Raw genomic sequence first — 108768 nt, 5'->3', positions numbered from 1 at the left:
AAAGCTACCCACAAAGTCGCCTCTTAAAAAACAATGAATTTCCAATTTCAATTACCAACATCCACTTTACTCCCATACAGAGCGCACTTACACCATTGAGGGGGAAAAGGACAATGCATCTCTCATAAAAGAGCCGACAAGGACAGCCATACGAGGACCCTAAGGTCCTTTAACACATACCTGACCAGGTAACTGTCGGCCGGCACGACCCCGACAATCGCCCGGTAGATTTCGCGCCGAAAACATCCGAGCATCGCTGGTAGGTACCCATCGCGTACCATTAACCAGTACGACCAGTATTTTTGATTTCTCGGATTTTGTAATGGGTTTTTTCGCGAGTGTCGATCGATTTTGAGTGTAATGTTCGTTTGTTTTTGATACAGTGGTGAGTGGTAGTTGTGTGAGATATTGAGAAATTTCGATTTTGATTTTGATTGACATTGATTTTTTCGCAGTCCCTTTATCATAAACTTCAAACTAATCTTACGGGAATCAACGTTTTAATCATGATTTTGGTTGTCAAAGCATGATAAGTTGATATTCTTGAATTGGGGCTCATTGTCTTAAGTTTACAAAAGAAGTACTATGAAAGTTCACAGTTGGCAAAGGTTTTTTTCTAAACCATTTGGGTGTCTGCCTACACGTTTCAGTTATAAAAAAATATCACCTGAAGGCAGGTGATCAAAGAATTGAGTGGACAAATCATCACATCTGCTTTGGGAGATATGATCGGCACATGTAAGATTCAGCCTAATATAATGTAAACTCAGCTGATTACATTCTCGAATCATGGGTCGATTCATAGAATACATATTATAGTGATTCCATTGCCGTGCAATTAAGAAGCAATTAGGCAAATTTTCAACTCAAAGCCCACATCCTGCTTCCTGCAATCTTTCATGTGCTTGATAAAAATGTTCCCATGATTATAATAATACATTATTAATAACTTTAATCATAATTAATGAGTACTTACCCCTGTAGCAACTAAGCTAAGGGCCACATTAGCAATTTTGATCTGCTTATTGGCGAAACAGAATTTCGCATGGCTTAAATCCACAAAGAGTAGGATTACTTCCCTGCTGTCCTAAACAAATATTTTTGTTTGGGAAAGTGGTATTAATGGGTGTGGATTACTACCAGGTAAAGAGCCCTTCTGGGACAAATTATGAGGGTTTTCGGTCCTGAGGTTGAGCTTTCACGGTCAGTTTTAGAGGCAGTAGGACAAATCTGAGGATACGAGTGATGAATTATCCATTCAGAATGAGTGAAAATTACCTAATTTAGTGCTGTAAAAGCACACATTACTCCTGATTTAAGAATGTCGTATTTAGGTATTATTAAAACATTTCTTCTTTTTCCTACTCAACATTGAGAGGAAACTTACCTTTCTTCCTTAGTGACCATGTGTCAAGCACCTATGTTATGCCATTCCTAAAGATTACCAGTTTCCAGAAATTTTTATTGGCCTGGAAACTAGGGGTAGTTCTGAATCACGTATCCCGTATGTGTAGAGGCGATATCCTGCATGGATAACATTAATAGTCACCATGAATTTCTTCCATTTTGCAGCACAGCAACTGATTAATAATCTATGTCTTTACACCCTTCGTCGGCAACCATCAACTTACCAAATTACCAAAATTTCCATCGGTCAGAAAATAGCGTATAGATAATCCTGTTTCCCATATTAGTAGAGCAAATCAGTATTGGGCCAGATTCCTGAATCTGGAGAGCACAGCGTTCCTGGCGAATGACATAAAAATGTATTTGCTGACATTCTACATGACGTGAGATCTATCTAACTGGCATTATCACCAGGGACCATTTTACTCCCCAGATTCAAGAATCGGGTCCTTGGTATCTTTTAATACAACTCAACGTCAGCCATTTTCGTCTTCCCTCTATCAATTTTCACACCTTTATTTTAGATGTAGTTTTAAAATCGGTAAAATATGCTTAAAAGTAATACCCCGCATTTGAAAAACTAAAAAAGATATGGCAACTCGGTTTATGCGGTCCTATAGAGTGTTCATCAAGATGGTTAATTTGAGGCGTTATTTTGAAGTTACTGCTTTGCTGATTTTCGAGATATCGGTGCTTGAAATTTGAAAAGTGAAAAAAGGAGATTTTAGTAGGTTAAATAAGTGATTTTTAGTTGCGATAAGTTTTGTTTATTGAGCAAAATCTAGAAAACTAGAAAAGGTAAAAAAACGTACAGGATGCTTCAAAACTATGTGTACGTAACTATTCTTGCGCACTTCTTGTATAATTTCTCTTTCCCATATGCTAAAACATGTTCGCTCGTGTTTTTAATAATATGTATTTTTAGCGACATGGTCTGCACTTAAAACCAGGTAGATTTATTCCACACTTCATTTTCCTTCCATCCTCTGGAGAAAACTTCTTTAAAACTGAGTACATTTTAACTTCAAATCTCCACTTACGTAACTCGAATTTCCAAGTAATTGCACTCTCCAAAAAGGGGCAAAAACTGAGACACAGCCCTGCCTCTTGGCTTTCATGCAAATAGTTTTTATACCCCATATATGTCCCATAACTCTTCCCCATACGACCGCACAGTGGTTTTTAACGGCATTATGGACTACTTTTTATATGGGAGGCACAAAAATTAGTTTCTTTGACCTTTTTGAATTTGCCAAAGAATTTTTTTTTCAGCATGAAATTAACTGTAAATGACTTAACGATACGAAATCTTTCAATAGAATTTTGGGATAAACAACGTTCTCCAATCTCCTGCACTTAAACCGGATCATTTATTTAACGTGCAACATTTGTCAATACGTCATCGGCTCAATGGAGTGCCCTAGATGACTTGCAGTACCATTATTTTTGTCCCCTGTGGATTTTGGCTCAATTGCTTTCGAGATAATGCACTTTTTGTTGTTGCAGAGTCTATTATCTTCTTGTCGCTGCTATAATGGCAGGTTTAATGAAAATATCGCATGATTTTACAGAAACACCCCCCCCCCCCTCTTTGTTTGGATTATCCAAGAAATTTTTATAACTACCCTCGTATTACATGCATTTTGTCCATTGAGTCATATAAGAACTAGTTCAAAGTGCACCTTTAATTCAGGATAGTGATTTATATAGATAGGACCTTTCTACCTCTCCAAGTGCATTCTGAACCGATAGACCTTTCAGAAACTAGTCTTCATGAAGGGACTTATGGGAAAGACCTTTTCCCTTGACATCCCCTATAGCCTGTGCATAAATTTTACCCTTATCAATGTTGAGACAGTAGGAAATTATTTCCATTCGTTTTATAACGTAATAGGAAGGTGGGATACGCTATAAATTAAGTCTTCGAGAGAGATGCTGCAGTTCCGGGTTGCATTAAAAAGTTAGAAAGTTAGAGGTAAGAAGGGGTAGCTCGTCTTCTCATTGTTTTCGACCCTTCCTGTTGAAGAGTTATTGTTTCAAGACAATAAATTGTTGAGGAGCCGGCAGCTGGGAAAGGCTTGCCGACGAATGATGGCATGAATTTTGGAAAAAACTGATGATAAGTAATGTACAATTCATACAATTCAATAATATCTTGGAACTTCTATCTGGAAAAACTGAAATTTTTACAGCCGCTTCCGATTATGTAATTGAAATCTTCTTTCTCTCAACCTTTCCACCAGCATTTTAACCAATGCCTTCACTATCATTAAAGTTGATTGTAAGTAGATAAATTCAGAACTTATTAATCCTTAATTGGAGGTTTAGAACGTTTCAAAACATGCCGGGTTGTGTTCGGTTTGAGAAAACCGGAATTAACGATAATAATATAAAATAAAATAAATAATTTAATAAATAAAAAAGATAATAAAAAAATTAAATATAAAAATTAAGAAGATAATAAAAATTGAAAGTTTTAAAAGGTAATGTGTAAACAACTGAAATGTAGACTTTGAGAACTTGTTCTTTAATTCAAGATCTCAAAAATTCTAGATATCCCTATGTTCCATCAAAGAAAACTGATATTCTGGCTACAAGTTCTGAAACACATTTCCCCCTTTTTCTCATGAAATTTTACACATCACGTTTCAACACATGTTGAGAACTGATCTCCCTTCGATTAATATTTCTACTACGTTAAATATATACCGGGCGTTCCAGTCGTACGTAGCAAAGAAAATTTGCAGAATTACTATCAGAATCAAGAAAAATAACTATTTTTCAGTAAATGTCTAGAACAAAAAATAATAATAAACTTCAGAATGCTTTTAGAAGTATTTTCCTTATATTTATATTCTCAGATTCATTATCAGAATTTGCGTTACAGATGCTCTGAAAATTAACTAAAATTTGTTATTATGAAATTCCCTTCTGTTTTATGAAATTTTTGGTTTTTCTGAAAATTCAGAAGTTGTAGTTCTTTATTTAAGGGCTCTATAAACTCAAAAATAGACTAAATATTTCATCTTTGACCCACGTAAATTGACGAGAAAATTTATAAATATTATAGTCATTGAGAATAGCGACTTTAGAACTACTTTGCTGAAATCTAGATATTTGAATCTACATGTAATTATTTGAATTTTCATTAGAACAGGGTTTCATACAGTCACAAAAAATAGCAAAAAGTGTTAACTGGAGTAACTACTGTCGTCACGGTATAGTTACCATTTGTATGGCCATATGGCGCCCCAGCAACCCCTTTTACACCACTTGAATGATTGACGCATGCTAAATATTTTAATAGAATCAAATAATGTACGCTAAATTCAACAAATTTCATAGCAGTGGCGTAGAAGTCAAAATATGAGAAAGGGCATTTAAAAAATATAGTATAGCCAGATATCTATCCAGGCCTTTAGGGCAGAGTATCAATCTGATTGTGTTCATTTGTAAATTTTTTTTCATAACACAACAAACAAGAAAAAGACTTAAGTTTCAGTTTTTACTCCTTTGATGCAACTTCTCTATAAGTCAGTATATCATTGTCTTGTTAAGCGATGAAAAAAAAATTTACTTTTAATTTTTTTTCTTTAGTACCTTGATAAACCAGCATTATCGCGAGGATAAGTTCCATATAAATTCCTAAAGAAAGGCATAATTAGGCAATTTTCATTTTTAATGGAAATTATTTTCCAGGTAAAGTTATCATAAGTACTTTGAACTACTGCCCTCAGTGCCTGAAAATACACAAGTGGCTTTATCAGAGAGCTAATGTCAGGTGAAACTGCCACTTTTGGAACTTTATATAACTTTGCTTTCTCAGTTGAAATTCGGCTAGTAATGAAACTCAAAAACTGCTCAACTAATTTCTTATATTTAATATAATTATGGGTGACCCCAACCTTTATCGGCATAAAACTGGCAGCATAAGAGTGGCGTGGGAGGGCCCAAAATACATTTTTGAAATTAAATCGTTATTTTATGAGAATTTTATGCCCTTTTGGGCACGACGCGGAACCAAAAAAACGTGCTTAATGGTGCGAACAGGTGATGTTATTCCTCAATGCCCGTCAGGCACCTGTGTCTCTAATTTGTTCTTCGATCTATAATTTTCCTGTTAGGTCTGTTAATTATCGTAGAGACCTGAAAACTGTCAAGTCAAATGCAGTTAAATTCGCAGCCTGTTTGGACTCACCCTTAATGCGCCCCTTTGGCAAAAATCCCGCGTCTTTCAAATTGCATTTTGCTGTTTTTTTTTCGAGTGCAGATGCATGCAGCATCTCGCCCCAATTTCAAAGGAATCCTTCTCTCTCTTTCACTTCCGTAAGGAATTTGAAAAGAGCCTCTGCCAGGTGATAGCTTTAACCTTAGTACAAGGGTCGGGGCAGACCCTACAACAATAAGTGATCTAATTTTAAATAACACAATATAAGGGACTAAATCTCGAAAAATCGACGAAGGCTGCAACTGATTTTCTCACGATTTGTAATTAAGAGTAATTGTAACTTAGGCGTATGACTAGGCGAAAAGGGGCTGGTCTATGATTATTTTTCTAGTCATCAGATACAATTAGGCACCTAATTGCCTCCCTAGGTCACCGAAAAGAAATTCCCCGAGACAAGAACGAAATGGAAACCCCGCTTTCTACGCTAATGTGCCATTGCGTGACACCCAATCTACAGGGGTGTGGTTGGCCGAACAAAGCGGTTGACTAACGTTTTGATTGTCACAGTCAAGTTCAAAAAAATCTCCGCAAAATCATTTACAGTCTCTTAAACCCTGATTGTGCTGGATCAAAGGGTTTTTTCAAAGGGCATTAGGTTCGACTTTGGTTCAATGTTTGCGCTTAGTGGGCGGCGATCGGGATAGCTGAAGGATCGGTGGGGGGATCGCGGTGATTTTTTTTTAATATGGAAAACTTCCCCTTTTTATGCAAATGAAACGCTTTTTATTGGGCAAATATTTGGAAATCTCACTGAAGGACTTTTCAACGAAATTTAGCTAAAAATTGCCGGTTTCAAGTTAGTTTAGCCTCCATAATGTAAATTTTCATAAATTCTGTAATTACTCGAAAACTCTAAGGCTATAACGGATAGACCCTCACTTCAAAGTTTTACCTCAAAATACTGATAATAGACTAAGAATCTCCTCGTAAAATAAATAGCGTGTCTCGTTTGAAACTCAGTTATGGAGTTGTGAATAGCACGTTTGATGAGTTACATGATATTTATACCCAAAAAAATTGTAGTAAATTCTATAATTTCACTGTAGAACGTCTGATTTGAAAAAAAAAAAAAATTATTAAGAGTCTACATTCTTAGCGTGAGAAGTTCCTGAAAATGCAAATTTGCCCAAATCCTCCCATTAGTAAAAAATTTTAGGTAAAACTTATAAAATTTCTCTCAAAATTCATAATATACTGTAACATCACTGGGCTCTTATCACAAATCCAGACTTGATATGCCGCTGTTTACTAGCCAGTATGTTCGATAATTTCACAATTTTTTAAAAACCTTCCGGCTAAAAACGAACAAAATTTCATTAAGAAATTTCTCTTATTTTAGCTCCCATAATTTTTCAAACTTCGATAGAACGTAATCTGAATTTCAACCTGAAATTAAAAAAACTCTCATTGAATTGTAGAATTCAACCATGAAGCGAAAAAAGGAGTGTCTCATACGTATATGAAAAAATTGTATTTGGGAAATTGAAAAAGAGCTAGACGTTCAAAATTATTTAATATCCACCTTTTTTTCACAAATCCTCGATTTACCCGAAAACATTGAATGCATAATGATTAGGTCTAAGAATGATTTATTAAAAGATTACTTAAATTGCACATTCTGTATAGCCTGCCATAAGACTTCCCATTTTTTGCGTGCACGACGATTTCTTCTAGTTTTTATTGTAAAAAACACCTACGTAAACGGTAAATAACTTGATAAAATACCGTTCAGCAATTTTCCATTACTTTTCTTTTCCTTTTGAAAATTAGTGAAAAAAGGCACAACTCAAAAGCCAAATTAGATTTATACCATCGGTGTTTACCATAGTTTGATGACATTTTTAGGAAAAGGCTTCCCTGTGGCACCCTTGAGCTAATATATTGACCTAACAGCTTTTCTCTTTCAATCTGGATATTATCGCGTTTAATTTGGCTGTACTTCTCGCATATTGTCCGTGAGTTTGTTATTCCGAAATGCTTTCCCAGGTAAACGTTTTTCACGTTGATTCTCATAAAAACAACCAAATATTCATTCAAATGTGGCTGGAGTGGACTCAGGTACTTATTGAATTGTAGCTACTTCTACTATTGGAACAGCTTTCTTGACATTCCTTAATTTACCTACTACAGTGGAAAACACCTTATGAATTTCCTTTGCTATGCTCTATTCCTAACATTTTTTGAGCTTTTAGGCAGGCTGATCTGACAATTCTATCCTTTTACATCTAGAATTCTAAGCATATTCCAGATATCCGAGGATCCGGATCCAGATCTACTCTCAGGGAGGAGTGCCCATCATCTTCCTAAGCGATAAAGTGACTAATGTATTTTAAATTTATTGGTATCAAAGTCTTTCTTGCGGTATATCTTCCATCCCATCTACGTTCAATTACAACTACCATTGACCAGTACCGACCATTTCTGTCCCGTCTTTACTCGATACCGCTTTCAATATGGGGAACTACGGGACAAGAAACCGACTCAAATTAAATTTATTTTAGGCCTGATATATAGGGGAGGAACGTAATAAGATGCAAAATATTCAAAGACGTTTTACTCGACATGTGGGAGACGTTGGTACGCTCGTGCCGAAACTTCTAAGTGGAAAATTATTCAGAATGCCCTTCTAATGGGAATACATGGAACCACTTAAGAATGTCCTGTTGTTTGTGTTCAATTTAGCCAAGAAGGTTTTACAACGTGTTAATTTTTAAACATTCTGCATGCTCCTAGCTAAAAACGAATAATTTCTGGGTTGGCATTTTTATTGATTTCTCTAGGGCTTCATGGAACACCTGTCCTAAAACGCTCAAGATTAACTACTTCCCACCCAACAGGTCCTATTAAAAGTACTCCTCTTTCAGACTATTTCGTTGAGTTTTTAACACAATAGCAACGCCCCTATGGGGAAATGTTTTATCAAAATTCTCCACGCTGGGGTTAAAAATGCCTACAAATAATGAAAACTAAAACCATAACCGCCGAAGTGAAATTTATTGCCTACTCTCTAAAAGGTTTTATATAGAAATTATTAAGCATATCGAATTCTCCAGTATTTGAGCTTTTTTTAGCGGTTATTTGATTTTTTTAGGCTCTAAAAAGTGGTCCGTAAATCCTATAAAAAACCGATTTTTGTGGTATAAAAATTCATAAAACCACCAGTAGTGTCCTCGCCCCTTGTTAATGTAAATGAGGCATTTGAATATGAGTTTAATTTATCGTTGCAATTTATCGTAAACCAAGTCCCTTAACAGGGTGCTTACTTACCGTAACATTGAAAAACACCCTTTATCCCTAACGAAAAAATTAAATTCAATCAAGTTTCTGAGAGGCTCATATCGAGCTTTCGGGTCAAATTTCTTTTACCCGAAACCAGTTACATTTCTACCGATGATGGAAAATAAAAATAGTGTTCTGGGGAAATCTTTGGTATTCTTCTAGTTTTAGTTTACTTAAAAAAAATAGAAATTAAATGCTAAAAAAACGTTACATAAGCTGTAGCAATCATTAGAATGCCGTTGGGCTTATCACACGAAGTTATAAGAAAAGGTATTCAATTTCATTAAAAAAAATACGCTTTAGGTCGGCTAAACCCAGACGCGTTAATGGAGTCTTAACTCATCTCTTTATTTCGCATTTTTCGGATCGAAAAAGCTTCTGAGATGTCGAAACTAAAAAGAAAACAAAGATCTCCGCAGAGAAGTATATTGATTTTTGCAATCAGCTTGCAGATAAGGAAAATTTGACTGGAACTTTCCTTTTTGGAGTTCAAAGGGAGCCCACACTGGGTGCAGTTGCAAAAAGTTTAAATCCCAAACCAATCGAGATGAAAGGGGAGATTTGAAATTAACATCGCTAGGTCTACTTAAAAAGGTCTCACGCTGTTTTATTTGCGAGATTCGCCCTGATACTGGGACTTATGGTTTGTGGCCGTAATCACTCCCTTGTGCCCATGATTTACTTCATGATAAGCAGAAGTCAAACACATAAAATATAACTGTTGTGAAGGGCGACTAATCTGATTTTATGCTCATGCATTTTAATGCGATTAGCTTAATCACGAGATTTATTGAGTTATTATTTCCAGGCCACAATGCTGAAATGGACCGTGCTTTCTCGGAGAGATCCACAGGACATCAAAGAGAACCGTTTATCTGGCAATTTCCAAAGTACTGAGTCCCTACCCAACACCCCTCGACAGAAAACCAAACGCCGCAGGTCCAGTGCTTGTAGAAACAGAAAGAGATACAGTTTAGATGCTTTGGAAGCAGATAAGGAGAACCAATTCCATTCCACCCCAGTTAAAAATTCATCCCTGCATGAGGCTTTGAGCCATTTTAGAGATCTTAGCAATCTAACGCCTCCGACTCGCGATCAGAAGCTGAAAATTAAAAAAAAGAAGGAGTGTTTAGAGAACCATGAGAAACTAGTGAGGGTAAGCGATGGCAGCAACTATTTCACCCCATTTGAAGCTGTGGATTCCCACATTGAGTCCTTCATGGCTGAACAAGTGTGCAGCTGCAAGAAGCCCTCGAAAATATTCTCCTTCAATGAGGAGAAAATAACTCAACCAAAGAGCATTGAAGACGTAATAGGAGCTACAAATAAGGGTAGTTTGCCAAGATTGAGGCCTTTGCAGGAAGAAATCAGAGTGTCACCTCTAGTCCGAAAATTTCTAGATTTAAAATTCAGCAAAAGTAACGTGGAAGCTGAAATTAATGAAGATTCTTCTTTCATAAACGATATGTCTTTGGATAAACTGGTAGAGGCTCTGTTGGAACGATCATCTTCTAGTGTTGTTGCAAACACTAGCATGATCGTCAATGTAACTTCAGAAAAAGATGCATTAAGCCACGACAAAGAGAGATTAATTGACATTAATTCTGAAGCTTCATCGGACTCAGGGTTCAAAAGCAGCACAAACGAGAACTTACACAGAATAGACAGCGGCTTCCTCTGCAAGTGCAACAACAATAACTTCCCGAAAACGCTCAAAGAGGAAAAAACCATAATAGAAGTCAATGAAAGTTACAGAGAGAGGTGTGTGGATGTGGATGATTCAAGGAAACGACCGAGTACAACTCCAGAGGAAGTTGACTCTATTAAGAAGCCCAAAACCGACTTCACTCACACTTTAAAAAGACAGAGATGTGTTCGAAGGAAAAAGTTAGAAAACTTTCGCAAGAAACTTAGCACTATCAACACCTCATACATAGAATCACAAACAGTATCACCATTTTGGTCCAATCAAAAGCAGTTTCACTTTCCTAGTGATGAGGATACCTTCCCAACGCCGTCTGCAGGGTTTGAAGTGGAAAACACACCTCTTAGGGGGTGTTACCTTGAGAACAAGGACATTCTAGGCTCCCATGTGGATGATTGCAACAGGACTACGAGGAAGTGTTTGATATTCGATTCTCCGAAAGTGGACACTTCATCCAGCTTTGCGGACAGCACTGGAAGAAGCGCCATCGTTGATGTGAGAGGAAGCGTGGATTTGAGGATTTTTTGCAATTCTGCAGGGATTTATGTGAATGGTAAGTGGTTTGGAATATAAACATTGATTTGATTTAATACCCTTATGGTGTTTCAGTGATCCGGTGCCACGACTTGTATAGAGGAGATGGAGAAGTCGTTAATCCGTACGTGAAGGTAAGATTGCTTGTTTGGGGATTCTTGAATTTTAACGTGATGTATGTTGGTAACAGTACATTTGTTGATATAATCTTTTCACTTTTAAAATTAACTGAAGATTTATTCCTCAGAGTTTGTCTAGACACTAAATTAACACCCTGTAGATAGTGTGACTATACGCAGTGCAAAACAATTTGAAGCTTCCAACATATACAGGGTCTCTCATTAACAAAAATCAAATTTCCGATCTCAAAATGTCAAGGAACTTGTTTCTAAAAAGAATAAAAAACACCTCTTCCATCTCCCTTTTTACGTTTGTTACCTTTCACAGGACCCCTCCTTGGGCACCTGGTCAGTAAGGCGATGAACGGCCTTTTTCAAATCACCTTTTTGAGAGTGTGTTCTGTGATAAAAGCAAATATTAGAACCAAAACTTCCATTATTTCTGTTCCCAAATAAAATTCGGATAAATAAGAATTAACATGGAATATTCAAGCGATAAGGTGCCAGAATCTCCCTTGAAAAGAAAGATCTGATTTATCTCTGACTGCACTCTGGCAAAAGCGAACTAAATTGTTGGCAAACATCGCCAGAGGTATCGGATATCCAAGACCTGTTGTGTCAGTCATCTTGTGCAATGTTGACGTGAAAAGATACGATGTCTCGTTGAATAACTTCTCTTGAGAGACCCGCCAACATGTGGAGATGTCAATGAAAAACGATATCCCAGACTCTTTCTTTCCCTTTGAACCGGCTTTCTTGTTGCTTTTATTTATCAAATGTACATCAATAAGTGAGGCAAATATCTTGAGGTAGCTTTACCCGCTTGCTTAAGTGGTTACCGCATTTACAGGTGGCCATATATGACCGTTTGACCAGCAGTAGGAGTAAGAAAAAGAATGCAGTCCTGCAACGAACCGCGGTCCAAAGCAACTCTTCAAGGCCGATTTTCAACCATACCTTCAAGTTGCCGAAACTACCTGCAGACACAAGAAAACGACTGCATATCGAAATTTGGCATCGAGAAAGGACCACTATGTGAGTACATGTACGATCGTTTGTTCAAGTTTAAATTCGATATAGATATAATCTCTCCGTTCCATTTGTAACTTCGTCGGCTGAGGGAGTGCTCCAATAAGTCCTCATATTTCCCCAAAGGCAGGCCCTTCTGACATATAAATTAATTACCTTTTTGTGCCCCGCAATAATAAATAATAGCAGCATCAGGGAAAAGTTGGTGGGCACAAGACGGCAACACGGCTCTTTGGTTGCGCATTCCTGCCGATCGATAGGAAAAGAGGAAATTCGCGGGAAACACACTTTCCGGCAGCTGAAATTACCTCCTTTCCACCCCTAGCCAAAGCAAACCAATACGAGGCTGATGTGCAGAGAACTCGGGGGCACATTTCGATATTGCAGTGATCGCGCTTTATTAAAAAATCATCATTGACCATCGTCGACTAATTTTAATTTTCATAACTTCCTCCGTTAAGTATAGAAAACATTCTTCGCGTGGCAAAGTAAATTTACAAAATTAAATTTTCCAAATCCTCAATCTTTTTTCCTGGATCCGGCAACAAGGCTGGATTTTCGCAATCTGGGACTACTGGATAGCCTCTCGTTCCAGAGAAACCTCTTAAATGGTCTATCTACGTTGCGGTTCTCCCCCATCAGTGTCGATTGATTACGAAATCGCATGTGTTTGACTCCTAATTTCCAGTGTTAGTGCCCCATTTGTACCGGCTAGATTATCGTGATAAGTTCCGAATGCTTTGACCAAAATTGTGATATTATATTCATTAGGAACAGTAGTGCCGCAGTACGGAAATTCGGAACGCCGCTCAAGTTGCTAATGACTTAAACCCTAATGAGGATATTGTTGAACTGTTTGAAAATTCTTATATTATTGAACCAAATTTAGGCTTAAAGGTAAGAGTGTGCACCGTTTTTATTACATAAACTGATGCCAATTTATTCATGTGATATTGATTCTGAGGACTTTGTTAGTTCGGGTTAGTTCAGGTTAGTGCTTTTATTTGAGATCAATGACGTAACTACAGGGGACATGTGCCACTTCAAGTTCTGGATATGTAATATGTAATAAGCTGCAAGGCTCATGCATCGCAGATAGAGAGCGAGCGCACCGCTCAGCTCGGCACGTAAAATTTCCGACTTTCTGAGGGAAATTGAATATTTGGCTTTGCCTTTCTGCACCTTTGATGCACATCCTGACGATTAATTTCATGCAATACAACCCGGTTTTTCAGACTCCTGGCAACTTTGTCAGCAAGACAATCTCCATGGAAATGGAGAAATCCGAGGAGAGCATTTTTTCCCATTTCCAATTATCGTACTGACAGATTTGCGAGGAGCTCGAAAAACGCGGCAGTAAATTTAACTTTTCCTAATCACGTAGAGCTACATGAATGTTTATTACAAATACCTGAAATAGTTTATTATTCAGTGGAACTGAAAGCGAAAAAGCTAATCGAGTGCATGTTGAAAAATAAAATTAGATCGCAGGAGAGAAAGGTCCAAAATTTAAAGTTGAGGTCATAGCTGGGATTTCTTGGCTACTTTTTCGGGTTAATCAGCCGGTAACACTGACAAAGGCTCTTCACTATCCTGCTAATACTGTCTGTGCAAAAACTCGCACTTAATAGCATCAATGGTCCCAGCTTCGACTGCTGGTTGAGCTTCAATCTCAGTTTAAAAACACTTCATCTGTCAGCGATTTGTTAACTTACAGTTATCGCTCTTTAGCTGGACATTAAAAAACTCGCCCTAAAACTCAAACTACAATTGAATTTTAAATTAGGGACAATAAATAATCTGGAATTTCAGCTTTAATCTGATTTAAACTTGGATCTAGTAAATCGCCTTTGCTGTTTCATCCGAAATGAATTATTTCTGCTACGATCAGCAGTATCACGTGTTGGCGCAGCACTGCGACTTTTTTTGCATTTTTTGAGTTCTGCCTTCACTGGATTTCGAGCTGACTTCGATGGAAGTCTGATCCTCATCATCTTCATATCTAGGATGTTTGTTTCAGTTTCGGTTAAGCTCATTACTCTTGGGGTTTCCTCTCTATTGCAGCCATATCTCATTTAAGATCTTTATTCCGTTTAAGTACACTGCGGTTGCCGAGCTAGACTCCAGAAGATTTCTTAAGATTCTCTGACGAACTAGATGTAGTCTCCCTTTGTGTAACTGAATTAAGGAGTTTATGGCAAGCATACTCGATTTTCATAAAATCCACTTGAAATCCTATATTTCTACGCAAAATAGTAGGTTTCGAAACTCGGCAAGCGAGAACCAACTTGCCATTGATGATTGCGAAGATGTATGCTAGTTCAATGCTTATCTTTCACGATGGTGTAGTTTCCTTTATGTCTTTTCCTCTTCCTGTTATTGAAATTGAGTACATTTCCGTCATTGCCCATTTATTTCCAGATTCTCATCATACTGCGGTTCGTATAATCGTGTTCCAGTTGCATTCAGAGTTCATTCAAAGTAAATTGAAACAGATAAATTCTGCAGTTCAATTTTTGCCAAAAAGTCGCTCCCGTGCGATTCTATTATTCGTGGTTCTAACCATTTTAACTTTGATCACCATAATCTTTCTATAATAACTTCCTTCAGGGTCGTTCTTTCTCGGTGCTCTACAGGTTGTTCGGAGGACGAAGGCCGGGCCGTTGAAACCGCAGGTTCGTTTTCATCAAAAATATAATTAATTTTTGAACACAAACAATTCCTTGCTGAGGCACACTGTTATAACATCGTCTAATGGAAAAGTAAATTCACGTGATGATGGGGTGTTCATCTGGCCCTTCATCTCAAGCGGTCCTGGCAGTTGCCTCTGTGAGCACAAATCAAAACAAAATTGCCTCCCATCCACCCTATTTTCAGAATATACAGCATACATATGTAATAAGCATCCATTCTATTCCCATTACACTTGAATGGACAGTTGCTCGCCACTATTGGCAGACCATCAATAACACACGGATAATCATGCATCAAACCGAGCGAACACCTTTAGCTTATGCGGGTGGGCCGAATTATTTACATATTTGGGGGTTTATCCCTTCCCTAGAAGTACTCATTCGAGAGTAAAAGGGTTGAACGATGTAAACATTCTATACATATATGGAGGAAATCGTTAGGGAAAAAATCGTTGAGTCTCCCACGAGAAGGGCAATTTGGGTTCATAGCTTTAACACGACAAATTAGAAGGCTTTTCTTATCGCCATCTCGAAAGTTATTGGAGCAGGGAAAAATGGTCGCTAACCCACCGAAAAACAACTTTAATGATTGCGGTCGGGGCTGTCAAGCCGGGGATAAATTAATGTATCAAGAGTTCACGACAATGCAATCAGGAAACACGCGATTATTTCAATTTTTTCTTGTCCAGGCAAAACAATGACGAACCCCCCTTTACCAACGATTTTCTTTGGGCCATTTAAATCATGTGGGTAGATACAATAATTACAAACTTACCCTTAAAACCGTGTGTACGAAAAAACCCTTTCCTTGTGCTCTTAAATCATCTCTGGCAACTTGGATTCGACAGACGGCATAAAAAGTTGTTTCACCCTTGTCTGACCTGTATTTTTTCGCTTTAGAATGGAAGAGGGTCTAAAAAAGGACACTTCTATGCAAGGTGATCGGTTACTAGAACGGAAAGACGTGGATGGCCGTTAAATAAACTGAAATTTATGGTTTTGAATGTGTTTTTGGCGAGATGGCGCCAATTTTTTCATAGATTAGAACATAGAAAAACAAGAGGTAGATTGCGAAACTGGAGGGATGCTTTTCGGCGATAGTGCGGAGGGAAGGACAGATGCCACAGAGCCGCGACAGTAGAAAAATGTAATACCTTGGGTTCGAAATTTTAGGAAGTGCGTACTTTACAAAATAGCATTTCCTAACGAGTGTCTTACAACACTTTCCCGAATCTTGCTGTGCGATGAAGAAATCACAAGAAATTGGCACACATTTGAGCACATTCATTCTGAGCGGTGTATTCTCTAAGCCGTTGTTCTTACTGCCCCAATTTGCTGATTTATTAAAATGAAGATACCTGCCGTCATTACGTACCTAGTTATAAAATGAAACGTGTTTAGTCACCGGTTTCAATTAAGGAAATTGTTACTTTTTATATTAAACTTTTTTCAAACTTGGATTCGTATGCTAATGTACAATCTCACGAAACTTGTATCTTAATGTACTACATTTAGAGTTTCTTGTTGCAGGAGCAGCGAATTTTTAGGATGCATGTCCTTTGATGCTCAGGATGTCTGCAAGAAGGTAGGTCAGAATTTTAAGTATTGCTTTTTTACATGTAGTTGGTATTGGAATAGTGCTATAAATTGGTTTCATATATTCTTCAAAATAGTAATTCTGAATCTGATAATAACACACCAAATTGGTGTAATATTTATCATACTGCATTAGATATTCAATGAATTGTGCTTTTTATTTATGCAAATTCCTGATGATAATCTTAGATGCCCTTTATGTCGCAAACTATTGATGGTTATCGCCATCTTACCTCAGAGATATAACGGATTTCACTACGAGTCAAATAGTTTTCAGTATATTAACGATCCCTCTAGGTATTGGGTCTCTCGTTATAAATGTCCCTCTTTTATCTTTCTGGTTCTTGATTTTCTAAAAGAGTACTTTATATAAAATGCGCGAGCTTTTTTCCCTATATAAGATTTGGCTTTATCTCTATAGTATACAGTGTGCCTCAAAAAGTGTGGCAGCCCAAGCTCCTCCTTTTTTTAATGGCATACTCACAAGTCCCGAAGGAGAAATGTTGCCGCTCGTAATTCATCATCATTCCTTTGAAAATTTGTAAAGGTAAAATTCCTAGAATCCGAGAACATAGCTGAAGTTCATGAATATGGAAACTTCATAATTATTAATTTAAAAAAAAACAGTGTCGTATCAAAGAGAGCTTAAAAGGGAAAAACGCCAAAATAAGAGGCGTCGCTTACTATTCAAAATAAAAGACGACGAAGACGCTATGAAAAACGCAGTTTTCCACTGATTGTTATAGATATTGATAGCTCTCAAATCCTAATTTGACTGCAGGGTCGTATCAAGAAGGAAATAAGTTAGTAAAATCTAAATTTTCTCGACACATGGCTCACTTTTAGGATACCATATTTGGAAAATATAATCTGATATCTGAAGCTGAAATAGTCAAGTTTTTAGAAATGTACGGACAACGACGGTGCTGCTACAAAATCTCTTTCATTCATCTTCATATATAAATCCTCGAGGAACGCAAATATTGCATCGTTAGTACAGAGTCCTAGACTTCTAGAAAATGAATTGACTGGCCGATAAGATGTTGTTTCTAACAAGAAATAACATAATTTTCTTCTTTATCAGATTCTAGATTTTTATGGAAAGGGTAGGAAGTAGGGCAATGGGCCAGTAATTCCCGGGAGATTAATGATCTCCCCTCTTAAAGAGAGGGACCACAAGAGCAAATTTCAGAAATGCAGAGAAATCACTATACAAAAATTAAACATGAATTACCTCGGCCTTGGCATCCAATGCAGTAATACGAAGCTTCTTAAAGATCTGAATAAAGATTCCGTCGTCTCCAGACGCGCGTACATTTTTAATATTTAAAAGGATTTCTGTGATTTCGTCGGCGTTAATGGGACTAAGGAAAAACGATTTGGACATTAACATTCCCCAAGTATACAGGGTGCTTCCTAAATATTCGGGTGATATTCCGTGAGTCAAATTAAAAATGTAAAATTTCAATAGACCGTGGGACACGCCGCTGAAATTTCTGGACGAGCTCTGATATGCCTAAAAGGCACACTAGAATATTATTATTAAACGGTGAAAATTTTAATTAAATCTGCCTAAGCGCTAGAAAAAAGCTTTTTCATATTTGGCTCAACGAATATCTCCTTAAAGTATGCTTAGGAAATACCAAAGAGATCAGGCTCTGCATCCGCCTTCGCGGTCCGATCCGCAATGGACCAATAGAAGTCATTCAACTTCCCCGGCTCAAGTGACCCAGTCTAGAAAGAGACATGATTCCTCCTTCATGACTGGCCAAGCTTCCCTTAACCGACCAGAACTGCTTGCGGTCTGCTCTGGTCACACATATTCTTCGTCGATAAGTCGATCCGTGTCTGTTGAGATGCCGCAAGAAGTTCGAATTTCTGTGAAAAAAATTATTTATGTAATGAAGGGAGAGAATGATCCTCGAGGAGACCCTAAGCCCCCAGTCGTCCACAATCTTGGGACTCAGTTTTTAATGTCTCATAAATCTCGTAAAACCCTTGAATGAAAGCAGCAAACTGCCCCATTGGAACTGGACACAAAACTTCTCGAACCTGTCCTAATTTGCCATCGAATACACTCGACCTAACGGGAAATGTCGAACCTAAAAGACGAATATTTCCATATTTCTAGAAATGATTTCCGGCTTTTCTGATACTTGACTTCCAGGCTTTTTATCCAAATTTCCGCTACGAAATAAGCGTTACGTGTTGAACGTTTGCGTGCCAGCACCTAATAAAAATTGTGTTAACCTTTAAGTAAATTACCTTTCACATTATCCGTTTAGAACCCCTAATACCATTATTTGTTGAACGCTGGATACGTAAAAATATGCTCGACTCATATCAGTTTATCTAAACTTTTTTGGAAATTCGAGGGAAAATTCGACAGGCGATTAAGCGGAGCTACGTAGTCTGGAAAAACATCGTAAAACAGGAAATTGTTTCCGGGCTGTCTGTAAAATCCCAAATGATTGCGGATATTGGGTCCCCGGTAAAAATGGTCGTTTTCCTTATTGATTGGATGTTTGCTACCTGGTAATTTCATGTGGGTAATTGGAAAAATTCAATCCCGCTATGAAACAATCTTTGCGATTATTGAGGGTCGCTTCCGGTTGCTACGGCAATAAAGAGGTCCCCGTGTAAACCTTCCAAAAAAATGATCCTGCAATTTTCACCATTTGACAAAGCACCTACTCTACTGCTTAATAATCTGCTTTCACGAGTTGATCCTAAAGGCCATCAATATTCCTGCTTAAACGACATTCCGCCTTTCAGATCATCGAGGGTCGTTACAGATTGCTGCCGCAATCAGAAGGTCGGTCAGGCAACATCGCATTAACCGATGACCTAGTCGAAAGTGACCTCCACGTGACCGGTCACCAGGTCATCGAAATGGGGGACACCAACCAAGAGGGCTGCTGCAGCGAAAGCGTGGTCGAGGAAGTGCTCAGTTTTGACGGCTTCGACAACGACTTGAAACGGTAATTTTACTCTCATTGCACCCTACAGTTCTCACCCTTACACACCACAAGACATTTCTTAGATCGACAAACAAGGCCATTTTGAACGAGCAGCAAAAATATGCAGACGAACACCTTTTCCTTCGCTATCTGGAATTGGACCCCATCGAGGGACCCGAAGCCATTCCTGCAGCGCTACAGCGGAAGGCTACCGGAAATAAATTCGGCAGGTAGGTCGTTCAGCCCAATTAGCATTTCCTGGATTCTCATAGTCTGGATATTTAGGACTCCTTTTACCCAGACGAAGAGGCTTTCCAAACCGGCCAAGTCGGGATTCGGGTTTTCGGTGGTATGGACCCATCCCCCCCGGATAGAACGGGTGGAAAAGGGGCTTCCTGCTGAGAGGGCTGGTATTTTGCCCGGAGATTATATCATCTTCGTCGACAAACACAACGTAGTGATGATGCCTGAGATCGATATTCTCAATCTTATTAGGTAAGACCTCATAAATCCTAAAAATATCGAACAAAAAAGAAAATTTCTAGAACAAATTGAATAATTACACATGGCGGATTTTCTCATAAAGCCGCACGAAACTTCACACTTCAGAAATTTAATTGAAGTAATCTCATGCACTTTATACGTAAGCGGCGCTTTACGTGATTCATGGCCTTTGTTCCAGGTCATATGGAAGTCAATTAACTCTGGAAATATTCCGTCGAAATCCTTCTCGCAACGGCTCAGTACCTAGTGTCCATCAAAAGTCCACCACCATCGTCACTCCCACGTCATTTAGGACTGACAGCAACGTGAATTTGCCCAGCAGTACCTCGGCAGTGACAACGGTACGCAGACCATCTACAGTGTGTTCAACTAATACCGCTTCTGTCGACTTCAGGAGGAGGAAGTTGAATCTTCCTCAAGTGACCTTCAGTTCGGAGGTTGGTGATGGGCTTTTAGTTTAATGTCTCAATTTATTATTCTGGTGAAGTTCTCAAGTATATCAAAAAAACCGTGAACCAATTCAGGGTTTTTGTGAATTTTATTGTCTTGGTGAAGTTAACAGATTTTGAACGTGAGGAGTCATCTTTTCATTTTTTTTGTACAAATACTATTTATATTATATTATTATTTTAAGTTGTGTTTATCATATGTATTAATTCTTTTTTGGAGATGCTCAGAAGGGGAAACTAAATTCCTTAGGCCAGTATTTGAGTCATGAATTGTTTGTGAATATTGATTATTTACTTTAGTATAGGCACATGATTTTAGGCTTGAACAGATGTTTTCTAATACTGCTTATTTTTCACTATTTCGAGTCTTGTAGGTGTCTATTTTTTATTACATTACGTTAGCCAATATTCTATTTTTTGTTAATTTATTTATGCGTTTTTAATACACAGTTTTTTATTTTATGTTTTTGTTTTTCCTATATTTTTAGTATTGATCGCAAATCTTGCATTATGAGCCATCCTTTGCGAGGCGTCAAGTGCGCCATAGCTATATGAATAAGTAGAGCATGAATAACTGAACTTGGAAATTCTCAGAACTGGCTACCTCACATTAACGCAATCCATTAATTTCTCCATTCATTGATTTCTTCTAATTGTAGATGTTACTCGTACATCAAGTTACTTGGCAAAACATTGAGTTTTTCCGAGAAAAAGTTTCAAACTTTTAGCGTTTACGCAAAAATAATAAAATTGCCAAATGGAAATTTTCATGCAAATCCGCTTTGCGACCATTCTAATGATTGTTACAGATAGATGGAAAAAGAAATTAAGCATAGAAAGTTACAAAATAAAGAAGATAATTCAGGAAATAAAGCAAAAAATGAGATTTGATTATCAAATGTGAGTCAAAGTTAGTATATGGGAAAAATGGATAAAAAACATTGCCCATTATTTTTGGACAAAGTGCGTGTAAAATCACTTTCTGCAGATACCAATGTGCCCCTGCTTTATCAGTATCGATTCTCTAACGAAGTTAAACTTCTCAAAGAAGTGTAAGAAGAAAATTCATGCGGACGTGGGTCTGGGAAGTTTAGTTTTCGAGGTACAGGGCGATAATAAGTTCACCAATATTAAATGTACGCGCCCTCGCACTTTTGAAGCAGGTTCGCTTACGCACCTGCAGAAATGAATTTTACAATCATTTCGTCTAAAAATAGGTAAGTTTTTTATCCATATATTCCATATGTTGACTTGGAGTCACATTACAAAATGGAATTCCATTTTTTTATTAACTTCTTCGATGATATACGCTCTTCTGCAGTTATGGACGTGCATTTAAATTCAGTAAAAGCGGGAGAGCGCAAAAGACAATTTTCAAGCAAGCAGCAGCTAACAAAAATAAATCAAGTGGAACGTATAAATGCGGAAAATTGCTTTTATGGCATACAAATAATGCAAAGCTGCCTGACTTTCTTCTGGATTATTTTTTAAAATCATTCATAACCAGCTAAAAAAATGGTTCCATTTCCAGCCTTTAAAAACATCATTGCTGACTATGTTAAATGATTATAAAGTACATTTTCTCTCCTTGTTTGTTAGAGAGGTTAATAATGGCATATTTATGGCTCATTATTGCCATGGAAATAAATTCCAGATAAAACGTCACCGTTGTTGTTATGTTTTAAGATGTGTTGCATTTTTGTGTTTCTCATTTAATTTATTTTTAATTTAGATAAATTTATTGTCATTTTTTCACACTTTAGACCCCACAACGTCTCACGCTTTAACATTGACGTTCAGATCATAATGGTGAACTTCACAACCTTGGTCTATGATGTACTATTATTAAACATAACAGGACAAAGCAGTCCTTCAATTGAAGCGTAGCGTAAAATATGATTTTTTTTAAGAAATGGCCAGTGGATCAATGCAATACAGTCAGTGATGGTTAAAGGGGGTCTAACCTCTCGGGGGAACGTATAATCATGTAGATTCTAATAATCGCTTTATCCGTCTCGTGGAGTAAATCTAAATGAATATTTTCATGTCAAAATTTGAAAAGAAACTACATAAAGCCTCTTCTTAAGTATAAAAACTCTGCCAGACTAAGAAAGATGTGTGATTCTCTCAGTTCTTTCAATTGTTAGAATTTTGGCCATTTTTTAGCCTCATTATTTTACTATATTAGAAATCTTTCCTGATTTCCCAGAAACCTTCCACCAATCCTGAAGAGGGCAGGAAGCGTGCTATGTACCAACTAATAACCAAAGAGCAACAATACGCTACTGCATTGCAATTCGCCACAACCAGATTTGTCTCAGCTTTAGCAGAAAGAAGGGACTTAATCACCCCTTCAGAACATAAACTGCTCTTCCAGAATTCTGAAGAGGTACTTCAAACCAATATTCACTTCTGTTTAATTTACTTAAGGTAAAATTTAGCTTCTCCGAATAACCGAAGACATTTTGGACCATTTGGTGCATGAAGATGGTGAGATGGACACTGCCTTATTGGCTAGAGTCTACCAGTGTAAACTCCTCGATATAAAATCGGCCTACAAGAGATACTGCGCGGGGATTAAAAAAGCTGATTGTGTTTTAGCCAATAAAATGAAGAATTCTAGTTCAGATTTTGTTAGGTAGGTACGCAATCATCTGCTTTGATTTGCCCAAAAACAATAAACCTACTGTGCAGATTTGTGCAATGCCCAACAGTGCCCAGAAGGAGGCCGGACCTAACTTCTTTCATTCACAAGCCTTTAGAACACTATAGGGAAATATTGAAGTTTCTTATTACCATACAAGGGCAAACCTCTCCTAAGCACGAAGATTTCTCTGTGATAGGACATGTTGTCCATGAAATGCAGGTATGTTTCAATAATTAGGAATTTACGAGAATATGTTAAATCTGTGCTGTTAGATTACCTACAGGGAGATTACCTCTGAAGGAGGATTAATGGAGCCTTGCGGAGAAGGACGTCCTCTACTCTCAATGCAGGATTTAGAGAGTAGATTGGTGTTTACTAAATGTAAGGTACTGTACTCCTTCTTTCTCAATTATGATAATCTTTAGGTGAGTTCGTAATTTCTTTCTCAGCCTTTTTCCCTGAACAAGGCCGGACGCCAATGGATCTTCGGAGGGGATTTGGGGAGAGTGGAAGGGCGCAATGTGCGACAATACTGGACCCTTCTATTCAGCGACCTGATTCTATTTGCCAAAGCCTCGAGAGATAGAGTTTTATTTATCACAGAAGAGCCCATCCCTTTAGCTCATATTACTGATATGTTTTTTAATGTTAGGAAAAAAGGTAGGCACATGAGAATAGACGCAAAACAGATCTATAGCGAATGCATTGTAGATACAGAATTTAGGATATCAATAAATTCGGAAGCCAATAAGCAGGCCTCAAGTCCCACAATCCACTGTGGGCCTGATCTTACCAGAACCCCAAGGAAGAATTCGAATAAGAAAACTGTGATCCTGCGCGCGCCTACGACTGAACTTAAGGCTGTGTGGCAGAACCTCCTCCAAAGGCAGATGTAAGTAGGAACTTATTCGTCAAAATTGTTTTTTAGGTATAGTTATAGTCCGGTGACATAGCAAATATCTCTTCATTGTTCAAACATATTATTAACCATCCGGTTAGTTTATAGAGAAGTTTCTATAGGAATTAGTCTAGAGTGAACACTTCGGAAGACAAATGAAATTCCCAAGTGTTCAATTTATAAAATTTAGTTGTTTGCATTTGCGCACGCAGCTTCCAATTAAATTCAGGCCTGGATGGTAGTGCTCTAAGCTCTCCCATGGAGTCTCCAGATGTACCGATCCACTCTTCAGTGGGTACGCTGCAATCGGTTGAAACCAGTTCCTTCCGCAGGCAGGTGCGTCTACTACATGGCAACGTCGCCTTTTTTGACACCGCGACAACACCGCTAATTAAACATGACACTCCTCACACATCTCCCTCCCCCACCAAACCTAAAACCTTAATGAGGTCGTGTAGAGTTAGAATTTCTTCTGATGACATGGAGGAGAATTGGCTTGGAGGTTCCCCAACTCAAGAAGTGGGACAGACCACTAGTTCTTGGGATCGTTGTGAAAAGCTTGAAGTGAACGATAAAAGGTATCCTAAGATTTCCACTGGCTCAACCACTTGCGTGTCTTCTTCGAAGTGTTCTGTGGGGTACTCGACTAGGTTGATTTCATCCAATAAGAGCAGTGAAACTCCCAGTACTCTAGATTCATCTTCATTCTGCAATCGAAGCCCTAGTGATGAGGTTTTTAGTGAAGATGGGCCTTTGAAGGTTTCTTTAGGTGACGCCCCCAGCCCTAGTGCCATCCTCACTCCCAGCACCGAAGTATCTGATGATTCCGACGATAGTTATGACAGAGTTTTCGATCTGAGGGACGATATTTGGGATGTTAGTCAGTTCGATTATGATTTGAGCAGTTTAAATATTGATGGGCTGTCTCAACTGAGCGGAAAAATAGCTCATGGGGATGATTTTTGACTCTTCTGGTTATCGATGCTTATTGCTAATTTTGTTAGTAATTTTTGTTGGTGACTCAAGGATCCTTGATGCCAAAAAAATATACACAGGGTGTTTGAACTCTACTTAGAAGCTACGTGTTAAACAAAAAGTTTATGCTTAAGGAAACAGCCTTTGAAAAGTGTTCACTTATGCAGATTTTCCAGAATCTATTTCACTGCATGGATAACTTTTTTTAATAAAAAACGATATAAATTCGGCTTAGTGAGCAACATTGAGTTGAACTTTAGACAGAATTGATTGCCAATTTCAGCTTACCCGGAAAAAGTGAAAATCTGCGATCATTTTAATGTTAAATATCTCATAAACGATTTACAGTGAAATGAACACAAACTGTTCTTGATAGATATTTTTGCATAGATCACGAAAGAGATAAAAAAATCGTGTTTCATTTCAGAGAGATAACACATCCATACGTTTTTACAAATGGAAATAATAGTTAGCTATAAACTCATTAAAAAGCTGATTTTTTAAAATTCTGTTCATAACTAATTAAAGAATCTGAGTAGTTAACTTTTGTTACTTAACTTTCTCGTTCCACACGCCAATGGATTTTGACCAACCAATGTGAAATCTTTGTTAATTTTTAAAGAATAGAGAAACTTACTTTGTGCCAATTTAATGTATAGATGATCCACTCAAAATGAGCTACAATTTATTGAAGTTGAGTGGCCAAGTGAGCAAATAATCTAACTCGCTATCACTACTAAACCTCTTCCCTCTGCATTCCTGTGGATTTTGACCAATCTATGTGAAAAGTTCACGTTTTCAAGACATGTAAGGAATGATTCGAAATTAGTTTTATAAAATTCAGTAAAAAATTGCTAACATTATATTAATGTGCTCAAAAAAGAGTAAGTTCGTTACTTACTTTTTTCATATATTGATTGTCACTCACATTTCAAAACCAAAAAAATACCCTAAATACTTTATATTCATTGTACCTATGTATATCTACGTAAACGCTCAAAATTCTATACTTATACAATGTTTTGATAAACAACTCCGTTAAGAGCATTACAGAATGTTACGTGTGCGTGGTAAAGAGGATACAGGGTGTAAGTTTTATTGGTACACCACTCATTTTCCTCGAAAAAAGGAAAATATTTTCAATTTTTTTAAAATCTATTAAATCAATTAAAGTCTCAATAAGTCACGTAAGCATCTCTACCTTTTTTATCAGATTTGCCTGAAATTTGTATCTCTAATGACACGTAAGCTATTCATACAACGAAATAGATAATTGCCACTCTGTATATAAATGAATACTTAGTGAAAGCAACTTTTCGAAACACCAACTTTTTGTTCAGACGTTTTATTCTAATATGTACAGGGAGGATGATCTCTAACGTCTAAATAAATCTGGGACACCCTGTAATTGGTTTCATTCAAATTTTGAAATCCGCCTCAATACAGGAGTTTTAAAGCACAATCTTCCTACATACCTCCAAATTCCAATCCTACCTTAAATACAAAAAGCTAATATTGTTATTTTTATACCTATTAAAGAGCAATGACGCATACACTGTTGGATAAATTAATTGGAAAACCCAAAATCACTCAATTTACTTCAAAGTGTATGTGTAATTTCTTGGTAGTTCCTTAGATTTGTCTTGAACTTAGAGTTTATCTATTTACTGTTACCGATATTGTAATATATTTGCAAATAAACGCTTTAAGTTTTTAAAATCGCTTTTTACTTAAACTATTTTATCTAGAAACTTTATTTTTACGTAGTTGAAAAATATCCATATATTAGCACTCAAGCCCTCACAATATCTGGGTATTTCTTAGATTAATAGCCACTATTAATAGAGTAGCACAACTGCAACTACAATCTGGGGGTACTAGAAATCTCAAATAATCTTAAACTTTCCCAGTAAAATAGGTAAGTAAAATCATTTCTAATACCCCCAAAGTACATAAACCGCGAACTAAAATACGCTTTTAATAGCCGCCATCTTTTAGCCCCAAACTTTAGCCAGTTCCCGAGATAACAGCGAGCCGCTTTCGGATTTCCGGGAAGTGAAGAAACAACTGGAAACACTAATTGAGCATAAGTGTAAGCAAATGGGAAAGAGCAGCTTTAATGGAAAATGCAACGCCATCCATTTGGAGCAATGGATGAAAGGGCAATTGGATAATGCTAATGAGAGCCCTGTGGTTGAGCAGGTAGATGAAGTTTGGAGTGAAGATAAGCTGCGGAAGAGGAGTGAAGAGTTGCAGTTGGTAGACGCGATTGGTGAGGAGGCAGTTGGTTAATTTAGGGGATCAATTAATTTTTTCTTGTACTAGGCAATATATGTTCACATGTATCAAAAAAAAACGAGAGCATTTGCGAGGAAATCACTCTGAGTGACCAAGAAGATCAAAGTCCGTCCAAAAGTACCACCAACGAAAGCCAGGTAGATTTTTCTTGTTACATCCCTTTTTGATACAATTATTGAAACCTTCTAGGTGACAGTGAGATCCAGCCCAATAGTACCTGAAGCCGTCCCAGTTTGTCGTCAGTGCCATAAAAACTGCATCTCCAACATCCTGGTCAACAAACAGCTCCATAAAGAAGACTGCAATGGAAATGCAGCTTCTCATATTGAAGAGTCAGCTTCTAGTGATTGGAGAGGAATCGTTTTGCTTGGCAAGTCTCCACTCTCCTTTGAATATAATTCTAATTTATATTCAAAACATAGGTGTATGCGGGAATCCTGTCGCAGACCTGATGAACTACGATCCGTTCAAAGCACCAGAAATATCCGTAGCTCCTCCAACTCCTGAGAACTCAGTGAACAGTGAAGAAGGAGAGAAAAATGTTGCATGCAATTGTCTCAGAAACTCCAAAAATGTAGACATCTCTCCTGACGAATCTCCAGAAACTGAAGAACACCCTTATCATTCTCTTAACAGCTCAATTCAAACCCTTAGAAGATATGGAACTGTCTCCAGTCTAGAACGCTGCGGATCTGAAGACCGAACTGAAGTTTATGAGAACCATTATGATAATTCTTCTGAAGGTAATTTAAGTCGAAAATATTGTTGTTGTGATTGATATATTTCTCTTAGAGAGTGATGCAGATCTTGGGATTGACAATGAAGCCTTCAATCATTCATCTTTGATGAGTTGGACTGCACGTGCTGGAAGCTTTGTGGCTGAAAAGATGGCGTTTTTCGAGAAGATCGGTGAAGACTACAGGAAAGGTGCAGGATTTCTTGACAGATATTTGAAGCCTTTGGATGATCATATGAATGGGGAGGAGGCTTTGGAGGAGGAGACTTCAGGAGGTACTTCCGGGGAGGAAGTGTGGGGTACACCGACTAGTGGAGACTTGGATGAGAACCCGCATTCTCCGAATTCTCCCAATTTTGAGGGAAAACTTTCGGTTAGAGCGTTGAGAAAATATTTTGAAGGTTTAATGCATGGAAAACGATGACAATAACTTTGCATGTATCATATTATTTATCTGTATTATTTTCATTTTGTATGACTCAGTTTCTAATTATTGTGTTTCGTTATGTGGTGGTCTGATAGTGAGAAATAGATTCAACTGATGTGTGTAAGTAACTGATTTCCTCAAATGCAACAAAAACTAACAGTGCCCACATTGATTAATCCCTACATCACCTTCCGTTCCCCTTGTAGCCGAGCAACGATTCCTACTCCTCAGACACATTCGACGACACTGAATTGATGATGGACGAGCTCCTAATGGCTCCCCCCATTACTGGAGCCATATTAAGGGGGCTCCTGCCCAGAAGAACTCTGGAACCTCTTATTGAAGAAGATTTCTCCGAAACAAGCTCTTCCTCTCCCTCCTCAGATCCAACATCCCCGCCATCCGGATCCTCTGGACAGGTAAGTATTGAATTGGATTTCATGAGAACTTGATGAAGATGCTTATTAGTTATTAAATTTAAGGGATTTTTGTAAAAACTTAAAAACTATTTTGACTATCTTCCCTTGCGGGCAGGACATCCGAAATGGAAGTGCTGCTGACACATATTTAGCGGATGTTGCCGGAATAGAGCAAAACGATTTGGCTCATCTTCTTGCCAATCAAAACTGCTTAAGCGAGGAAGAAGATATAGGGCAAACAGTATTGAATCAGAATCAACCCCTAAAAAATCAGCTGGAAGGAGTGCTGAAGGGTTGCGAAGAAGAAGAGAGTATGTATAATTTTTTTAAAGGGGAGGGAGGATAAAAAAGATTTTTACTCTATAAAATTGGATTTTGCAGAATGCTACGTAGAAGCAAATGCTTCTCAGATAGTACCACCCTCTCCGAGTATGCCGCGATCGGAGAGCTACCGGAAGATAGTAGAGGCAGCAGAAGACGCCCTCTTGGCAGATAGCAGTACCGGATCTAAGGTGGAGGACCCGGATTTGTTGTTTCGGCACTTTCAACCATCTGCCAAATTCGCTAATATTGAACGAATACAGCGCACCAAAAGCATCAGAATGTAAATGCATCTCCTCTGAAACTTCAGAGGAATCTTCTAAATGCCCCAATTTCAGATTTGAATTCTTCAACGTGCGAAGATCAGAAAGAAGAATATACGATCGATTTCCTGAGAATCAAATCGAGAGTTTTAGTAGCAATACTGAAAGTAGTAGCAGCGATTGCAATGTAATTCCTAAGGGTTTGAAGGTATGTAGAAAAGTACTGCAGTGTGGGTTCCAAAGGAAAAGTCTTTTGCAGGACAACAGAAATGGGAGATTTTGGAGACAACTCAGCAGGAGACGTTCTCCGGTTAAAACGACAAATCCGGCCTAGTGTTTAGTGGATTGTAATATGTAGCAGAAGTTTTTAATGGATATCGGAAATGTCCAATTGGTGGTGCTATGATGGTACATAAAATAGGAAATACAAGTGCCACGGGAGCCATAGAGTAGGGTACAACCGAATAATATCTAAACAGTTTTCCAATTTTCTAGGATTTGCATTTTTAAATATTTGTTGAATAGTGCTTAGTGTACAGTGTTGTAACGTTTATGCCCTAATTTGTATTGAGCTTAATGCTTGATTTCGTTAATAATACTGTTGTCAATTGCAAGAGGAGCGAATTTTCAAAATTATATTATGCCAAACCAAATAAGTACTTAGTGAAATCGAAAAGTGTTCGAATTATTGTTCAATGTTATTTGGGACTGGTTAGTGATGGTGTAAAGTATGTACACACAGACGAATAAATTAATAATAAAAATCGAATTATAGCTAGAATCATTCAGGTCCAGTTGTACTTACATGGATTAGCAGTGATTTAACCTCATACGTGTAGCCAAATCTTGCCAGAATTCTATGAGAAAATTAATCCTAGGTTAATCAGCTGCGGTACAACTAGGCCTCATATTTCATTATATAACGAAATATACAAAAATATTAAATAAATACGATTATGAAAGTATATTTAGTTAAATTAATGTTAAATGTCCAATGAATTTGAGTGGGTGTAACAACATAGTGAGTTTTGTAATTAATGAATATTGTTAGATTATTATTACAACCTAAATAATGGTGCCTTTTCACTTTAGGGCGAATTTATTGTTTATTGTTATAGGCATCCAGCTCAAAATGTAATCAAAGAAACTCATATTCACTATTGATGCTATAACCACCATCCACTTTTTATTGAAAAAACAAAGAACACTGGAATTACATTCCGAAATATTCAAAAACTCCGTCGTCATTGTTTATTGTGATAAAGACAAATTTTGTATACCTTATAGCATATTAAATTAATCTTATTCAAATACGAGGTAAGCGTTTCATTAAAGTTTCCAACTAAAATGTTATCGTTATGAATAGCTGCCTTGAAGTAACTATGCCGGAATGCACCTAATTGCTTCGATAAGGAGAGTATGCTAGAACCGAGAATGTAAGAAGGAGAAAACTTGCTCATTTTAGCAATGAAACCCGCACTTTTAATACTATTTTTAGGCCTTAATTGTTGCCCAACAGCTACCCCAACCCGTAAGTAAAAGAAATATATTCATTTAAACATTTTATGACTTAATTCAAAGAGCAATGTGGACGAGCAATTGAAAGCAATTTACTCAAGGAAAACGAACGTATAGTGGCAGGATATGACGTGGGTTACTATAAGTACCCTTGGTTCGCCGCCCTTATGGAAAACAAAATGGTGCAATGTGGGGGAGCTTTGATTGCGCCAAAACTGGTAGTCACCGCTGCCCATTGCTACAAGGAGTATCTAAATGTTCCCAACAAGTGAGCCCATTTTCATTCCAAAATTAGGACTACAATGGCAAAATTTCAGCACTAAAGTGAAGCTGGAAAATATCTACACAGTTAGGATGGGAATGTACAATATTTGTACCATCGAAAATACCACCAAAGAATACAAAGTGGACAAAGTGCAAGTGCACGAGTTGTACTGGAGCAGAAAGCCTTATTACGACATTTGCCTTCTTACTTTGGTCAACAGCACTGATGCCTATGAGCCTCTTTGTCTACCAAAGGGGGGTAAAAACTTTTAGACTCAATATATCAATATCTTTACATTACCTTAACCAAGAGGATCCATATGCTTCACGCAAACTCCCAATATGTCCTAGTTTCAGGGAAAACAATTACATTTCTAACGATCTTCTTATAGTGGTAAACCACAGACCTAGGGATGGAACCGTGCCTGGCATGGGAGCACTGAAGTACCAAGGGCAAGTTCCATGCACCCTCCACGAAGCAAGACTGTTGATATACTCAGATTCAACCTGTATTAAAATGCTGAATGATTCAGGAAATAATGGGAGCCAGCTTGAACATGCTTTGTGTGCTGGATATTTAAGTGGAGGCATTGATACATGTCAGGTAAGTTCTTCCATTCATCATTGATGAAAAGTACCAATTAGACTTTAGGGTGATAGTGGAGGACCATTGCAAGTTTTGGACGAGAATGGCAGGTACAGCTTGTTAGGTGAGTTTTCGCTGTCGCTGTAATAAGAAAACATACAAATTCAACTTTACAGGGATTGTTTCCTTTGGGTTTCATTGTGCACTGCCCAAGTACCTGGGGGTTTATACTGACGTATCTCATTACATAAATTGGATAAAGGAAAAAAGTGGATTAGACGATCTAAACTTCCTGTCCTCTTTAGTCAATGACACTCACCAAAATGCTGAAAAAGTGAACGATTCCTCAAATGGCACGTATATTAATTTTCCAAAAAGCTTTTAATTTAAATTCTTTTTGGGTTATTTGTAGATTATGAAAATTACGGTCACTATTCATCATACGGACATAAAAATCCGCTAACAATTATTATACTGAAGAACCAAGAGCATCGAAAATCTCAGCATTTACGGGGAGAGCAAAGAAATAGAACTTGAGGAACTATTAATTTATTTAATTGTAAACATTAGTAACATGTAATAGAGAAAATGAATTAGGTATTATCGTCAAAATTATACTTATTGTGTTATGATTCTCTTTCCGAAGAACCATCCCCGAAGCGTGCACAATCTATTTTTAAAATAATTTAGTCTGTCTAGGGTCGCAGCTTCTAGGGCATAGCAGAATCTCAGAAACTAAGTTTTAATTATATGCCAAGAAGGTGTGGAGAATGTGAACAATCATTTAAACTATGGAAATTTAAAGTATACAAATCAATTTTAGACACATCCAAAACTTTCAACAAGTGAAAGGAGTTAAGTACATATGTATTTATGTTGTAATTATAACGACTTTTAAATGAACCTATGTATTCCAGTGTTAACATACTTATTAAACTGAAAGACTACATGTTTCCAAAATCGATATCGATGTAAGAGAAAGTGAAATATCGAGTGGCGACAACATGCCTAGCCTGAAACACCTTTGATTAGCAAAATCGGTTGTTCATAAAATTGGGTTATGTCGAATTATTTACAAACACACTTTCTTAGCACTTGAATTTTTCATAATTCTTGTATTTTCTTGCATAATTTTAACTGAATAAATAAAATATCTGCAAAATATCGAACAGTTTCAGTATTTCAAAACTGTCTACTATTAAAAAGCTGAATAATGTCGGAAACTGAAAGTGAAGATGAACTCTATCAGCAAACTGTCCATTGGGGAGAAATTACTGAAGAATCTGACCATGTGATTCCAGATGTTTCTGAAGACATTCAAAGAAGTATGCTCCCCAATTGTCTGGATAACTATCCAGATAATGATAACTATGTACAAGTACAGGAAATCAGGTCAGTGTTAAATTTTATTCTTTTGAAACTCTAAATCTGAAAAAATGTAAATACTCTTCAAAGTTGAGTCTCTGTATTTTAGAGGCAGTTTAATCCAGATCACTCAATTATGATGTAAAATAATTTTAGTTTGATTTGGATTAATAGCGCAAGAAACTGTATTGGAACAAAGTTCATTGGTATCAATAACTTATGATTTTGTTTGAGAAACATCCCCTATTTGTTGATCAAGTGTTATTCCCAAACAAAATAGAAGAAAAATTAACCATTCACATCCAATATATAAAACATATTTAAAAACTTATTATGTTTTTAAAGCTTTTACTTTTTACAAATCACAATTCAATTCAATGAAAACTTTTTTATTGCTAGTTTGCCTGGATTGGACCCTTTAGTGATGCATGCAATTGATCTTCATAAATGGATGAGCTCAATGACTGAGGCAATAGAATTAGTGCAGAGTAGCAAAAACAAGATATTGACTGAAGTCCCTAAAATTCCACCAATGCCAAATGTGCAAGTAAAGCACAAACCAAACACTATGAATTTTATACCCTTAGATGAACAAAGGTATGTAACAAATTCTCGAGATGAACTAACAAAGCCTAATATCTAATCATCTTTCAGTGAGAAAGAAGAATTGAATGTTCCAGAATTAAGTGAAACAGTTTTAAAACAAATTTTAACTAAATGTACAGCTGCTATGATGGCACAAATTGGCTTTCAAAGTAACTCTTTAAGTAACTCTTGCTTGAAAATCTTTTTTTTTTAATTTTTGTTTGTAGAGTCACACCAAAGTGTTCTAGACATATTGGTAGATGTTCTAGAGCAATTTTATATAAAATTTTGTAACAGATTAATTTTGGCATTACATGAAGAAGAGGATATAGGTACTGGGGGATTTCCAGTAAGCATACAAATACTTTAGAAAAATGTAACAGTACAATAATCACATTTACTATTGTAGAACGTTTTAGAACGCGTTCTTGTTGAAACAGGTTTTGGTGGTGCCAAAGGTATACACAATTACTATCAAAGTAGGGTAATAAAGTACATAAACGTACTCTACCAAAGATGTGTAGAACTAGAAAAATATTATTCCTCTCTAGTAAATTCAAGACCTTTGTCACCCTCGGCCGAATTTGGGAGGTAAGTTATTATAACCAGTTATGTTGTCGAAAGTTTTTTTGAATTGGGCCTTTAGCTTGTACAAAGTTAAAGTAAAAGAAGAGATGGAATCTGATACAGAGATCAGCACGTCAGTGAATGACCTCATTACAACTGGTTACCAGTTGCTGGAAAGTTTGGAGACCGAAGTTGATGAGTAAATGAGTTTTTTCACCACTACCATTAAGACACTATTATTATCATACTATTAGTATTGGCTAATGTTGGGTTCAGCAGCTGGATTCATTTTTTAGGTCTCAAGGTCCGCCACAGACCATTGAAGACGCGGTGATGTATTCCAGTTAGTTTTAATATTGAAAATAGATGTAAAAACATGTAACTAGATAATAAACAGATCTTTGACTTTAGTTGCGTTAATAATTGTTTTGTGAGTTAATTATGTAATGAAAATTTAAGGGTTGAAGTAAAGTAGAATAGTTGATAAATTCTTGCACTTTTTACTATTAAAAAATTTTAGCAAAAGCCATATTAAGCAAATGGAATTACTCTACACTCCTCAAATGTTTCGTTTCAAAATATTCAAAATCCTATGAAAAATAAATTCAGTCTCGCGATAAAAACAACAAATCACAACAGAACGACCTTAAATCGGGTTAAAATTTGTATGTGGGGAAACGCTCCAACAAGATGACTAAAACGAATAGGCCACGTATTTAGCTTGCTAACTTGTTTCTACTGAATAAAGTATCAAGTTATCTTTTTTTACATTTTTATTTTTAACAATGAATTAAAACAAATAATCTAAAACGACGCCTAGTCGCAATTTTGAAATATAAAACTGTAAAATTTGTCAAAAAATCGTTTGCTACGTTCTAGAATGCAGTGCTATTAAGGAAAAAACCGTTCAAGTTCATATAAAACTGTTGTGGTTATAAAATAATTTTTGCTGATACATTAAAATATATAGGACAGCCTAAAATAAAGGTACGTAGGTTCAGTTTCATATTTTGCGTGGATTTCTAAGCATTTTTAAACTTGACCAACATAATTTCAATTTAAGCAACTCTGTATGCTTAAAAGTATCAGCAAAAACTACTATTTAAATGAGGAAAGGGGCCAACTTTCGACGCGCACTATATTAACATATACTGTACTAAGTATATAATGGTACTATACTTAAAATGTTTAAGAAACGATTCACCAATAGTAATAAAATAAGTACATAAACATAATTACAAATATTTCACGAACATCTATTAAGTCTCAAATGTAACTTTAAAGTTACTTTTGATATTTAATTTAAAATAATTTTTTTTTAAATGGAATGTAAAAAGACCTTAAAAGATACCATTATGCAAATAGAATTACGTAACTTAGTGTATAATTATGCAGTAAGTAATGCAATTCATAATGAACAATGGTATGGAATAGAAATGATAAAGTAGAATGATAAAAACACTTAAATCTAGTTAAAAATGTCGAAAATTAAAAAGCCCTTTAAAAGAATTATTTAAATGGTCAAAAGTGCAAATTAGCCCACCTGTAGATTAAGATTGTTTTGGAATCAAAGGTTCTTTTGATACAATGGAGACTTCTGCCAACAATGTCTTAATTTGGTGAGGAACAGGCTCAATACTACTTGGGGAAAATTTTGGTGTTGGGGGAAGCTGTTCAGAAAGAAAAATTATCCCCTTTTGGTCTTGTTTTCAAACAGTAAATATTAATCTTACTTTAACAGAAGCTTTATTTGCTGGTCTTGCACTGCTAGATGCACCTCGCTCTGGAGTATCAAAGTCATTAAAACGCAAACGTTCCGCGATTCTAAAGTTCCTCTTAACCGCAGCAGGTTCTGTGTCGAGACGACGTAGTATAGGTTGACTTTCACAATACTCTTGTGGGTTGTACGTTGGTACATCCTCCTTCAGACCAAAGGGATCTTAATTTTAATTGCACTAAAGTTTCTGGCAATTTTGTTGCATAATATAAAACAAATCCCAACTCATTTGAGAGAATATTAAGAAAACTTACACCATCCCAAGACGTATCAATGGGAACTGTGGAAGTCCCAGAGCTGTTGGGTTGAAGTGGGCAAGAATGTGCTGTGTCTTCAACAGAAATGTCTAATTCTACTATGTTACGGTTTGGGCAGCACTGAAGGTGATACTGAGTAAACAAAATTAAATATTTCACATAAATAAACTCAGGTTGTGTGGCTTTACAACAAATTGAATAAATGCAATTTGGGTTGTTTCAAATATGATATTCTGATTACCTTATCTATTTTCTGATTTTTTGGATATCAATAGGTTTGTTCTTTATTACTGAGTTTTTTGTACTACCTTAGGCTTGCTGCACTAAAGAGTTCTTTATTGCAAGTTTGATAGAACTGATTGTGTTCTCTGTTATAGTGGATTCAAATTTGGTGCAGTAGTGTAATAAACTTGTCCTAAGTTTTGAGGTCAGGCAGCTAGTTCAAGATTGGTCATTTATCAGCTTTTAATTTCACCTATGTGCCTTCTGTTAAAGTTTACAAGAACTTATGAACTTGAGCAGATAACAGTAAATTTGGTTTAGTAATAAAAAGCAAACTTTAAGACAAGGGGTCTTCACAGTATCCCAAATAATCACAGTTCCAGTGTAATAATTAATGCAATCATTTTGGTTGATAACTTCCCAAACATAACTTACTGAAAATTGACTGAGTGGTTGGCTATAATGATCACTTTTAAGAGACTCATACTTGGGACTTCAAAAATAAATTTTTGGAAAAATTTAATAGATAACAAAATTTGCTTTTAAGACTTCTGAAATTATACAAACAGGACATAAAATAATACCTCCAATTCTGGCTCTGGGATCCGATGCTTAGAGTTAAAATCACATATTGCTAATTTTTCACTATTCTTGTGACTCTTCCTGCATTTGACTAAATGCACATCCATTCGGCATTTTCGAATGAAGTGTGCTGGATTGTATGGACACATAACTTGTTCATCATTGCTGGATCAATCAGAGAAATATGATTAATAGGGGAAATGTTATAGCCTGGGATCAGGAAGAAAAACTTCTAGACTGCTTTAGAAACAGGTTTGTATGAAAAATATATTGATCTAATGAGTTTCGAAACTTTAGAAGCCTTTTTTAATTAATTAACTCTTAAGTAAATTGCAGACTTACTTTCTTAAGGCTTCCATACCACTGGCTGATTATAGGGTGCCTACTTCAAAGGTATAAGTTTTGGCATTAGGCCTTCTCTTATTAAGGGACAAATCTTGAGACAGAAAAAAGTTTACAGTTTTTGCATTGACCAAAAAATATGTTTTGTGCAAAAAACGAATTTAACCAGAAGTGGGGGTCGGATAGGATAAGACACCCGGAAAAAGTGGACGTTACGGGCATTGTTGTATTGAAAATATTAAGCTACTGTCACATACAAAAGAAAATATCAAAAGAGGGAATGAACTCTATTTGAAAATCTATCTTAAATTACTCAAAAGAAGTTTAACTTTTGAGAATTATTCGCTAAAAAAACATCTCCGCGACATCGGTCTCCGTGCGATGTAGCGTTGTTGTACTTTTGCGGCGTTGACACTGTTGCCAGTTTCGCAAGTGCGAGTTTATTTGATTCTCCCTAATACTTGAGTTGTTCCTAAAGTCGCGAATATACACTGGAGCCATCTTGGGAGTCCACTTCAATTACAAATTGATAGCAGTTTATAAGTCTTCGGGGCGCCGCGTCCAAAAAACCTTTTTGGAAAATATCCTCAGACGATAGGTCAAAGTTATTAGATCAAGGTTAACTCGTTGCTCTACTGGCGATTGTTATTAAGCTTGCGGCGCCATCTATCTTGACATGTAAACTAATCAAAGGCGCAAAAAAACAAAAACCTACATTTATTTTATATTTCTTTGAATATCATGTTTCTTACGCGTTTTTTTCATATTTTTTAATTTTTCTTCAATTCCTTGTAAAGCGTTGTTAATATTTTTAAATATCAGTACTTTTCTCATTCCAAACAAAGATTTTCTACAACATACGTCACGTCATTCAATCATTGATCACTTGTCAAATTTAACCTGTACACCCTTCAAAAAATCAAAAAAACCAACAAAAACTGCATTTTGATGACTTTTAAAAATAAAAATTATACAAAAGTATTAATTACTTGTAAGAATTTACAATTTTACCATTCCAGCTAAATAATCTCTATATATGTCCATATTCTATTACCCAGTTCCAAGTTATAGAAAGTCCCTGTTTTTGTTGAAACCACCAATGAGAGTTCCAATTGACTGATCAATGCCTGGGAGCACTTATGACTCATAAAATCATGAAAAAATCATATTAAGGCAGTAGTTCAACACCAATTTCGCATTGATTTTGAAGGAAGAAAACAATGTGCCTTAGACTGGACTCACAAAGTTCAATCCTGTAAATTTAGTATTTTAATAAGGGTAAATATCCTTTTGAAGTTGGTGAAATGGATGAAAGGAGAATAGCTGACTATTTCGTGGTAGCTGGGCTACCAGAGGACCCAGAGACCTTTGATGATACCACTTTATCAGAAGGAGGCAACTTGAAGGTAAATTTCACATATAAAGGAACTTTTTAGTAAAGGATATTGGTTAATAGGTAGCTCTAGTTCCAAGACCTAAGTAGATAATTAGTTTTATTGTATAACTACTTCCAAATATTTTACTGGGTTAATTAATAAAATTTGTGGTTTTGATTATCTCATTATGTTGTTACTTGATGGTCACTTGCTACTGGCTCAAAATATTTATTGTACCTAGTACATATATATGCTACCAAAAATGTTAAATCAGATTATTATCACCAGTAAATCACACTTATAGGAAATATAATTTAAATTATTTTAAAGTGTCTTTATTGCACTCGATTGCTGGCTAAACTCTGCTTTATGTTGTTTAGTAAACTACAAACAGCTTGTGTTAAAGCACTTGATTGATAAATAACTATTACAACATAACTTTTTTTTATATTGACACCTCTTTGCATCACATTATTGAGATCTTAGAGTCACATACTGATATCAACCATTCAAAATTTGCAATAGTTTCTCATATAATCAACTTGTTTAGGCAACAAATGGTCAAGCTCCAATCACAGATGTAGGAGTCTATTTTCCTGAAATAGATGAAACTGATCTTGAGGGCTGGGAATTAATAACAAAAACTCCAACTGGAATAAGTGCAAATCTAAATCATGGCAGTTTGCGGACCACAGATTGCTTCTTGTGTGTAAAAAGAGGGAGGGATAAACCTCCTCTTGTTGATATTGGTACAAATCAAATCATTATAGTTTTAATCAGATTAGAATGATTATTTTTAAGGGGTGATGTATGATGGAAAAGAGTGGCTTATGCAGGATGCAGAAGTGGTTAAAACTAGCATAGGGGGGAATGTTGCCAATGTAAATAACTCTACATCTCTCACTTTCATTACTTTTAGAAGAGGTTAGCCAAATTATTAACGTTTAAATTTAATTGATATTAAATAAACATTTTCTTAGGGCATTCAACAATGCCATGTAATGCTCTGGTAGTGACAGACATTTGTGTGGTGATTGCTAGTAAAGGAGAATCGCCACCTCATGCTTTTTGTTGCATCAACAAAAACCTTAATAAGGGTATTGTTGGATCTGACGTGTTTTTGTGTTACAAAAAGTCGATGAACAGGGCAAAATTGCTGACTTATAAACCCGACATTTTAGCCAGGTTGTACATTTTTTTATACAAAAATTTCAAAGTTATCACAAAACATTTAGGTATCCTTTGGGAGATACACAAGATTTTCCACTTCCTAATTCTGTACCTTTGTTCTGTTTGCCCATGGGTTCAACTTTGGAGCTATGGCCTATTGAGGCTAGTAAACCAAGACCAGTGTTCAGTACTTTTGTTCTCACTGTATCTGATGCCAAGCATAAAGTTTATGGCTCGGCACTGACATTTTATGAAAAGTATACTGCAGAAAATGTTACAGAGGAGCAGAAAAAACTTTTGGGTAAGTGAATAGGGCTTAGTTGCAGTGTTAATTAGTTCATAGATCAGATTTAGATGTAACAATGCTTGAAGGGTTAGAAATTTCCAACTATGTTTAAAACTATTAAAAAACAAAAAGTAGAAAAAATGGATATATTTAGAATAAAAATCGACAATTTGTAAAATAATTAAAACTGAATTCATTATATCATATTTATTTTTATATTATTATTTACAGGATATGAGAATGAAAATGACAAATATGTCCTACACGCAAATAAAAGCATTTGTATTTTAAGCCACTGGCCCTTCTCAGATGATTTCCAAACTTGGCTCCTTTATGTACACGTGAGTGTAATCTCAATGTCGTTCGCAACTACCCACTCAATTACTTTTTACAATAGCACTTGGCAACTGAAGGTAAACCCACCTCAATCCCAGTGGAAAGATACATTATTCAATTATTGGATGAAGTCCCATTCCCATCGCCCCGGACTTTGTTACAACTAAATGCCAATAATCAAGACTTAAGAGTAATATTTACCCAACCAGAAGATCTTCCTCTCCCAAGGAGTGCGGCCAGCTTTAAACAGCTGCTGCTCAATTTAGGATCGGAGAATTGCCTTCAAGTACTTATTACTGTAGTGCAAAGTTGATATAGGATTTCAAAAATTTTCTGATATGCAGGTGCTTTTGTTAGCTTTGACTGAGCAGAAAATACTCATTCATTCCCTAAGGCCTGACGTGTTGACTTCAGTAGCGGAAGCTGTTAGTTCGCTCCTGTTTCCGTTCAAGTGGCAGTGCCCATATATTCCCTTATGCCCCTTAGGTAAGTCTTGGAGTATTATGAGTATTTTTTACTTGAAAAGCGATTATGCATTTATTTTTAGGTACTTGAATAATAACAAATAATAACTAGGAAAACCTGAATTTTAATAAATCTTCTAAAATTCGTTTAGGTCTAGTAGAAGTATTACATGCCCCATTACCCTTCCTCATCGGAGTTGATTCCCGGTTTTTCGATCTATACGATCCGCCCCCAGATGTTAGCTGCATTGACTTGGACACTAACATAATAACAGTAATTATTATCTGCTAATTTTAACAGAGAGTTTATGGTTTGGAATGATTTTCTCTCTCTCGTAGGTTGCTGACGCTCAAAGGCAAAACTTGAATACAAAACTATTACCTAAAAAAGCGGCAAAGAGCTTGAAAGCCACCCTCGAATATCTATATTATCAGAATAGGAACGCGCCGCCAAACCCTTCAGAATCAAATAATTCTGACGACATCGAGGCTGAATTTCAAAGGCGCAAGAAGGAGGTAAACTCTTTTATGTGTTGCGTTATATTGCTTCAAATTATTCAATTCATCTAGCAAGCAGAAGAATTGGAAATCCAAGAAGCTTTCTTGAAATTCATGGTTCATATTCTGAAAGGTTATCGCTCCTATCTTCAGCCAATAATCAAGGCACCCACCGTGGGAACCACGGATCCACATGCCCTTTTTCATTTAGTCGAATTTCTTAAAAGTCGCGATAAGAGCAACGCCAAATTTTTCAGTTTGATGATGAAAACTCAAATGTTTATTCGGTAAAAAAAAAACAGAGAAGCATTGCAGTAGTAGGAATTGAATCTTTGCAGGTTTATTGAGGAGAGGAGTTTTGTAGTCGATCAGGGAGACCAAGGATTGACATTCTTCGATGATTGTGCAGAAAGGCTGCAAAGCGACGAAAGTGATCTAAAGTTACTGGAACTGGAATCTGTAAATAAAAATGACAGAACGGTGTTTGTGTTGCCTCCGGAACCGACCAGTGATGGTAAGTTTGAGAACTTTATAGGTAAGAACTATGTAAGCATTTCTGTTTTTGATTTATGTATTTGTATTAATTAATATTTTTTATGACGATTTTTCGCTGAAGTCAACGTTTTGCTATTACTAAAGTCTTCCTTAAGACTACAAAAGGAAAGGACTTATCCAGTATCAGCTGAATTGCTTGAAGTCAAAGCCTCATAAAAAAATTTTTACAATTTTACTCGTATTCGTAATTTAAGTTTCGTCGCAAAAAGTAATTAGCAGCTAAGACAATTTTTTTAATAGTCCATAATAAGAAGACACACTGTTATAAATCATGTAATTCATTTCGCTTCATTTTTTCTAGCGGAAAATTATACTTATTCATCGTTTATTCTAAATCCTCTACTGTTTTTGAACGGTAAACGGAAAAATCATTTGCCTTCGTTGTATCAGGCCGGAGCGCCTGGTTCACCGATGGCCAGGAGGACAAAACATGAAATCAAAAGTGCTCAAAAATTGGCAAGGTAGAAATTTTTAAAACCTTAAAAATGAAAGTTTCACTTTTAGAATATCTTGTTTTTTTATAGAAAATTTCAAGGGTCTCCAGATACGTGGGCGCGATGCTTATGTGGTACCTGCCATACTTTGTACTTTATGACATTGCCCAGTTTGTTAAGTTCCAATGTCGGTAAAGAAAAAGTTATCTTGCAGCAAGCGTATGAATTATTGGTTAGGTAATAATCATTAACATAGCGTATGATTCTCCCAATTTACCTTATTTAAATGGTTTAGAGCTACTCATTTGAAATTGCCCTGTGATGAAGTGTGTTATAGACTAATGATGCAGTTGTGTGGAGAACACAATAGACCGCTGTTGGCTGTGAAACTACTGCTTTTAATGAAGAAGTTTGGGATACAGCCCAATGCCTTAACTTATGGGTAAGTATAGGAAATTTATGTCATTAGTAGCCCCTCAGAGATAGGTAACAATTTTGTTTGTGGTGAAACTGGGTTTCGATTCAAACTAAAACTAATTCTTTTTTATCTTAAATTTAAGCAAATTTTCAATAATATCTAAATGAAAATATAATTCATTCGTTTTTTCTGTCATAAGAAGTATCTGAAATATATTTTTTCTGTTGGTTTATTTTTTTAAATAAGTGTAGCCATAAAAAATATATGTATGTAATTTCCTCTAGGTTATACAATCGATGCGTATTAGAAGCCCAATGGCCAGCTCATGCAGGTTCCAGTCAGGTACTATGGAACAAGTTGAGAAACGTGGTGTTTGGGGCGGCTCATTTTAAATTTGCCGGTAAACGTCGTGTACAGAGAAACTATTTGAGTGCTTCTACCGAAGGTGGTAAGTCTAATTTAAATTTTCAGGTATTTACGCTTAAAAATTGTGTGTTCTTAAATAACTATAGAAAATAACTATATGAAACTTAAAGAATGTAAGAAATGTGAAATTATAGGGTCGAGTTTGCTTGATCACACAGACAAAAGTGCCTCGCGTAGTTCTCTTGACTCTCACGAAGGTGCCTCATCTGAAGGTGGTCTTTTAGAGCGTTTTCGGAGGGCGGCTAATAACATAGTCAAAGGGAGTGTTAAAGGTAAATAAATACCTTGGAATTTTCTTTCGTTTTTTTTAAAGCGTTGTTGGTATTAGAATTGGCAGAGACTGAGGAGCCTGACGGCACTGTTACCGAAGAAACTGAAGAAAAACTGGCACCCACCCTTTTTATCCAAAACAGTCCGTCCGAATGCAGGCTTCTGTCAAGGTCGGAGAGTGCAGGCGACGCTAATTTAATCGACAAACTGCAGAACACCAAAAAAACATGCTCAAGAACTTTGCAATTCGAACAAAACAAACAGGAAGATATCAATTCTCCCACAAAGTCTGCTAAAGCCAGTTAAGTCAATCAGAATTTTGTTTAGTTTATTGGTGATTTCAGAGTTTCCCCGAGAGAAGTGATAACGGCAAATGACCCTTTAGGGGCATTTGAGCAGCTAATAGACGCAATCTCCGACAATGGAGCCAAAGAAAACCAATCTGTCCCTATCACTGAAACGAATCCCGTCCTTAGTGCTGAACCTGTTTTATTTAGGAATTCCGTCCAAAGGTCTGCAACATTTGAAGGTATTAACGTATTGTTATATTTTTACAATTTTTTCTTTCATTATTTTCATTAATATATAGGAAGTCCTCCATCTCAGAATAAGCTACAACGATCAGAAACAGTCCCTGCAGCCACAGTTGCCTCAAGCTTAGTCAGCTTGGGATCAAGCTTCAAAATCAGCTTTAAGTAAGATTCGAACCAAGTTCCCCTACATGTATTTAGTTGTGAATATTCTGATTGAGTGAAAATCGGAGTTCTATGGCTTGCTTTATCTTTTTTCGTTCCATTCACAGTCATTTTTAATATTCATTAAAACCACTAATCCTTGCACTTTGCATGCTGATAGTTGCGCTAGATTAGGTGTTTTATTTTAGCCGTTACACTTCGCAAAGATTATCGTTGAGAAAAGCCAATCTTAAGATGCCGCAGCAGCTCATCGAAAGCGCTCTAACTACTTTAAGGTGAGTTTTGCTTTGTTTTATCGTACAAGAAGTGTGTTTTTGGTTTTTTGCATTGAATTTGTTTGGTTGGTGTTCCTATTCTAATTTTGGTCTCATTTATCAAGTTTGAGAAGACACTACTGCGACAAAATATGCTTTTAATAATTCAACAAATGTAACAGAGCTTTTGCTATTGCTTTCTTATCTTTTAGAGAGTGGATGCCTTAAATTAAAGCAAATTTAAAAAATATTAAAACAAGACATTTTCGCAACTTATACTTCCATTATCCCAATCAAATACAATTTATCATGTTGAACCTACTTATTTTTGTTTAGTCCCTCAAGTTTGACGGGTCGAAAGTCCAATGAGCTAATCCAGGGCTCACTGAGCACCATTAAGTCAGCAGCAAATACTATGGTGAAGAAGATGGAGGAGATCAAAGAAGCTATTTCGACGTCAGCTACGTCTACCCCTGTTAAACTAGCCCTGAGTTCTGGAGACAGAATAGCGTCTGGTGACGGGCTAAATGAATTAGACGGGGACAGTATACAGGGGAGTGAAGAAGGGGAGAGAGTAAGAAAGGTAAGAGAAGAGTGAGCTATCAACATAGCTTTGCAGTGGTCTCTCGTCTACTATTACTTTAAATTAAAACAAATAATTTTTTTCTAGGTATCTGGCGAGTTAGGAAGCAATAGAGGTTCTAGCCCGAATCTTAAAGATTACGAGGAACCTTTGCCTGATAGTTTATACTCACGTCCCGAAGATTTCAAGGGAGAAAGTGAGCTGGATTTCATTCTCACCACTTGTTCTCAGTGTCATAATTGCAACAGGTCTTTATTGTTAATTTTTTATTACTTGAAAACTTCATGATTTTCTAAGTAGGCTGTTATACGACGAAGATATAATGGCAAATTGGTGGGCCGAAGACTCAAACTTGAATACCCAGTGTCAAGCATGCAGCAAGTCAACTGTTCCTTTGCTTACCATCACCGTACACGGAAATGATGTTGCGAACTGTGATCCCTTTAGTGTTCCCTACCTGAATCCTCTAGTTTTGAGGAAGGAATTGGAGAATATTTTAAGCCAGGAAGGCGATCTGAGCCTTTCAGAATCGAAATTCATTGACGAACATCCGATTATCTACTGGAACTTGATTTGGTCTTTTGAGCGAATCAACGTACACACACATTTGCCGAATTTATTTTTCAAGCAACGACTGAACGCCCAGAGCAATTCTCGGGAGATGAGCAAGAAAAACAGCTCGGCAAACCTAGAAGAAGAGAGCAGAGAGAAGGGGGAGAATGGGTCTGCAATGAAGCTGGTTGAAGAGGGGACAGATCCTTTGACGCAAGAATTAGCAGTGTTAGGTAAGTTTAAAATTTGTATGCTGCCGCTTTTTCGGGAAATGAATAATTATTAAATTCTCTGTTGAATTTTGAAAGAACATGCTCTTATGAGTTTTTTCCCAAACGTCGCTACGGAAAATTGAGATTATCTGTCCTTTTACTTATATATATCTTCAAGTTCTATATTTTCTAACGACGAAATTATAGGTTGAGTAAGGAACTTTGGAAGCTTTGTATATTATTTTGAGTTATTAAGTGTAAAATTCATTCAAAATTGCTGAATAAAAAATATATTGTTATTTATAGCAAACAGAAGGAAATCATCACGTAAGAAATTTGTTTTTATTATGTTTTTTTGCCTTTTTTTACAGTCTCAATATGAAATCAACGGTTTTTTACTATGTAAACATATAGCACTTTTTTTATAGAACTTCTATCAGCTCGAGTTAGAGTCAAATGTCTCTGGGATGAGCCGAAATTTCATACTGAAGGACCGCCGATGTACATTTTATGGAGGTTAAGAGACACGAATCAAATGCTTTCCAGAGATAGAGCTAAAATTACCAAATCGTAAGTGATTACATAGGAAAAATTAGAGTAATTGGAGGTAAAAGTTCGTATTTTTCGCATTAAAGATAATTAGGATTTTCCCTCGATAGTCAATATCCAAATCTAGATTTCTGCAATTTTTAGCTTTGTAATTTGGCTGGATTATTTTTTTTAAATTGTCTTGAAAGTATTCAAATAAAAACCAATTTTTTTAGCTTCATGCAGCAAATTATAAATTTCATTCGAGTAAATGATCTAGTGGAACCAATCAAAAGTTTAGCCCAGGAAAGGGAGTTTACCTCGAGAACTATAGAGTACTCGATCTACAGGGACATCTTGTTTTTGGCTTGTAAGGTTTTAGGCCGATCTCAAATCGATATTAACGCCTTTGACAAGGAGTATGCTAGTGCTTATTCAAGGTAAGGATCGACACTATAACAAATGCCAAGTCTCGATACTTATTGAAATATAGGTACTGTGAAAGGGCCGCATTGGAGGTACAAGATAAGCCGATAAGTCTCAGTTCATTGTATTGCAGACAGTATTTTCGTCCTCTATTACTTCCATAGTAATATACCAATAAGGGGGAATGATAGCATAAAAGATTATATATTTTTAAAATTTATGGGGCGGAGCAATATATTGTGTCTTTCTTCACATTCAATGAGGATTCTTTAAACTAAGAAGTTTATACGTTTTTAAATACGCTCTATATTTATCTTATTTGAAATTACACACTTGATGGAATCATCCTATTTCTCTCAATCAGTTAAAATCTTAAATAAATTGATAATTTTTGTTGAAATTGTCCATTATTCGGTCTTTAAGGATTTACCAATTGACGATTTTTTATTATTGATCAAAACGAGGCTTTGCTTATATAAGTTAATATTATAAGTCGATGCACGTATATGGGGTGTCTTGACTTGTAATTGCAACTATTTAACTATGTATTTCTACATCGAAAGTAACCCATTTAGTTAAATTGTCGCGATTGTAATTCGGGACACCTTGTATTTTATTGTTGTACAGTTATCTGTTTAATTGAGCGCGTTTTAGCATTAATTTGTTGTAGACGGATTTATCAATACTCTGCAAATAACTCGCAACTTTTCAGTTAAAAGTACAACACTACAAATTGAAACTGTTACCAAGTTGGATGAAAATAAGAATAATTGAGTGATCCGTCTTTATTAGAAAGTTATTTTTGAAGTTTGTATATTGGCATTGTAACATACTTTTCAATAAAATAACAATAATTCTGTTATTAAAATTAAAAGGATAATTTCCTTTTGTTTATTTCCTCCACTATAGTTAATTTTGCGAGTTGAAAAATGTGAATAAATGTAGGTACGTTTGTTTCAACACCTCCATTTTCTGCATCTTCAAAATCACAAAAAATAGGTACCGATGTGACCCTATTATGTCAAAAACGAAGATATTTTGCAAACCAGTCTGCATAGAATTATAGAGCGCATCGAGGTGGGCTGCAGAGTAATGTCTTAACGACAAAGGCTCGGCATACAGCAGCATATCAACAAATTCATTATCAGAGTAATTAAGGGCCATTCTCAATTAAGTAGTAAATTAAATTCATTTTTATCGAAGCAACAGCTGGAGCCAAACTTTACCACCGATTTTCAAACCTGCACAAACATAAACAGTAAACTGTATAAAAACAGTAAACATCAACTGTTGTTTACGTTTTTTACAATAACTGATAATTTTTTGTGGGATTTTTATTTCCCTTCACGGTGAATTTACTATTTTATACAGGGACGGATTTAGATTTTACACAGAAACGTATTACAACTCATATGCGGATAATTTGGTTATTTTTGAGATTGTAGAGAAATGTTGCATAAAAATTTTGATTAGTGGTCTAAGATCTATGTCGTATTAAAAGGAAAACTCCCACCTAAGATTCACCCTGTATATCTTTACTAATACTTTATATTATTTTGTTTGTTTAAAACCACCTGTGAGAAATCTCGGTTTATTATAAAAACAAATTCGCACTTAACATCTGAGCTATGTCTGAGTTAGAGAAGGATCACCCAATGGAAGATGAAGGAAAACGATGGTCTCAGGTTTTGGCAGTATGTATAAGTAAATTTTCAATCTTAATTTGCAGAATTATTAGTCTTTGCCGATTAAACCTTCCGTCCGCATTTCGTATTATATGATGTAAGAGAGAGAAATCTCTCTGTGCATCCTTTTCTCAAAATTGGTCCAGTCGGCCTTACGTGTGGTGTATACAGACATGCTGCATATTTTTTCGTTTCATTTATCGTTTCCATGGTTAGACCTATGAGCTCTACACTCGTAAAAAAGGGTGTAAAGTTATGTACATGTTTGTTGATAAATAAGGAACTGTTTAGACTGGATGACTTGGAAAAAACACTGGATTATCAATTCAATTATCAGATCAATTATCCCCAAATGATCACTTCCATTGTAACCGAATTAAAAATATAATCGGGGCAAGAAAGACATTAGGCATAAACTGAAGCATAAGTATATTAAACGTAGAAATTTTTTACAATAACTTCTTATAAATAATGTACACACAACTACAGGAAAAATTTATAATTACAGAAAAAAATCCGGAAAATTATGACAGATATGACTATATTACGCAACACCGCAGACCGTGCATTATCCATTTTTCTTCTTCACCAACACTCATCGACTTGACGTTGACTATTAAACCCTGTATAAAGAGACGACATAAACGAATAAAAATGTAATAAATAAACTTAAATGCAATAACTTAAAATGGAGCTCACTCGTAGACTATTAATACATAAACGAATAAAAATTTAATAAATAAACTTAAATGCATTAACCGAAATAGAGCTAACTGAACAAACATCTGCTTTTATTTTCAAAGTATACACCGCCCTTTTACACCTCAATCTGTTTTTTACAACAAACATACCTTCTCGCATACTTTTAGTAACTATGATGTCATCATGTCGCTGACTGACGTGGTATTGACGTTGGGACCCTTAATTGAGTCGTTAATATCTCTCCTAAACATGGATAAGTTTTGCGTGAACCTAACACAAAGGCATTTATTGAATACGCATATTGCACTAATATAAATAGGATTTCTTTTACCTATCTCGATTCTTAATTAACAAATTTCTTTCTATGCCATCCATTAAGTTTTCAAACCATTGTGCCATTGCGCTTTGTTTATCGGGGGGTTGACTCCTAAAAGCGGAGAACCAGTTGGACATTTTTATCTTGAACTTTATGGAAAACCTTACCTTATAATATTTTCTCTCAACTGAGCAAAATAATCTTCATTTAAGAGTATAAGCCCTAATAAAGGTCTGGACATTGACCATTGATTGCGACAGTCTTCGAACATAATAACGTTGAGGACGGTACTCAATATCTGCTGCAGGATTTCCGGGTGCATTTCTAAGACTTTCAGGAACATACCGCCTCCAGCTGGGGGCAGTGATGTCTTTTTGCCTGGATATGCTGTAGGTAAAATGATAAAGTATGCAAAACAGGCTCAAAAATCAACATACTAATTATTGAAATACCTTTTTGGGTTAGTTGCTTAAATAAATAGGTGACGATATGGTCCAAAGTTGCACAACAGCCAGTACAAACAGTCGTGTCTGGAAAAGCAAAAAAGGACATATATACGTGTTAAAACTATTATTATTGAAGTGCGGGCTGGAAAAAGGCTCAACCAGAGACGAGAACACCAATGGCTCAAGAAGTGCAATGTCCCCGACTTGAACACGGACCTGTATAATAATCATAAAGCGCACCTAAGGCAGTCAGTCCTTCGGAAATCGATGACAAGATGTAGAGGAACACTTGCGGCTCCAGGGTAGCGAGAAAGCTCATGTGATCCTGCGCCAAACACTCAAGCAAAACATAGTAGGTTTGAGACAGCTTCGGATAATCCTGCAACCCCAAATAAAATCAACTAATATAAATCTGGCATTTGTGAGATAGTTTACTCACGAGGAGATCATGCTGAGGTATCGACAGAAGTAGTTTTACAAAAACATTTAGTGCGTTGTCTAAGGCCTCGTCCCCATATAAGCGGAACACTCCGAAATTAACGTAACTGCCGCAAAGAGCCGCTTTCAGCATCGAGAAACACACGGATATCCCTTTAAGCTTCATCGCATATATTTGATCTTTGCTCACTTCCACATTCAAAATACGAGTTCCTGAAAATAGAATATTTCACATCGCGTGTGTTACTATTAAGTCACGTCATGAAAATTGTCCCGGATTTCATTCTGATGATATTCAGGCTCTTACCATAACTACAAATAATTTTACTGGCCTCCCTAAACAACAAAATTCCATTAGGAGACGACACGTCGAACTGCAGTCGCTGAGACCTGTTTTGCACTAATTCGGCAAATAATTTCAGCACGGGCGTGGTTACTTGAGGCTCGTGATACCACAACTCTATCGCTCTTAGCAAAATTGGCGTATAATTTGGATATCTATAGCAAATGTACTAAGGATATAATTCTGTGAAATTTTCACTGCAACTTTATGAAATGAGAACTAAAAAAGGATACATCCAGTCAAACAGCATCATATACGAAATTTTGGTATTGAATGAAAACGCCAGTCCTCGAAGATCCCTGGCTAAGCCTATTAGAGCCTTCTTCGCTTCGTCCGTAGCATACATTTGAGACTCTGAAGCTCCTAGTAATTGCCCTATACTCTCGAAGGCGGCTGAAAATTAACAGTCCTTCAAAACTTCCGAGAAAAAAGAAAGATAGTAGTACCAGTTAGAGGTAACATAAAGTTGTGAAACTGGTCTTCGTCCTCTCCGAGATCGACCATAAGCAGTCTTCCTAGCGACGTATAGAACATCGAGCGACACCGCATTTCGTTCACGGACACGGTGTTGCCCAGGAATGGAAAGTGTTCACTAGTATGGTTATTTAGCATAAATTGGACCTCTTCTAATTTTATCAACTTTCTAACGCAGCTGTAACCCACGGAGAGATCGTTTAAAAGTTGCAACGTCCTACTAATCGTCGTCTCGCTTCGACCCCAATATTTTAAATTTGTTATTCTAAAATGAGGATTACATGAAATTAAATTTGTAACGATGAGGCAGAAGACATTACATACATTTTCCTAATAAATACACTAAGCACTGTAGCTTCGTCACTCAACCCCAACACCTCAGACAATCTCCTATACACTTTCGAATTTTTTTGCACCTGATCTCCTACGTAAATTTTACGGAATTGTTCGAAGAAGAGTAACATTGCCAATTCTAATTTTTCACAGCCACCTGTAACAAAAAAGTTAATTAATAATAAATATTGTACATATAATGATAACAAAATAATGAATATCAAGGCGTATGTTAGTTGGTGCCGGTATCATTTGTTCAACTCAAGTTTTAACGCGGTAGCAGTCGTGAAACTCTAAGAATATTACATATTTCTTTGATGATTATTTAGTAACTTAAAATCTCGTTTAAAAAACTGTACTCAAAATTAATTATGGGCCAATCGGTGAAACTCTAGATATAAACCGAGAGACAAGAAAGGTACGCTTTTTTCTTCCAAAAAGGCATTCATTGCCGTTTTTAGCTTAATACAAATTGATTCACCTTTTGCCAGTTTACTGCTGTAAAACAAATTTCGAATGCTGATTTTACATATAAAGAGGCCTAAGATTAGACCACCTATCAGCTGCTAGTTCTCGTTGCTATGTTTACATGGCGTTTTTGATTCGAACACGAGATGGCAATGAAATTAATAAGTTTCTATGACGTTCTCGAACCGAATTGAATCTATACTACAATTGGCACCATACACGTTGTGAAAAGAGTTATTTTTTAAATACCAAGCAGTAGAACGCAATTCGCCATAAATGGAGAAAAACTTACCTTGAGCTAACCTATTATCCGTCAAGTTCATTAACTGTAAAACCCGACAGACCAGCTCGCCGTCCATTGTATCATGTTCTTCATTTGAATTAAAGGATACACGGCCGCCTATCGCCGAACCGATAATGTACACCAGCCAAGTCAACTGTCCTGAAATTGAAATAAAAAATATCGTTTTCGAAACGGCTTGACACGTGGCTAGTTTTTGAGAAACTTTAACATGACATCTACATGTAAAAATTACAGCACAGTGTGCAGTAAAGTATTACTTTCCACCCTTGCTAGAAAAATAACTATCATGCATCTACCTCATGATAACCACTTACCCTCTTGTACGGCTATTTCAACAGGTTGCGCAGGCGACGACAATAATTCCTGATACCTAGCAGCAGCCCTGTCGAATAACTGCACCAACAACGTACACGTTTTACCGTATTCGCAACGACCAATCACAGACAATTGTTCCAATTGTTGCTGAACCATTCCGAGATCATCTAGAGGGTCTTCAAGACCATCCCGGGCAACAACGGCCGCTGATTCTAGTCGGGAAGTTATGTACGCACTCGTCACCTGTTCAACTTTTCGTTAAATCAATATAAACAAATTAAACAAAGGATTCTAACCTCTGGCGTATAAGTTTCGAGTAAATGAGGCTCTGTGGCTTTAACATACGGCACTGAAGCTACCATCCTCTGCCACAAAGAAAGCAGATAATGAACACTGTTTGGTGCGAATTGCCACATTTGTAGACTTTGCACGGTAAATTTGGCAATCAACTGAATGGCATCCGGGTAATTATCCACCATAACTAACTCCCCTAGCTGGTAATTGCTTTTCAGTCGGGCCAACAGCCGACAGAACTCATGATAATTCGAGGGATCGCTCAATCCTTGGGGGTTTTGTAGTATGTGTTTCACTCCATTGACTAGATGCGTTAAAAACTTCGCCCTGGAATGCTTTAATTGCAGGGAGACAAATTAAATAAAACGTAGATTGAACGCACCTTTCAGTGTTACTAAATAAAGACCTGCGTACTGAAGCAATTTGCACCAAACAAGACAAAGCTAAACTAGATAAAGTGTTTGGTAATGAATGATACAAATCGAAGAACAATTTTAAAGTCGTGAAATCTAAGAATGCTGGTCGCCAGCTGGTGGGGATTTGGACAGTACTCAAGTCATCTGAAGATTCATCTGTTGACGTTCCTAAGGGAAAGAAATGTAGTTAGTAATTATCGCCTGGCAAAGAGATGTACTATAAGTACATACCAATGAAATCAAAAGTCAAACAATTCTGAGCTAATTTAAGTAATTGCGTCATCAAACCGTGCTGATTTTCATCACCAAAGTCGAGATTCTTACAGTTTTCCCTGGCGGTACTTAATAAGCTGCAAGACAGCCTAAAATTGAGAATAAATCATTAATTGGTAACAAATCAGGATCAGGAAAAAATTACCTGAATATCTCAAATAGTTGTGAATCTCTAAAAGAGGAAGCGATTTTCCTATGCTTTGTTAACGACCTATTAGCTTCAACATCAGATATTTGGTTCATCTCACATGTGAGCTGGGAGAGGAGCTGCACTCCAATCATACAGTGTTCCACTGAACCTTGCAGAAAATTTCCGATATCCGCCACCACATTTCGAAACAAGAATTCCTCTTTATGCTGATCAAACCACCCCAACTTGGTGATGCGCGCAAACAATGTTACTAGAGCTTGCACGACAAAGCTGGGCAACTTTGGTCTTGTGGCCAAATAGTTTAGTATGTAATTTCTTATGTCAACTCTCTGCTGCAAACTTAGTCCTAGAAAAATTAAATTACCGCAATTACTTGGTGAAAAAACAATTTAACGGAATGATGCCTCACCTTGGGCGCTACGAGACACCAACTTTGTTAAAGTGGCAGCAGCCAATAACTGGGTGAAGGCAGAGTCACCCCTGTCCAACAGTACCTGACATTTTGTCAGGGCGTCTGGGCTCTCTTGAAACACAACAAGGGCCTTCTCTGCTTCTGAGCGAGTTGCACTGTCTTCAGACTCATATAATTGTTTACAGAGAAGTTTGATTTGTATGATTTCCTGAAAATATAAAGGAAAATTTGCAATTGTGGCATAAAGTACCAGACGTCAGTATAAAAATATAAAGCTCAAGCGAAGCTCCATTGTAGAACCATCATGGTAATACAAATACGGTATTGCTCCTTTTAAAGGAACCCGCTTATTGCGAACTTCAAGCCACAATCTTTTACTACTAGACAGCGAAAACAGTTATACACGTCAAGGAACTACCCAACGATCCTACCAGACACAAAGCTCCGTTTTAATCGCCTTTTTGCAATTCAAACATAGATTATATACCCCGATTTCTGGCCTCAGAACCTTGGTATTAGGCGCTTCAATAACATCCCATTTCAGAAATATAAACGAGAAGTTTATCATAGTTAATAATCGGGACTTAATATCCACAAATCAATTAACGATAGGTCATCACAACATTCGATCTATAATAAACAAAAGCGAGAGGCTTGAAATGCTCTTGGTTGTAGAGACTTTATGCGTTTAATAGAAACATGGTGCACCGACATGGAGATGGGCAGTGTGAAGGTCAATGGCTATCAAATAGTCAGTTTTCATAATAGGTCTGTAAATAGACATGGGGGTTCGCTCATACCAGCAATCAAGGAAACAGTTGACCCGTTTCGCTCTGGAGTCACTTCATCAGTTTGCTATCGATGTGGCTTTTGAGTGTGTTCAGGTTCTCATAAATTATGTTAGGGCGAAAATTGTAATAATTTAGATGTCTCCTCTCACCCAGACGCGGATATTTCTTAATCAATTGGAATTGTGCTTAACTCATCTTAATAGCACTTATGCAGTCAATCGAGTTGCTGTTGCTGGAGATTCACTGTTAACGTGATAGGGAATTGTCCAAAAAATATTTACTTTTGGATATTTTAAATTCGTTTAATATTGAGTCAGTCTTCAACGTTTATACCAACATGTGTATAAATCTGTCCACTGAAATGAACTACATCTGAGCAAATTTTAACTAGATACTAATAATAAACAAAAGGTTTTGAGAATGGACTGTCTGACCATATATGCCAATTAACTGGTTTCTACAACGAAACCTCGAAGTCGAAAGTTCTGCTTACAAGACCACATGTTCTGTTATCTACAGATCTCTACATCTCTTCCTCTTGGAGAATCGAAGTGGCTTAAGTTTCACTCAAATAAACAGCAAATAATAGGTAGATTTTTCTTGGAAAGTTTGAAAGCTTTGTTACGAAAACTAGGAGCTTGGCATGACCAGGTCAGACAAGGGACCATAATTGACCCTTTTAAAAAATATGAAGGTGCCTATAGAAAAACTCTAGATCTAGCCAAAGGACTATAGTATGGCAATAATGTATCTGCTTTATTGTCTTAATGCTAATTTTCATAATTCAGTAAATTTTTCTTATTGCACAAATTTGTACTTTTTTAAATATTACTCATGGTTGATTTAAGCATCATTGGAAAGAGGGCTTTCACTGTAAAAGGAATTAATATGTTGAAACCAATATAAGTATATCCCCAGAAAACAGAGACTGTGAAATCCATTCTGTGCAAATGTTAAGTAATTAGATAAGGATTTGACATGTTCAGAGGAGCAGTTATGAGGTCAGAAGATCTAAACACAACACCTCTTAAAGACAAGGTGAGATTCAGGACAAATCTACATCTATTAGGGAATGGCCAGTAAGACATGACAAGTCTTACAGTGAGACTTTAGATCTCAATAGAGGACTGACATCAATCTACACAATTCATTACAATACAATTCCAACAGGATGATATCTATGGAAATGTTGAAATACGTATACAATATTGGGCAATTTCATGGTTTCCATGGAAATTATTGGGATAATTGCATTGGCTTAGTGGCCCTTGGGACAAATAAATAAATTTCTTAGCAACTTTACCAAGAGGATAATATCCATGCAAATGTTGAAATAAACACAGTATAAGCATTTGTCAGTTTAATGGTTTTCAAGTAAATTAGCTTCCAGGTAAAGCTGCCAGTACATTGATCTCATGGCCCTTACATATTGAACTCTACAGCAAATTATTACTTGTTATGCCAGATAAAGAACCCTTTAATGCATTAGAAACATTTCTAGTGGCATCCCAGCTGACTTTGAAGTACACAAAAAAACGTTCCAAGTATCTATTTAATTCCCTGCATTATGTAGTGCATGAATTGAATTACATTGTTATTACACCACATATTATACCAACCAAATGATCATTGGTAAACTCAGTAAACATCACTGCATCATGTAAGAACAGCAATCAATTTCAAGCTTCTAGTTACTTCAGAATAAATCTATGTGAAACCACTTTAATTGCAGATCGAACTTAGCAGAGCCCTATGCATTTTTCGTGTCGATATTAAGTTGCATTACAAGAGCTTTACAAAAGCCTTCTATGACTGGGAAAAGTTTGTGAAGTTCGGTTGTTATAACTTTAGTTGTTGGGTTAGCTTACCTGTTCATCAGCCATTTTCAGCTCTATTCATTGGATATTCGATAATAAGCCCCGTTATCCTGAAAAATAGAGAAATTTAGGGGAAAATTGGGAATTTGCAGTCCTATCTCACAAGCACCCCTCAAGCCCTCAACCACTCAACCCACAAAAAACATAACGCAAAAAGGACCTCAGTGCCCTCTGCTGGCGATCGGGTCGACTGAATTTTAAAAAAAATCGTGAAATTTGATTTGAAATAATAACATAAATTAAAGGTCCAATTTCTTATCAAGTCTTTGATTTAAATTGTGTTCTTATTATAAATACAAAAAAAAAATTTGGAGAAACCCTACGAAATAAGATAAGAGTACAATAAATTACTATCAAAATTGATTTGATAGATGATGCTGTGATGTAGCGTACCAGTTATACACCTAAAGCATACTTGAAACTTACTGACAACCATGCATACTTCAACTTTTAAACAGGTATGAAGCAGCATTCCGTACCGGCAACCGTTTTTCCGATTGTTCCCGAATGGGACCAGGAGCTGTGCGATATTGCCGGGTTGCCTTAAAGTTACGAATATGCTTTTATGTTGTCAAACCAACGTCGTAAAATAGCAAAAATTAATTTGTTAATGTTACTTATTGTTTATTATTACTTAGTCATTGTAAAATACATTAGAAAGAATAGGTTTGTTCCAATAATATGCGGTAGAAATTTGAAAAATTAATAAAATTACGAGGCAATTATATATATATATACATATATATTACAATAATATTCTCGAGTAAAAATGATATTTTTACTACCCATTGCATTATATTGGGCCACTTAATTACAAAGACACACAAATCTGTTTTCATTTTAATTCACGACAAATTAATTTCTTCACTTCAGGGCATTATTTTAAAACATATTTGTGATTTTAACACTACTTGACAACATCGAACAACTGCTGGCCGCGCTCGGGAGAATATAGGAAAAACGGTTACTAGAATGGGATGTTAACTTCACATCAGTTTAAAATTTTAGAAATGTGTAGTTGTCACTGCTTACAAAAGCGATTGATAGAGATGAGGAAATAGGCGTTAATGGAAAAATTTAACATTTATTTAAGAAAGTAAACTTAAATCTTCTTTTTGTGCAAACCAGCATCATGAATTAAATTTTATGCTTTTCTTACTAAAACCAATTAGAGTATCGGTTACCCTCCATTTCAATCACAAATACTTAAAGCGCAGGTCTCCGATTGTCAGCGTTGCTAACCATTACCGAAACATTACACTAACCAAGAAGTGTCAGTGTCAATTGTGTGTCGTTTCTTGGAAAGAAGAAAGTAACATATTCCTATAGTTTTTTTTATAATTTCCTCTAAATTTAATAGAATTAGAAGAATTACATATTTTAAACATTTATGGATATATAGCAATTTCATAATTTACTTGTTTTTGGAGTGAAGTGGAAATGGACCAAAGAAATTACAACAGTGGAGACGAAGGTATATAAACATTTCAAACGACCTACAAAATGCTCTAATTTGCTCTAAATCCATTATTATTCATTAAAAATGATCGTATTCCCTTTATCACAGACCCCACAGTAGCCAAGAAACAAAGCAATGTGCTCCCTCTTTATGGGAATGAAAGATCAATGAATTTGAACCCTTTGATTCTCACAAACATACAAAGTTCTCATTACTTCAAGGGTGAGCGCGATTTCTTATAACACATTGTAGTATACTAACCTGTCTACGTTTTAGTCAACTTATATGAACTAAAGACATACCATGAAGTTGTTGACGAAATATATTACAAAGTGAGCCATTTGGAACCATGGGAAAAGGGGTCACGGAGAACATCAGGTTGATTTCTAATTTACACAGGATGTTTCAATTTTTTTTAAGCATCACTTCATTAGTTAGTAGAACTTATTAAATTAATACAAAATGTTATATAAACATAGGTTCAAAAATCTGAAACACCCTGTATACTTAAGTGGAATATTTTGACGCCCAAAGGTTGAATTTTGTTTTATTAATAATTGAAGGGCAAACTGGAATGTGTGGAGGTGTCAGAGGAGTAGGTGCAGGAGGTATAGTTTCCACAGCTTACTGCCTACTATACAAACTATTTACCCTTAAATTAACCCGGAAGCAACTTAATGGGTTAATAACTCACTGTGATTCACCCTACATAAGGTAACGCTTGATTAATATCACTTCAAAACAACAATCATATTTAAATTTCATCTCAGAGCTCTGGGGTTCATGTACATAAGGTATGTGCTCCCCCCAAGCAATTTACTTGAGTGGTATGAGGACTACTTGGAGGATGAAGAGGTGCGTACAGAAGGTAGAGTGGTGCCTATCTTTTACTTCTTATTCTAGGTGCAGTTTGGAGGCTGTAAAATGTCATAAAATATTATGAAATTAAGATTCTGAACTATTAATATTTCATGTCATTTTAAATTAATATGGCCACTTTACTGACCCAGTGCCAAGCATAAGTGATAGCTTTTTATTGATAACCTTTAATGAGTTGCAGGAATTAGACGTGAAAGCAGGTGGTGGTCAAACAATGGTTATGGGTCAAATATTACGCCAATGGCTGGTTAAATTAGAGTGGTTTTCTACACTCTTTCCTAGAATACCTGTTCCCATACAACAGAAAATACAAAAGTATTTGGAGGTGAGGTTTTTAGAGTCTTTGTCAAAACTCATTTCAAGTGTTAATTGGATTATTTTTAGGAACGATTTCCCCCTCAGGCAGTTCAAGCTGCACAGGAAAGAGCAAGAGACGACAGGAGATTTGAAAGGGAGCGTCCAGTGCGCGAAGACTTAAGAAATAATTTTTTGAGAGATGATCGTGACCGAAGGGATGATCCTGCTCCTATTAATAGGCGTGACAGGTCTTGCCAAAAGAAAATTGCATGTGTGTGTGTAACTATCAGGGATTTTCCTCTTTAGAAACCGAGAAGAACATGAGAGACGGGATCGTCCACACAGAGAGAGAAGTCGGAGTCCTAACAGAAACAAGCACAGACACCACAACAGAGATAGGGATGGAAAACATAGAGAGGAAAGATTCCGAGGCGGCAAGGGTAGATATTAATGTCGGATATGCTTTAAAGGACATTCAGAGTGATAAGTGATTTATCTCTTTAATTAAGGAAATGATTTTTTTATTTGATATGTAATTATAACTTTACACGCAAGGAAAATAGTTAAGGATATTGAAAATCAACATCTAAATTTAAACATAACCAGTACCTGGAGTTATGGAAGTTATATGTTCGCAATAAGTTTATCATTGTTTAAATTTGGTTACTGATTATCAATATTTAATGACTTTTCCATGTGAGTACTTTATGTATTATGTAGTACTGCAGTACTGTAGGGAAGTTAGTCACAGTGAGACAAAAATTTTGAATCCCCTGTATTTTCTTGTTTTTCAATGAAACAAACTTCTGGGGTTTAATATAAAAAATACTTATAGTTATTGAGTTTAGCTTAGTTTCTATTTTGGACAAATTCACGTTTTTAAACATGTTGATTTTGTCTCATTGTGTACTACTTGTGGGTATAGTGAGACAAATAGAAAATTCAAAAAAAAATTGAGCTTTGTTTGACATTAATTTTATTCACCACACATTTAAGATCGAGCATAAAAAGATTAAAAGATATCAGGAAATAGATATCTGCTCAATTGCTTCGTTTCCACATTTACTGGTGATGGTATAATTGCATAAATATCGTCTCTATTAGTGGAAGTCAGGTCAGGATACAAAAAGGCGTCGACTTTTTCACGTTTTCTAAAATAGGGTACTTCGTAGTCACTTTCATCATCTTTTTTAGTTTATTTTAGATTCGTAATAAAAGGTATTCGGGAAATGAGCCACGATGTAATCATCAAGCGATGGTTCTTTATCAACAAGTTCTTCCGTCGAAGCACTGAAAGATACTTTGTCTGATATATCATAAATTCTCTAGCAAATACACTATATTAAAAAATAACTATTTACACTTACTCTTTTCCTCAGAGCCATATTCATCGTTTGATAAATATATTTCTGGTGGTTCTCCTTTTAGCCTTTCCTTGTTCCGTTACAATTTTTTTAATCTTCCGCTTTTCGGTTTTCTCGGTAACTAGATTTTCTTCTGGAAGTAAGGTGAGGCGGGTCTGCTAATATGGTACTTTTAACCTAAGACATCAATATGGATGGACTGCATGATTCAGGTTTTCGAAATGCTCCACTGTCTATTTCTGTATAAAAATCCTTGCATCTAGTCCAGACACCTACTTTCTACCCACATTCAATGAATATCTCAAAAATGTATAATAGCAATAATTCGAATATGCAAAGATAATATAAATCAAAATACAAAAACAAAAAATTGTTATCATCGGACTCTGCCCCACACGATTTACATTACCTTCCCTTCAAGAACGTACTAAATTGAAGTTTGAATGTATAACGGGCACATGCTTGATAAATATTTCAGCATTGCAGGAGTCAACAGTTTAAACTATGGGATAAAAATTGCTGTCTCACTGTACTCACCGTGTACCACTTTCGGCTCTATGATGATTATTTCTTTTCTTTCTTAAAAAGTACGAGGGATGTACTGATTTATGTAGAATTCCGCAAATCCTATAGAAAGTTTTTAAAGTACTTTTTTCTGCAAGATGGGTCATACCTCATACCTGTTTGAAATGTGTAATTTTTTTACTATAAATAGCAAACAGATTTAATTAACCAAACCAAAGATTTTTATTTATCGATTCCTATCCAACAAGAGAAATCCGTATTGAATTGTAAATTTTCCTCCTTCTCGAGGTTCCGTTTATTAAAGTAAACAAGAATGAGTGTGCATTTGTGGTATTTTTTCACTGGTGCGGAGAAAAAATAAACTAGACCGCTGAATTGTACGGAAAAAACTCTTATTAGAATCTGTTTTTTCTCTATTAATCATTTGTTAGATAAATTAAATAATACACAGAGACTCCCCAAACGCGATAGCTAGAAGGGCATATCTTGTATTAGCGAAATTACATTTACACAATATTTGTTTTCAATATTTGCTTGAGGCAGCTGCTCTGAAGAAATCTTTCAGTTTGTGTAGTAGAAACACGTGACCAGGCTTCTACAACACAAACGGGGTCACCGTGTGACTCCTGCAGGAAGATATTTGCGGATCAGAGGTTGCTAACTTTGGCGTATGCTTTTATCTTAGAATTAGAGAAACTCACGCCCTCGTCTACGCCAATTAAAAGCCCCAATACGGTACCTTTGCCAATACCTAAATCCGTAGCTGTGATGAATTTCATTCTTCGCGGCCAGTAAATAAATTTTAACAAGCTCTGTTTGAACTATTGCCAAATAGGAAGCGGCTTAATTTTTAGAACACTCTTGACGAGTTTTTTAATGATGCTATGGGTATTAGTTACACAATGACCTCAGAAAATGCTTTAAAAAATTAGAAAAAGCTCTGCATTTCAGCAAAACCTCAGAATGGAGCCAAATTTTGAAACTGTATTTTTTTATTGGCATCTTCGGCAGGTGGGAACTTTAACTGACTGATAGCTCAAGAAGGGGTGGCTTAGGGGTAGATCGCCTTTAAAATTCTATGTTTTTTTTTTAAAACCATAATTGAATTCATAATTCTACAAGTTCTACCAGTTTAATAAGACGCAAAACATTATGAGCTTCTAAAATTAGGAAAGTTCTCTCGATGGCGCCTTTTTTAACTTACATCAAAATTCCAAAAATATTCGTATTCTCCACCAGAAAACCCTCAAAGTCTAAGTTTTATGCAAAAAAGTCTATTTTTTATAGACCCTGTATTTTAGTTATTGTTCACTTCTGGATATACATAGGTAAATTATGTTAAATTTAAATATTTTTACGTAAGGAACCTGTAGTTTAGATATATGCTATTAGTAATGAGACGCTGTATAACTGGAAGATTTTCAGAGCGAGGGTAAACTGTTAATAAAGTTTTATTCTTGTGTTTTATACTTTTAATCAATAAAGCACCATTTTGATCGATGTATTGAATTTTTGTAGGAAAATTATCCCATAAAATTTTGGCCAAAATTGAGCAAAATTTACTTACGTTTTAAACACATTTAGCACATCAAAGTGAACTAATATACTAGGAGTGACTGTCTCAAAATGCACCTTTCTGTCTATATTACAACCGTGCTTTGAGAGATAATCTCTAAAGCTCTTCTCCTCTTTTTTGATCCATGGTCTTCTGTCGTCTCGGATTTGATACGGGGACACGTGGACGTGCACGTTAATATCTACAAAACGTACTTAAAAGCACTCTGCTGGAACAAGGGAAATACCCACTTAAAGAGCACAGAGTGTCCAATATGGCATGATTGCCGACCCAGGTGTTTTTGCCACCAGAGTGGCCACCATCCAACCAATACATGTCTCTTATTTTGCTAATAAGAGTGGTGATTTCTTGATCTTTTATGTTTTTATAATAACAAAACTCGTATAAAAACTGATTTAAAACTACACATCCTTTACTGAAGCCCACTATTCGTAAATCCAAACCCTAAAGCAAAGAAATTTGTTCAGTATACAGGGTGTAACATATCATCATAGAGATACTTTAGAGGGTGATAGTACTCTAGAAAATAATAACAAAATTCTGATAGAGCCATGGTCAAAAACATATAATTTTTGATATACAGGGTGGCACATTTTCAACAGTTCTTATAATTTTGTTTTCGTTTAGATTTATTTTTAATTTAAGAAATTTGATTCAACGTTACGAATCGCTTCAGATGGTTATATATACTGCTTTCAGATAGTATAGATAATTGACCCGGGTGATTATTTTTCTCCTCACTTCCTTCATATTCTTAATTTGCATCCATAGATATTTTTGTAAATTCTACGAACACGGTAAAATAAAAATATGGCAAGAGGCCAGAAAGCTAAAGAATTGAAGAAGAAATTTAAATTTTGTATCGGAATTCATACAGGGTGCTGCAAAAAAAATACCAAGCATAAAATTACCTAAAAATAATAATACCCTATAGATGGCTATCCACGATTTTGACATTTTGTTGTCGAGGATTTTAAAGCAAATAGGTGTAGGAAATTTCAAAAATTTAAATTAAGACATACGTGAAAGAAAAGAAAATACGAGAAACAAGTGAAACTTTGCCACCCTGTATATCAAAAATGGTGCGTTTTTGGCCATAGGTATATTAGCATTTTTTTATTATTTTACAAAGTACTATCGCCCCCTGAAATATCCAAGATAATCTGTTACACCCGATATAATTGAAACTCCCATAAAAACACTTTTACAACCTCAAAACCATAACCATGCGACTCTTCACACGTCTTCAGCCTCTCAGAAGCTTCCTTGATTAAGCAATCCAAATGCCTTAAAGAATCGTAATTGTCACTGTGCTCAGGCACCCCCAATTCGTTACTTTTCACAAAATTTTGAAAGCAAGTGAACGTCTTAAGGGCCATCCTAAAGAAACTCTGCATCATATTCTGAAGCCTCTACCTCGCTTGGGTAAAGTACCTTGAGGGTTTAACCACCAAAATGTGGTCCCCAGGGAATTTATTTTGGAGCGTAAGAGCGGTGTCTTCCAAATTCCACTGTTTGTAGTACTTACTGTCTCTGTGCGCCTCCATATTCTCGATATAATCCTGAGGAGGCGGTTTTTAGAATTCATTGCAGTAGTGAATTTGGAAGTTTATACTTGCACATCTCCAGGAAAAAACACCACTATGTGGGGGTTGCTCTTAATAGAGGTGGTTAAGGACTGCGTGTATATGATGTCGTTTTTTCTTTCTTGAAACCCTAGGACCGCGCTGAGCCTTAGAGGATTTTGTCTTGTGGTGGCCATTCTCGAGCAAAAGCTAAACCCACTACTAAATTTCCGAATTTGTTTCATAACACGGATTCATGCTCAACTAAAAATAAATTTTAATTTGAATATTGCACGGGGAAAATCGCATTTTCGTAATTTTCCTTCAGTTATGCGTCGGTTTCCAACGCGCTTGCAATACTGCGGTCTAAAAATAAAAGCCCATCTGTTTCTTTTCTTGAAACACACGCTACAATTCAGTAAAATCGTCCTGACGGTATTCATCAAAATTGTGCATCAAAAAAATGATGCTTGTAATTTTTACTCTTTAATATAACAAGAAAAATTATGGAGGAACGCCGTGACAGATCAATGAGAAGCATTTCTCGCTCGAGAACCCCAACAAGATACCCTTCTAATGTACCAAAGCAGCCCAAAAGACACCGAGAGCAAGTCAAAGACTGCTGCAGAAAAATGGTGGCTTTCATGTGCACTCAAGTTGGTGTTGGGGCTCTTATCATTGGGTACACCATGATAGGAGCTGTAGGATTTATGCACATTGAAAAAAGGTAATTTTAAGTCTAGCTATTAGCCGCAACTTGTAGCAGCCATTTGTTGAGATAAGTAGATAGAATTACCAGTTCTCAGTGCTCGCAATATAGAGGTCTTGGAAGTGGCAATGCTAAGAGCAAACACTGCCAAAAAGCTCTTTGCAGTTGTAATGGAAAACAACATCTTTGATCAAAAACAGTTCAATAAGGACATTGATAGGGTACTGAAAGGCCATCAGGGAGATGTTGTTGAATTGTTTAAGCATGGTGAGTGCGTGAGAAAATACCTTTTAAAATAATGAAAGAATAAAAACAGGATTTGAGGAGCGTCCCATGCAGGAGGTATGGAGCTTTCCAGCAGCGCTGATGTTCTGTCTCAGCATTATCACCATGGTAGGATATGGAAACATGGTACCCAAAACCAGAGAAGGCAAGATTTTGACCATGGTTTATGCCCTTTTTGGCATTCCTCTTTACATATTGTATTTTATGGTAAAACTATTACTTTTACGGCCTACAGAAGCATTAAAATGTAACTTACATCCTTAACAGAACATGGGGAAAATCCTAGCAGGGAGCTTCAAATGGATTTATAGGAGGATATATGAATGCTCTACTGAGAGGGACGAAACTACTTCAAGGAAAAAAATAATTGTACCCAGCACAGCTTGCCTGTGGGTCATTTTTGCATACATTTTAACAGGCAAATTCAACAATTGCTGTCTATAACCGCCATTATCAAACATTTCTTTAGGGGCAATAATGTTCAGCGAGTGGGAAAAGTGGGATTTCCTGGATTCAACATATTTCTGTGTTACATCCTTGGGAAAAGTGGGATTCGGTGACTTGGTTCCAGGGGCTGATGTCAGTGCCTCAAACCATGGAAATCAAACTAAGTTGATAATCAACTTTGTCTATATTCTTTTAGGTTTGAAATTTCTACCATATTTCTAAGTAGAATTCAATTAATGAATTTTAGGACTTGGTCTAGTGGCAATGTGCTACAACTTGATGAAGGAAGAAATCAAAGTTAAACTAAATGAGATGAATGAAGACATCAATCAGTGCCTGGAAGATACTAAAATTCGATTTATAAATTGCTGTTGGAAATGCAGAAAACAGAGGCATTACTATGAAGACTATTAACCAAACGGGGTATAAAAGTTATTAATAACCCATTACTTCTGGTAACAGTTTATGTTGTGCAAATGGCTGAATGGATTGAACATGAAGTAAAAAATAGCTACTTATTTTATCAGAGAGCGCTTATTTTAAACTCTTTGAAACTATATCATGGCAAAATGGGTAAACAACCAGGATAGATATATTCATAGATCCTGAAGGTACCTGACAGTTCTTATAAATACACTGTGAATCTAATAGATTTGTATATTTTTCTGTTCATGTATGTGATAAATGGGCTATAAATATGTGGAGATTTCTAATAAACATATTCTATAGGTTTCAGACAGATCTTTTCTTCTATTATTTTGTTTACATACAAACTTCTAACAACCTACTTGTGTTATTTTATGTAGAATATCGGGGTCATTCCTAAGCAAGGTAATACAAAATGAGAGATTTTTAGTGTTCCTTTAGTGATTTATGAGTTAGAATTTAAGATTTTAGACACACTAAATCTGGTATACAGAGGGTAGTCCAAATTTGTAGTAGCCACTACTGGTTCCTTTGGAAAAGAATAAGGGATGCAGAGTTTGCTAACTACTAAAATACTAAAAAAAGGATCCAATGAAGCTCAAAGTTTATTATCTAATCTTTGCCTGTTTGTTAGTTATGTAATTTCCTATTCAAAGAATTTCAGGGTTACAGGGTACTCCCTAATGTATGTAAGGCACTTTGGAACGAAATACTTCAGCAAAAATATGTGTTTACATAAACTTGCGTCTCAAATAGTCCCCCTTCTAACTTATCCCCTCCAAAAGTTGGGGTTGAAAACCGCATATTAATTATTTTTACAAGTTTGGGAAAAGTAATATTGAGTGAAACTTCGAGGAGCGAAATCTAATCATGTAGGGGTACTTTACAACACTTTTTGATTGATCCAATTAAAACTAATTTTTCAAATAAATTTCCAATTTATTCGGATGCGCGCCTCAATATATTTTTGACGGAATAATGAAATATTGACGGGAAACATTACAACATATATGATTAAAGTTAAGGCATAACGGCTTACCTATAACAAGAAATCACTATACTAAGTAATAAATTAATAATAATGTAAATTCTGATATAAATACTACCAAAAAGTAGCAAAATAAAGAAATAATAAGCATAATTAAATAAAAATTGAAACAAATCTGTCACAAAGCTCTCGTCTTCCTGATCAATAATGTCAATGTCACCTTATTTAATTTATTTTTTTTCCTTCCAAATAAAACACGTGAGCTTTCATTGAGAATGAATACATCTGCCACGTGCACAAATTTCGACCTCTTAACTTCAAGAGTCTTGAGTTGGAATATAGAGCTTCGTAATGACGAATTAAACTGTGCTGAATAAAACTGACTGCGCAAACTAAATTACTTAGAGCAGACTTTGATGGCAAAAAAAAAAAAGAGTGCTTTTGTGTAACAAAAATGAAGAAATACATTTTCAATAGTTTTAAAACTTACACAATGTTATTTAGTTATCTGAGGTTATTGTTAAATTACTCATTAATAAAAAGAACACATTTTACAGCAGTAGCCAACATTTATTTTACGAATTGTCTATAATGACTACCCATCATGTACTGTGTGTGGATAATTGCAATCTTGTCATTTAGAGATAGATATCTTCATACTATAACCTTACAAAATATGACATTGACATTAGAAAAAAATTGAATGATTATATACATCATGATTGATGACTAATAAAAGGTTGTTTTCTTTGAGCTCGCAGCGGTTTTTTTCTTCTGGTCTTTACAAGAATATCTTACATTTTTATAGCGAATTATAATAAAGACATCAAAAATGCAGAGAGAACGACGAACCAAGGCAGGTAATCGTATGGCCAAACTCTTAGATGAGGAGGAGGAATGCCAGGACGATTTTTACAAAGAAAACTATGGGGGTTTTCAAGAAACTGAATCGGATAATGAATACCAGTATATATCTGCGATGTGCTTTATATTTTGTCTATTAAATAATTTGCAGAGCTGAGGAAGAAGGTGAAGACATAGTTGATTCAGACTTTAGTATTGATGAGAATGATGAGCCTATATCTGATAATGAAGATGAAGAAAGTCAGAGAAAAAAACGACGGCTTGTTACTAAAGCTTATAAGGTATCAAAAACTTCCAGTTACTTTTATATTATATAAAGGGACACTTGATAGGAACCAGTATCAGTCCCAAAAGACAAACCGAAGCAGAGACCGAAACTCTCAGGGCCTAAATTGAGGAATGATCCCTCAATATCTGAAGATCCATCTGGTAAAGTTGTCACTTCAATTTCACAACTCATACATCTATACTAAAGCTTTGGCTCTAGAGAGGAAATCAAAGAGGAAATCAACAGTGGCTAAAACTGCAGAAACTGCTCATAGAATTAAGGTAAGAGATCAAGAACTGAAGAAAAAGCCCAAAAAAATTAAGGAGGAAGAATGGATGCCTACACAAGAAGAACTTTTAGAGGAAGCAAAAGTTACAGAATTGGAAAATTTGAAATCCTTAGAGAGATATCAGAAGATGGAGAGTGAAAAAAAGACCAAAAGGATTTCGAAAAAGGCATATTCTGGACCAATAATTAGATATACCTCAATGAGGATGCCGTTGATAGAAGATTTAGATACTGATGATAATACGTAAGTTAATAATAGTAATTATGTGTGCAATGAATCATTCAAAACTTGTATTAACTAGAGTTGAGTTTAAAGACGAAATCGAGGATCAAGTTAAAAACCAAAAGTGCTATGAAAGAACTTTCCAAACACTACTTAATGATCCACATGACATTGTGTTTAAGAAAATCTTCAATGTTAAACCTGCATCAAATTACCCCAAAAAATTAAAATGTGTGGTTACAGGGTAAGACTTCGCCTCTTAAGGAACACTACACTTTTAAGCTTTATTATTTTTAGATTACCTGCCTTGTACCTGGACCCAATTACTGAACTTCCTTATCGAAATAGCACATGTTTTAAAATTATTAGGCAATCCTATTATCAGGAAATGGAGAAAAATGGGGACAAGGAGAATCCAATGGTTTCAGACTTTCTCAAGTGGTATGCTAAGAATAAGGCTAGATTGCGAAAGGAGGTACTTATGCATGCTCAGAAAATAAACATTACCTCCTAGGGGATGTAATAATAATTATTTACTTTAATTATTACTTGTGTTTCATGGTAAAGAGTAAATCTAAGCGTTAAAAATTATAAAATTTTGTAGCAAACCAACCTTCAACAATCATTTCAGAGTTATTGAAGGTGCTCTGAATTAAAAATGAAACCCTCTTTTTTTTCAACACCCCTATATTAGAAATTAAAAAAAAAACACAAAATAGCCATGTGTTATACTTTTAAAAAATAGAACATGTAAATAGTGGTAAAAATTGTATTAATCTAAACAAAAGGACTAAAACATAAAACTTCGATTTTCATATTGCAACATCCTTTGTATATTATACTCATTTAAAAAAGGCAGGATTTTGTGATATTATCTCCAATAATTTTTAGTAATAAGTAATTAATAACAAATTCCAAAGGTTGGTTAACAAAACGCATATGACACAGACATTTATTTAAATTTTATCACGATGATCGATGAAATATGCTGTTTTGGAACAGGTGCTGAATTAAATTTTAGCGATAAAATTTCTGTTAGCAATTATAAATAAATTCATACCCATTTATGACTTGTTAACTACTTAAAATAGAACCCGTATATTCTCCCATCTGTTATTGAAGATGAAACCAATCAGAACCAGCTTTATTATCACGTGATTTTGGCTTTTTCGTGTGACAGAATAAAACCAAATAACGTGTCATATATAGCGGTAATAATAGGTCCTCAAAATCTTACAACACAATACTAAGGTGATAATATGTAATATCAATAAAATACAGTACAAATACAATTGTGATTTAATGGTTTTGCTGTTGCCACTCATGGTAGTCGCCAAGCTACTGTTGATTACTGTCAATAAGCTTCCAAAGTAAATACCCATTTTTTGACGAAAAATATCATTGTATTAATGACATTACATTATTGCATTACCTCTACATCAAATGAATGTCAACCCCTTAGGTTTCAGCATACAGTAAATTTTTCTGATTCATTACCCAAAATCTTGTACCTCTTACCATTTTTGATATTTCCTTATAGTTCACAAATTTTATTTGGGTCAAAGGGGGAGGCAAAGACAAATTTGGTTAAGATAATTTATATTAATCGTTATTCAATCAGTTTTGTGCGATTACTTCAAAGACATCGAAAGAACATAGCTATCAAGAACACTTAATGATCTAAAAATCTCAATTGAATTACAACAAAAAACATTTAATGAAAATATTCTATAGGCGTTTATAGATTTTTATTTTTCTTTTATTTTGTTTTGGAATAACGTCTTGTATATAACTAGAGGTTGTTGGAACGGTAGAATTGCACACTTCTCAGTTAAAACGAATTAACAATGACTAACATTCACCCTTTTACTAAGGACTAAGATAAAAACCCTTGTTACCAAACTAATGGTTTAAAATTGTAATTTTAATAAAATTTTTATTAAGTAGTACAAAAAATAATTTAAATTTGTTGAAATTATAATTATGAATATGATTAAATTGAAAATTGTCCGTGATGAAATTGTTGAGTGTGGAGGTAATGGGTATTTTGACATTGAAAACCACTTAGAGTAATAATCAACATAGCTAATATTGTCTATTTCAAAATCGAACGCTAATCTCTAGTCTTTAAAATGATGACATGAGTCTTTTCAAAAATCCTCTGTCATTTTTCAGCTACTGAAAAACAAATTTTCACAATCTATTGTGTCTTTCAGTTCTATTAACTTTTATTTTTATATAAATTTTTTGGTAGGTTCTGGAAACGGTGATAAATTTGTCATTGAAACGTTAACAAGGGTTTTTGTCCAAGCTCTTAGATAAAGCGTTAATATTACTCTTAGTTAGTTTTAATCAAGAATAATAGGCAATTTCACCGCTTCAACAATTCCTATTTATGCATGTGGCGTCATTTCCAAACAAATGAAAAGAAGGAAAAAACAATTCGCCTCAAATGTATAGACCATATTTATAGATTTGTATGTATGCACGAAATTAAGGCACTTAGTCAAGACACATTGAGTAATCCTACAATCGATAATATTTATAATTATTATGACACAATAAATCTTATGGATGCGTGTTTTATTTAACAAACTGCAACCTGAATATTGAAAATTTAATATTGTTGTCTTATTTAATACTTATTACTGAAACAGACTATACTTGTGCTATATTCGATAATGCGCTATAAAAACTATAAGTACAACATTAAATAATATATCAATATCAATATATAACGCGACAATAAATATTTGGGGATTATATTGAAATGTTCCGGCCGATGTCAAATACTGAACCCTCCTCAATGGGTAAACAGTCAAATAAAAGGTTCAATCCGTGAACAATGTTTCAATACTCCCAATTTAGACATCGACCTATAACAGACCTTTATTAAATTGAGATTGCACTTTAATAAAAAGATTAAACAATTGTAATAATTAATGACAACTGTTAGGCCCTACGGAGAAAACGCAAAATGAAATTCTTAATTATTAATAATAATAAATCCGTAGCCCCAGTATTTTTTTATTGCACAATATGCTACACGAGTATTTTTTTTGGTATTGCCTTATAATATTGCTTTTGTTGAAATATTACTCGGACGGAAGTAAATGAAGTATTTGCCCTCTGAAAAATAGTTTTTTGGCCTGACGATTTATCGCTTAATATAAAGTTCATACTTACTTAAGTCTCTGATTTTTGATACTCTGATCAATACCTACCTTTCGCTTTTGAAAGTCTATAATCTTAACTAGAAGGGTCAGGAAAAACACACGTACCTACGACGTTCTTCCTACCCTCTTTAAAGTTACACTCACATCTATTAATTATATTCGATACATTTTCCAAATTATTGGCACTCAAAAAAATGTTTGTACTTTTAATAAAAAAGTATTAGTAAGAGAAATTAATATTATGTTATATGTATGCGTAAAACTAGTTCTAAATTTTTACTTGCAACGCATAGCTAGTAGCTAGGAAAATGACGTTTTTGAAAACTTTTGAATCGAGATTCTTAAACCAACTTCAACCCTAAGCTAATAACTACCGTCGCTTACCAGATGGACATGAGTTTATAATATTGGTACAATTATTCATAACATATAAGTACACAATACCAAAAACTACGCCTTAATAGAATTATTATAGCAGATGCTCAAGGTTTTCTGATATTGTTCATTAGTCTTTCTACAAGCAATAGAAATGAGCTAGATTTACTTTTGTTGGATACTCTTTTTGCTCACTGTTACCTAAATTTGAAGAGTAAGTATAGGTAATGAATTAATGATGAATTTGGACATAACTCAACATGCTTGAGTTTGAAAAACGGGACCTAACTCCGACAAAATGACAGACTTTTTCGGTTATTTTTCTTTATCTTATATCAAGTTTTGCAGCATACGAGAGTGAGCCCGACAGCGTTCCATGGCCATATTTAAACATTAACTAAAATTGTGTCTTGTTCTGGGTGTTAGATTTTTATGTTTATTTAGACGGTTTTCCCTTTATTTTGCCCATTAGTGAATTAAGGCCGTGGTGTTCTCAAATATAAGAAAAATACAGCCGAATTGATACTTACAAAAAGTTTAATTGAGACTCAGTCTGGGTCTGCGCACAGATTTGGTTCAATTTGTAATAAGTACCCACTTTACCATTTGCCCTTTTTGGTTCTCTAATGATTTATTACTCAACTTATGCGTTCTATTCTTTGGCCATGGTATTTTAAAAAGCTTTTTCGCAATGGATCAAGTTTTGTCTTTTTATATTAAGTAGTATTATAGAGGTCTGCGATGCAAACACCGTGGGAAATAAGCTTATTTCCTTATCGTTACGTACACAATTTGTAGAAAATGAAAGTATACAGAAGTCTACTGTGTTTCAAAATAATTTTTGAGTCGGTACACATCAAATATCGACTAAACAGTGGTCGAACAATGCCTGAAAGCCCTTTGCACATCTAAATCAGTGTAGTAAGCTCTACGCAAGCGTATAAAGTGTACACGTATGTTCATAATCACAGCTGATAGTTGCCAACGAAGGACGTACGTGGATTCCATCCTTTGTCACGATTAACCGTTCCATATGCATGATGTTTTCATAGATGGCAAAAAATGACTCTCTGTTAAATATTCGTCTATCATTGGAGCTTCGAAAAATACAGATTTTTTCAGGATTCACTGGCACTCCAGTCATCAATCAATCATCGTCAAGCATCATGTTCTTAAATAAGGAGTAGAACATTCCTCGGGAATGACGTCAAAATGACGCGTATGTGTTGACTTCAACATGGCCGTCAGGTGTTCATTGAAATATTTCGAAGTAATTCCCAGGAAACGTCCCATTTCCCCAGATTCAAGAATTTGACCCGTGGGGGATAACCAGGACGGAATACTTTGTTCTGCGTACGGTGATAATTTCCACGCAGGTTTTTTTGGATTGCTACATCTTCGTGGTAAAACTACCCAGTAAAATAACTCTAAACCTGCATCAGGCTCAGTGATTTTGCGCCCCTCATAAGACAACAAAAGTAAATCATGCTCACTCCCACCAAAATACAAAAAAGTGCTTTCCAATAAACTTAAATATGGCGACACAAATTAAAGTGAGATTATTGAAAAAAAGAATAGTAAATACACGTACAACATGTTAGTGTTTCAAGAGCTCCCAATCGCAGTTTAGTTGCGAAAAAAAAATTAGTCATAAACTCTAGTTATAACAGTGAAACGATAAAGGCATTTGCCTGCAATTGGATAGCTCTTGGTTAGTGATGTAGAAGTTAATCGACATACCGCTACCCCATAACTCTAGCAAAAATCCATGGTTCCCGCTTGATTTTGGGTTCCACGAAGACGGGTTAGTCGATTGGGTTGGCTTATTTTGATTGGACAACGGGTGGGGTGACGAGTGTTTGGTTAGCACCTTCGTAAAGCTGGCCCAATAATTGGTTAACAGGAAAAGAAAGAAAACAGATTGTTAGTATTTCTTTTTTGATTAAATGTGACTTTGTATTATTAATTCAGCTGATTCGACTCTCAAGACTTTTAGTGAAGGACAAGCAGTGACGGCAAATATGAGACGAATCCCAAAAAATTGCTTGGCAAATACCGATGTCATGTGGTTCGCTCAAATGATATCATAGTTTTCCCGCATAACAGAGACATTGGTATAAGCACAAATAAGACAATACAATATGAGTTCCCCAAAGAAATCAAGTGTTAATTCTTAAACTAAGCTGCATGTCCTTACTACTAGTGAACGCTTTAAAAATAACCAAGAATTAGATTGCACAAGATGTTCGACCTGAAATAACAATATAAGGCTGTTAGTGATGCTTCAGGCGTGATTTGTACAAACTCAATGAAACCAGTGATATGATGCATCATCATTAAAGTAGTGCAGAACATTCACACCCTCAGACTTGGTTATTCTTACTTCATTCACTCTCAAAAAATAACTCTATAGTTACTTGGCCATGTGTGGAATTATTACTGATTAAAAATTAGTTTAATGTGTGTTAATATTGCAATAGTTAATCAAATTTACTAAAAATACTGTCGTTAGGGACTATTAATTTAATAAAATGCAACGTGACTTAAACCGCATTTCTAGTCGACCGAGGGCACTTTGAAAATGTGGGACGTCAAATTGCCCCAAAAGTGAGGCACTTTGACGTATGAAAGAACTTGCGCAAATGCATCAATATTGACCTCAGTGGAGCAGAAATATGGTTAATGCTTTTAATAGAAATGAGTGCCTTTTGTACAAAAAAATCCAAAGGTACTTTCCACAAAAATAAAAGAATTGATGTAAGATTTTCGTATAAATATATTTTCCACATTGGCGCAAGTCAACAACATATACAAAAAAATATAATCATCAAGGTAAATAATATAAACGATTTAAATAACTACCTAAAAACCTATATACGACTTGAATATTTGTGTGCAAATTCGAGAGAAATTACTTTAAAGCTTCGAAGGAGTCGAGAAATAAGGGCCCAGAATTAAGACTGCAATAAGGACATGTTTGAGAGGCGACTAGCTGCCCTTTGGGCCAAAATTACTAAAAAACTCAAGAGGAGTAATTATATTCTATATAAGGATTAAAAAAAATCTGGACTAGGTAGTGCTGATGAGGTACTTAAACGCTTAAAAACTAAAAGTGGTAACCGTCCTGCGCTAAAAGGATGAATTTTAGGACCCTTCTTTTTTTTAGAAAAAAATGCCCTTCAATTTTGCACATATACCGAAAAAACTCTTATTAAAAGTGAAATTAACTAACCTTTTTTGAAATAGGGTTTTAAGAGAGCGCTCCCGCCCTCTGATAGGGATGTTCCCTTAACTGTCCCAGTCGCCGTTGCTTCGCAACAGCCGACGCACCTGCACATACAGAATCGTTATCATCTAGAAAAAAGAACTACAATACGGGCTGAACGAGTTTCCATTAAAAGAAAACGTTCGCTTGTAATAGGTTGAGCTGTATTTCTTGAGTGGATAGTGGTAACATATAACAGACATAAAAATTTGTTCGTGATGTACGTAATTGTATATTATGGCACAAAAGAAGATGGTCACTATTGAGGAAAATGGTGTGTTCAAGAAATAAAGCTCAAACCTTCGTGACGAGCTAGAATACAAAATACTACTTTGTAGCTACACTACTTCGACTTAAGAACAATTAAAGCATTCATATAATTTAAATCTATAATTCACCAATGTTCTGCATTATGTACAGATTTTTTTTGTTTTATATAGTTTTCTTTAAAGATGGACAAAAGTGCTATCGCTTCGTAATGCTTGATACTTTCATAGAATTCCGTACAATTTTGCCACCTTTAAATTTGAAAGAAATCGATTATTTTAACTACGCGTTACTCGAAACTTGACTCAGCATGCCGATAACAAAAGCAAAAAATGTATCGATTCCCCTCCTTTTTAAAATTTTTTTGATGAAATAAATAATAACCTTTAAAAATAAATGCAATGTAAAAATACGAGTAGAAAGTAACTATTATTTAACTATTAACTTATCACTAATCAAAATCAATCAATCTACAAAGTAAACTACCGATACTAGATGGGAACGGAGCTAGATTCGGCTTATCAATACGCAGTTACGTGACAGCTGCAATGAATGGAAGAAAACGTAAATAACCGCTAAATTCTAGTTTAAAGCCACGTATGGATTTGCAGCGTTCCTTGCAGCAAAACAATGGTCTGAGCTACGAGCTAGTCCGTACCCTACAAAAGTCGCATACAGACTTGCTCAATTCCTCCTAATAAAACGCTTCGAGCGCTGTGATGCGGACAACGCTCCAAAAGCCGCGTACGTTCTTGCTCAGTTGTGTATACAAAACGCTCAAAATACTGCAAGATTAACAAAGTCGTCGCAGCCGTAATCGTGACCGTGAAGATGTTCAGGAGCGTGCTGTTTTCGGTGTACATTGGAGCATTGTTCATGTTCCCAATAGCAAAATGTGCACTGGACTCGCGTATCTCAAATGTTTTACGGATCACACAGGCTTTAAACATGTTTCGTTTATTGACCAGTTGTATTTCTAAGTTGACCTGAGCCGAGAAGAACCATATGCGTTGGACATGGCATGGGAGGCATTATCACTAATTGGCGCTTTCAGACGTCAAAAATGCTATGGATCCTATTTTTACTTTACCCCTCTGTATAAATGCGATATTATACATAAGCAGCAACAGCAATAATAGCGGTTGTATCATCATCCATATGGTTGAACGCAAACTAATAACTGACACTGTCTGTTCGCCTGACAGCACTGAAAACACTGAAATGTTGCAGGCTTGATGGGTGGAAGCCGAGCAGAACTCAGAGAGATGTTTAGTTGCAAAGAGCAGAGCAAGACCGTACGCGGTGTTACTTTTTGCTGAGATTTGTAATAATTTCGTCACTATCGAGTCCAGCTTTAATGTTGAGATTTGAAGCCTGAAAATATACAGCGCACTAAACCAGCTAAGGCCCAAATTATTAATGTATTGTTAGCTTCAAGAGCGCCCCAATTTCCACAAAAACGATGAATCAGAGCTTAGGTGTGGGGCATATTCCTGATTCCTATGTAAAGTAACTTGAAGTTAAAGTTAACAGCACGTTAATAATTTGGCGCTAACTTATCTCCGAATCCTCTAGTTTAAAAATCCAATATTTACGCCTATAGAATCGCATATATTTCAATATCATTTTCTTTAAGTACTACTGGAGATGTATAAGCCAAAACGTGAGAAATTGACATCTTAATGGTATTTTTTGGTACTGAGTTATCTACAAAACTCAAAAACTTATTCGTGTATTTAGCACCATCAGATTCAAGCACAATGTAACGGTAGAATGTACATGAATTTGTTCAGCTACTATAATAATATAAACGCCAAAATTAAGTGCAATTTTTCTTTAGAACAAGTAGATAGTGGAGTATGCAGAAGTAAAATAAATATATACAGGAAAGTTTCAATGTAACTACTTATACCACCAAGAGAAATTTGAATCGCTTTACATGCGATAATTACACAGTTGTAAGTGACCTGGATTGCTAAATGTCTCTTTCAAACTCCACGAATATTATTAAAATAATGTTCTTTGCTGCTTGGTGATTTAAAAGAAAAAGAACCGACTTGCTTGTCTGTACTATAAATATGCAAACAAAATAATAATAAAAAAATGTAAAATAAAAAATTTGAAGTAAAAATAATGATCTGAAAACATTAAAATATTACATACAGTACGTAACGTTTAATAACCTGAATGGTTAGAAATTATCACAGAAAATATATACAGGGTGCTAGGTTTATGAGCTCCACCACTGGGATCTCAGTTACCTTAAGAGGTACCGGGCACGTGAATTAGGGCAAACTTGCACAATTTAAAGCTTAGTGAATATACGTTTTCAAATCGGCAGTGTTGTCAATACTTTTCTAATATCCGTAAAAAACTGAAATTTTCTGTTCTTCGTTTTTTAGTTATATGTCGGAAACGGTCCATTAAAAGGGGGTGCAGCCGAAATATTCTTAAGGGCATTTTTTGGAATCCTTTCTAAGAACATTCTCAGTTTTTTCCTTTTCTCTAAGTTTCCTAGGTATGAACTTTTAGTTTTTTTATGGCCTCCACATTCACACATGTCACAGATAATGTTGTTATATTGGCGCTCTAATTTAACCGACCTCGTATTTCTCAAGATTACTCAGATTCCAACGGTGGGGCTCTTAAAACTGGAACCCTGTATTAAAAAAAAATGTAAAAATTGTGACTAAGTTTTTTAGAGTCGATCATATTCGCCGACATCAGAAACATCCTAAACGCCTTAAACCTATTAACAAAAATCCTATTTATACACGAGAATGAAAACCGAAATGACAGTGCAGTACGTCAGAAACAGGCACTAATCGACCCGTTTTATTAATAATAATACGACTATGTATACAAAAACTTGAAACACTTACAACTACCCCAATTTTTTACGTTTAGAGGAGTGTATGAAATCGATTGGAGCCCCGTTACTGTATACGCACCTAAAATGAGAAAGGGGCACTTCAATACGATCAAACTATGAATTTAAGTTTGAAAATTTTGTCCTTAACGCAGAAATAAGCACATTGATTGTGAAGTAACAAAATTTATTACTTCATAGTCAGGGAAATTTCCAAGGAAATCTGCTTTTCGGCTATTCCATTAATTATTTACTTTTAAGTGAAATAATATTAGAAGGAAACAAATAGAAACAACTAGGTCGAAGGCTAGTATCCCTACCGACATTGAACCCCACTGTTTGGCTCAATGAGAAAAGAAATTTGAAAAAGTTATCTAACAGGCGCTATACATAGAACCTAACTGTATGGAAGAAATTCTATTCATTGACCTTATTAAGCAGAAGATTTAGTTTGCCCCCTCCTCAAGTCTCACCCCCTAAACTACTACTTATCATAGACTATCTACGAGGTGGATAATAGTAATACGGGGCCCCCGGCCACTGATAACACATAAAAATTGGGGAAACGAGTCAACGAGCAAACAACCCACCAGAATGATCGGCAGTGGCGTATTCCGTGATGAGGGGGCTGGCGGCCAGTGCCGTGTAATTCGTGTAGTCCGCATAAGGGGCGTAGATCAGACCGTGAGGGTCACCAGGCGACAGCAGGGACCTAAAGTTTTCGTTCCATCTTAGAGGAAGAATTTCAACAAATGTAGTAATTCATTGTTATACACATTAAACATTACGACAGAGAAAATAAAACAGTTTTTACCTAATGGGTTAGCTCCGTTGGGTGGCTGTTAAAGAGGCATATTAGTATTGGGAACGAATTATGTACTATTTAGATATACAAGGTGTCCCGAAATTGAATGCGTTAGAAAATAAATTTAAATAAACGTATGGGACGAGAATTGCTTAGTTTCCGAAATATATGGCGCCGAAACTTAATTTTTCCTTTCGCTTTTGCTGTATAGCTTTTACAGTTTTTGAGATATTTAGTTCATACTTTTAATGAATCTACGTCAATCTTAGCGTACCTTACACTACAATTAAAATAATAAATACACACTACACGGTAATAAATAAATAAGTCGCTCTTCAAAAAGAATTTAAATGCGCGAGTCTTACTTTTATGCTCAATAATGGCAAGGTATATAATTATCAAAATTGAAGCATTCAGTAGATTTAAAAAAAGAGTTATTTATTTCATAGAGCAAAAAAGCGGCAAATGTATTGCTGCACGAATGTTCATAGCCGAGTCAAAAACAAGACTACGAGTATTAGGCAGAAAATGTGCGTTTTCGCCAAGTAAAACCTGTAATTTTTTTCTCACCAATTAAAATTATTTTTTCAGTTGATTTTTGTACACATCTTATATGCATTTGGTTTTTTAAAACTTTTTACTGCCCAGGCAGTAAAAGGGCTACATTACTTCATAGGCATTACACGTTACAGCCCGTTTCGTGTCGCTAAAAAGTTCCGTTTTCTGTTAATCGGAGAAAAAATAGTTATTTTCAGGTAGGAATTTAAAGTATGCGAAAGAAAAAAAGTGGGTGATACGTTAACTATGCGGTTCGCCATTTTGTTTGGGTCGATGGGTGGCCCACTTCTTCATTCGGTATTTATCACGGGATCTGAGAAGTTCGTTCATGACTTGGGATCGTCCGACTTTTCGTAGTCTGATAACATGGACTAACTTTCAGTTGACCACACCGGTATATGTACATTCTTCTTGTCTTTTAAGATGACTATTATACAAACGATAAAGCGGTGATCATTATCACTAAAAAGGTTGAATAATTTAAATCTTGGCACCGACTTCAAGCTCAAACTTATTAACGTTCAGAAATTAGTATTTTTCATTTTGAAGGTAATATATATGAGTAAATAATTGAAATTGACGTAGGTACTTTAAAAATATGCCCTTCATCCCTCAAAAATCAAGGAAAAACAGTATGAAACACCCTGCATGTCCGAATCTTCTTTCTAATCTAAAAATCTAATTCTTATTTTTGAATCTCAAAAATTAGGATCACTTTCTAGGAAAAGTCCAATAAAAAACAGTAACGAAATATTTTCAAGGCACTGTGGGAAAAGTTCATTAATACTGATACATGTAACTATTCGAAACCTGAAAGACCCTTTCAATATTATTTTTACAATATGAAGAATATCAAATTAGGACCTACATCGAAGATTTCTCCACGATCCTAGGAATAAATACTTCAATAAATTGTTTATTGTAAAATTGTTGTACTTGAGCTTTTAGAGATCAATATTTCGCTATTTTTTAATGATTTTCTATAAACTTTCTCAAATAATTGCTTGCAGAAACGGAGAAAAAGCTTCAGGTTAAATTTTATTTATAGATCTACGACGAAGACATTTCCTGAGCCAACATAAATTAGAAACGATTTTTCTTTCTTCTAAAATTTTGGTTCGCTAATTTTAACAAGACTCTTGTTTTTGTACAGAAGCTTCTACAAACCGACTTTTCTTCATAATACCCCAATAAATACAAACATTTTTTAGAATGTTTTTTTATCCAAATAATCTATCAGAGGTTGCTCTTTTTGACCGAGAATTTTTAGGAGATCTACTCTTCACAGATTTTCCAAAGAATTGTCTTGAGACATATTTCTCCCCATACAGCAATCGTTTCGTACCTGAAATATATATATTTTTGATGATTTTTTACTGTCTTGCGTTGAAACCGAACGGAAGAATATAGATACAGACCATGACAGCAGTGCACCGCCATATATTCCTCCACGCGAACTGTTTAAATTTTTTTATTGAACGTTTTCCTTAAAACAACCGTCAAAAAAACGTAAAAAAGAAGTGGCAAGTCTCTTACCCAGGTGGCGCAGACCCATTTAATATGCTGGCCGCCGTCGTGGGTACTGACATACGGGGGCTGAGTATTAAGGGGGCCCCCAAGGGAGCCTGTGCCCTAAGAGGCGTCCCCAATCCAGGAATAGCGGGCGACAAAAGCCTCTGGGTTTCGACGGCAGCGGCGGCTACACGCCGCCACTCTTCGTCCGCCGCTGCAAGAGTGGAGAGGTCTACATCAGTGGTGACTGAACTCGGGTTTAGCCAGAGATCTGTTATGGTTATTGTTAGTATCAAGCCAAATGAAACATATGCGGAATGTTAAACAGAATTGAAAAGAGCATGTGGCGACAAAGACCATCCGTCAGACAATTTGTAGGCAGATTTTTAAGAACAAATGTAAAATTTACAACTAAAACTGATTCGAAAACAAAGATACAGCACTGAACAGGCTATGTGGGCTTTTCTAGCAATTTCTTTGCTTTGCTTGCATAAACTGCTGGACACATCAAACGGGACAAACATCAATTCCTATTTTCTAAGTAACAAAATCATCTTAACATATGTTTGGCTCGTTTGCTTAATCAAGAATTTTATTTGCAGGAACACTGAGTGCATACGGGAAATAGCAGTGTTTTACTGCAGTCGTTGCATTTCGCTGTGGCGCTGACTTAAAGTGGCAAAGCTTATTTTGGTACTACACCGTAAAGCCGGAACTTTCCGTCTCTAATTTTCTGGAGATCAAGTAACAGCTGCTTATCAAATCAAACTGCCGGACGAAAAGCAGTCAGGCTTCAAGGCAGTCCTAGATTCTTGATATGCGAGTCGAGTGATTCCGCATTCGAATGACGTAAAGATGACATGCTCTTCGTACTATTTTTATTCATACTATTATTATAAAGATTCTTCAAAATGCGTCATTTTGAAATCATGCGAATCAGAATCGCTTGAACCGCGCTGTTTTACTAGTCTACGAATGGTCTTTGCTACGGTTGAAAATCAAATTAAAGCAATATTAGTGAATTAAGCTATGTAGCATATAAATGAATACCTGTGGCTGAGGCGGCCTTTGAACTCGAATCCCTGTACGTTCCGTTAATTATTGCCAATTCCATTAATTGCCTCTTCTTTAATTCATCTTCTCCTTCGGCTTGCTAGAATACAAATTACGCGCGTTACAAAGTTGCAACTTTTCTTGCTGTGCCTTAAACCTTAATTTTATATTTCAGCTGGAGCTTGAAAATTTTCTTAGAAACGGTAATGATATTTGAAAATGGCCGACATTGTTATTCACTACGCACATACCAACATACGTCGGCTATAGTACGAAGCGATTTAGAATACAGACATGAAAATATATGGGTAATAACACCAGGAATGTTTAAATAACTTTCGGAATCTGGGTTTCTTTTATAGCTGCTTTGTTACTAAATTTAGGATGTAGGTGATCGTAAAACTGAGGTAAAATCAACGTTTTTTTTTAAACAAACAGCTCACTTACTGGCACGAGTAACTTTTTCACTTCTTCTACTGCCCTGGCCAACTTCACTTGTGCCCGGTTTTCCGTGTCTTCTACAGTGAGAAGGACGTGTAACTCGTCGGACAAGTGCTCCCAATTCGGCTTGCCTCTGTTTTGATCCTCCTGTAATAGCGAAAAACAAGACCCAAAATAACGTCGGAGTTAGCAAACGTACAACAGGTATGAACTAATGAAATTTTCTAGGAGATATTCATCAACATCAAACAATAAATTGGGCTTAACGTCCCGAGCCGAACTTAATTTCGTCGCTTCATTTTGTAAACACCGGCGACAAATATTTCCTCAATAAAAATGCCTCCAGTGTGTCAATATGTTCAACTTAATTTAGTACCTGCATCCAGGATCTAAAATTAAATTCTTTAGAGGTGTGAAACTGATACTTTTTGGCCTTATAAATTCCCCTTTAATTTTCAATTTCGGAGCATGAAAGAGCTTCAAATTCTAGAATCTGACGCAAGTCTGTATGTGCAAGTTGGCCTATATCCAAGAACAAAATAGGGAAAAACTCAAAACATCATTTTTCTCTTTCGGAATATTTCTCCAAAGCTCTTAAAATCCGACAAGTAATGAGTAGTGTCATACTAATTGGCCGGCTGAGGTTTCCTGAAGCTATTTCAGTCTATTGCTTCTATTTCAACTTCCCTGCAGGTTTTTTTAGTGTACATTTTTAATCACACATACATTAGACAGGTATAGTCAACAGCTCAAGACCTACGCTCAGCGTTGGAGCAAAACATTTATGTAAATAGAATAATCAATTAGAAGGAAAACAAAGGAATTGGCGTCTGTAGTCTAACCACATATGTCGGGTACGTCCAAATTGAGAATTCGAGACGAATTAAGTGGTTACACACCTTCTTTTTATCCCTCATACTGCCCTTCCCCCGCACCATGATTTTACAGCCGGTTTCTTGTTCTAATTGTTTGGCCGTCATGCCTCGAGGGCCCAGGATCCTTCCCACGAAGTTGAACTGAAAGTGAGAAAGAATTTAATTATGTCACGGTTAAGTCTTAAAAAGTCTTAAAATGTCTTAAAATTTACGAAAACATGAAAACCGTACGACTGCATAAAGATGTGTGGGAAATAATTTGAAAAATTCGAATTCTCAGGTGGTAAAGTTGGAAATAAAAAATGTTAATTATCACCTGCGGTACCCATGCAACATGTTCTTGCATTGACATTGCTGCATTGTTGCAAAAAGAAAACTTATTTATTCGCAATCGACTTTTGCCTTAAATGTGTTATTTATGGCGTATTCTTCTATGAATTTATGTGTGTTTGAAGTGGAAAAACGTTAAACAATGGCAGATCTGTGACTGGGCAGTTCAAGATCCTTTGCTCGTTTGACCAGAACGCAAAATTGTAAAACGAAACTAAAAACTATAAATAAATTGGCGGCAGGAAAAAAGATACAATGTGTCGCTCAGATCAAGTTAATGGATATTCGGGTATTCTTTCCCAAGATAATTTCATAGACACGACGACATCTGAGCAGAGCTCTTCACTATATCCATGTAAATTACCAGGCAGGAAAAACCGTGCCTAAAGACTAATAATATGCCAATGTCCTGGTGACTTTCCCAAAAATATTTTCCACGGAAATGGAGAAATGGCTCCTGTTACAAATGCACAACCAATTCTGATCTTTCAAAAACTTACATCTGGATGCTCTTTTACGGGAACGTAGACTTTTTCCGTAAGGGTGGTTACCTGGCCTTCAGGTTCTGGTAGCACTAAGGGCTCTTTCTTCACTCCGTTTATTTGAAACAGACTGGCTCTAACTTTCGCGATTTCTGAAACAAAACATTAATTCAATTAACGCTCTGCTTGGAGCATGCATATTATCAAGGAATCGGTTACACAATTCTATGTCGCATGCCAAATCTGAGAAACAGTCTACCTGAAAATGATGAATGTAAAGTACCTCGGTAAGTATTAAAAACTTTGTTAAGCTTTAGATAATTAGTACCAACTTATGATAAAAAAGATGGGTAACGAATGTACTTGTAAGATATTTTTGCTTATCGGCTTTAATAGGATTTGTGCTTAAGTTGAATGACAGCAAAGCTCCTTAACTTAAATCGTTGATTGACAGCATCTTGTAAGAATCTATAATGCTCGGTTACCTCCAATCCGGGAGAAAAATTCCTCACATGATTATCGAATTCAACAATATACGAAATATTATGTGGCTGCATGCCCATCACCACACAATAACCAATAACATAAACTTTTCTCCACGACAACAGCAAACCGACCCATTGACCTCAATGTCCCATCTGCTCTTGTTTGCCTCGCATTAACTAGTATTTTCCAAACTAGACCGATCATTCGGTACCATCGGCCTATACACAGCGGAAAAAACCAAATTCCGCCTTTGGACAAAATCTCCGGGTTTTAGATCTGGCCGATATAAGGGAAGTTGCCCGTCCAGATGGTCAATCTTGACACCCACTTCCTCGTGCAATGGGTGACGAGAGATATTTACGCGGCGCCGTTGGTACTGTTCGGTCGACCTACAGTAGCGTCGATTGTTTCTGGGTTTACTTAATTAAATGCGGCAATAAATTACTGAATATTAATTAATTGATTGTTTATGTGAGATTTGAAGCGATTAGGAACTTGGATATGTCCGTAATGGTAATCAAGAATGATTGATGCGTATAGGTAGTACGCCTAAATATGACGTCACCCGCACTTTAAAACTGTACCTGCATTAAGAAGTACTGATATACTTATTTAATCAACGGTAACAACACGAATTTGCATTGAATGCTTTATTGATATACATCAGCAATCAAATATCCCTTCCCCGAGAGAGTACTAAGAAGAATGCCGTGTGGTATGATAAAGTCGTACCCTGATTACCTTCCAGATCGTACGGTACACACAGTAAATGTACGAATACATTGTTATGCAATACCAATATTAACGAGTTCAGGTGAAGAACTTTAACGATACTACATAATAGTGTAACGCGAAAATCAGTATCAAAATATCTCGGAAATTAGCGAAGATTAAATTATTATATATCTTGTGGCCAATTGGTCTACAAAGTTTTGAGATGTCCATAATAAATAAGTGAAAAATGGCAGATGTCCTTGGGTCCTTTAGAGTTGAGAATGTTCTTGAGTGAAATTTAGAAATGATTAAAATGCAGTTTTCTGCTAAAGCCGATTAATTTGGATCTTATATTGACTCTGAATATCTCAGTTGAGGGTCAGAAATCTGAATGCAGTTTGAAAAAATCTTTGTTAAAAAAAAAGCTATTTAATAATCATCAAAATTTATATAGGAACCAAAGCGAATCAGTGTCTCGGATGGAATTCGATATATTTTTTGAGAAGTTTGAAAAACCAGAGAGAATATTTGATAGTTTTAACTATCCGAAAGATTATAAAACAGTCTTTAATAACATTTCCATTTCAAGTGAATAAAGAAAGTGTAAATGAGTTAGGTACAGTAAACCTAATAGGATATTTCTGTACAGTGACCTCACAATCGTGGCTGGCCACTGTTCAAACATTAAAGTCCAGACTTGGGATTCTTTTCAAATCTGGTTTTTGTTAGCATGGCATAAGTGCATCTTTTTCCATTGCACGCCAATCCGCACATTAATGTAGAAAGACAGACGTCTCTATATTTATGGTGCTTGCGCTTCCTTCTGGTAGCTTAATCACAAGTGCCTCAAATTATTTATCGTCGGTTTGTTTATTGGAATTACTTTAGCAGAAGGATTATAAGAACCGATCTTGATACTAAAAACAGGCGTGTTTGCGGCCCAATGACCGCTGATTGAAATAAGATTTTGTTACTGTTGTTAGTCGAACTCCATATGGTTGGTATGTGCCATGAAACCAAAGATGGGAGGGGGGAGGGGGGAGGGGGGGTTAAAAGCGATTTTCCGGCTTATGTACAACGCCTCGGTCTGAGATAACACAATAAACAGTTTGCAGGAAGTAGTGCAATGTGCGTAAAACGGGTCGAAACGCTGAAATCTGCATTTAAGGCTCGACATACATGACTTTCCTTTCCTGCGGCTATGTTTGTAATAATGTAATGATAGTTCGATGTGTTCACTTACAGTCAGACTGCAAAAAACTGTATCTTGAATTAAGTCCAAGTTAAAGATTCGGTTTTAGAAAACACGATATTTTGCATTTGTAAGGACATTGGCACCGTGCCAATGAGGTAGAAACTTATGAAAATGAAAAACTTATCTCCTTGAGATATTTTTAACATTTTCTTCTTCATGCAATTTGCTTCAATGAACGTTTCAACCGCGAACCTGAACCATGTCTAGGGATTAGTAAAATGTATGTCTACCACACTCTGAACATCGTACGCACAAAGACAAACTGGATCTGGTCAGTAGACATCGTCCAGGATAATTTGCGCGACCCAGATACATCCAAGGCATCATGGCTATAAAGGAAAACTTGGCGATGCTCATTGGATACTTTGTGGAGTTCTCACAGGTAATTGTATACTAAACAGACCTATGTACCTCCTGGGAGTTAAGGGCAGTCCGCTTTGCAAAAACAGCGATGATGGAGAGAAATCCTCATCTTTGTTCCTAGGACTGGATGCAATACATCGACATGCGTTAGGTAAAACTGCCTTTCTTCTTAGAAAGGAGCTTCTGACTCTTGAATGAAAGAGCAGACTTCATAGAAAGAGAGGCGGGCACTTTTACGGAGAAGGGAGGCCGCATGGAGTGAAAAATGGGAAATGAAAAGAGCCCTGAAGGACCTAATTGCAAGACTTTGAACCTTCCCTCCCCCCAAACTTTACTTACAAAGGATAATTCTGTGAAGAAGTTTCACCTGATAACAAGGAGCGATAGCCTTGCTTGAAACATTGTGTAAAAAAACTCAATAAAGCCAATGGAAGTCCGAAAATTATCACTCAACAGTAAATAGGTTGATTTCAATATAATATAGACGAATTATTATCGGTACGCGTTGGAGGACACATTCCCAATACATCGAGGCATGCGATTTCTATCGAGCCTTATTGCAGATAAAATCATAACGATTATACAGGATAAACTCGTTGTAGAATCCTTGCCAAGCTGTCATCATAATTTATCGCAAAATTATCAATACGTCAGGTCACCGTAATGATGGTTTTCTCTTCTGTAGATAGCAACGCGGTTTTTTCCCGGGATCTGTTTCTCATGCTTGCTATTTAAGCCTCGGATTAAATATTCCATGCAAGTACGACTACTTTTTATTAGGTACGTATAATATATCTCGGTCTTAATTGGCTACGGCTATATTTAGAGAGTTTTGATACTACTAGTTGGCGTTCTGATAGAATTGATAAGGATAATTAAAACTGTAGTTGCAAGAGCTTTTCAATGCTAAACTGGAACATTTCGAAAATCTGTAGTGTTTATTGGCGTCCATCATTGCACCTGTCGCATAATTAAGATTTTAATTTGTGTTAATTAAATCTTTTACAGTGCAGATGCTGAGGGTTTTCAAATGGTCAACAAAATAGGTAATTACGTTTTGCAACGTGATTACGGAAACAGTAAAATTGACTGCTAATTTGGGAAATATGAGATATCGCCAATTTCAGTACTGCGTGTCTCCCCTGATGTAAGAGGGAAAATCTGAAAGTTCTAAAGGTTTCTAACGTTATTCTGAGGTACTTACTACGTGTTACCCATCATTCTCATATCGTAAGATCAATGAAGGTGCAACTAACCTGAAATAAAAGAAAGGAATTAGTAACTCAATAATTACACTAAGATCATATTATTATGAAGTCTTTTAACGCTGATAAATAATTGTTAAAAAATGGCCGACTAAACGTTGCTCGTTACACCATTACCCGTGGCTTTGTCCATTCGGCATTATTAATTAGTTTCCATTTAATCACCTTTGGAATTAAATAATAAAAAGAGTATTGGATATTGATGTTGGCTTGGGAGTTTTCGCATGTTCCAGTAATAAAATATATATCTTGGCAGTCTTCAGAGATCATAAATAAATATTGTGGTAAACATATCATCAATATTACACAAAATGAAGTTATCAAATCAAACGCATACAAATAATCCAAAAGCGGAATTCGATAAGGTTTTCAAAAATACCATATTTCAAAAACTCTTAAGAATATTGTTTGAAATTTGCGGCTAATTTGCTATTGGTCACGCTTATTTCCCTTCAATCTCGTTGGTTACTTCGAATCGTAGGTGATTTATTACGTGTGGGTGTTATTCAAAGAACGCATGAGAATTTCATTCTTTACCATTCGTCATGGAATTGCGTATAAATATGGATGGCTAACAAATTATAAACGCCTAAGTACTTGAAACCGGCCTGTGCGATTGAAGAGAGAAAGACCCACCAAGTTTCTCCACCTCGCAGTTTCTCTTTTTATTACTTTGGGTTTATTAAATTAACTATTTAATAACACCGAGTAATATCAATAAAATGCCCAAGTGGAACAAGACAATATTTACTAAGCCACTGTAGGCACCTAAAGAACGTCTCTGCCAGAAAATTTATGGGGCGACTATGTAATTTTCAAAATAAATCATCAGTTGTTTTTGATGTTGCTGAAGTGAGCAAAGCGGAAACGGTCTTGGAAAACGGGTTAATTAAATCGATTTAGAGTTTCTTTGGCTTTTGAGAAGAGAATTGACGGAGAAGCGGAACAAATTAATTTCTGCGAAAACGAAGGAAATAGTTTTACATACAATTGTCTGAAAATCTCTATATCGTTCCTACGTAATCCTCGTTTAAGTGAAGGAATAATAATCGTCTCCCTTCATTAAATTTGAATGGAATTTTCTAGGAAAAACCAATACAAATGTGCATACCGAGAAAAAAGGCAATCCTAATCCTCAAGAATAATGTCTAAAGTAATAAAACGTCAGAACAACGAAATAATACTGAACATAAGGCATTTTGAGGTTCTAACGGATCGATAAGAATGTGGCGTAAAATGAACAATAACTTTTTATGGCCAAATACGCAGTCATACCTATTTATTCTAAACATAAATAATACTTGTTTATAGTGGCAACCATGTAACTGTACCAACTGATCACGTGACGCGAAACTCAACCAATGGCGGCAATGGGATTTTGACGCTGAATTTGTGCAACATTCCAATATAGGCAACACCTACAAACGTTTCGGGAAAAAACCAATTCTGCGGTTTGGCAATGAATTACGAAGATTTTTTTCATGTTCTTGAAGGATGAATTATTTTCGTTACTTATTTCTTCAGTCCTTCGATATATATGATAAAAATCCATTATTTATTACAAAGGATGAGTGCCTGGAACATATTTTTCGAACGAGGAAAAAACATCGTTCAACAGCTATGGCCCTGTCGTAGTATCGTATTGGAGGCTCACATGGAGTGAGAAAGTGTGGATTCCAGAATGAAAAAGTCCCCGAAAAGCTCGCAAGGCATCGCCCTTTCCCCTTATTGCTACTACAAGAAAGCCCAGCTGTTAAATTAATTTTAAAATTATGTGTCTGCCCTCCTTTACCATTGCTACTAGATATTTTTATTATTTAAGAAAGCCCACCTAACATGTGAAAAATTAGATGATTACATCTACCGGCAATTTGCTTTGTGATCATGACGTTTCCTTAACTTAAACAGATTTTATCTCGCTCGGTATTGTTGAATTGTCTAGACTCAGTTACTGTGTTATTATTATATCTGCTCATTCTCATTTACTGCTAAGGTCGATTATAGTTTATACGAGTAGTTCCGAAATAATAAAACGTAAGTAAGAAGGGTAACCAGTAGGGGAGTTAAAAAATTGAAATTAACTAGGGTCATCCACGGTTTGTCCGTAAGACTTGCGCGGCCGTAAGATGTAAAGCTGTAAGAGGTGGATTATTTCATTTCTTATCTTCCTTCGGATATATTTTGAACAGCTGTTTGTTCTGTTGCCAGTTGGTATGCACTCTGTTTCGTTAGTAATAAACAACACAATGAAGCTCCCGTTATAGCAATCGCATCTTCAATATCCATCGTTGTTCGATGTAATATGATACAACACAAATAATGGAATATTTTATTTAGATGCAAAACAGCAAAAGCAAATTTCAATGGAAATAAAAGTACTCGTTCAATAAGTCAAATAAGAACGGAATACTTTTTGTAAATTTGACAACATGGGCGAATGGTGGTATTAAATTGGACGTGCGCATCAATTTTTTAAGAAATCTATAAACTAACTTCTTCGCTTACGCCTTAAGGCCCTACTACTTATTGTCTTATGTTTTACTGCTACGGAACTATCAGCCGACGTCTACTCTTATGACTGATCATACTCTTGCCACGCACTAAACTTCTACCACCAAAAACTATCTACGCACACATCTACAGACAGATTGCAATAAAACGTTGGTTTATGTCGTTCCATTATCATTGAATGCTGATTTAGGAATATAACAAATATTTGACAAACAAAAATAACTATGAAACTACTTAGACATGTCCATTTAATTTGTTTGCACATATCGTAGTCGTTTTGTACAGTGGCATTGGATGTAATTTTATCTAAGAAAGGCAAAGTCTTGCTTAATTCATGCATCCTAAGATTAATCCTAATCAAAAGATGGCTCGTTTGAAAGCTGGATTTAATGAAAAAATATCTGGTTAAATCCTTAATGGTTCGATAACCTTATCCTTCGCTTTATTAAATCTGTTAGTTGGTTTGGCTTTGCGGCTGCAATAATTTATAGGAAAATAGCGTTAAGAGGAATTAAAACAATATTTGTCTTGGCCTTTAAGAAGTGCCGCTGTTAATGTGTGCTTATGGGCGAACGGTTGAAGTAGCTTACAAATGTGGGAAAACAAACAGAGAATCTTATTCGTTTTTAATTTTGCATAAACAATCTCAAAGGCTACCAAGAATCAATATTTAACAGAGCTTTGAATGGATACAAAAATATTCCGATAGGTGAAAAACCTGACTGCATCATAGTTCCACTTCAATAGAATATCTATTTTTAAAAGTATTTTGGGTGCAACATCCTATAGGAACGCATATTTCCATGATCGTTGAATTGGGTGTAAAAATATAACCCTTTAATATTGAAAGTGGGATTGTTTTACGACTCTCCGAGGAGCCACATTTTCTTTTCGGAGGCTATTTTCGGTGCTATTGGAAATTTGGTAAACAACGTAAATTTTCAAGGAACGACTTTAAATATGCACGTATACGGTGGACATATTAATTCGTAACTAAAACATTCCGAGGCCTAATGTTGTAGAAATTAGAACGAAAATGCCATTAATATGCCGTATTTATTTATTTAAATGTCTACATTCCTCCAAAGGATATATCAAACGAAATACATTGCGATACTTGCATTTATCATTACATTCGCGGTATTTGAATTATCTTGGACTTGCATTAGTGGTGAAATCGACGACATTTATAGACAGTATAATATTCTTTTTACCAATCTTTCTTATAGTTATAAATACGTTATACATATTTACCTGTTTAGTTTCAGGTGTATAGCGGCTTACTCACATGTATTGGCAAAACTTCAAGAGCTCGAAATAATGCGCTCCGTCACCCACTAATAAATATAAATCAAAAAGTTGAAAAAATCCAAAGGAAATTTCTCAGGGGGGATTTTCTCTAGGTACTAAATCGGTTTTACGTATATAATCAGTGGCGCCAATAAACCGATAAGCAAAGCTAAACAGTTTATTGATATAATCCTCCTGTCATCAACTGGAGTTGGAAGCGAGCTAAAAAGCATTTGATTACTTCTGAAAATTTCTGTTATCTAATTACTTGAGCTAGAAATTAATTGAAATCCATAAAGTATCAATGGCTGGATATAAATTTTATTGGCTTTGGTAAATTAGTTGCTTTAGAGGAGCAGTAAGTTAACAAGTATTTAATTGACCGTTTAATTTACAATTATTGTGCCAAGACCTCAATATTAAGGACCTCAGTGTTTGGTGACCATCAACCCGGGGCTGATAAACCGCACCCAAGTCTGTACTTCGTCGGTTATATCCTCAAATTATTTTTGCATTGTCAATAAGCTCAAGTGATAAACTTTTAATGGCGTAAGAGAAATATTTAGTATGCAAGCAACGCTATTTAAAACTTCCTTTTCCTGTTAAGCCCTCCTTGCTATTAATTTTTAAACCAATGTGTTACATATCCGACTTTCTCACAGTGTTGCTCACCACTTGAAAGAGATCAAAGTCTGTTTGAGGTTTCTAAAAAAAGTCTTTGATATACAATTCTGTGGTGATGAGTATTGTGGTCAGCTAAAGATTTTATTATGCAGAGTGCCACCAATTCGTGTCGGACTACGGGGATATTGAAACCGAGGAGATATCAAATTGAAGAAAATGAATAGGTTCTAACGCTATGTTCTGTACGATGTAAAACTTAATTGAAAACTTAGATAAATGATCTTTAGTCCTGTAGAAACCGGTTTTAAAAAGTAACTTGTAAATAGAGATTGCAGCAAGTTCTCGTTTGAAACGAGTTATCAAACTTTGCCCCTTATTAAGATACCTTAAGAAAAAGTTGTTGCTCGCAAAGTCAACCAAAATATTTGGCAATGGCAACTATGCAATTCTCCCATTTGATCACATGCAGTGCAACTCTTCCAATAGCGGCGCTGTAATTATAGCAAGAGCTCAGGGCGACGTTGCCATTTAAAGAACAATGGTGAATTTTGAATTTTTCAATTTATTTAAAGGATGACTCAGAAGACGTTCATGATAAGTGTTCATGTTGCTTTTTTCTGCAGTAAGTACCTTTTATTATAACAAAGGAAAATTAAATTCGAAATATTCAGTTTTCCTGGTTACCTCTAGAAATATTCGGACTTTTGTCAATTCTAAAAGCTGCTTTAAGACGAATTCTCAAACTACTTTCACTTGAATCTTAAAATGCTCAAAATTTTCATACATATTGAGCCCCACGATTTTCTGGCACTCTGCTAAACACTGAATGAGAATGAAGCTTTCGTTCGAAGAAAGACTATTAACGCGTTTTTCAATCATCCTTTTTCTCTGTTTCCAATGTTTACCTCGACGGAATAATGACTCAACGGATCTGTTGAAAATATCCGTCGGTTTGAGCGTGGGTAACTTAATTGAGAAACACACGAACAACGTTCGAAAATAGGGCGAAAATAACAGTTTAATTCGCTGCTCAAGTTGAAGGGAATAAAGATAAACAAGGGCGAGCAAAACATTGGTACCGTGTGTCGATTTGTAAAGTCTGTTGATACAAATGAAGAATCCACAAGAGGGCTTAGACTAAACGGCTTAAATGCGATATTAATAAAATGAAATAACGAGTTTTGTACAACACAGGGATTAAAATTGGGATTTCTTAAAATAATTGGAAATCTCTTTCCATTTGTCGCTTAATCTCATCAGTATCAGTTAAGGCGTTTGTTGGGGCTGCGGCTAATACATCAATTTGGCATTATCGCAAATGGATTGACTGTCAACATTATCAATGACAATTTCAAATATTTTCAAAAAACAACAAAAAGAAGGATTTAGACCCCCTTCCCCTCGGCTGGAAACTGCCCGGAAAGTTTCGGAATGTTGTCTCGATATTAAATTGACATTCCCGACACGTCGACACAGTGACTTTATCCTTTAATATTAATTTGACATTATTTTTAATTCAAATTCTCCTCTAAATCCCAGCCGAAATCGCAAATCATCCGTTGTGTTTCACTCGCGTTAACATCCGAGTTGAAATATTATAAAAACTGATTTGTCCGCAAAGATAAACTCGTGTCGCAAATCAGATGTTGCTAGTTAAATAATTTATTTTCGGACGCTTGAACTGGCCGTTGTTTCCTGGGAAACTCTATTTGCAAACCAATAAAATCCTGACAAAGTGTCGGTGTATTTAGCATGCCGCGTCCATTTAAAAATATGCATATGTAACTAATAAATAATAGCGGGTGTGTGACTGATCTGATGCCAAGAATTGCATCCGAATCGTCTCCAGCTCATCCCTCTGAGCGAGAGAAACTGCCAAAAGATTATTTCCGATTCCTACGTAAATAGGTTGACCCTAATATTAGTCCTGGGCATTTGCTGCTACCTGCGGAGCCGGACAGTTCGAAATGCCATCATCGTGTACGCGTCCATTATGCCGGGTATTACGTTACATAAACCTTTTGGGCTTCTATTTTCGAATAAAATAAACAACCGCGTATTTTCGTGAAGTCATGCGTGGCCATTAAAATTGTTTTGTTCTCCGAGTTTTCGATTCGAATCGCCAATAAAATGGCCGACAGTAAAATTGAGTTGTTCTCGGGATAATGAGCCCGGTTTCCCGTTACGCTTTTGTCTCAAATTTAGGTTATGCGAGCGTTCTTGAAATCGTTTCGTGAACGACCAAGCCCTTCAGGGTTACGCCCAAATTGCCCCCCGGAGTTACGTTATATTATATCGTTAATTAAAGCGTAATGAGTATTTACTAATTCACACTTGCAAAGACGCCGATAATAAAATTCACGTATTCATCAATTTTGAGGATTATCTGTAGATCATGACCGCTCACTATTGACATTCTCATATTTATGGCTATGACATCAGCTGGTATGCATCAGAGAGGAGAATAAAAGTTTATTATTATTAACGGCAGTAAAACCTGACTCCAAAGCATTTTACGGGACAACTCGTACTTTGTCAAATTTAGCACCGCTCGCTCTATTTTCCTGTTTCGTCGATCCTAAATCGAGGTTTGGGAAATCCATAAACGAAGGAATATTCAAATCGTCAAAATAAAATCATTTTTTGAATTTGAGAGCCTCAAGAATTGTGGGACAAGAGGGAGGAGAAGAGGGGGGAAAAGAAGGAGGAGAAGAAAAATTATATTTGTACGCACCACTCTAAGTATCGGAAAATATTCGGTGTCCAGACATAATTTGGGAAATTGCATTAAACGTATCTGTTATTGTTTGGAACCAGATGCGTCACTGGATTTTTCAAAAAATCGAAGGATCTCAGAATGACTTCAATAAAACAATTTTTTCCTGTAAGAATCACTTGACCTAAAATCTGAGCTTTGAAGTTTTCAATCGAACAGCATATTTACCTACAACAAATATGCTACAACCTATTATCAGGAAAACTGAAGGAACTAAGAGGAAGTAAAGAAAACTAGAATTGAACTTGAACACCCTGAATTATGTATTTACATTTGATCACTTAATTAGTAAATCTAACCTAGCACTTAACTGCTAAATATTGAAAATAATCAAAATGCTTGTTTTATGGTAAAATTGTTTTCTAGACCCAACAACGATAATTAATTTTGAATTTAAGATTGTCCACATCGTGCAGGTGGCCATTGTAACAGACCACTAGGAAATATGCGCTGAAATATGAATATGTAAAAGTGTTAAAGAGAGAAAAAAACAGGAAGAATGCTAGAAATGATTTAAGATAAAATAAATGTAAATTACGACACTTGAGATTGATCAAGGAGAGGAAGAGCAGGTGATGTGTGGATGACTCAATGTACAAAACGATCTAGTTTACTTCCCGTCGAATTTTATGAAATAATCTAAAACTATTATAGTTATTTATGCTCCATCAATATCAGCGAACTCTCTCAAAAATAGGGAAGACGCACATCGACAGTCTTGCTTATTGAGGCTCAACTCACAATTATAACAACGAGCAGGTAACTCACTATACGCGACTATACAGGGTGATTCACGTAACTGTTTCATTAGAAACTTTTGTACTTGTAACTAATCTAAATTTTTGATATTTGGGAGTTAAACTAATATAGATAGACTCTACTTTTTTAAAATATTTTGAAGGTCATATCACTTCCGGTTATACCGGAAGTCAAGGTCAACTTCCTTATTTCAAATGGGACACCCAGTATGTTTTTGCATTTTTGGAATCTAGGGATTAAGCTGATTAAATTCTTATTAGATACTCCTATACCTAAACCTAACCGTTTCAAAGATATTTTGGTTTAAAAGAAAAATCTGTCTAAAACACCATTTCTATAAAATTTAAAATTCTCAGCTATTATTGAAGCTGGCTTTACGAAAATTTTCTGACATGTTAACTAGATATGGTAGATTAGGTTAATGTGAAAAGTTTTTATAAATATCATACAGGGTGTCCAAAAAAATATGTCATATTTAAAGAACTTTGATAGCCAAAAAGTCGCTTATTTCAAATGGAACACCCCATATATTTTTATATGTTTGGAATCTAAATTTAATTCTGAATCGATTACTATTAAGCATCCCTATACCTAAAATGAACGCTTTTGCTATAATTTGCGATTTTTTAATATTGTACACTAATAATTCTAAGTATCATAGTTGGCTTTGAAAAGAACATGGCTGCTTCCGGTAAAATGCGTTAATGTAATTGTCAATTTAATAAGTTCTAAAAAAAAAAAAAAACTTTTTAGTTTCGACTTTTCCATGTCTTAAAAAATTTGATTCCAATATCCTAAATTTGTTCTTTGTGATTTTCGGAAGATGCGGATATCTTTCGTTGAATGTACGGCAAGTTCTCTCCAAAACTTTGTTACACTCTCCATGAATAAAGAATAAATTTAAAATATCACTATTTGAATAAGTGTTATTAAAGTTCATGATTCTAAACTGCTGAGCGAACTTATTAAATTGACAATTACATTAACGCATTTTACCGGAAGCAGCCATGTTCTTTTCAAAGCCAACTATGATACTTAGAATTATTAGTGTACAATATTAAAAAATCGCAAATTATAGCAAAAGCGTTCATTTTAGGTATAGGGATGCTTAATAGTAATCGATTCAGAATTAAATTTAGATTCCAAACATATAAAAATATATGGGGTGTTCCATTTGAAATAAGCGACTTTTTGGCTATCAAAGTTCTTTAAATATGACATATTTTTTTGGACACCCTGTATGATATTTATAAAAACTTTTCACATTAACCTAATCTACCATATCTAGTTAACATGTCAGAAAATTTTCGTAAAGCCAGCTTCAATAATAGCTGAGAATTTTAAATTTTATAGAAATGGTGTTTTAGACAGATTTTTCTTTTAAACCAAAATATCTTTGAAACGGTTAGGTTTAGGTATAGGAGTATCTAATAAGAATTTAATCAGCTTAATCCCTAGATTCCAAAAATGCAAAAACATACTGGGTGTCCCATTTGAAATAAGGAAGTTGACCTTGACTTCCGGTATAACCGGAAGTGATATGACCTTCAAAATATTTTAAAAAAGTAGAGTCTATCTATATTAGTTTAACTCCCAAATATCAAAAATTTAGATTAGTTACAAGTACAAAAGTTTCTAATGAAACAGTTACGTGAATCACCCTGTATGTTATCTCAAACATTGTGGCCAGCTTTCCTAGATCATATTTACTAGCATTAAGTTCACACACGTTGGATGTTACCGAGGATATAACATGCTTTAATTGAAGAAAAATGATTTTTTCAAACGACTTTTTTCATAGTACTCTCGAGATTTGGAACTCCAAAATCTATTTTAAAATTTTAACGTTTGAAACACCCCAAAATCACAGTGCGACGACTTTACGCCATTATAGACGAACGTTGGATCACCACGTTTAAGAATCTTTTCACGGTTTCTCAACGAGTTCCCACCGGAGAACGCTTAATGAACTCCAACTCGATGATAATTAAAGCTCGTTGATTCGACTAAAAAACGTTCCATTTTGCAAGAAAAAATTAGGTAAATTTCTGAAGTTTGAGGTCATTTTTAGCTAACGTTTATTTTCTAAATTATGATGGTCTTCGTTCTTAGGAACTCAAACAATAAGATTTCGCATTTTATTGCAGAGAGGTTGCACAAACGCATTAGGTCACGTCCGTAATAGTACCAAAATAGCGTTTGTTTCTGCGACAAAACAACCGAATTAACACCCATTTCCAAATAGGGTAACGAGACAAAACAGAAGCTCTGTGTCGTGTTTCGTGGGAAGAAGTTAAAAACGCGCTATGGTGAAATAACCGCTGGTTGTGATTCACCTAGGAGGAAAAATTGCTGTTTGCAGGACACGTCTTTTGGAGTTATCGGCCTTTGTTTTTTAAGTTTGAACGCCATTAATAGTCACTTAGTGTCGCCTATATGGGTATTACCGTAATCGATGTCAATATAACTGGCTGATTACTGAGGAAATTAATGATCAAAGGCCATCAAGTATATTGACAGATTGGAACGGTATAAGCAATTTCAATCAATCTATTCAATTTCACCGCTAGGAGCCAGACAATAACATAGCTCCCAGCAGACATTTTGTTTTGGTATTTGTATATTTGACACCGCCATCTAAATAGTTTCAGCCATCTTGAATTCCGGCCAATTGAAACATCAAAATGTGCGCGTCAAGTATTACGAAATGGTCGACTTTTCTAATGTATTTGTTTTATTATAACATTTGGCAACCCCCATTTTGTGACTAATGAATAAACAAATGCCTGTATTGTGACGAACGCTCATCATTGACAACAATGCATCAGAGAAGGTCATAAGTTTTATTGAAGATAATAATATGTAAAATATAGGTTAGTTAACATATTCCGGCAGGCAATCGTTGAGTTTTTCAACATCCAACTGCAACTTATTAGAAATTAAACGAAACTCGGTCTCGTTAGCGATCGACACACCTTTACGGTCAGAATTTATCTTTGACTACGATCTCCATCATAATGTGGAAGAGAATGTAGCGTCGATGACTGTCTCGATTTACTTTAGCTCTCGGAATTCGATTTTCATTTTTCTATGGTTTTTCTTTGAATTTTTCGCGAATTTGAAAGTGGTTATGTGTGGGGGCATTCGTAAATGGCAATCAACACAGAAGAACCGGTATTCGGATATTACGAAAAACTAAAAAGGGAAGTGACATGGGATTGGTCGAATCAGATGCAAACGCGCCCACGAAGCTGAATCATGTTTTGCAAATTGAATTAAACGCAAAACTTGTCTAAAATAAATTATTTAGTCATCACGGGCTTATTTGGAATAAATTAAAATGTGGGAATTTCTGGAAAAAATGGGCAAATAATAATTAAATCATTACCCAAAGACGCATACAAAGCAGCATGGCCGCTGGGAGCAAATCACCGTCAACTGCGCGCAGCGACCAAACCAATTTTTCCCTGGCTCGCCGGCATATTCGTGAACTCACCCATATGTTCTTTCCAAGGAAATTAATCCCGCGTTTTATTATAATCAAAATAAATTGGCTTATAAACGTTAAATTTCCATCCGGGAGATGGGAGGGCACGCTCCGGAACGTACGAACAACACCCGCATGCATCCCGAAAAGACAATATGGCGGCGGGCACGTGACGGTATGCTTTCGTTGAGGAAAGTGTAAAAATAAGCACATAGTAGATTTTCTAAGACTAAAAATAGACCCTGTGTTTATCGAAGAGGAAAGCGTTTTGTGTAGACGACGCGACTGGAGCTGCGTTGCACCAGAGGCAAACAACTGCACGAGGATTAATATATCACCAAAATGGCGAATTCTACTGGTTAATTTAGTGCAGATTTAGGGATTTGCCATGAAAGTTTCTAATTGCAAAAATCGACCACAAGCCGCAGCGTCATCATGTATCCATTTGATTTGATGATTGATGACGACCCGAGATTTCAAATTTGGAAAAGGAACTACCGTTGAGGGCACTGTAAAACGTGAACGAATTGAGGAAGGCGCGTCATCCTGACCTTAAATGTCACTACATGTCAAGTGTAATATCAGACACACACGCCTTCTCTTAGCTTTAGATTTAGCTCAAGCTTCCTGAAGCTTTCTGCATATTCCAAGCTATGGAGTGGCATGTAAGAATGCAGGGGGAGTTGACGACATTGAAATTAAAGCAGAACTTATTATACTGATATTTGAGAGCAATTATTTATAATTGTTATTTTATAAAGAAAAATGAAATAACTGCCATGAAAAAATCTTATTAATAGCAGAAACATAATAAAATATAGGATGTTTTCTTTGAAAACTCTGGATTAAGAACACGTAGACTTGCAGTGAACATAAATTAAATTTACACTTATTTCTTTCTGACGAAGACCAGGTGTTTTTCCTTTTTTGGTAATCCGATGCCAGTTGAAAGCCACACCTTCACGTCCCTGTCAGTTACGAAATAACTTAAAAATGATGGTCAACGTTTTAGAACACGAAATTTCTATCTTACAAAAGCACAAAGAACTAAGCTCCAACAGCAGCAACCATCAGTATCTCATAGCCAACAAAAATCTCTTTTGTATGCGGTTACTTTTCTAATAAATCGAAGAAGAGACGACGCGGTAGAGGTTTTCTACGACGTTTTAGTGAACTCGCAGAATAGGAACTACCTGGACTGCCCAGAAAATGGTTTTCAGAATACGTCGGGAATTTTGGCTGCCCGCTTGAATATCAATCAATCCGAACCTGGTCTCCTGCTTAAAGCGAAGATTTTTTTGAATGAATGTGTGTTGAATGAAGTGCCTTTTATTTCCCGATTGAGGGTCCAATTAAATAAGTAATCAGGTACGTTAGCTGCCGCCAGTGATCCAAGGGCCATTGGCAGTTTTTAATATAAAAGACAAACACCGAGAGTATCCAAAAAGTCACATATGTATAAGGAAACGGATTCACGTATTTCGGTTTTGTTTGCTCGGCGCCGTTTACGGGAACTCACTAATGACGTCGTAAAGGTAATGAACCTTGCGATGGAAATTGGACTTAAAATAAGATATTTTTCAGCCGCTTAGGTCTGCCTACTTACTATAAATAAGTATTAAGCCATATTTCATCTTAGAATTAATTAGGAGCTACACATCATATTAGATACGCAAATATTGATCAACACAAGGACGCACTTTGATGAAGAGGTTGAAAACGATGTAAAAAGTAATAAAATGTAATCCGTTTAAAAGGTATTAATGCGGAAAGTCAATCTCCATAATGTATTCTTGTAAATAAGACTGTTACATCTTCATTAAGTCGAATTTCTACGCTATTCAGAAATGTCATTGATAATTTTTATGGCGTTTTCAGAGCAAATGCTTTTAGTCTAGGAATATTTATTAACGTAGAATGAAATTGATTTTACAAGACATAAATATGCATGTCTGGAAATGGTAATTTAAATAGCCCAATAAGTTGCACAGGCATTTTATTTATTACACAAGAACAGGTATTTTCAAATGTTGCGTAGTATGTGCATTTTATTAGGGCTTTAAATGGAAAAATTTAAGCGGAAAATCCCCCAGCGGCATGAATCGTGAACGTTTTTAAAGGTCCAAAACTGTAAATGCTAAGAGGGCATGCCTGCGGCGGTCAGTGCTAATATTTGACCCCTCTATTCGGAGTCGTGTCACATATTAATTGGCCAACTGCATAAGCAGCTTCCAGATTTTTCAAGTGGGATTTGGGGAAATTTTTTTCTGCTAACGAAATCGATCGGAAACTCAAATCCATCTAACCAAACAACGATTTCTCTTTTTGTGTTACGACGTGGACCTCTGTTGACAATTCTGCTAACAAATCACGTAGGAACGTATGAAAGTATGAATATGAATAACTAATTCTAAATGATTCAAATTCGTTTAAACAAAGCTGAGGATTTGAGGTCACAGCAATAAAATTAGGTGCTAAACTATATTTTAAATTCTATGACAGGTTCGGATTATTTAAATCGTCGACAAACTGGTTCGGATTAAGTTTCCATTAGGTCGAAATCATCAAGTTATTTATTGATAAATCATCTAATGAGTCAGTTCTTTTGTGAGCGGGGTCAAGTAAACTAATTTCAGAATATATTTTCAACAAATGTGCATGTTTTTATTGCTTTGATAACACCAAACGGGTGGAGTTGGACAAATAAGAAATATGAGGAATCAAATTAATACTAATCAAAAGTAAAGTTATGCACAAACACGAATTGGTGCCAGTGACATCTAATACCACAACAACCAAGAAGTCAATATGTTAATTCCTCGTGTTATGCTACTACCTAGTGTATTATTGCATTATGACCACGGTCACCGAATTAAATGATGATTTAATGGTTTTCAGTTTTTGTTATTTGCTTGATTTGCCACTTGACAATAAATTTCGCGTTGACGAATCGCATGTAAGCACATGGATGAATGAACATTAAGAATTAAAAATGGGGCCTCCCGCAGCTACATAATTTATCATTTCCACTTGTTATTACTTCACAGGTGAATCTTAGCAATAAATATTTTTCCTGTTGATCTCGTTTCGTAACTTTTCATTTGAAAAAAAAAGGAAACGGGAAACTAATGGGTACCCCAATTTTCCTCCTCAAATCTAAACAAACGGGAGATCTCGACATCGTGGAAGCGTGCCTGATGTAGTAAATTGTTTGCTTTGATGTCAATCAGGCGCTCTACATAAAATCTTATCGCTGAACTAATATTTATTGACACTCCACATCAATCGTTTGTTATAGTAAGTTACCGATACTTTAATAATACTACATGGTTTTGCGACAATAAAATTTACTAAATAGCATCTTTGATTTGAACTAGTACGATGCGAACTACACCAATTCGGCAGTCTGACAAGTACGTGTATTGCGGCTTAAGATAAAAAGGTCGAATTACGTTTCGGAGATAGATAAGGAGATAGGGAATGCTGCAATGTGGGTGTACACGATTTAATTTTTATTCGCCTGGTGCTGAGCTAAAATTAATTTCTTTATGTGCTTTAAACAGTACCTCCGTGAGGTGAAAGAGACTCCTTTTCAGAAATCTTCTCTGAAAGGTCGCAATACCAATCTGTGTACACTTATAAGCGCAGTTAATTAGAAGTGTTTCGTTTTGCAGGTTACCTAAAAAAATCACCGAGCGTGGAAGATGTATTGTAGGTGCTGGAATTAATTTGTTCCCACAGCCAGAATACCCACCAGACGCCTCAATGGCTTGAAAATAAACAGGGGCCTAAACAAATAAAATGCAAATCTCGCTCGAGAAATGTTGAAAAACTCAAGCTTAATAAAATACTAAGGAAAGTAAAAATGTGCGGAATGGTCATCAGCGTAATATTTTTCCGCAATAAGGCGCCAGATGGTCACCGTTTGACCATGTTCACTACAAAAGAACTCACAGCACCTTCATTACGTCTGTTGGCCTTCAAGAGAGCCCCTTTGCGTTTCATCCTAAAAACCATTTACGTTTCAAGCTAATCTGGAAAAGTTTCTAAGCCTGCCTTAAGGGCTGCAATTAAATAGTAATAACTAAAAGCCACTAAAGCCTAAGGAGTTCAAGGAATTTTTAGAGTGAAATTCTTACATAAAACCCATCATTCATCACCTTTTAAGCACCATGCACAATGATTCCCAAGTTTACGATTTTTTTTTAATGTTAATGTCAAGGCAAGATATTTGACTGTGGATATTATTGGTGATTGATCAACTTGCCAGCAGCATGTCGTGCTGAAATATTCATCATTGGTATGCCAGGCCATAGAACGTCTTTCTTGTTTCGTGATGACTCACTCAATTTTGTGTCAGAAGTTACTGCTTGTATGGTCCGTAATTTTTTTGATTTGGATGCAGTTTAATGAAAATTGAGGTATTTTACTGGATTGGGGCTGGAAAGCCACTATTATAAATGGGCAGTGCCAAAAAGTGATAGACACCAACTGACTTCGAGAGATTGCCAATGAGTTATTCTATTGGAAATATAAATGTTATCGCCGATAATCCCGTATGTGCCGATTGGATAGATGTAACTTATCAATAATTACATAATTTCAATCAAAACTCGACAAAAGTGTTGGTAGGTGCGTGCATTTCAAATGCCACCAATAGATATTATCGAGGTGATTATAGAGATAAGTTGATCTTTAAAAAGGCATTAAATTTCTTGCCCCGCCTGTGGTTTATCCAATTTAAAGAAACATAATTAGACCCAACTAATGCTCCAACAATTTGACTGCAATATTAAACAAATTGAGGCATCGTTGCCTTGGCCATTATAGAAACGGAAACGGTCTGATGTCATGGCTCAGCCTAATATTTAGTCAATCTAATTTGCCAACAAACTTAATTTTTAAAGACAAAATAAACGTGAATAATTGCTCCATCAAACCTTACATACTATGATGAGAGCATTTTAATGTGAAACTCCGGTATTCTACACCAGGGGAATAACTCATGCATATTTCTGACCGGATCTAGCGTCATGCCCTCATGCCTCTTGGCTCGATTGAATAGCTTTGTATGGGAATTCCTTTTATGTCGGACCCTTCTTCGTGTTAACAGGTAGGTGGTATCACTTGTTGAGGGTGCAGACAAGGCAGAACGAATTTGGTTTTTACAATCAGGTGGCCCCAGCGGTCCCATGGCAACAAGTTTGTTGTAGGTATATCAGGAAACAGAGCGAATCTGGATCTTTGACAGTACATTTAAGATTTAATAATATACAGAAAATGCCCTTATTTATAGAACAGTTTCATGATTTGAAATTATAAGCTGGTCTGATGGAGACACAAGTCGAATGAAACACAATCCAGAAGTTCGTCAAAAAACATTCTCTTCCTGTGTGGGTGCTGCATTTTTTCAGATTTGATACCATCTCTGGAATCACCAACTCAAAAATTAAAAAAAAAATAGCAAATTGCTTTTGCCAAAGATGAAAGGGGTTGAAGGGAAATTCAGATTATGAGAATTTTCTAAATTTATCTTTCTAAAGTCGCCTTTATTATTAATTTTGTATTAACGAATGATCAGAAGAAGTGGATGTTGCCTGAGATGTAACTGAATACTTAAGCAACACTAAGAATCTAAAAGAGTTTTCTGCCTATTTCACCGAAAATTCTCGGTAACAAAATTTAATATCTCGGCATAACTACTCCTTCGTATGCGTGACTTTTATGAAGCGAAGAAACACGGAAGAGCTTGACATACTTAAATGGGTACGGGGCTGGGCCAGATTGGCCAGTTTTAAATGAGAACTCCCATTTTAGCCGAGATAGAGTAAAACTGATATATGTCTTACAGGTTTAATTTTCATGACAAGCTGAAAAATAAAATGAAAATTGCATTTATTACTTAAATATATTTTAAATTCATATTTCAGAAACTATGTATTAGCTACGAATCTTGCAAACCTTTTAACATTAGAATTAGGGAAGAGACCTCTCGAACAATCAATAATATAAACTCTGAAAATATCGCTTTTTGTAATCTACATAGAAAAGTGTTTTGAAGTGATTTTAATTGAAAACAAAAATTTGATCTAGGAAAGATCTACAGACGTTTTTAAAAAATGCATATTTTCCAAGAACACCCTACAGTTTCTAAACGGTGAAAAATATAAAAATGCAATTCTCGCCGTTGAGTTTATGATGAAAATTGGGCCTCAGTCACAGATATTAGTTTTCTTCTATCTTGCGAGAAAGAGGACTTTCCCTTTAAGTATTCGATTTGGCTCATGCTCACGTACATGGTGCGAGTGCGAGAAACTGAACGAGACAATATCTGTCCTGTTCTAATTAACTCTTCAAAGAAACATGGAAGTCGGGTCATAAAAACAATGTATAAAAAATGTAGATTATATAGAAAAAAATTACTTATAAAAATACATAATAATTTCGATTTTTTAAACTTTTTCGCATCATATATACCTACAGTGTTTGTGAAAAATATGAGAAAAAGATTATGACTTTCGTTACTTGAATGACCTGGAAACAGGATACATATTTTTGTGAGGGATGATTTGACAGGTGAAGGGGGTTTTAGACAACCTTTACCCCCCGCCCCGCTTTCCTCTTTGGATCGCAAGAAGATTAATGGAAATGGCATGTTTGGAAATGACAATAGCTGGTGTGTGATGCCCAGATAGGCCTGTACTTCCTTAGCTAGGAAAATTAGAATTTCCAGCTACACAATGTGCTTATTAAAATACTTATTGGAAGTAAAAACAAAATAATAATTGTTAATGATTAGTTTCAAACTCAAAACGCCAGCACCGTCGGTCTGGCTACACAGAAGCGAACCAGTAAACCGTAAAACCACGCCCACTGTGACTGGATCGGTGTTGCCAAACCGTCTGGTCGAACGTGCATAGATTATGTTTTTCAAAATAACTCAGATGATAATTAAATTAATTTCCCCAGAAAGCAATTTATAGTTAATATAAATAAAGTTTCCCATTGTTTTGATTATGTTGAAAGCAGAAATCCGCAAAATGTGATGAAAGCTAATATATTCGAATGTCATTGTGGGTGGCTGCGATATGAGTATTTGGAAGCTACAGAAGCTCCCCCAAGAAATGCCAATTTTTTTATTTTTTTTAAATAAGTTTGGCAACGCTGCGCCAATGAAGAGGAATTTGCAAAGCAATTCATATTTTCGTCTTGGTCTTAGGAGTAAACAAACGTGATTTCAGGTCAAATTTCCAGGAAAATCACAGTGGAAACGTGTGAAAATCTTGGCAGCCACAATTGAAAATCATCCTGTCCACGTTGCCGTTTAAAATTCGACTTGAAACTAAAGAAAACCTGGGTCTGAACGCTGTTATATGAGGTCACGCTCTGCGCTATCACATGTTATTTTAATAGTGTTTATTTTGCGAAAAACCGCGTCGTGACTGATAATTTCTTGGCGTAATACAACAAAGACACTCTAAACTATCTTACCTTCGTCTAAGAGCCTTTCTACGTGCATGAACACATTGGGAAAAGCCGCAAGTTGCTTTCTGTCCTTCAGTAATTGGGCCAGGTAGTCGGCGATACTCTGCGTCGAGGCAGAATTTTGATCGCACATTTTGGCACTTTAGAACGTATTCGGACCGATTCAATTGGCTACTTTGCACTCTAGACAGACATGAATACCGAATTGAACAGTCAATCTTAATCGAAGAATAAAACGCGACTGACTGTGCCGCATTAAACGGCTAGAAGTCTCGGTACTACACTGCAATCTGTGGTGGGTCAAAATTTCTGAAAAGCTGATGCGCGCGCTTCGAGACATCGAGCTTGCGCATGCTGTTTCTTTGCCTTTTAAGGGCGCCTCAAGAATTTCGTCTTTATGCTTTTTCTGTATAAAATTTCATTAGGGGCCCCCAAGGGTAGGCAATCGATTTTCGAGCAAATCTGACAGCAAACGCTCTCTGTGGGGGAGAAGATTTTGGTCCGTTTGT

General features: G+C 35.9%; 11 protein-coding genes across 27 annotated transcripts; 7 read left to right on the top strand and 4 right to left on the bottom strand.

Moving 5' to 3' along the window:
* The first annotated feature begins 217 nt into the window (after positions 1 to 217).
* PsGEF (Protostome-specific GEF) lies at positions 218 to 30798 on the top strand. Of its 2 annotated transcripts, XM_066396010.1 has the most exons (26): positions 218 to 385; positions 9723 to 11172; positions 11229 to 11287; positions 12123 to 12307; positions 16525 to 16579; positions 19366 to 19571; positions 19634 to 19780; positions 19836 to 20045; positions 20233 to 20491; positions 22713 to 22892; positions 22945 to 23141; positions 23198 to 23369; positions 23423 to 23536; positions 23600 to 23810; positions 23862 to 24042; positions 24261 to 24384; positions 27022 to 27295; positions 27349 to 27458; positions 27511 to 27687; positions 27740 to 28064; positions 28114 to 28430; positions 28691 to 28903; positions 29019 to 29214; positions 29285 to 29507; positions 29563 to 29695; positions 29747 to 30798. In XM_066396010.1, the coding sequence occupies exons 2-26, from the start codon at positions 9729 to 9731 to the stop codon at positions 29819 to 29821; spliced, it is 5787 nt and encodes a 1928-aa protein (XP_066252107.1). In that variant the 5' UTR covers positions 218 to 385; positions 9723 to 9728; the 3' UTR covers positions 29822 to 30798. The 2 variants fall into 2 exon arrangements, with proteins under 2 accessions (XP_066252107.1, XP_066252108.1); XM_066396011.1 differs by lacking the exons at positions 29285 to 29507; positions 29563 to 29695; positions 29747 to 30798 and having other exon boundaries at positions 28691 to 28907; positions 29019 to 29181.
* how (protein held out wings) lies at positions 18576 to 108556 on the bottom strand. Of its 8 annotated transcripts, XM_066396024.1 has the most exons (9): positions 108266 to 108556; positions 85263 to 85396; positions 84457 to 84573; positions 83564 to 83704; positions 83114 to 83216; positions 82088 to 82334; positions 79779 to 79918; positions 76020 to 76117; positions 70819 to 74667 (listed from the first exon to the last, which is right to left on the bottom strand). In XM_066396024.1, the coding sequence occupies exons 1-8, from the start codon at positions 108390 to 108392 to the stop codon at positions 76038 to 76040; spliced, it is 1089 nt and encodes a 362-aa protein (XP_066252121.1). In that variant the 5' UTR covers positions 108393 to 108556; the 3' UTR covers positions 70819 to 74667; positions 76020 to 76037. The 8 variants fall into 8 exon arrangements, 7 of the variants coding, with proteins under 7 accessions (XP_066252121.1, XP_066252120.1, XP_066252125.1 ...); XR_010752439.1 differs by lacking the exons at positions 70819 to 74667; positions 76020 to 76117 and adding an exon at positions 18576 to 18587 and having other exon boundaries at positions 78972 to 79918; XM_066396023.1 differs by lacking the exon at positions 70819 to 74667 and having other exon boundaries at positions 75546 to 76117.
* LOC136412841 (clotting factor G beta subunit-like) lies at positions 30853 to 32460 on the top strand. Its single transcript, XM_066396034.1, has 7 exons — positions 30853 to 31018; positions 31069 to 31273; positions 31323 to 31528; positions 31662 to 31873; positions 31922 to 31979; positions 32032 to 32208; positions 32268 to 32460. The coding sequence occupies exons 1-7, from the start codon at positions 30955 to 30957 to the stop codon at positions 32390 to 32392; spliced, it is 1047 nt and encodes a 348-aa protein (XP_066252131.1). The 5' UTR covers positions 30853 to 30954; the 3' UTR covers positions 32393 to 32460.
* LOC136412843 (STAGA complex 65 subunit gamma-like) lies at positions 32894 to 34832 on the top strand. 2 transcript variants are annotated; one of them, XM_066396039.1, is made up of 7 exons: positions 32894 to 33247; positions 33620 to 33817; positions 33875 to 33975; positions 34033 to 34154; positions 34215 to 34396; positions 34452 to 34571; positions 34669 to 34832. In XM_066396039.1, exons 1-7 carry the CDS (start codon positions 33069 to 33071, stop codon positions 34718 to 34720), a joined length of 954 nt encoding a protein of 317 aa, XP_066252136.1. In that variant the 5' UTR covers positions 32894 to 33068; the 3' UTR covers positions 34721 to 34832. The 2 variants fall into 2 exon arrangements, with proteins under 2 accessions (XP_066252136.1, XP_066252137.1); XM_066396040.1 differs by having other exon boundaries at positions 33108 to 33233.
* Positions 35786 to 37697, bottom strand: LOC136412847 (gametocyte-specific factor 1 homolog). Its single transcript, XM_066396045.1, has 5 exons — positions 37553 to 37697; positions 37213 to 37375; positions 36404 to 36538; positions 36106 to 36294; positions 35786 to 36042 (listed from the first exon to the last, which is right to left on the bottom strand). The coding sequence occupies exons 1-5, from the start codon at positions 37567 to 37569 to the stop codon at positions 35923 to 35925; spliced, it is 624 nt and encodes a 207-aa protein (XP_066252142.1). The 5' UTR covers positions 37570 to 37697; the 3' UTR covers positions 35786 to 35922.
* Crag (DENN domain-containing protein Crag) lies at positions 38405 to 47909 on the top strand. Of its 3 annotated transcripts, XM_066396763.1 has the most exons (28): positions 38405 to 38958; positions 39479 to 39677; positions 39730 to 39852; positions 39909 to 40113; positions 40164 to 40399; positions 40616 to 40725; positions 40782 to 41006; positions 41065 to 41206; positions 41337 to 41458; positions 41524 to 41700; positions 41755 to 41969; positions 42021 to 42196; positions 42539 to 42698; positions 42762 to 42908; positions 42967 to 43113; positions 43374 to 43537; positions 43650 to 43787; positions 43844 to 44072; positions 44130 to 44314; positions 44375 to 44480; positions 44669 to 44755; positions 45071 to 45317; positions 45405 to 45565; positions 45618 to 46102; positions 46388 to 46408; positions 46510 to 46651; positions 46846 to 47049; positions 47103 to 47909. In XM_066396763.1, exons 1-28 carry the CDS (start codon positions 38857 to 38859, stop codon positions 47197 to 47199), a joined length of 4752 nt encoding a protein of 1583 aa, XP_066252860.1. In that variant the 5' UTR covers positions 38405 to 38856; the 3' UTR covers positions 47200 to 47909. The 3 variants fall into 3 exon arrangements, with proteins under 3 accessions (XP_066252860.1, XP_066252862.1, XP_066252861.1); XM_066396765.1 differs by lacking the exon at positions 44669 to 44755; XM_066396764.1 differs by lacking the exon at positions 46388 to 46408 and having other exon boundaries at positions 38407 to 38958.
* On the bottom strand, positions 49133 to 57248 carry Ranbp16 (Ran-binding protein 16). Of its 2 annotated transcripts, none has more exons than XM_066395988.1 (18): positions 57065 to 57248; positions 54403 to 54613; positions 53988 to 54339; positions 53801 to 53931; positions 53536 to 53737; positions 53156 to 53480; positions 52859 to 53102; positions 52533 to 52682; positions 51764 to 51929; positions 51412 to 51704; positions 51199 to 51358; positions 50930 to 51120; positions 50624 to 50835; positions 50401 to 50563; positions 50191 to 50268; positions 49906 to 50125; positions 49754 to 49849; positions 49133 to 49692 (listed from the first exon to the last, which is right to left on the bottom strand). In XM_066395988.1, the coding sequence occupies exons 1-18, from the start codon at positions 57077 to 57079 to the stop codon at positions 49593 to 49595; spliced, it is 3309 nt and encodes a 1102-aa protein (XP_066252085.1). In that variant the 5' UTR covers positions 57080 to 57248; the 3' UTR covers positions 49133 to 49592. The 2 variants fall into 2 exon arrangements, with proteins under 2 accessions (XP_066252085.1, XP_066252086.1); XM_066395989.1 differs by having other exon boundaries at positions 50425 to 50563; positions 57065 to 57246.
* Positions 58363 to 61814, top strand: LOC136412845 (pre-mRNA-splicing factor 38B). The gene is made up of 8 exons (XM_066396041.1): positions 58363 to 58547; positions 58641 to 58754; positions 58809 to 58910; positions 59096 to 59246; positions 59303 to 59387; positions 59593 to 59736; positions 59796 to 59956; positions 60015 to 61814. The coding sequence occupies exons 1-8, from the start codon at positions 58514 to 58516 to the stop codon at positions 60157 to 60159; spliced, it is 936 nt and encodes a 311-aa protein (XP_066252138.1). The 5' UTR covers positions 58363 to 58513; the 3' UTR covers positions 60160 to 61814.
* LOC136412842 (mitochondrial protein C2orf69 homolog) lies at positions 60880 to 67797 on the bottom strand. Of its 4 annotated transcripts, XM_066396035.1 has the most exons (8): positions 67645 to 67797; positions 64789 to 65002; positions 64608 to 64735; positions 64385 to 64553; positions 63404 to 63617; positions 63165 to 63354; positions 61610 to 61699; positions 61177 to 61311 (listed from the first exon to the last, which is right to left on the bottom strand). In XM_066396035.1, exons 2-8 carry the CDS (start codon positions 64981 to 64983, stop codon positions 61281 to 61283), a joined length of 1017 nt encoding a protein of 338 aa, XP_066252132.1. In that variant the 5' UTR covers positions 64984 to 65002; positions 67645 to 67797; the 3' UTR covers positions 61177 to 61280. The 4 variants fall into 4 exon arrangements, with proteins under 4 accessions (XP_066252133.1, XP_066252132.1, XP_066252135.1 ...); XM_066396036.1 differs by lacking the exons at positions 61177 to 61311; positions 61610 to 61699 and adding an exon at positions 60880 to 60998; XM_066396038.1 differs by lacking the exon at positions 61610 to 61699 and having other exon boundaries at positions 61186 to 61311.
* Positions 65059 to 66877, top strand: LOC136412840 (TWiK family of potassium channels protein 12). Its single transcript, XM_066396033.1, has 6 exons — positions 65059 to 65465; positions 65545 to 65714; positions 65764 to 65939; positions 66000 to 66150; positions 66202 to 66375; positions 66427 to 66877. Exons 1-6 carry the CDS (start codon positions 65245 to 65247, stop codon positions 66591 to 66593), a joined length of 1059 nt encoding a protein of 352 aa, XP_066252130.1. The 5' UTR covers positions 65059 to 65244; the 3' UTR covers positions 66594 to 66877.
* On the top strand, positions 68339 to 70413 carry YL-1 (Vacuolar protein sorting-associated protein YL-1). Of its 2 annotated transcripts, none has more exons than XM_066396032.1 (6): positions 68339 to 68559; positions 68609 to 68738; positions 68790 to 68886; positions 68945 to 69257; positions 69316 to 69480; positions 69534 to 70413. In XM_066396032.1, exons 1-6 carry the CDS (start codon positions 68426 to 68428, stop codon positions 69748 to 69750), a joined length of 1056 nt encoding a protein of 351 aa, XP_066252129.1. In that variant the 5' UTR covers positions 68339 to 68425; the 3' UTR covers positions 69751 to 70413. The 2 variants fall into 2 exon arrangements, with proteins under 2 accessions (XP_066252129.1, XP_066252127.1); XM_066396030.1 differs by having other exon boundaries at positions 68933 to 69257.
* Positions 108557 to 108768: the final 212 nt, after the last annotated feature.

This window comes from Euwallacea similis, chromosome 13 (genome assembly GCF_039881205.1).
Source record: "Euwallacea similis isolate ESF13 chromosome 13, ESF131.1, whole genome shotgun sequence".
Taxonomy (NCBI): domain Eukaryota; kingdom Metazoa; phylum Arthropoda; class Insecta; order Coleoptera; family Curculionidae; genus Euwallacea; species Euwallacea similis.
This window is presented reverse-complemented; position numbering and strand designations above follow the sequence as displayed.

What these genes read in the sequence shown, in the direction of transcription:
- PsGEF (XM_066396010.1), top strand. Translation starts at nt 9,729, where the DNA reads ATGCTGAAATGGACCGTGCTTTCTCGGAGAGATCCACAGGACATCAAA. An exon ending in CTCAGGATGTCTGCAAGAAG is followed by an intron (nt 16,580 to 19,365) that starts GTAGGTCAGAAT and finishes TCCGCCTTTCAG; the next exon opens with ATCATCGAGGGTCGTTACAG. An exon ending in GATATTCTCAATCTTATTAG is followed by an intron (nt 20,046 to 20,232) that starts GTAAGACCTCAT and finishes CCTTTGTTCCAG; the next exon opens with GTCATATGGAAGTCAATTAA.
- LOC136412841 (XM_066396034.1), top strand. Translation starts at nt 30,955, where the DNA reads ATGAAACCCGCACTTTTAATACTATTTTTAGGCCTTAATTGTTGCCCA. An exon ending in TCTTTGTCTACCAAAGGGGG is followed by an intron (nt 31,529 to 31,661) that starts GTAAAAACTTTT and finishes ATCTTCTTATAG; the next exon opens with TGGTAAACCACAGACCTAGG. An exon ending in GAGGCATTGATACATGTCAG is followed by an intron (nt 31,874 to 31,921) that starts GTAAGTTCTTCC and finishes ATTAGACTTTAG; the next exon opens with GGTGATAGTGGAGGACCATT.
- LOC136412843 (XM_066396039.1), top strand. Translation starts at nt 33,069, where the DNA reads ATGTCGGAAACTGAAAGTGAAGATGAACTCTATCAGCAAACTGTCCAT. An exon ending in TAGGTACTGGGGGATTTCCA is followed by an intron (nt 34,155 to 34,214) that starts GTAAGCATACAA and finishes TTACTATTGTAG; the next exon opens with AACGTTTTAGAACGCGTTCT. An exon ending in TTGGAGACCGAAGTTGATGA is followed by an intron (nt 34,572 to 34,668) that starts GTAAATGAGTTT and finishes TTCATTTTTTAG; the next exon opens with GTCTCAAGGTCCGCCACAGA.
- LOC136412847 (XM_066396045.1), bottom strand. An exon ending in TCCCAGAGCCAGAATTGGAG is followed by an intron (nt 36,539 to 37,212) that starts GTATTATTTTAT and finishes TTGTTTACTCAG; the next exon opens with TATCACCTTCAGTGCTGCCC. An exon ending in TTGATACGTCTTGGGATGGT is followed by an intron (nt 36,295 to 36,403) that starts GTAAGTTTTCTT and finishes TTTGGTCTGAAG; the next exon opens with GAGGATGTACCAACGTACAA.
- Crag (XM_066396763.1), top strand. Translation starts at nt 38,857, where the DNA reads ATGGATGAAAGGAGAATAGCTGACTATTTCGTGGTAGCTGGGCTACCA. An exon ending in AAAACTCAAATGTTTATTCG is followed by an intron (nt 41,970 to 42,020) that starts GTAAAAAAAAAA and finishes GAATCTTTGCAG; the next exon opens with GTTTATTGAGGAGAGGAGTT. An exon ending in CCCAATGCCTTAACTTATGG is followed by an intron (nt 43,114 to 43,373) that starts GTAAGTATAGGA and finishes AATTTCCTCTAG; the next exon opens with GTTATACAATCGATGCGTAT.
- Ranbp16 (XM_066395988.1), bottom strand. An exon ending in TGAAATAGCCGTACAAGAGG is followed by an intron (nt 52,683 to 52,858) that starts GTAAGTGGTTAT and finishes TTTCAATTTCAG; the next exon opens with GACAGTTGACTTGGCTGGTG. An exon ending in AGTGTATTTATTAGGAAAAT is followed by an intron (nt 51,705 to 51,763) that starts GTATGTAATGTC and finishes TCCTCATTTTAG; the next exon opens with AATAACAAATTTAAAATATT.
- LOC136412845 (XM_066396041.1), top strand. Translation starts at nt 58,514, where the DNA reads ATGGACCAAAGAAATTACAACAGTGGAGACGAAG. An exon ending in TTACAACAGTGGAGACGAAG is followed by an intron (nt 58,548 to 58,640) that starts GTATATAAACAT and finishes CCTTTATCACAG; the next exon opens with ACCCCACAGTAGCCAAGAAA. An exon ending in AAGTTCTCATTACTTCAAGG is followed by an intron (nt 58,755 to 58,808) that starts GTGAGCGCGATT and finishes TCTACGTTTTAG; the next exon opens with TCAACTTATATGAACTAAAG.
- LOC136412842 (XM_066396035.1), bottom strand. Translation starts at nt 64,983, where the DNA reads ATGAAACAAATTCGGAAATTTAGTAGTGGGTTTAGCTTTTGCTCGAGA. An exon ending in CGCATGGTTATGGTTTTGAG is followed by an intron (nt 63,618 to 64,384) that starts GTTGTAAAAGTG and finishes TCTTTGCTTTAG; the next exon opens with GGTTTGGATTTACGAATAGT. An exon ending in GTGCTAAATGTGTTTAAAAC is followed by an intron (nt 61,700 to 63,164) that starts GTAAGTAAATTT and finishes AACTTTCTATAG; the next exon opens with GATTTGCGGAATTCTACATA.
- LOC136412840 (XM_066396033.1), top strand. Translation starts at nt 65,245, where the DNA reads ATGGAGGAACGCCGTGACAGATCAATGAGAAGCATTTCTCGCTCGAGA. An exon ending in TTTATGCACATTGAAAAAAG is followed by an intron (nt 65,466 to 65,544) that starts GTAATTTTAAGT and finishes ACCAGTTCTCAG; the next exon opens with TGCTCGCAATATAGAGGTCT. An exon ending in TTTTGCATACATTTTAACAG is followed by an intron (nt 66,151 to 66,201) that starts GCAAATTCAACA and finishes ACATTTCTTTAG; the next exon opens with GGGCAATAATGTTCAGCGAG.
- YL-1 (XM_066396030.1), top strand. Translation starts at nt 68,426, where the DNA reads ATGCAGAGAGAACGACGAACCAAGGCAGGTAATCGTATGGCCAAACTC. An exon ending in AATATCTGAAGATCCATCTG is followed by an intron (nt 68,887 to 68,932) that starts GTAAAGTTGTCA and finishes TCTATACTAAAG; the next exon opens with CTTTGGCTCTAGAGAGGAAA. An exon ending in TTAAAATGTGTGGTTACAGG is followed by an intron (nt 69,481 to 69,533) that starts GTAAGACTTCGC and finishes TATTATTTTTAG; the next exon opens with ATTACCTGCCTTGTACCTGG.
- how (XM_066396024.1), bottom strand. Translation starts at nt 108,392, where the DNA reads ATGTGCGATCAAAATTCTGCCTCGACGCAGAGTATCGCCGACTACCTG. An exon ending in GTATGAGGGATAAAAAGAAG is followed by an intron (nt 83,705 to 84,456) that starts GTGTGTAACCAC and finishes TCGCTATTACAG; the next exon opens with GAGGATCAAAACAGAGGCAA. An exon ending in AATGGGTCTGCGCCACCTGG is followed by an intron (nt 79,919 to 82,087) that starts GTAAGAGACTTG and finishes TCTTCCTCTAAG; the next exon opens with ATGGAACGAAAACTTTAGGT.